This window comes from Megascapheus bottae, chromosome 2, assembly GCF_031878675.1.
Source record: "Megascapheus bottae isolate mThoBot1 chromosome 2, mThoBot2.hap1, whole genome shotgun sequence".
NCBI lineage: Eukaryota > Metazoa > Chordata > Mammalia > Rodentia > Geomyidae > Megascapheus > Megascapheus bottae.
In genome coordinates this window covers 49,330,802-49,435,718 of record NC_143510.1, presented here as the reverse complement: position 1 = coordinate 49,435,718, position 104,917 = coordinate 49,330,802, and the positions used below count along the sequence as shown (strand labels likewise).

At 48.7% G+C, this 104,917-nt stretch overlaps 5 protein-coding genes and 1 pseudogene across 6 annotated transcripts; 4 read left to right on the top strand and 2 right to left on the bottom strand.

Annotated features, from left to right (window-relative positions):
- Positions 1-1,372: 1,372 nt before the first annotated feature.
- On the top strand, positions 1,373-10,827 carry Krt82 (keratin 82). Its single transcript, XM_090356065.1, has 9 exons — positions 1,373-1,777; positions 3,138-3,346; positions 5,889-5,949; positions 6,621-6,716; positions 7,061-7,225; positions 8,282-8,407; positions 9,290-9,510; positions 9,703-9,734; positions 10,595-10,827. Exons 1-9 carry the CDS (start codon positions 1,373-1,375, stop codon positions 10,825-10,827), a joined length of 1,548 nt encoding a protein of 515 aa, XP_090212191.1.
- Positions 10,828-19,436: 8,609 nt separating this feature from the next.
- Positions 19,437-26,807, top strand: Krt84 (keratin 84). The gene is made up of 9 exons (XM_090356055.1): positions 19,437-19,979; positions 21,279-21,487; positions 22,058-22,118; positions 22,544-22,639; positions 23,447-23,611; positions 23,745-23,870; positions 24,304-24,524; positions 25,327-25,358; positions 26,467-26,807. Exons 1-9 carry the CDS (start codon positions 19,437-19,439, stop codon positions 26,805-26,807), a joined length of 1,794 nt encoding a protein of 597 aa, XP_090212181.1.
- An 11,472-nt stretch (positions 26,808-38,279) lies between these two features.
- On the top strand, positions 38,280-45,274 carry LOC150066873 (keratin, type II cuticular Hb5). Of its 2 annotated transcripts, XM_090356034.1 has the most exons (9): positions 38,280-38,699; positions 40,758-40,966; positions 41,522-41,582; positions 41,826-41,921; positions 42,724-42,888; positions 43,124-43,249; positions 43,758-43,978; positions 44,690-44,721; positions 45,081-45,274. In XM_090356034.1, the coding sequence occupies exons 1-9, from the start codon at positions 38,280-38,282 to the stop codon at positions 45,272-45,274; spliced, it is 1,524 nt and encodes a 507-aa protein (XP_090212160.1). The 2 variants fall into 2 exon arrangements, with proteins under 2 accessions (XP_090212160.1, XP_090212169.1); XM_090356043.1 differs by lacking the exon at positions 44,690-44,721 and having other exon boundaries at positions 45,081-45,201.
- A 4,869-nt stretch (positions 45,275-50,143) lies between these two features.
- Positions 50,144-61,256, bottom strand: LOC150066872 (keratin, type II cuticular Hb5-like; annotated as a pseudogene).
- Positions 61,257-71,641: 10,385 nt separating this feature from the next.
- On the top strand, positions 71,642-78,303 carry LOC150066871 (keratin, type II cuticular Hb3). The gene is made up of 9 exons (XM_090326095.1): positions 71,642-72,004; positions 74,108-74,316; positions 75,005-75,065; positions 75,791-75,886; positions 76,062-76,226; positions 76,412-76,537; positions 76,746-76,966; positions 77,532-77,563; positions 78,016-78,303. Exons 1-9 carry the CDS (start codon positions 71,642-71,644, stop codon positions 78,180-78,182), a joined length of 1,440 nt encoding a protein of 479 aa, XP_090182221.1. The 3' UTR covers positions 78,183-78,303.
- Positions 78,304-84,398: 6,095 nt separating this feature from the next.
- LOC150066870 (keratin, type II cuticular Hb6) lies at positions 84,399-91,224 on the bottom strand. Its single transcript, XM_090326088.1, has 9 exons — positions 90,862-91,224; positions 90,040-90,248; positions 89,291-89,351; positions 88,470-88,565; positions 88,130-88,294; positions 87,820-87,945; positions 87,391-87,611; positions 85,263-85,294; positions 84,399-85,119 (listed from the first exon to the last, which is right to left on the bottom strand). The coding sequence occupies exons 1-9, from the start codon at positions 91,222-91,224 to the stop codon at positions 84,935-84,937; spliced, it is 1,458 nt and encodes a 485-aa protein (XP_090182214.1). The 3' UTR covers positions 84,399-84,934.
- Between the last annotated feature and the right edge of the window lie 13,693 nt (positions 91,225-104,917).

Sequence of the window (104,917 nt, the reverse complement as noted above, 5' to 3'; positions counted from 1 at the left end):
TTTAACCAATGAATACCAGGAAGCTGGAAACTGTGTTCTTGAATGGGGCTGAGGTCAAGGGGAGAGGGACAGATAAACTGAGAGTGAATGAAGTCATAGTATTCACTGAACATAAATGGAGCCAGGTAATTCAAGGGGATGGAAGGGGTTGGAGATTATGGGGGAAATGATGAAATAGGTGACATTGATCAAGTTTCATAAATTGACATGTTAAAACTCCTTGTACAATCAAAGATAATTTTTTAAAAAGAAATTAAAAAGAGCCTAGGGTGATTCTGGCACATAGCAAACTCCATCTCAGTGTTACTACTCTAAGACTTGTTTCTAGGTCAAACCCAATGCTAGCACTGGTTTATAATAATAGTAACACTCTCAGCTCATCAGATGGTATATGGCTCAGACAGGCACAAAGAGACGGAAGAAGCCATGGAGAGGGGCTGCCAGCATCTCCAAAGAGCTACAACTGGGACAGGTGCTGAGAAGGGACTCTGAATCCCGATTCTACCCAGAGCATTCCTCAGAGTAAAACTGTCCCGGAGATGTTCTCCAACCACAGCAGGCTTTATCTTCTTCCATGAGGCTCTAGGCAGCGACACAGAACCCCCAAATCAATGCAACCAGGCTTGGGACACGAAAGCCTACTGAGGAAAACATCTCTTCTCCTGTCCTCCAGGTCAAGTCTTGCCTCTTGAGTCCCTTCCAGGCTTCTTTAAACGAATGGACCTGATGAGTCCATTCACCCTCAAGACCCCTACTGGGGGGAGCAGGGAGGAAATTGCACCAGCTTCAGGGCTCTACCTGTCCTGAGAAGGATAAAGGCCCTGCCTGCTGTAAAGAGGCCTCGCCCGAAAGCCTTCCTGGTGTCATCTGGGAGCCCACAGAGGGTCTGGAGGATCTACGGAAAGATAGAGAATGCCTTGGGCAAGGAGAGCGAGCTCAACAAGTCTAACTGCACTGGAATCCCAGGGAAGCTGGATGTGCCCTTCATTTCCCTCCATCCCCTTCCTGTGACATCACTCATTCTCCCGTTCCTCAAGCCTGCGCCACTGGATACCACCAACATCTCTGTCCAGTTGGCCCCTTTATCACCTCTATAAACAAGGAAGGAGGACAAATCTGATTTTTATAGGCCCCACCAGCATTAACTATTGGCTCCCCTTTGCTCTTTGCTACCCTAATTATCCTTCTTGCTACTTAGCAGCTGCCAATATCCCAAGCTTATAAAACTTGACTGAATGGTCATTAGGGGGTTTGACCCAGCTCAGCCTTCCATCTTCCTACCAGATAAAAAGGGGGAAACCAAACCCTGGCTTGGTCAATCCTGTCTCCTTGCTCCCCTCCAGAGTTCATCTCTCTGCCCCTCTCTTCTGCCATGTCGTGTCGCTCCTTCCAGGTGGGCACCAGGGGTGGCAGTAGGAGTTTCAGCTCCTGCTCGGCTGTCGTGCCCCAGATGGTCACCCACTATGAAGTAAGCAAGGCACCGTGCAGGTCTGTGGCCGGTGGGGGCCTTCGAGCCCTGGGCTGCCTGGGTTCCCGGAGCCTGTGCAATGTGGGCTTTGGGAGGCCACGGGTGGCTTCCAGGTGTATCCTGCCTGGCTTTGGGTACCGAGCAGGGGCCACCTGTGGGTCTCCCACCTGCATCGCCCCGGTGACCATCAATGAGAGCCTGCTGGTCCCACTGGAGCTGGAGATTGACCCAACGGTACAGAGGGTGAAGAGGGATGAGAAGGAACAGATCAAGTGCCTCAATAATCGCTTTGCATCCTTTATCAACAAGGTAAGAGGGGAAGTCATGGGGATGAGACTTATTGTAGAGCACTCCCTGTGTCTGTGGGAGAAAAGGAAGAAGTTGGTTGTAGAAAAACCATCATTGGTTGTTTGGCTTCTAGAACATTCCACAACCACTCCTGGCTGAAAGTTAATTGGATCTGTGTCAACACCGAACATTTCTGTTTCCTAGTCCTTTAGTGTGTGTGTGTGTGTGTGTGTGAGTCCTGAGGCTTGAACACAGGGCTCCGGGCATTGTCTGAAAGCTTTTTAGCTCAAGATTAGCCCTCCACCACTGGAGCCACAGCTCCACTTTTGGCTTTTTAGTGGTTAATGGGTGATGAGAGTCTCATGGAATTTCCTGCTTGGGCTGGCTTTGAACTTTGATCCTCAGGTCTCAGCCTCCTAAGCAGCTAGGATTATAGGTATGAGCCTCCGAAACCCGACTCTTATTTTTGTTGTTGCTTCATTTTGTTTTAAGTATGTCATTTCTCTGTGGATAACATCTGACAAAAATCCCCAAAGGTTGCCTAAGAGTGGAAAAGGAACTTACAAAAAGAATAATCAAAGAGGCAGAGCCATGCCCTTTCACAATAGACCGACCTCTGTGTACCAGAACTACAAGACTCTTGGGCTCAAAGGCAGAAATGGATATCAGGACCCGCAAATTTGCTATTATTCTAGGACTGGGATAAAGAAAAAGTGGAGTGGTCAGAGCTAGGGGCACAAAGTGGCAATTATCCACCTCCTGCATCTGCATCTATCAGCCCCAGAGCGAGAGGCTTCAGGGAATAATGACAGGTTGCCTGCCTTTAAGAGGCATCACACTGGCCTGCCATCCATCCCTCAGCTGTCTCTTGGCCTATCCCCACATCCTAGACAAACTCTCAGGGGTCAGGATTCTTGCAGAAAGCTGAGCTGCTGGTTATGGTAACCGCAAGGTTCAGGTGCAACATTCCTGTGTCAAATGTCAGAGGTCAGAGGTCCTGAGTCCTAGATCCTGGCACAATTCAGCCTGTGAGGAAGGAGGAGAGACCTTTTGGTGTTTCCAAAAGGAATAGCACAGGTGGACCCAGGTCACACACACCCTTTGATCTGCCCTTCTGCCCTGAGTGCCCATGGGCTCAAGCATCACAGTCTCCCCATAGCTATGCAGATGTGCTCACAGCTTCCCATCCATAGCCCAGGCTCTAGCTCTGGGAAGTAGAAGAGGTAGGAGGCTTAATCAAGGCCATGTCTCATGGCCAACAGGTAGGCAGGCAGACAGGGTTGAAATATGGACCTTCCCCAGCTCTGTTGGAGAAGGGCTGTCTCCATTACAACTTGCAACTCCAAGTAGAAGGCCTGCTGACACCACTGCTTGGCTGCAGGTCCGGTTCCTGGAGCAGAAGAATAAGCTGCTGGAAACCAAGTGGAACTTCATGCAGCAGCAGAGGTGCTGCCAGAACAACCTGGAGCCCCTCTTTGAGGGCTACATCTGTGCACTGAGGCGGCAGTTGGACTGTGTGTCTGGGGAGCATGGGAGACTGGAGGCGGAGCTCTGTGGCCTCCAGGATGCACTGGAGGGCTACAAGAAAAAGTAAGTGGGTTCTGCTTTCCATGGAAAGGGGAACCTAGGAAAAACCAACCATGTAAACAGTCCAGGCTCTAGTTTCTCCAGCTATAATGGAAAACCTGAAACTTAGTTTAAACAAATGGTAGAAATAAGGAAGATAAGTGGTCTTATATTTTGATCTGAAATCTGGCATTTGTCCTCATCTCCCCACCTTCTCTTGCTATGAAACAACTCTTCCACCTACTATTTCAAAAGCCCCAAATGTCTGTTCTAAGCTACTTAACTGTTCTTCCATAGACCCTTTTGTGGACCTCAGGGCAGGAACGTCTTCATTGCACAGCAGAATTCTAAGACTCTTTTGTGTGTGTGTGTGTGTGTGTATCTGTGTCTCTGTGTGCACTCCAGTACTGGGGCTTAAACTCAGGGCCTGGGCACTGTCTCTTAGACTTTTTTCTCAAGGCTAGTACTTTACCCCTTGAACCACATCCCCACTTTCAGCCTTTTAGTAGTTGATGAGAAATAATAGTTCCATGCATTTGTCTGCTCAGACTGGCTTAGAACTGAGATCCTCAGCATTTCCCTCAGCTCATCAGCTTGGACTTCTCCAGCCTGGCATAGGCTGCTGAAGATGTCAATGCTTGCAAGAGGCTGAAGTTCAGATACGTTTGAGTCCTGGGTAGATCTGCATGGGCCCACAGCTCCATGGAAATGCATGCTAGGGCTTGGGTAGAGGCAGACATTTCCATTGAGGAAAAACTGTGTATATATATATATATATATATGTATATATATATATATATGCAACAGTTCGTAAGGCATTGAGCCAGTGAGTAGAGTAGAGCCATGTTGTAGGTGTTAGCTGTTGGCCTCAATTGGCAGACCCTGTGCTGGGAAGTGTGTGTGGCCTCAAGAAGATAGAGTGGTACACTGTGCATATCCCAGTACAGCAAACACAGACCACGTGCAAAATGGAACTGACAGAGGGAAGAAGAACCCTAAGTGAGGGAGTAATGGCGATGGAGCTCCAGAATGCTTCCTGGAAGAGACACCATTTGCCTGGGGCATTGAAGGATAAAGCTTCTTCTAATAGCTTTTCTTTTTTCTTGCCTGTCCTGGGGCCTGATCTTAGGGCACTGTCCCTGAGCTTCCTTTGCTCAAGGTTGGCACTCTACCGCTTGAACCACAGCATCATTCCTGTCTTTTTCTGTGTATGGGGTACTGAGGAATCAAACCCAGGGTGTCATGCCTGGTAGACAAGCACTCGACCTCTAAGCCACCTTCCCAACCCTCTTAAAGAAACAGGTGACAAGGAGAAGCAGGATATGTCAAGTGAGGGGATAATCCTAGCTAACTGTGATAGACCCTGAGCAGTAGCCATGCCTACTTGGAAAAGTGGAGAAATGAGATAAGGAGACAGAGTATAGCTTGGGATGAAAACTTTTGTGCATGTGTGTGTCAGGGCTGGGGCTTGAACTCAAGGCCTGGACACTGTTCCTCAAGACTAATCCTTTACCACTTAAGCTATAGCATCATATCTGGCATTTTCAGTGCTTAATTGGAGATAAGAGTCTCAGGGACTGGGATGACTTTGAACAGTGATTCTCAGATCTCAGTCTCTGGAGTAGGTTAGGATTTACAGCATGAGGTACTTTTGCCTGGCTCAAGATGAGAACTTTTGGTTCTGAATAGGGGCCAAGAAGAGAAGAATGAGAAAGCATTAGTGTTTTAAAGATGACAAACGCTTGGCACAATACCTGCCCTCTGCCCAGGACTATTTTACTGCCTTGCATATCAATCATCTCAAAACAGCCCTGTAAGGCAGGACCAAGGAGATGCATCTGCAACTGACAAGAGGCAGAGCAGCCAAGTCATTTACCTAGTACATGAGAGAACCAGGATTCACCCCTGATCAGAAGGCTCCAGGGCCCAGAGTTGGACATAGCTCTACTAGACAACGGGGAGATGGGCATCAGGAAGCACAGGAATGCTTTTAATGGACCAATGCTGCTCATCCAACTGAGTCCCTCTGCATCCCTCTGCCTTAGGGATCAGTGTGTGGGTCGAAGAGCTCCCAGGGAGCCTGGGGAAAGTAACTGAGCTATCTCCTTGGGTTTGGTAAAGTGTGCAATTGCTACCTGTCTAGACTGCAAGAAGGGACCAGGAAGTAATAAGATCAGCTGGAAATTTCAGGGACTATAGCCAGCTCTGAGAAGCTCGAGAAAGCTGGAGTGCCAGCAGAACAACTTGTCTAGATAGATGAGGGGTATTTCCTCCACAGCAAGCCAGAATGAAGGTGGACTTCCGAAGGCCTTTGAAGAGAATGACTCACCACCAAAATAGGCAAGTAGGGAACAGAGAGGAGTAAAGGAGAGAGCAGCTGTGAGAAGCACTGGTGATAATTATCTGTCTGGGGTTGGGGAGGAGCTAGAGGTGCCCAAAGACAGAAGCAGGACCTGGCAGCTCCCTCCAGCCATGGGGGAGAGGCAGAATGGCTCTCCAAGGCCTTATTCCAAGCCTCATCGAAATTCCTCAGCCCAACTAAGGGCTCTCTCTGCCATCCCCACAGGTATGAAGAGGAACTCTCCCTGCGCCCCTGTGCTGAGAATGAGTTTGTCACCTTAAAGAAGGTGAGACATGAGCTACCTGACTAACTTCAGGATACTTAGTGTCCCCTCCTCACCCCTGAACCATCCATTCATTCCAAAAGAGACCCTGTTCCCTTAGCATCCTGTGCCCACCCCCACTGACCTGGAAAAGAGAAATCCACCCTCCCCCCCCCCGTCGTCTCTCTCTCTCTTTCCCACATACACACGTGCACTCATGCACACACATGTACATACATACACACACACACACACACACCATTCCCCTTTGCCAAGGAGCTGAGATTGGCCTGGGCGCCATCCTTCACCTCATCTGGGTTAAAGCTTCCCAAGTGGCTGGAGAAGCAGCTGATACCAAGACAAAGACAACACAAGCATTTTAACTCAAGTCCCCAAATGAGAACACATGCTACAATCCCTCAGACAAGCAAGCGATGTATTTTCCAGTGGCAAAAGGAGCCTGAGCTGTCTCTAAGCTCTTCAGAGCGGGGTGCCAGGCCCAGTCATGGGGTCCTGCAGCTGCACACCCTCCTCCCAGCCCTCCCTTCCACTTGGGCGCAATAGGGAGCAGCGGTCCCCTGCCCCCCACCTGCCTCCATCTTGCCTGGTGTGGTGTCTGATGTGTGGAGAGCGTGGCCCTGGCTCTCCCCTCAGCCCCAGGACATGGCCCCACAGTGACGAGTGCTCTACTGCAGGATGTGGACACGGCTTTCTTGGTAAAGGCTGATCTGGAGACCAACGTGGAGGCTCTAGAACATGAGTTGGACTTCATGAAAGCCCTGTTTGAGGAGGTATAGCCACAGCCCCACTGCCCAGTAGGGGTTTGGTCAGGGTCAGTTCCCAGAGCACAGGGGGTGGGGGCAGGTGCGTTTCCACACAATCGTGGGAAGAGATTCCCCCATGGCCTTAGGGAGTGAGTCTCCCGAAGAGGGGTTGCCAGGCTTGTGATTCTTGGGTTCCGCTGGGAAAGTTCTGATCCCTAGAGGATGTCACGGGAGCTCATTGGTGACCGAGGACCTTGGAAGAATTGTAGCAGACTGGTGGGCAAATCTGCCGTGAGAAGTGCAAGCAGATTTTGTGGGGGCACAATGTCCCCCCCACCTCTGAACTCATTCTTCCACCCTGGCCTCCCCAGGAGACTGCCCTGCTGCAGTCTCAGATATCTGAGACCTCAGTCATCGTGAAGATGGACAACAGCAGGGACCTGGATGTGGATGGCATCATTGGCGAGATCAAAGCCCAGTATGATGACATTGCCAGCCGGAGCAAAGCCGAAGCAGAGGCCTGGTACCAGTGCCGGGTGAGGCTGCCATGCAGACAGGCAGAATGGGAGTGTGGGGAGGGGTAGCAGAGCCAAGGAGAGAGAAGAGGAAGAAGGGCCCCGGATGTTTTCCATATCAGGAAGTAGGTAAACAGCTAAGGAGGGCTATGCTAGATCACAATGCTGGGGAACTCTGTAAACCCTGGCCCTATTGTTTCTCCCAGGCCAGGTCTCTGCAGGGGTTCCCCCACCCCCAGATGAGCCAGGCTCATCAGAATGCCAGGTGCCCAGCTGTATTTACCTACAGACTCACCAGAAGTGGTCCTCTAAGCAGCATCTAATCAATCTAATTGGTGGTGATGGTAAAGAGGACTCTGGGCTTTGAAGCGTGGGAGGAAGCCTGGTGGCATTGGTGGTTACTCATGGTGGAGCAGAAATGGTAATTAAGGAGGCCCCAGACTCAGTAATTAGGGGCTTTCTGTGAGAATGGGGACACCTTGGGGCAACTCAATTGAACAAATGCGATCATCTTACTATGCTCTGCCTAAGCAAGGCACCAGGTCTTAATTCCTTGCCCAGTGCATTGTTTATGGAGGGTCCATCATGTGCTGAGCACAGAGCTAGATCCTAAGAAACCAGTCTGGAACAAGGTAGACAGCTTAGCTTTTTGTCTTTCTTCCCTCTTAGAGGCAGGGGAGGGTGGCAGGCAATTAACAAGACAAAGTTCAGAAGCCAAGCTTACACCTGTTACCCTAGTTCCTCAGGAGGCTGAGATTGGAGGAATACAGTTGGCAGCCTGCTGGGGAGGATAACCGACGAATCTCTTAACCACCAAAAAGCTAGACTGGGAGCTTTCAAGAGGTTGAGCACCTTCCTTAAGCAAAAAGCTACCTGAGTTTAAGCCTTTGTGTAAGCCTATATAACATTAAGAAGGAAGGAAAGAAGGAAGGAAGGAAGGAAGGAAGGAAGGAAGGAAGGAAGGAAGGAAGGAAGGAAGGAAGACACGCAGGTAGAACCGAAGACTGGGGACACTGAAAAGGGTGGCTAGGAGATGCCATGGGCTGAGCCCTGGCATTGACCCCTCTGTCTCGGCAGTATGAGGAGCTGAGGCTGACAGCTGGAGACCACTGTGACAACCTTCGGAACCGTAAGAATGAGATTCTGGAAATGAACAAATTGATCCAGCGGCTGCAGCAAGACATTGAGACAGTCAAGGCCCAGGTAAGGCAGGACCTCTGGCCATCCACCAGCCACCAGAGCAGAGGCCACACTGGTCCACTGGACGTGGGGGCAGGTCCAACCCTCCTGGTAAGCCCAGCTAAAGAGGAGACAGAAATGTGCCACCTTGATTAATAAGAAGCAAACCCTTTCTACAAGAGCTGCCCATCAGAAAAGCAGCCTCAGGAAACAGCCAGGTCCCCAGGGAGGTGAGATGACCCCTGTCAGAGATGAAATAGTAGGGAAGTGGGGATCATATTCTCCGTGGCTCCTTCAAACCCAGACTCCAATTCTGTGATCCTAAAAGAGTTCCAAGGGGAGTTATTTTAAAAAAAATCAGACTTTCCTCCTTTTCCTAGGCTAATAAAGACCAGCCAGGCATTAAAATCTATTAGTGCCTGGTGGCAGTGGCTCACACTTGTAATACTAGCTACTCTGGAGGCTGAGATTTGAAGATTGTGATTTGAAGCCATCCCCCCCCCCAAATCATGAGACTGTTATCTCTAACCCACAAGAGGCCAGAAGTTGAGCTGTGACAAAAAGTTGAAGGTCAGTTCTCAGGGCCAAGCCTCAGTACTGGTGCACAAATGCTCACACTCGTATGCATGCATGCATACACACACACACACACACACACACACACACACACACACACACACACTACTGAGAATTTCCAAGAGGAAATCCTCAGATATCCCTGGTGTATTTCACACAGAAAATAGTTCCCATTACCAGAAGAGAGCAGATGGCCCAATCCCAGGCTCAAATCCACTGCAAATGCAAACTTGGCAGCTACTATGACTTGTCTTTTCTGTTCTTGTGTGGCTCCAGCTCTGGACCTCGAGTCCAATGATACCTTTTTTTCTGTGTGTACCCTCTCCCCAGCGCTGCAAACATGAGGAGGCTATAACCCAGGCAGAGCAACAGGGCGAGGCAGCCCTCAGCGATGCCAAGTGCAAGCTGGCAGGGTTGGAGGAGGCCCTGCAGAAGGCCAAGCAGGACATGGCCCGGCAGCTCAAAGACTACCAGGAGGTGATGAACGTCAAGCTGAGCCTGGACATCGAGATCGCCACCTACAGTCGGCTGCTGGAGGGCGAGGAGCACAGGTGAGCTGAGAGATGAGGAGAAGGCGTGGAGAGTTTCCTTTCTCACTCACAAGGGTTCTGCTATTACCCATCCTGCACTCATGGACTAGTCAAGACAAGTCCTCGTGCTGAGCACACTGAAGGCTAGAGGGAGAGAGGTATTGTTTTCTTCAATACAACTTAATCCTGTCTTTCTTTCTCTCCTTTCTCCAGGCTGTGTGAAGGCATTGGGCCAGTGAATATCTGTAAGTAGATGAGCCATACTAGCAGGGATCTAGGGCTTGGGATTGATTAATCAATGTCAAAGTGCACACTGATCCACTCAGACCTCTGGAGCCACCTCCATTTCATAGGAAGAGCCCTGACTGCCATGAGTTTTGACTGATGAAGACCGCTAGCCAGCCTGCCCACTTCTTTCAGGGGTTAGAAATGAGAGTGAGCCAGGCCCTGGTGGCTCATGCCTGTGATTCCAGCTACTCAGGAAGCTGAGATCTGAGGATCACAGTTAGAAGCCAGCCTGGGCAATAAAGTCTATGAGAATTTTATCTCCAATTGACTACCAAAAAGCCAGAAGTGGAGCTGTGCCTCAAGTGGTAGACCTGCAGCCTTGAATAAAACAGCTAAAGGATAGTATATAGGCACTGAGTTCAAGCCCCAGTACTGGCACACACAGGAAAAAAGGAAGGAAGGAAGGAAGGGAGGGAGGAAGGAAGGAAGGAAGGAAGGAAGGAAGGAAGGAAGGAAGGAAGGGAAAGGAGGAAGGGAAAAAAGTGAGGAAGGAACAAACTAACAAGAGAACTAATGAATGAAAAGAAAGGGGGTAGACTTGCATCATGGTTTCAGAGGCTCTAAGAGGATATTAAAAAGCAGGTTTAGAAGGGAGAGACAAGATAAGGGCATGAGAAGCAGGCATCAGGTCTGGCCTTATCAAGGCTCTGGGAAAAGGGAGAAGGACATGGACTAGACAGGAAGCATGGAAGTAGGCAGCTGGATGGGGGATCCTTGGAGGTAAGTGACAGCTGCTTGGAGGAATGTCCTGGCTGAGGTGCCCCCGGGAAACCCTGTGAGCCCACAGCCTGAGCATCCTTCTCCCTCCCCCCCACAGCGGTGAGCAGCTCCAAGGGTGCCACCCTGTACGAGCCATGTGTGGTCAGCACGCCCATGCTGAGGACGGAGTACTGCACAGGGACTGCTGGTGTCCTCAGGAGCGGGGGCTGCAGCGTGGTGGGCACCGGTGAACTCTACATTCCCTGCGAGCCCCAGGGGCTCCTGAGCTGTGGGAGTGGGCGGAGCTCCAGCATGAAGATGGGGTCTGGGAGAAGCTCTTTAGGACATTAGAATGAACACTGAACTAGAGGCTAGGGATACACACACACCACACACACACACACACACACACACACACACACACACACACACACACACACACACACACAGATTAGAATATTCTAAACCCCCACAGGGAGCTGAGCTGAGCTGCACCCCCTTGGGCCCATCATTGTCTTCAAGAGCCATTTCTCTCATCATTGGATACAGGCCCTGAGCTAGGCCCTGGGCTGGGGTGGGTGCAGAGAAAGGAAACGCTAAACTCAACTCTTATCCTCTAGACTGGTGACAGACAGCCTCAGTATGATGGAGAGCATGGCAAGACGCCTTAATGCTTGTCTTCCGAGTAGGAAGGCCAAGTGGGCACATTACTTCTGCTTTGGTGAAGGTCCCAAGCCAGTTTACTTAAACCGTCAGCCCTGCCCACATCACCCCACCCAGTGGCTCTCACACACCCAAGAAAAGTGAACTTTCCTCAGTACCCACCTGAAACAGAAACTATTGCAGACCAAGAGACACCCCTATCCCGATACTGATGATTCATGCCTGTAATCCTCAAAGGGATGAAACCTAGAGAATCAAGGTTCAGAGTTAGCCCCTGCAGCTAATCTCCAATTAGCAAGCAAGTGTCAGAATGGTGGTGTGGCACAAGTGGTTGACCACCAGCTATGAGCAAACAAGCCTAACAAATACCAAGTCCCTAGTTCAAATCCTGATACTAGAGGGCAGGAGAAGAAGAAGAGACACTGCAAGTCCCGTTCTGGGTTTCAAAGCCATCTGTAAGGACTTCAGGCTCACCTGGAACTGTGTCTCTCCCAGCACAGATACCTGAGAATGAGTCGTCTTTGGGCTGTAGATTTACAAGTTCAGGTATGGTGAACTCAAGCTATGAAAATAAGATCACATTTGCAGAAGCTATCAGAAAAAAATACCTAGATCAAAGGGCCACAGAATAGTCCTAGACAGAGAGTCAAGAGCTGATACTTGTTTAGTGGGATCAAGCCCACTCTCATTTCACTTTCTATACAAGGTCTCTGCTTTCCTCTCCTTTAGTTCCTCTAGCTTTGGGGCTTATAAATGTAGTTTCCCCCCTTTAGTGCTGTGGACCTTGTCCCAATAACACAGAGACTGGAGGAAGTGCTAAACTGACTCCATCTCCTAATGCCCCTCCTACAATCCCTGCCACCTGAGCCCCAAGTTCTCTGCCAGGACCTTCTAACCTACCCATTCCTAATAAACTGACTGTCTACACCATGGGAATGTAGACAACTCACCCTGCTGTGTATGATGGACGGGAAGGGGGACCTTAAAGAGGAGGGGAGTCAGAAGCAGCATTTGGAGACTGGAGGGAGGTGATGGAAATAAAGGTTGTCATATCAATGGAAAACCACATCTCCATGATTTTCAAGTGGAGTAAATACGGCTCTATACAAATCATACTTCAAACCTGAAGCCCCACCCCAATAGTTCAAAAGTCACCTACCATGTGACAAACCCCAGGACTATTGTATGCAGGCATCTTCACTCCATGGGGCCCTACATACTCCAGAAAAAACCCATGGGGTCTCCTGTCATGTCTATACTTAGCCTTGGCAGCCCTGGGTTGGAGAAAGCAGTAAAGAGATGGTGACAGCCTCTCACGGTAGAGGTGATTGAGGGATGGCGCCCTCTTGATCCAGTAACAACCCCCAGCCACACAGAAGAGTCATAACCAATGATGTCAGGAAACAGGAAGGCAGCATGAAGCAGCTAATGATTAGGCTGGGAAGGGAGGAGAGAGACTCTTGATGAAGATCACAGGAACATAGCTCTGACAGGAAGTCTAGAGTTGTAGATGTGTAGACAGTGTTCAAAGGAACCCGTTCATTCCCATTTTTATTCCACATTGTATGTACTCACGAAGCATTTGCTTGGATCAGGCCACCCCGCGGCTGCCAGGACAGTAGTGAACTAGACAGTCCCTTAAGTACAAGAATAAGAACAGTATGCCTGGTACCTTGGACCTGAGAGAGAAAGAGAGAATGTAAAATGGCACAATTACTGTGGAAAACAGTCTAGAAGTTCCTGAAAGTCTTTGACATAGGGTTATCATATAGCCAGGTGCCAGTGGCTCACATCTGTAATTCTAGCTACTCAGAAGGCTGAGATCTAAGGATTACTGTTTAAAGCCAGCATGGGCAGGAAAGTCCATCAGGCTCTTATCTCCAATTAGCCAGAAAAAAATATCCAGAAGTGGAGGTATGGCTCAAGTGGTTAGCTAGAGCTAAAAAGCTAAGCAAGAGTATGAGACTCAAATTCAAATCCAGTACACACAGACAAAAAAGTTATTACATGGGGCCAAGAGTGTGGCCTAGTGATGCAGTGCTTGCCTAAGCATGCATGAAGCCCTGGGTTCAATTCCTCAGTACCACATACACTGAAAAAGCCAGAAGTGGTGCTGTCGATCAAGTAGTATTGCACTAGCCTTGAGAAAGCTCAAGGACAGTGCCCAGGCTCTAAGTTCAAGCCCCAGGACTGGCAAAAATAAAAGTTATTACATAACGCTATGATTCTATTCCATTAGTACATACCCAAGAGAAATGAAAATATATGTCCACAGAGCACACACAAAAACTTACTACATTATTCATTATAGCCAAAAAAGTAAAAATAGCCCAACTATTCATCAACAGAAAAACAAAATGTGGCCTAATCATACACCTGAATTCTATTCTAACCATAAAAGGGAAGGGACTATAGGGCTTGAGCATGGTAGAGCACCTGCCTGGCCTAGGATCTGAATCTCAGTATTACAAAATAAATGGAATAGGAAAAAAATGAATGGAGAACTCATGCCAGGTTCACATGGTGAACCTTGAAAATAATACATGAAGTGAAAGAAGTTAGTTGCAAAAGAGTACCTATTATATACTTCTACTCATGCTGGGAGTTTGGCCCACTGGTAGAGTGCTTGCCTAGCATGCACGAAGTCCAGGTTTGAGTCCTTGGTACCATGTACATAGAAAAATCCAGAAGTGGTGCCGTGGCTCAAGTGGTAGAGCTCTAGCCTTGAGAAAGCCCCAGGACTGGCAACACATAGAACAATTCTACTCATAAAATAAATGCAATTAAAATCAAGAATGAGGAATGTAATATAAAGGGAAGAAACAAAGCAGAGGTTGCTTAGAAGTGGAGATAGGAGCCAGGGACAACCAAAGGGTTCCTTTCAGTGATGAAAATGTTCTAAAATGGACTATGTTCATGGTTGTAGACATCTGCAAATATACTAAAAATGATGCTAAATCTTTTGGATTCAAATGAGCAAATGGTATAGTAATACGGTGTATTCTAATAAGACTGCTGGGGAAGGGGTTGCATCCCAGCATAACCACCTAGGTAGAATGGTAATAACAGTGTGAGGATTATCTTAAAGGTGCTGATGTAGAGGGTCATGCGGAACAGAAAGAACTGAGGCTCTCGCTTTGGTCGTGGGCCTCCAGGAGGAGGGGCTGGTAGCAGGCAGGGCTGAACTGTAAAGGCCAGCAGGTTATGAAGGAGAATGAAACTCAACAGGGATATCAACAGCTAGCCTGGCACCTGCCCAGGATCTCCCACCCGAAGCAGGAGCTAGCTATGGCCCCAGCTGACGACTATCTATCGCACTCTGGCCTACAGACAGGCAGACACAGAGATTGCAGGCAGGCTGGCCATCTGTCCCAGTTCAGGAAAGAACCCACTTAGGTGGCTGGCTGAGGTGAGAGCAAAGATGCACTCCCTCCCTAAAGGGGCACCAAGCCTGACAGTGTCAGTCTCTCTGAGGCTTGAGTTCCTCAGCACCCTGGCCTTAGTCACCATCTGCTGGGGAGGGGAGAATGCCTGGGACCCTCACTGCTCATCCCAGTACTGGTGTGGCTGCTCAGAGGCCCGGACAAGCCCTCTCCTCGGTGGTCAGAGCCTCCTGCAGCCCCACCCATTCAGTTCAGTTCCACCGTGGCCCATTCTCCCTTCTTCCTCACTGAGCAATGACTCAAGCAGCATAGGGCAAAAGTGCCTCCTGGTGGTGGCCCAGTTGGGAGCCCTCATTCCCTACAACTCTGCCACATATCTTAGGCTAGATCCAGTCTTGAGAAGGGGCTGAGTTTGGAGTCTGTATTAGAGCACTAGTAGGCAACAAGGTGCCCTATGGCTGATCCTTCCTAAGGGTCCCCACTGAGGAACCTCTAAGCCTCCGGGGAGGAGGGCAGGAGAGGGATGTCTCCACAAAGCCGGAAGTTTCATACACCAGGTCTCATCCTGACCCCTCACAGAGCTCCCCAGCCAGGACAAGACTGGAATAACCAAGAGGCCTGGGAAGGGTAAAGGACCCAGCATGGAGCTATCATTTCAGAACATCCTTGGGGCCCCTGCCCTTCCTCCTCCACGACTTCCCTGCTTCAGTGGCCCCTCCCAGGCACTTCTCCCCCACCAATGGCCCTTCCTTTCCCAGTTACTTCCTGGTGCCTGGCCCACAGCTCACCCACTGTTGCCTCTCCCCTGCTAGGATTTCCCAATGTGCAGAAATATTGCTGGTAGGGATTAAAGTGGAGGACAGTGGCTTTGGGAATAACATGATGAGCAGAGGAGGGGACCCAGGTCACTGAATCACCTGGCAATAAGAGGCTGCTCTAGCCAGCCACTGGTAGTTCATATTTGTAATCCTAGCTACTCAGGAGGCTGAGATTAGAGGAACTTGGTTAGAAGCCAGCCAAGGCTGGCTCCAATTAACCAGCAAAAAGCCAGAAATAGAAGTATAGCTCAAGTGGTAGAGTGTCAGCCTTAAGTGAAAAACTAAGGGATAGTGCCCAGGTTCTGTGTTGGTGCTCAATGCTGGCAGAAAAAGGAGAAGAAAGAGAAGGAGAAGGAAGAAGAGACAGAGGAAAGCAGATCCTTGTTGCCACTCACGATTAAGATAGGTTGAAGCCAGCAGCTGTTCACCCACCAGAAACGATATTGTAAACAAGCTAAAAAAACGTCATGCTTCCAGGAGGAGGGGGCATTCAACAAGAGGGATTCTCGGGGACACATTACCTCCCCTCTGGAGGCCTTTGGAAACTGAACAATGCTTCCCCTAGCACCAGCAGATGGACCCAGCCTTCCTAACCACCCTGCCCCATCTCTGCTGCTAAGGGACTCCCAGCCTGCTTTCCCATCAGGGACAAGTCTCAGCTTGAGAACTGCCCTGGCCAGTGTCCTGTTCTAGCACAAACTCGTCTTCAGGTTGAGCAGAAGCAATTTGCACAAGGCAGCTTGCAGCCGCATCTGGGGTTTCCCTTCCACTCCTCTTCCCACACACCTACACGCCCAGACACAAAGCACCCAGGCTTCTCAGACAGCCAGAAGTAGGGTTTCCCTCCACTCCTTCTCAGCCAGTCTCCTCCTCCCTCTGCACAGATAGCATTGTGATGACCCAGCAATTAGGGCACGGTAACTACTCAGAGGAGTGCAGCAGCAGGGCGTGCAAAGCCAGCAGATCTCAGGGATTACACTCAGGTTGACTGAAGACATCAAGACAAATTGGCAGCAGCCAAACCTCCAGCCCAGCGTTGTCAGGGTAACTCCGCCTCCTCACCCCACCCTCCACCCCCTGGAAAGTGGCTGTCCTGCATCTTCTGGCAAAATGATGTCTCAGAACTACAAAATGCTGATGGTGGCACAGTTATGCTTGATTGCGCCCAATCACCTCCACCCAGCCCGCCTGTTCAGAATCCAAGGAAGCCCAGATTTGGGGTATCCTGGGAATGTCTAATGGAGAAGAAATAAGTGTTTCAGCCATAGAAGCAGGTGGAGGATGAGGGATGGGATGAGATCAGACAAGGGCAGAAATGGAGGAATGACAGGGAAAAGAAAGGAAGGAGCACAGAACAGCTGCCAGGCTCCAAATACACCACATCCCCTAACATTCACATTGGGTAACTCCATATCACATGAAAGGAAACTGAGGCTCAGAGTGGTTAAATGGTTCCCCAGAGATCACTGGTAATGCCATGGGGGCAGGGTAGTATTTCACTACTAACATTGTTTAGAATGGTCAGGCTGTGGTGAGAATTGAAGGCAGATAGGGATTGGGGGATACAGCTCAAGTGGTAGGACATTCCCAGCAAAAAATAAAGTCCTGACTTCAAAGAAACCTCAGTATTTCCCCCAGATAAAAAGAATTGAATTTAAAAAAGACACTGGGCACAGTAGCTCATACCTGTAATTCTAGCTACTCGGGAGGTCAAGGTAGAGTATTATGGTTCTGGCGCAGGCCAGACAATAAGTTGGCAAGACCAAATCTCAATTTGTAAGATAAGCATGGAGATTCACACTAATCCCAGTTATCTAGAAGGCAGATCATGGTCTGAGGTCTGTCCCAGGGAAAAACAGGAGCTGCTAGTTGAAAGATAACTAAAGCAAAACAGAGTTGGGGCATAACACAGTGGTATCATTTCCGCTTAGTAAGCCCTGGGTTTAAGCCCCAAGTCAGAGTTCTAGTTGATGGTGTGGATGGTTTTAAAGTTCTCTGCAGACATGTCTCCTTATTGCCTGGATTCACCAAGAACAGAGCATTCCCCACCACCTGACCTTCAGTGTAGTACTGTCCAAGGTCACCCTAGGTGTGTGTGGGGGGGGGGGTTGATTGTGATCAAATGCTGACTCCAATGTCTGTACCAAGTTTTCTGTCCTCAACAGTGCCCTCTGCCACTTCTCCCCACTTTCACCTCCAGCAGGGGTTCTCTGGTCCCTCTCTTGATCTCCAGGAGCTCCTTGCCTGCCTTCATAGGAGTGGGGTACATTCCCCCAAACAGGCAGACCTAACCACTTCCCTGTGAGCTCTTGAGTTTCTGCTCCCCAGGTGTCTCCAGGGCTGCCTGCTCTGAAACCTGAAGGCTCCCCTTCCAGAAATATCCATGAGACTGAATGCCAGAATTTCTCTTCTTTATGGAGAGCAAGTTGGGGTAATATATGGGGTAGGGAGCTTCTAGAGGAGCTAACATGATGACCTGTGAGCAAACGCTAGAAGACTTGAAGGATCCAGCCAAGGAACAATTTGAGGCAAAAGGCGTGTGACAGGCAGTGAAGACAGCAAGCGGGGAAGTATCTGCCTTTGTGATGGATAAACAGGAGGTCAAGGCCACTCACTGGAGGGAAGTGGGGTCAGGAAAGGGGAGGCACACTGCAGAGAGGACATTGAGCACAGAAATGACATGATCTAATAATGCTGGGTTTTTGTTGCCACAGCTCCACTTCTGGCTTTTTGGTGGTTATTTGGAGGTCAGAGTCTCGTGAACTTAGTTCTGCTCAGGCTGACTTCTAACCATGATCCTCAGTTCTCAGCCTCCTGAGTAGCTAGGATGATAAGCGTGAGCCACTAGCACACAGCTCTAATAGGTTGTTTTGTTTTTAGCAATGTCCCATTATTTAAGGATCCCCTAACTGCAATGTTGGGAGTCATCCCAAGGGACCAAGGAGACAGCGGGAAACAAACCGGAAGAGTGACTCAATGAGCTGAATAAGGAGAGATGGGCTTGATGCAGTACATCAGTGGGGGTGGCAGAAAGTAATTGGGTCAAGATCAGTAGGTAGTTTTTAAAGGCAGGTTTGCAAATAAATGTGCTATATGGCAAAAGCGGAGTTGCGGGGAAGAGAAGGATGACTCCAAGATTTTTGACCTAAACTACTATAGAAGAATGAGGATATTGTGGACAATATTGATTACAAATAATTAAGAGAACATTTTGGAATGTGTTAGGTTTGATATGCCCATTTGATACCCAATGGAGATAGTGATTAAATATCAAGGCCAGACATGGGTGACCCAGGTTTGAATTCCTAGCTAACTGGGAGACACACAGCCTTTACGGACTAGGTCCTCAATAATGATGGCATGAGTGAATCTCCTTTGCCTGTCTCAAATCAGAAGTGCATCTACATTAGTCCAGATGAATTTTTCTATAGAGTCAACTCTTATGTAAACAGCCAAACCAGCTCATGGAGGCTATATAAAATACTACAAATCCTTTCATTTTATTTAATCTACCTACGATAAACTATAGTCTCTCCATGGCATTTTCTTCTTTTAAACTTGGAACTGAGAAGACCCCATCTCTCCTCTGCACACCCCTTTGTCTTGTCTTTTAGACCTTCACTGGTACGTTGCTTGTGAACCTCTGGCTAGAACTGTCACCATCCTAACTTTCTAGTGGTTAGCCACATTTGCAATGAATTTGAAAAAAAAGAAAAGGAAAAGCTTTGGATTCATGGCCAAAGCAAATTAATGTCCCCATAATAGCAATTGTGGTGGACTTAAGGGGGAAATATAGGATTGTAATATTGATGTGTTTTTAATGTTTATAGGTTTGATGGTGCAGTTCTCATTCTGATGAGAATAGGTGTGGCTAGTTAGCTCATTGTGAAGGAGGTTATAGGCATGAAGAGTTTCTGCTAACTACCCAAGCTCATAAATGCCTTCAAATGGATTTTTTTTCATTTTTATGGGGCTAATCCTCAGGTCCACACACACATAAAAGGGGCGAGAGGGATCCACTAGCCTCAAAAGGACTCGAAGCTCCAGCTTGCTCCACTGTGCAACTGCTCTTCAACTCTCAGCCAGAAAAGCCACCATGTCTTGTCGCTCCTACAGAGTCAGCTCTGGTCACCACCGGGTGGGCAACTTCAGCTCTTACTCAGCAATGAGCCCCCAGAACCGGAACCATTTCCAGACCAGCTCTGTCTCCTGCAGCGGTGGGTCTGGCTTCCGGGGCTTTGGCGGCTTTGGTAGTAGGAGCGTCATCAACTTTGGATCGTGCTCACCTAGAATGGCAGCTGTGGGACCTCATCCCGTCCGCTGTGGAGCTGGTTTTGGAGCTGGCAGTGGGATGGCCTCTGGCTTTGGTATTGGTCTGGGTATTAGAGCTGGTAACGGTATGGGCCTGGGGTTTGGAGCTGGCAGCGGCCTTGGCTATGGTTTCAGTGGCCCTGGCTTTGGCTACAGACTGGGAGGAGTTGGAGGCCCAGCAGCTCCATCTATCACAACTGTGACGGTTAACCAGAGTCTGCTGACACCTCTCAATCTGGAGATTGATCCAAATGCCCAGAGGGTGAAGAAGGATGAGAAGGAGCAAATCAAGACCCTTAACAACAAGTTTGCCTCCTTCATTGACAAGGTACCGATGCTAGTTGAATCTCTGGGTAGGGGATGATAAGAAGCAAATGGGATTATTCCCCCCCACACGCTGGAAAAATGTCCATCCAGCTTGGGATGTAGCTTTTGACCTCCAAATCTTCAGGCTTTTAGCAGAAGCACTGAGGGATGATTCCCAGGATGCTCTGCTGCCAAGTAAGAATAAGCCAGGGGAGATGCTGCATGGTGAGACAGATTGACACTGGTCATGTCTTGCAGAGGAAAGAGGGCCATCCAGACAAATCCGAGGGCATTTGGGCCGACTGAGACTCATGAGTTGCTCACTTAGGCATGACTCCCACACAAGCCTATGTTTCTCTTTTCAGATCATCATGCCCTTTATGAGAGTTTCTGAGGCCGGTGGCCTGGTCCATTCAGGTTTAGGAAAGTAGAGAATGCAGTTGAGTCATTTTCAGATAAAAAGAAAAAGAGTCAGCTGGGTGCTTCAGCTCACAGAAGCTGAAAATAAGAGGATCATGGTTCAAGGACAGCCTGAGCAGAAATGTTTGCAAGATCCCCTTCTTAGCTGGGCACAGTGATACATATCTGTCATCCAAAGCCACATGGGAGCTGTCATTGGGAAGATCCTACTACCAGTCCAACTGAGGCAGGAACGTCAGTGAGACTCTATCTTCATAGAGGGAAGCTGGGTCCAGTGGCACATATCTGTGATCCCAGTGAAACAGAAAACCTAAAAGTAGGCAGATCATAGTTTAAGCTTGTGTTGGCTCAGGAAGTAAGATGTTATTATTTAAAATAATAATAACCAATGAAAAACAGGGCTGATGAGTGTTGCTCAGTGATATAGCAAGCCCAAAGACTTGAGTCTGAGCCCAAGTACTGCCAGAAAAACAAAACAAAAGAATTTATACCCCTCCTTCCACGGGCTACTAAGATGTGGCTCAGCTTGGGAAGAGCCTTGGATGGTCACTGATCTTCAGGTTGTTATAGCAGAATATGGGAGCAGTCACTTGTATTCACCGTCTTCAGACTACTATTCAGAGGAACAGTGGCGCGACTTATCCCCACAAGCCACGTTCACAGGGAAATATGAGGGCATAAGTAGTATCAATCTTCCCAACTTCCCTACCGCCTGATTTGCACCTTGTTTGGGGATAAGAGAGGGAGACAGTACTGAAATGTGTCTATGAGTAGCCAAGCCTGGATGACCACAGGAAAGCCATAGACCTGCTTTTTCAGACACTTCTAAGTTAGAGTCCACATTGGAGACACATGGTGAGGACTCAATTCAAATGCCTTTGATTTGTCCCTGTGGATTTAGGTGCGGTTCCTGGAGCAACAGAACAAGCTCTTAGAGACCAAATGGAGCTTTCTGCAAGAGCAAAAATGTGCCCGCAGCAACCTGGATCCTCTCTTTGAGAACTACATCACCTCACTTCGGAGACAGCTGGAAGTACTGGTCAGTGACCAGGCACGGCTGCAGGCGGAGAGGAATCACATGCAGGATGTCCTGGAGGGCTTCAAGAAGAAGTGAGTGGCATCTGGGCTGTACACATCAAGGACAGTCATGGGCTGGCCCTCAAAGCAGCAGCCCCCATCAAACGAGAGAAGCTGGAAGGACCTGGATCAAACACTGGTTACCAGGCCCAGCTTGGGCGCACATGGGGAGAGGGGTAGGGATGTGTGAAGGAGGAAGAAGAGGAAGTCTTAGAATTGGGCAGTTTATCCCTAATACTCTTGATGAGTGAATTGACCCCCAGAAACAGCAGCCCTTCTCTGGTCTTGAAATTGGTGCCCACATTCAGCACCAAGTTAAGTCCTACCTCCTTTAGGAGTCAAACACAATAACCCTAAGTTGTTTCTAAAAAAAGAAGCATAGCAAAGGGCAGGCTTTCAGATCCCAAAGCCAAGCTGAGAAAGTGAGCGGAATGTGGAGGGACCCAAGGACCACTGGCTCAGGGAAGGTTTTCAAGATGGGACCGAGACAAAGATTAGTATGTGGGTGATAAACAGGAGCTCCCAGAGGCTGTCTGGGAAGTTGGGGAAGACTGGCTATCAGCTCAGACTGAAGGCTCACCCTCCCCACCATTATCATTCCAGGTATGAAGAAGAGGTAGGATATCGAGCCAGTGCCGAGAATGAGTTTGTAGCACTGAAAAAGGTAAGGTCCCGACAGATGTTTCCTCTAGGCGTTCAGAAGTTCTCATTATCCTATCTCCCCCCCCATCTCCCCCCCCCAAAATAAACCTTCCCCAGGGAGTTCAATAGGGTCTTGAAGCACTCAGCACTGTCAAACCCCAACCATCACATTAAGTCCCTTCTGAAGTTCTGTTTCACCTCTAATTATTTAAGATCGAGTTCTGTAAGAGCCAAGTTCAAAAAGGTATGATCTTTTCTGTCTTGAATTATCTAGTTTCCTTACTTTCAAAGAGGGACTGGAGAATGTCCAGCAACCACTAGGGGAGGTTCCATGTTGTGCCAAGCTGCATTTCCATCCAATGGCTTCTTACCTATCTCTAGAGCCTACCTAGTTAGGAAAGGTAAACAGCACACAACTAATGAGCACCTGATTCCTCTCTCATGCAGGATGTGGATACTGCTTTCTTGAATAAATCTAATCTAGAAGCCAACGCAGATGCTCTCAGTCAGGAAATCGAGTTCTTGAAGATCCTGTACTTGGAGGTAAGACTCAACTTCTCTAGGCATGCAAGAAAATAAGCACTCAGCCTGGATTCCCTGCAGGCTTAGTCAGGCAGGTGTTTTTAAATACCAGCCTGCTCTCATTCAAACTTACATGCTTTGTACGTTGATGTGTCTATAAGTGGAGAAGGTCAGGGAAGCTGGCTCTGCTGACTCAGGCCTTGTAGTATTTACGGTCCAAATCTTCCTTGGTCAATCTAAGGACTAAGGCCTGGGAATGTCCCTTCCTACCTATGGGCCAGGAACTCTGGAAAATTGGCTTGCTGGAAGTGAGAAGAATTGTGTTTGATCTATTTAGCTAACTAACTAGCTCTCTTTTACTTTGTTAGTGATCTGTTTTATCTGGAGTAGACCCAGCCAGAGCATGGTTTCTAAGGCTGGAAGCTCCTCCAGGAACCTTCACTTTATCCCCACACTGGTTCCATGAGAGACTTAGGATGTAGAAATCCCTAGATTATCATGTTTTAAAATCCTATCCACTCTCTGGGGGCCATGGGTAGCACAGCCACTTTGTGGATAAGCCAAAGAGAAGTGAAGCCTCACATATCCCCACTACTGCCCATGAAACCCCTGACAGTAGAGTACTAGAAAGCCCAGTAGAGTGCTAGAGACATTTCTTCAAGGATATTAGCAAGGGATTCAGCCTTTTCTTCTTTCTTGCCCTCTGTTGGAATGGTCTTTCCTTGTCATAAGCCTCTCTGCCCCTGACCTCACAACCTGGGGACCTGGTAACAAAGTCTAGCAACTGACAGCACTCTTAGCCATCTGCCTACTGCTTCTCCAACACAGGAAATCCAGCTGCTCCAGTCACACATCTCAGAGACGTCAGTCATTGTGAAGATGGACAACAGCCGGGACCTGAACCTAGATGGCATCATTGCTGATGTCAAAGCCCAGTATGAGGAGGTAGCCAGGCGCAGCCGTGCTGATGCTGAGAGCTGGTACCAGACCAAGGTGGGCAAGAAGAGGCCTTGGGGGATGACTGGGGAGGTCTAAGTTCCCAGATCCAATAGGGCTGTGGTCTTGCAGCACAGGTCTTTGAATCCTCAAAATGCCCCTTTTGTCCTCCTCCCCTCACCCCTCACAGTATGAGGAGATGCGGGTGACAGCAGGCCAGCACTGTGACAACCTCCGCCACACTCGGGACGAGATCAATGAACTGACCAGGCTGATCCAGAGGCTGAAGGCAGAGATCGAGCACACTAAGGCTCAGGTGGGCAAAGGAAGGGAGAGGAAAGCCACAGAAGGAAGGGAAAAGGCAGCACCTCTACTTTGGAGGAGCTCAATCATCCTCAGATGATTGGAGGATTTGCTCAGGAAGGATTCCTGCAAGAGAAAATACAGCACGGAGGGAGAATTTTCTATGTAAAAGGAAAAGAAGGCCCAGGACAGAGGAGGCAGAAAAAGCAGTGATTTTCTTTCTATACTCCATGGGTCTCAGGACAGCAGTAATCAGGAAGAGTAGAATCAGAAGAGATGGAGGGAGAATCATGCGCCCCACCCGCCATAGCAAACTACAGGGTCACCATCCCTGAGCAAACAGCCACAAGAGGCCCCATCCCTGGCATGGTGCCAATTACCCTTCCCTACCCCAACAAGAATGCCCCCCCCTACCAAAACCCATGAGCTACCCACTCTCCATGCAGCGTGCCAAGCTGGAAGCAGCAGTAGCCGAGGCAGAACAGCAGGGCGAAGCGGCCCTCAACGATGCCAAGTGTAAGCTGGCAGATCTGGAGGGCGCCCTGCAGCAAGCCAAGCAGGACATGGCAAGGCAGCTGCGGGAGTACCAGGAGCTCATGAATGCCAAGCTGGGCCTAGACATTGAGATCGCCACCTACCGGCAGCTTCTGGAAGGGGAGGAGATCCGGTGAGTACACGCTCAAAGCAGTAGGAGGCGGTGAGATCAGATTTAGCTATCTAGAAAATTAACTAAGCCAGGGAGGGAACTGGATGAAGCAATGCTGGAATGAGCAGTCTCTACAGATGACAGTACATTTTCTGCAAGCATTGGTTGGTTTCCCTTGATAGAAGATTAAAAAGTGGCTCCAGCCAGCTACCCAGTGGCTCACACCTATAATCCTAGCTATTCAGGAGGCTGAAATCTGAGGATGACAGTTCAAAGCCTTCTAGAATGTTGCTCTCAAATCCAAATTTGCATACAAGCTGGAACTAGGTCATAAGGAGTTTTACTTGGTTAGTTTGATTGTTAAAACTAATAATAACATCTCAGTATTTTAATTCAACAGTTTCAGAGGTGGCTTCAGAAACATAGTATTTTCCTTTCTTCATTTTTATTGTGTTCATACGGGTATTGAACTCAGAGTCTCCTGCTCTCACCTGGCTTTTTCACTCAAGAATGGTGTTCTACCACACAATCCACACCTCTACTCTGTCTGTTTGCTGGTTATTTTGGACTTCAGAGTCTCACAGAATGTTCTGGTTTTGAGGCACAATCCTCAGCTCTCAACCTCCTGAGTAGCTTGGATTGCAGGTGTGAGCCCCAGTACCCAGATAGCATGGCATTTTTAATGCTCCTCAGATGTGTGCCCAGCCAGGATGAGACCAATGGTCCACTGATCCATCCAGGCCAGAAGTCCATCCTCCAGGTTTCAGGGAAGAACCGTGCATGTGAGCTGATTTGTTTTTTCTCTCTCTCCCTTTCTCTCCAGGATCTGTGAAGGTGTTGGGCCAGTAAATATATGTAAGTCACTTATGTCTTTTCCTCTTCACATTCTTTCTCCTTCAATTTTTTTCCTTAAACTTAGATTTAACATTGGGATCAGAAGGCTCTCAAGGTGACTAGTCTGGCCAGGTAGTGAAGGAGGGCATAGAACAGGTGACCCTGGCCTGGAAACATGTCCTCCCTGAGTTTGGGAATCCCTGAGTCCTTCCAGAGCTTTGGGACAGGTCACCTAAGAAGGGCTATGCAAGGCCTCCCAAGTAGGAGAATGTTCTAGAAGAGAGTCACGTGTATGTCTCTCTCTCTCTGTCTCTCTCTCTCTGTCTCTCTCTCTCTGTCTCTCTGTGTCTCTCTCTGTCTGTCTGTCTCTCTCCATCTCTCTGTCTGTCTGTCTCTCTCTCTCTTTCTCTCTCTCTCTCTTCGGTTTGAGTGGTCTTGTCCTCAGGGACTTAAAGATATGGGAAGATCCGTGCTGGAGAGAGGTCACTTCTCCAGGTACAGGGGAAGTGCCTGGCCTTGCAGTTGCTGAGAGCAGGGAGTGTACCGGGCAAGTGGACGTGGACTTAGCACTGGCTAAACTGAAGTGCTGCACCATGGGTCTGTGCAGTGTGCTCCACTGGGCTACAGAGAAGTCTCCATTGGGGCAGGAGAGAGATAACAAAAGGCTTATTGTTTGAGTGTGGGTACAGAGGAAAGATGATTGAGGACAGCTCTGTGTGTGTATGTGTGTGCGCACGCACACGCGTGTGCACACAGGTGCTGATACTAAGGCTTAAACGTCATGCCTGGCTGTTGTCCCTTAGCTTTTTCACTCAAGGCTAGCATTCTACCACTTGAGCCACATCTCTACTTCTGACTTTCTGGTGACTGAGAATCTCAGAGACTTTTCTGGTCCTCCGATCTCAGACTTCCAAGTAGCTAGGATGACAGGCGTGAGCCACCAGCCCTGGGTGCTCTTTGACCTTGTATTATGCAAACAGCTGTGCATTCTATGGCCCCCTATCCACCTCCTGCAACCCTCCTGCAGACTTGAGCCATGTGTAAACAACCATACATGGAGGTGTGCAAGTGTACAGTTTAATCTCTGCTGACGTCCAGACTTAACAGCTCTGCTCTGTCTTCTCCACAGCTGTGAGCAGCTCCCGGGGTGGTGTGGTGTGTGGCCTTGAGCCCTTCGCCAGCTCCACCCTCTCCCGTGGAGGAAGCAGCAGCAGCACCTGGACCACTGGAGGGGTCCTCACTTCCTGTGGGTCCAGCCTGGGTGGGGGCCGAAGCACCCTGGCCAGTGGAGACCTGCTAAGCGCAGGCACCAGAGGGGGCTCTGTGCTAGTGGGAGATGCCTGTGCCCCCACTGTCCCCTGCCCGCTGCCCACCGAGGGCAGCTTCAGCAGCAGCAGTGGTGGCCGGATCAACCGTAGCTCCAGTGTCCGCTTCTCATCCACCACCACCTCTCGCCGGACCAGATACTGAGAGCCCAGCTCAGAATGGCCACTAACCCAAGAAGACCCAGCTGAGCATCCCATTTTTGACTGCTGAGGAGCATGGAGCTTGGGCTTAAGGGGGTCTCCAGCCACATTTTTGGCCAGAATTCCAAGCCAGGGCTCTTGGAGGATTTTTCCATCACAGCCCTAACTCTTCCTGACTTCCATTTGTATTTCCTTGGCTCCTTCTCATCCCCCCAGCCACCACCTAGAAATTCAGTACAGTTACAAAAAGCAATGCAACCTAGAGAGAAAACAGACCATGCAAACCCCTAGAAAACATATGTAGGAACATGCTGGTCCCCACAGCATTTGGAGTCCTTTAGAGAAGGCAGTTGACTCACATCTCAGCAAGCATCCTTAGCCTGCTCCTCCCCTTGCTCCTTCCTCCCTTCCCTAGGAGATGCCTTCTTTCCTCCTCTTCTTGGCCCAGATGGACACACAGTCCTATAGTCTAGGGATTCCTTGTGATGATTCTTCTCCCAGTGGCCTATCCTGGATGCTTGTCTTTGCTGGTAGTTGGTTGCCCTGTGGCATGTGAGTCCCAGAGGCTTGGTAGGGTGTATGTATGTGGGGGGGGGGGGGGAGGTATGAGGGCCACCAGATGTGGCCACAGCAGTATTTGTGTCTGCAAGTTTCTGAAGGCCTGAGGGTGGGTGGGTGGATGGGTGCCTGTTTGTACTATTCTTTGTGTTGCTGGAGTTTTCAATAAACTTACTAAGCTAACTTCACAAAGACTCTAGCCTCTGCTTCTGGGCCACACCCACCAGCCCACCCTTCTTCAGTCAAGCCCTGGAGGAAAAAACTATTACCTGAACAAAGGGCAGGCTCACAGTGATGGATGGCAGAGGTGATTTAGACCAGAGGCTCTAAACACAAGTGTGAGCAACCTGCCTCTCCCCAGGCATAGCCTAACAACTCTGAGATGCCCTGGATGAACCCCTTCCACTGTTCCCAAATTCCATATCCCCTCCCTCCTGGCTTCCCAATCATTTGGAATCATTACGGGAACCTCCTAGTTTTTCTGTCCCTGCTCTTGCTCCCCAGCCAGCTCAGTTATGAATAATTCTGCAGGAGAGGTATTTTTTTTCCTTCCATGGGAGGGCTTTGAGCCCTCAGTGACTCCTTCCCCCCCTCAAGACTGATGCTCTGTCACTTGAGCCATACCTCCATATCTGGCCTTTTGCTTCTTAATTAGAGATAAGAATCTCAGGAAGGTTTTATTTTTGCCTGGCCAGGCTGGTTTCAAACCTCCTGAGTTACTCAGCCTCCTGTGTAACTAGAATTACAGGTGTGAGCCACTTGTGCTCAGCTCAGTAGGCATCTTCCTGAGTAGTAGAGAGACATTGTAGGAGTAAAGGACGGCTTCCTCCAGTGCCCACCTCCTGCAGTGCAAATGGCTTTTCCAGCAACAGCAGCAGGTCTAGCCGCAAATCCAGCAGCCTGTGTGTCCAGCAGCGGGCAGTACCTCGTGGCTGGCAGAACCCAGCAGCCAGGAGTTTTCTCTGCTCCCCAAACCCTCTTGGGGAATTTCAATGCCTAGTGCCTCCTGCCAAATAACTCTGAAAAGCCTTCTCCCATACCCAAGCAGGTGGGTTTCTGGTGCACTCTGGTTAAAGACTTCCAGCAAGTTGCGCTAGTGTGCTCCCACTGTGAACAATAGCTTCACTCTGTAGTGAGGTCTAGTTCCCAGCCTGGCTGTCCTTTGGCCCCTCCACCATAGCCCTGGAGATGGTAGTTGGTTCTTACAAGCAATATTTCTCTAATGTGAGCTTTACTTCTCACTAGCTAATCTTCCACAACTCTGACCTGAATATTATTTCTCCTGCACTTTACCCGCTTAAGTTAATGTGTGGTACCATCTCCTGATTGGCCCCTGACTTGTGAATATATACTACTTTGAAGACATTGCTTCCAATTGATAAAGCAACTCTTTGAGGTTGCCAGAAGCAAGCCAGGTATGTATTTCCTCTTTACACCCATGGCGTTGAGCTCAGGGCAGATGCCAGCTGTGGAGTGAAAAGCCTCAGTTTGAAACTCTTACAGAAAATGCACCTTTCTACCCAGAGAGAGACACCAGGGAAAGAGATTCTTATGGGTCAGAAAACAGGGAGAGGGAGTGAGTCGTCATTGCCGTTTTCTTGTGGTTTTGCTCTGAAGGCAGCAGCACGTGACTGAAACTCTTGATCTCTCTGGCATGAGGAACCAGGAAAAGAGTTCCTGGGCAGGGTGGGATAAGGGCTGGGAGAGAAAGGGAGAAAAGGCATATGACTCCATCAAGACAGGCTTGCCTTAACCTCATTCACATACAGAAGACCTGAAGCCCCATTACAAGGACCATGAGAACTAAAAGCAGATCTGAACCTCTGCCGAGATTCCATACAAAGCACTCAGTGGCATAGATATGGGACAGGCACATAGCAGTCAGCCTGGGCGAGGGAAAATAGAACACAATTTGACAGGACAGCCCTTAAAAGGAGGGGCAGGATGGGTGGGGAGCGTGGCCTAGTGGTAGAATGCTTGCCTGGTATGCACGAAGCCCTGGGATCAATTAGTACCACATATGAAGAAAAAGCTGGAAATGGCACTGTGGCTCAAGTGGCAGAGTGCTAGCCTTGAGCAAAAATATCCAAGAATAGTGCCCAGGCCCTGAGTTCAAGCCCCAGGACTGGCAAAAAGGAAAAGTAGGGGAGGCAGGGATTGCAGTTTGAGCCCAATGATGCTGATTCCAGATTCAAACCATTTCGTGCCTTTCCCCAAAAAACATTCCTCTGAGGATTTTAGCAAGAGCCTGAAGCCACATATCATCTTCAATACATTTGGGATACAAGCTAAAATTCTTTTGACATTTAAGGGATCAGGAAAATGTGGCCAGTTTTCAAGGAGAGAGAAAGTCAACAGATGTCATGCCAAAATGAGAGATGCTAGAATGATCACATAAATACCTAAAAGCATCGCGGGTACAGTGACTCATACCTGTAATCTCAGCTACTCATGAGGACGAGATCAGGTCAGCCTGGCAAAATGTTAGCAACCAACAGGCTTAATGTAGTGGTTCATAGCTGTCATTCTAGCTCTGCAGGAGCTCCAGAGGATCATTGATCCAAAGCTGGCAATGGGCAAAAATATGAGAATCTACTGGAGAAACCAGTAAAGAAAAAAAAAGGCTGAGAACGTGGCTCAAGTAACAGAATGCCAGTCTAGCAAACGCAAGGCTTTGAGTTCAAATCCAGAACTGAAGAAAAAATATTTCAGATCTTTACCAAAAACATAATCCATGAGACAAAGGGAGGAACATTTGAAATGAGTAAAATAAATGAGTCAAGTTTTAAAAAGACTATCAAAAATAAAATCACGTGGAAACTTTAGAATTGAAAAAGCACAACATTTGAAATGACAAGAGACTGATGGACTCCAGATGCCAAAGGAGTGGGTCAAGGAAAGTCATTGTCTTGAAGTCTACACTCATCCACTTGTGAGAATAAAGGCAGAGAAAGATTGGACAGGTTTTTTCTTCTTTTGATTGCCCAATACCTGGACTTGAACTCTGTATCTGACCCTTTCACTCACTGGTGGACACTCTACTATCTGCGTCACACTTTTAGCTACATGGACAGATATATTTAAGGTAGAGAAAAATAGCAAGTTGCACTAAAAATAGCAGAAACATGTCTTATTTCTGTGTCAGTACTGGGGCTTGAACTCAGGGCCTCATGCCTTCACTTGGCTTTTTCAGTCAAAGCTGCTATTCCCATCACTTGAACCATGCCTCCATTTCTGTTGTTGTTGGGTTTTTTTTGGGGGGTGAGGGGAGAGAGTCTCATGGAGTTTTCTAAGCTAGCCTGCTAGCTTTGAATTGCAATCCTCAGATTGCAGCCTCCTGATTAGCTAGGATTATAGCCATCAGTGGGTCTTGAACCTCATCTTCCAAGTGCTGGGATGGATGAGTAGGGAGGAAATTGCAAAAAAAAAAATTAATGCTGGAGATTGAAGGCAGGGTCTTCAGCATGCTAGTTGAGTTCTCTCACGCTGAGTTATGAGAACAATCCTGTAAAAGCAGAATTCTACAGCCAGCAAAAATATCTTTCAAAGACAAAAACAAAAAACCAGCCAGATGGTTTACATTTGTAATCCTAGCTACTCAGAAGGCTGAGATTGTGATTTGGAGCTGGTTTAGGCAGACAAGTCCATGAGATTCTTATCTCCAATTACCTAGCGAAAGGCTAGAAGTGAAGCAGTGTGGCTTAGGTGGTAGAGCACTGCCTTAAGTGAAAATGCTAAGGGATAGTGCCTAGGCTCTGAGTTTAGGGCCTATACCAGCAAAACAAAAGAAGAAGGAGAAGGAGAAGGAGAAGGAGAAGGAGAGAGAGAGAGAGAGAGAGAGAGAGAGAGAGAGAGAGAGAGAGAGAGAGAGAGAGAGAGAGGAAAGTGCATTCTCTAAAGGAGAAAATGTAAAGAAATTTGCCTCACACCCACAGCTGCCCTGAAGAAAGGCTTCAGAAGGAAGCAGGCCACACCTGACACGAAGGAAGCTCTACTGAAAGAGGAAGGACCTGGGTCACTGCAAAGGACCATGTGCTCCTCTGATATTCTTTAAAATTCTATGGCTGGTCAAACAAAACACAGTAACCAAAACAGTGGGCTTGCCATGCATGCACTCGTTATCTATAATGAATGTAAGTGACACATCGCAGTTCTCTGAGAACACTGGGAAAGAGTAGATGGGGGACACTGTATCTCTGGAGTAGCTACTAAAAATAATAATACAGAATATACTCAAGAGTCAGTAGATACAACGAGTGGAATATTTTTGCTGATTCAAGTAAGTGAAGAAGACAAGAAAGGAGCAATAAATAAATCCAAAATCAGAAAGGCTGAGAAGGTAATAGATGGGCTGTGAATGATTGTCTGTACTGTCAGTGACCAGGCATTGTCTGGGGAGGAAAACATTCCTCCCTTAGTTCCCACTGGACAGATGACCCATTCAGGGGCCTGGAGACATTGAACAATAAATCTCTTGACACATCCATACAATCTCAAGGTATTCCTATTTCACAGAGTCATTATGGAGATGACACACAATGACCTATCTAGAGTGCTGAGCATGCAGCCTGGCACATAGTAGGTGTTCAAGAAATAATTGCTGCTGTTTTGATGGGAGAAGTCATGCTGGTAGTGTCTGTATTTAATTCCTTTCCTTTTTCTTTTAAGTTTTTGTGCCAATACTGAAGCTTGAATTCAGGAATTTGAGCTTTTTACTTACACCTGGCACTCTACCACTTGAGCTATAACCCTAGCACACCTTTTTTTCTGGTTAATTGGAGATATGTAGAGTCTTACAGATTTTCCTGCCCAAAGCTGGCTTTAAACGACAATACTGGAGATCTCTACCTCTAAAATGACTGGGATTTCAAGTCTGAACCTCTAGGGCTCAGATTTTGTATTATTCGTAGGGAATGGCTGTGGTCGGCAGCCCAGTCTACAGTCCACCCACTGTTTCCAACCTCTAAGCTCTTGAGTCCTAAGCCATTCATCCACCCACAGGTGCAAGGTATAGACCAACAGGTGCCTCCTTGATCTTGCCTGCTCTTGACTCAGAGCCTGTGGCCTTTGCTGAGCCATCTGTGGACCTTTGCTGCCCTCTTCTGGCCAAGACCATCACAAGAGACCAGCAGGAAAATTTCAAAGCAGGCTACCATCAGGAGTGACCAACAGGAAGGGAAGGGGGTGGGGTGGGGCGTAGAGTCTTTCTAGCATGCATCTCCCTCCCATTCCTTGCATTCTCAAAATTGCATGCAGGACACACAAACATGTACCACTAGGCTTTTTAAAGAAGAAATTTAGTCCCATGATCACCAGCTCAACACAGGGTTATTTGAATCCTCGTGTATCTCTGGACCCCCCACCTTTCTCTCCCTCCTTCAGCCCTCCCCCCAGGGTTCTCAGAAAGCCACAGCCTTGAAGCAGAAAAGAGTCACACCAGGGCAAAGAGGGTTTTAAGTCTTACGGTTTTCAAACTGAACTCTTTAGAGCTCAAGGGCCAAGACTTCCCACAGTTGGCATTTTCTGCCAAACTTCAAATATCTTAAGAAGCTGAGATATTATTCCTATCTAATTGCATACATTCAGTCAACAAACACTCTCACTGGGCACTCACTATGTTTCCAATTCCTTCGTAAACGTGCTGTTCATCATCAGTGGGCAAAGTAACTACTCCTATGGTGCTTCTTTTAGGGTTAGAGAAGAGACAGAAAAAAATGGTTGAGTTGTATACATGAAGAAGAAAGAAAGGAAGGAAGAAAGAAAGAGCGAGAGAGAGAGAAAGAAAGAAAGAAAGAAAGAGGGAAAGAGGGAAAGAAGGAAGAAGAGGAGCTTAAGCGGCCAAGTATTAGCCTTGAGCAGAAAAGGCTATGAGACAACTCCCAGGCCCTGAGTTCAAGTCCCAGTACTGGAACACCCACCACTGTCATCTGATTCTGAAATGAGTTGTTCTGTAGACAGGGCATTTTTTCTGACCAGAGCAATCACAAAAACAGCAAAGCCACCACAGAATGTGACCTGCAGGAGGCCATGTGGATGGAGCTGGGGTAGTGTTTGGCTCCATTGAGTTCCCAGCTAGGAAGCCATAAGGGAAAAAAAGAGTGGGGGGGGGGTGAGCTAGGAAGCAGCTTGGCCATCTGGTTAGGGACCAGCCTGAGAAGCCCTGGGGAGAGCAGTGGTCTGTCAGGTTTTCCCTGTGGCTCGGACACTCTTTACTCCCACAGCCATTCTCTGAAATGTGCACCAGTCTGGAAAATGCCAGAAAGGAGTCATGGGGCTTAGAACACTCAATCTAGGCAGGCCGAGTTGAAAGCTCGGGTGAATCAGCGTGAATGGGAGAGCAGTTGCCTCACTGAGGCTATTGGGAATGGGCTTTGTCTGTGAGGAGCTGGCCAGTATGTACAAGATCCGGCCGGCTGGCCAGGAAGAAGAGGAAAAGCCCAGGCATTAGGTGGCTCTAAAGTCAGGCAAGCCAGGACTGGGGAAAGTATACATGCCCTCATATCTTTAGACAAATCCAAGAAGACTTCCTGCACACTGGGGGTTCTAAGAATAATAAAAGAAGGGAAGAGATAGGCCCTGGAGACTCATGCCAGTAATCCTAGCAGGGTGACAGTTCAAGGCCAGTTCTGGCAGGAAAATCCATGAGACTCTTATCTCTAATTAAGGACCAGAAAACCAGAAGTGAAACTGTGGCTCAGTGGTAGTACTAGCCTCGAGCAGAAAAGCTCAGAGATAGCATCTAGGTCCTAAGTTCAAGCCCCATGAATTACCAAAAGGAAAGAGGGGGAGAGGGGAAGGAAAGAGACAGGAATGTTCTGGTGTAGGGAAGAGAAAGCACAAAAATATCCCAGCTTGAGTAGAGCAGAGGAGGAAGAAGGGCCAGCCATGGGAAGGGCTGAGGCTTGACTATAGGAACCTGCAAGGACCCCAGAGTTTGTACTCGGTGGGGTGCAGAGAACTCAAAGGACATCTCAGAAGTTGCCAAGAACTCCAGAATGGGCAAAAGCCTCTCTTCTCCCAAAATCTCTTGACATTCTCCTGAAAAAAGTAGCTTGTTGGGAACATTCAAAATTCTACATGGACATAGTATCATTATTATTAATATTATTATTATTATATTTTGTGTAAGTACTAGAGCTTAAACTTGGGGTGTAGGTGCTATCCTTTTAATTTTATTCACTCAACAGGGGCACTCTACCACTTGAGCCACACCTCCACTTCTGGCTTTTTTTGCTGGTTAATTGGAGATAAGGGTCTCACCGAGTTTTTTTCCCCTGGCTGTCTTTGAGCCAAGATCCTCAAATCCCAGCCTCCTGGGGCACTAGGATTGATTGTAAGTGTGAGATGCCGTTACCAGGCAGTCACAGAGTTCTCCTCTCCCCCACCCCAACCTCCGGGTCATGGGGCTTGAACTCTGGGCCTGGGTGCTGTCCCGGAGCTTTTCAGCCCAAGGCTAGAGCTCTATCACTTTGAGCCACAGCACCACTTCTGGTTTTCTGGTGGTTAATTGAAGATAAGAATCTCATGGGCTTTCATGTCCAGGCTGGCTTTGAACCACAGTCCTCAGATCTCAGCCTCAGCTTCCTGAGTAGCTAGGATTGATTATAAGGGTAAGTCACTGATGCCAGGCAGTCAGAATCTGAATGGACATGCTAACACTCGGTGAAGCGTCTAATGGTGGGATCTGGGGGGGGAGGGGGAGTGATTAATGACAGCACCAGGGATAAGCCGGTGTGGGAGGGGATAATTGAAGTTACCTGGGAAACCCCAAGAAGACATTTTATGAGACACAGAGGAGGAGAAATTGCAGCCTCCCTCTGACTAGTTCACAGCAGCTTCCTGGAGGAGGCAGCTGTTCTGGAACATTCCAGACAAAGGTGTGACCTGGGAGAAGGTTTAGAGATAGAGACAGGGATGCAGGATGAGAAATCCAAAGCACACAGGTGGGTGGTGAATGTAGTCATGAGCCCTGAGAGGAGATCAAGCTCTCACCACAACCCCAAAAAGATCCTGACACTCAGAGCAAAGAATCCCTCCTCCCTCCACACCTCCCTGCTGCCCAGGAGTCTTGGGTGTAGGTAGAGATGGGCACAGGGCTATGGGGTCACTGCCATTTCTAGGGTTACAGCGTCACAGCAGAGGCTTGGGTCTTTCCAGGACAGCTGTCCCAATTGACCTGGCCTGTGAATCCCTTGATTGTTGGAGCCACCGAGGAGCCAGCCTCCCTGTCCTTTGGACTTCCCTGTGGACAGACATCTTAAGAAGCCCCTCAGCTAGATTTTAAGCAAGGTAGACCATCCAACACCAGAGCCTAGCCAGTGGCAAGCCAGCTCTTCTGACCCTGCACACCTGCCCAATTGCTCTGGCCCTGCTGGTCCCAGGCAGGTATCTCTGCTTCCAGGTGTCCCCACCCCCGGTCCTTCCTTTCCCTTGGTCTCACTCTGGTAGATAGAAGGTGGAAATTTGGCAAGGCATGAATGAATATGTATTGAGATGGAGGAAAATGGTGGTGGGGTGGAGAGCCTGAACTCCCTGCTGCCCCCAGGAGAAACAAAGATGGATCTGGCTTCAGTGGCAGTCGCAGCAAAGCCCAGTTGGGCACAAGGTTCCTTGAGTTCAGGGTGACTTTCCAGCCTCTCCCTCTCATGCACCTCCACCCTCTTCCTGGATCCCTTGTGCCCTCCGCACTCGGGTGTAGACAGTTGGTCAGTGAGCAGTCGCTGTCCATAGCACCAGGATGCTCTCCTGGACCTTAAGCAATGGCAGCAGGGGTCCCCCCACCCCAAGCTGGGACTGGAGGCATATCTCGTATTCTCCCATCCGCCCCCAGACTCCACCCAAGATTTTTATATGAGTGAAATCAAGCTGAGGAAAACATTAAACGCAACCTTGAAAGGGTAGAGACGTCATAAACATGCAGAGGAAGGAAGGTGGGTGGGGCAGGAACAAGTCTACTCTCCTGGGGAACTTGGTAGTCAGGGGGTGACCGGAAGCAAGGATCCCTTTCCTTATGCAGAAGTTAATGATCCCCAAAGCTCAGCCTCTTACATTTCCCCATTTAATCCCTCTAACAGTGAGGAGAATTCTTTTGGAAGAATCCCACTTAAGGTCAAGGAAACAGGCTCAGAGGGGTTACAAGCTCTCCCCACAAAGCCACAGAGCTAGGGAGAGTCTTTCAACTTTGATCCCATTGCCAGGTGGTTAACCCAGAGGGGAAACAGGATGCCACTGGCTTTTAGGAGCCCCTGCAGAGCACCTACTGCCCCACCCCCCACAGTGGCCCAAGGGCTCTCTTCCCTTCCTGAAGAACAGATGTAGGATGGGGGCAAAGCTCTTTCAACTCTCATTCCAGATGAAGGCCTGAATTTAACTAGCCATGAAAGACCCAGGACAGAACTAGGGGCCTCTTACTGAGAGCTCAGCGATGGTAATGGCAGTGTTTGATTCTAGAAAGCTCCCAAGAGAAGAGTTTCCCCTCTGGGGAAGTTCAGTTGCTCTTCTTCAAGTTCTGGACAGGCTAGCTGTCTGGCTAGCCTCCTTGAGGGCAGAAACTACATCCTCAAGAAGTATTAGGACAGCCAACCTTATCCCAAATCAGTGGCCTGAGGACAAACTGGAAAGCAGGGGTGTTTGGAGGACAAGGCCTCCCAAGACCCCAGGGGGGTCTCAGAGAAGAGTGAGCCATCATCACTCCATTTCCATCTGTGCAAGGCAGTCTGTGAACTACCCGGTTACAGTTCTGGTGGGTGGGTCTTAGACAGAAGGGAGGCGTCCAAGGCCTATTTCTTTCTTTTTTTCTTTTCTTTTTGTCAATCTTGGGGCTTGAACTCAGGGAGATGCTGTCCCTGAGCTTTTCTGTCACTTTGAGCCACAGCTCTACTTCTAGTTTTCTGGTGGTTAATTGGAGATAAGAATTTCATGAACTTTTCACAAGTGTGATATTCGGATCTCAGCCTCCTGAGAAGCTAGGATTCCAGGCGTGAGCCACCAGCACCCAAACTCAATCTATTTCTTTTTAAAGAGAAAAGGGAAGGTGTCCAGAGCGACTTTACAGCTACCAGGTTATCCCGAAATAACCTGGATAATTTCTCCTAGGTTCTGGCCACATGGAAGAAAGTGACCAAAGGAGTCTTCCTATTATCTATCTACAAGCGCTCATTAAGTGGCTGCTGAGACTTGAGTGGTTTGCACGTCTGCTGAGTGAAGAGTTCAGAGTTCTGGAACAGATGGGCTGGAATCCAGAAGGTTCCAAGAGACCCATTGGCTCTGTCCATTTGTCCTGGAGAGAGAGCATGATCAAAATGACCCCCTATGGTCCTATGTCCTCTTCCAGGGGGACTACCTGGCTGCCTGTGGGCTCTTGAGAAAGTGATGTGATTGCCTGCCTGGAGCCACAGAACAGCAACCTCTTTTAGAGTTCAGTCAACCTGGGACCCCATAACTTCTCCCATGAACGGGTACCCCCACCACTGGTAATCCTCAAAACCCAGCCACCCCCGGACTGTGGTGAAGTTCAAATCTGTCTCCAAGTGTGGGTTGGGGCCATTTCATGGAGAGAGAGAGAGAGAGGCTATAAGAAAATTAATTGCTTAATGTGCGTAAACGAGCTTTGAAGATGAAAAGTGCAAACGTACTGTGTCCCTAATAACATCTTCAATACTTCATGGAGCCCAAGTCGCCTCTGACCTCACCTTTAAGACGAGTCCTTGGGGAGTTGCTGGCAACCTCCCCAAGCCCATAAACAACATAAAATGGCTTTTCACTCCTTTTATGCAACCAACCATCCCAGCTCTCTCCAGCAATAAAAAGGCCCAGGGAGGATCAGAGGGACCAGAAAGATCCTAAGCTTCTCACTTCGCAACCCACAGCTACCTCCAACCTCTGCATCAGTTCAGACTCTGCTCCGGGCCTCCTCGCCATGTCCTCCCTCTCCTACAGGATCAGCTCCGGATGTGGGGTGACCAGGAACTTCAGCTCCTGTTCCGCCATCACCCCCAAAACTGGCAACCGCTGCTGTGTCAGCGCTGCTCCCTACCGTGGGGTCTCTTGTTACCGGGGCCTCACAGGTTTCAGCAGCCGCAGCCTGTGTAACCCAGGATCCTGCGGGCCCCGCATGGCAGTGGGGGGCTTCCGAGCTGGCTCCTACGGACGCAGCTTCGGCTACCGCTCAGGGGGCGTCTGCGGGCCCAGCCCCCCATGCATCACCACCGTGTCCGTCAACGAGAGCCTCCTGACGCCCCTCAACCTGGAGATCGACCCCAACGCGCAGTGCGTGAAGCATGAGGAGAAGGAGCAGATCAAGGGTCTCAACAGCAAATTTGCGGCCTTCATCGACAAGGTCAGTGCAGCCTGGAATGGTCCAGAGAGGACCTTGTTCTTGCTTGCCCTCAGGAAGGACCCCCATCTATTTGGGAGACAAGTTTGAGACGGCAAATGGAAAACAATGCAGACTTTGATATAAGCAGATGGATTTGTTATCATGTTCCCCCCCTCCATCCATCCCCCAATACTGGGGCTTGAATTCTGGGCCTGGGCACTGTCTCTGAGCTTCTTTTGCTCAAGGCTTTTGCTCTACCACTTGATCCACAGTCCCACTTCTGGCTTTTTTGAGTAGTTTACTGGAGATAGAGTCTCACAGATTTTCCTGCCTGGCTGGGCTGGCTTGGAACCACTATCCTCAGACTTCAGCCTCCTGAGTAGCTGAGATTACAGGATTGAGCGAGCCACTGGTACCCAGTGGCCAAGTTTACTGAGGTCTGGGTGTGGTGTGGAAATGGCATCTATGGTCTTCAGTGTGTGTGTGTGTGTGTGTGTGTGTGTGTGTGTGTGTGTGTGTGTGTGTGTGTGTACTCCTGAAGTTAAGACGAAAGAACGGGGCCAGAGCTGGCCCGATATACCAAGGCTGGACAGTAGGTGTGGGGTGAATGGAGGATAATGGGAACAGAGGGCACTCATGGCCCAGGCAGCACCAGAAAGGATCCAGGGCTGCTAAGACCTGCCTAAGACCTCACCATACCATTCAGCCATGTGAGACCCAGGCAGGTTATGGTCTGGAGAGCAGGACCTGCCTTCCCAGCCCGAGTGAGGGTGAATGAATTCAAGCACCGCACGTGCCACTAAAGAGCACTCAATAGATGCCAGCTGTTGTTATAATCAGTTTCCAAAGACAAGGTTGGAGCAGGAGTGACAGCAAACCACACCACACTTGGCAGTCTGCTCATAGATAGAATCTGGAATATAGATAGGGAGATGCTCTGCTTAGCAGGAGGGGACCCACAAATGTGAGCAAGAGAAGGCTGGTTTCCATGGAGGGTGGGGGGAATGGAGGAGAGTCTGCCCTAGGAAGGAGGGGAGCAGCCAGAATAGGACCAAGCTTGGGCTTCTGGAATCCCAGTTTTAAGATAGTTAGTGATTTTCCCCTAATCATGTTTTCTTTGGTGATCTTAGTGAATGACTCAATGTATGGGAGAGGGGTTATTAATCGCCATTTTTGTCAAATGATGAATGGAGGTGAGTTTTGATGAACTTCTCAGACTCACAACGGTGGGCAGCTGAGGGCAGTGGGCAGGACTTAAGAGATGTTGAATCCTTACTATGTCACTTGCGATGAGCTAGTCTTTTCCTCATGTGGAATATGTGCTAGTAAAATGGTGATAATGGCCAGGCAGCAGTGGCTCAGATCTGTAATCCTAGCTACTCAGGAGGCTGAGATCTGAGTTTGAAGCCAGCCTGGGCATAGATAGGAGAGTTCATGAAACTCTTATCTTCAATTAACCACCAAAATACTGGAAGTGGAACTGTAGCTCAAGTGGTAGAGCACCAGCCTTGAGTAAAAAAGCTAAGGGACAGTGCCCAGGCACTGAGTTCAAACCCTGGTATAAGCACAAAATAAATAAATAAAAGCAATCAAATCTAAACTAAAGTTAGATATGTGTATATGTGTGCACTCAAGTATTGAAGAAATGTTTGTTGTATAAATCAATAATTGAGGGACAAGTGATAATTAGGCTAATTAGTTAAATTAACAGTCTGTGTTTTACCACAAGTCTGAAACTGTTCACAAGCACTTTACACATATTAACGGGTTCAATCTTGACATCAATTGTATCACAAATTACCTGTTTGGAAAGTGAGCAAATAGAGCATCAAGAGGTTAAATAACTTGCCCACTGAACCAAGACTTGAACCAGCCCTTGGTGGCTCTGAACTAAGTTTGGTTTGCTTTCTCCCCTTCTACCTCCACCTTTCTGCAGGGGATACTAGGACGGGGCTCTTTGAACCCCAAACTCTCAATCTCATGATTCAACCCATTTCACTCAATACGAAAGAGCAGAGAAAGCTTTGAGGGTGCCAGCACTCCTCCAGGCTTTCTCTCTTTTCTCCACCTTAATGGCAGGTGCGCTTCCTGGAGCAGCAGAACAAGCTGCTGGAGACCAAATGGCAGTTCTACCAGAACCAGCGCTGCTGTGAGAGCAACCTGGAGCCACTCTTTGGTGGCTATATTGAGTCACTGAGGAGGGAGGCCGAGTGTGTGGAGGCCGACAGTGGGAGGCTGGCCTCAGAGCTCAATCACGTGCAAGAGGTGCTGGAGGGCTACAAGAAAAAGTGAGTGCATATGTGTTGGTGATGGGAAACTCAGAGTGAAGGCTGGAAGCTTCTGGTCTTCCTGGGTCCCAGAGGAGCTGTCCAGTGAGACCTAGGTTTTCTCAGATTCCTGGAGAGGAAAGGTTTTCTCCCCTTCCATCCTTTGGAGGCCCTATGAGTCTTGGATTTACCTCCCAGGGGAATGAGGAAAGGAAGCTCTGGGGAGACCCATAACTGTGTGTGCCCTACTTTTGATTGGTTTGCTGCTAAGGCTCTGTGCTTTTCCAACCAATGATAGGCACACCCTGTCTCTAGATCAAAGATGCACAGATGAGGTTAGACTTGGGAGTGGAATCTGCTTTTGTGAGCTCATCTCACAGGCAGGACTCTGGTGCAGCAAATCCAGACTGAGACAAGGGCTAGCCCAGTAATAATGCGCAAATGGATGATTGAGAAGACAAGATAGCATCAGAAGAGGGTCAATATCCTTGTGACCCCTGGAAAAACTTGACTAGGAGCTGGAGTAGAACTCAACGTCTAGCCTCTGAGCCCTATCCTTTCTCTTCCCCATACCAGGTATGAAGAGGAGGTGGCTCTGAGAGCCACAGCAGAGAATGAGTTTGTGGTTCTAAAGAAGGTAAGAAGCCGGTTGCAGAGCTGAGCTATAAGGGGAGATAGAGCCTCCCATGCAACCTCCCAGCATGGACACAGTCCCTGGATCACTTTTCTTTGGCCCCTTCCACATACAAGCCCCTCCCACATGCATGCCCCTCCCACACATGCAAGTCCCTCCTACTCATAGTCCCCCTCCACTTGCATGCCCCTCCCACACATAAGCCCCTCCGGCACATCTAGATCATTCCTTTTGTTTTCCCACCAGGATGTGGACTGTGCCTACCTGCGGAAATCAGACCTGGAAGCCAACGTGGAGGCCCTGGTGGAGGAGTCAGGCTTCCTGAAACGCCTCTATGAAGAGGTGAGGAGCACCCAACCCAGCCAGGAAGTGCAGAGATAGGAGATTAGATTGAGAGTGTCTGTGTGCATGCATGTTTGCCATTGTGAAAGGTGGCTGAAAAGATGGTGAGCACACAAGGTTGGCCTGCAGCACAGGGCAGGGTGTGTGAGTTGTGTGGGCAATCCTCCTCCTGTGTTCACATGTGTGCCAAAGTATGGTGTGTGCAAGCTTGGCTTCTGTGAGTCTGTGAACATCTCTTTGCATGTTGGAGTGTGTGTGTGTGTGTGTGTGGCTGGGCACTGGTTTGAATGAAAGTCAGTCTACGTTCACATGAAACTGTTTATAAAGAGGGAGCCTCAGCAGACAAGCTACTCTTCCTGCCGTTCAACCCAACTCTACTCATGCCCTTTGTCAAATAAATTATCCCTTGTGTCGAGTCCCAGGCTGTCCCCAGGTAAAATCCAGAACACTTTCCAGCTTTTTTTTTATTTGTGTGTGTGTGTGTGTGTGTGTGTGTGTGTGTGTGTGTGTGTGGTTAATTAGGGATGAGTCTCTAACTTTTCCTTCCTGGGCTGGCTTTGAATTACAGTCCTCAGATCTCAGCCTGTCAAGTAGTGAGGATTACAGATGTGAGCCACTGGTGGCTGGCCAGCCTTGCTGTTTTCTGCTGTGCCTATGTGTGAATGAAGGTGGAGGCAAGAGGGTCATGATTTCTGACCAGTGATCTTCCTTCCCCTAGAAAGTGAATAGTGTCCCCAGGGGAATGGGAAATATGACCGAGATCAGGCACTAGATCCACATGCTCTGGCTATTGGCCCCACAGGAGATTCGTGTTCTCCAAGCTCATATCTCAGACACTTCAGTGATCGTCAAGATGGACAACAGCCGGGACCTCAACATGGACTGTGTGGTTGCTGAGATCAAGGCTCAGTATGATGATGTGGCCAGCCGTAGCCGTGCAGAGGCTGAGTCCTGGTACCGCACCAAGGTGGGTGTCTCCTAGATATGGCAGTGGGAACAGTGTAAGATGTATATGCCAAATGGACCTCTTTGACTTTGTGGATGATTTTTCAAAAGGGAGAGGCAATAGCTCCAAGACTGGAGTAGTATGAAAAGACGGTTGTGTAAGTTTGCAGGAGCTTAGCACTGTACAGTTACTGTCCACTACTGTGGAGATGCTGCATGGCTGGGGTTCCCTCTCCTGAGCCCCTGTCCCTCCCCAGTGCGAGGAGATGAAGGCCACCGTGGTCCGTCATGGGGAGACCCTGCGCCGCACCAGGGAGGAGATGAATGAGCTGAACCGCATCATCCAGAGGCTGACGGCTGAGATTGAGAATGCCAAGATCCAGGTCAGTTACAGGGTGGATTCCCATGGTCTGCAAACCAGACCCTGTGCCAAAGGCCTGACTCTAATCTAGCCTTATAATGAGCTTATGAGAAAGCGAGGTCCTAGACAGATAGCAGCCCCCCTTCCATATCCCGAATTTTATATCACTTGAGCTGCGGTGAGACAGATCACTGATTTCCAAAAAAGGGATCTAGCCTCTTTCTAGGCCACCTGCAAAAGCACTAGGAAAGAGTGATCAGGAAAATCTCCTGGCTCATCTACCTCCTTACTCAGTCTCATAGATTCGGCCTTCTCTCTAGTAAACTCCTCCCCTGCCCGATCTCTATCCATTTATCTAAGTTGTGCTCTCTCTATCCATCTCTCTCTATGTCTCTGTCTCTCTGTCTCTGTCTCTCTCTCCTCTCTCCTCTTTCCTCTCTCCTCTCTCCCTCTGTCTGGCTCCTTCTCGGTCTCTCTGTCTCTTGGTCATCTCTCCCTCCCTCCCAACTTGTCTTCACATCTTAACACAGCGTGCCAAGCTGGAGACCGCTGTGGCTGAGGCAGAGCAGCAGGGTGAGGCAGCCCTGGCCGATGCGCGCTGCAAGCTGGCCGAGCTGGAGGGCGCCCTGCAGAAGGCCAAGCAGGACATGGCCTGCCTGCTGAAGGAGTACCAGGAGGTGATGAACTCCAAGCTGGGCCTGGACATCGAGATCGCCACCTATAGGCGCCTGCTGGAGGGCGAGGAGCACAGGTGAGGCAAAGGACTGAATGTACCTAATCCTGGAAGGTATTCAGAATGGTGCCAAAGACAGAGACCCTGTTTCTTCTAGAGTGAACTGTCTTGCACCTGAGCATGACTTACAATTCTTCAGGGTAGGGAGGTTAGTGTTCAATAATAATAACATTCTACTAAATGCCTCTAGGCTAAATAATCATTTTGTATTCCCTATGTAGGTATCATTTTTCTGTTCCATAGATAGAGATGAATTGAGTCAGTGCTTCTCTCATGGCCACATAGCACACTATAGAAGTGGGGTCTGCCCCCAAGTCACCGACCTCTGAGCTTATTCTCACTTCCTATCTTCCCTTGAGTCTGGCTCATGTGCAATAATGAAGATGTACTCCCCCCCACACACACACACAAAGCTCTTCATCCATCTCAAATGTGAGGTTGCTGTGAGCTCCCCAGCTACCCAGCACTTCAACTGGAGGCCGTGTGAAGAGATCAGGCTTAAAAAACAACAAATAAAAACAGGAGGATTCATTCATCTTCATGGATGGAAAGCCACTAAAGAAAAAAAAAAATGAGATTCAAGGCAGGGTCCAGGGAGCCCTTCCTACTTTGCAGGAGTTCAGTTCTGCACACAGGACACAGGTTGACCCTTGTTAGCCCCAAGCTATCACCTGTCTCAAGGATTCCAGCTCAGGGCTAGAGCTAATGGAACTTTCTTTTTCCCTGTAGGCTGTGCGAGGGCGTGGGCTCTGTGAATGTCTGTAAGTATCTCCTTGAGCTGTCCTGAAGAAAATGGCTTTGGTGATGGCAAAGCTGGACCCCCTTGGCCTAATCCTTAGGATTCAGTGTTCCCCTAATTGAGAGACAGTTTCCCCTTCTTCCTGTCTCACTAGAGACCACTAGAGGTCGTAGAGAAAATAAGGTTGAGCGCCTCTTACTGGTGGCCATAGGGAAGTGCAGGCTGTGGAAAGGAGTCTCAGGCCGAGACTGGAAGAACCCGTACCCGTGGGCCTGACTTCTTGAGGAGAGAGCCCCTCCAATACTACTCGCTGTGGGGTGTGTCTTGGCTAGACAAGATCCAGGCAAGCCCCTCACTCAGTCCTGTCTGCACTTCCCACAGGTGTCAGCAGTTCCCGTGGTGGAGTCACCTGTGGGGGCCTCACTTACAGTACCACCCCAGGGCGCCAGATTGCCTCTGGCCCCTCAGCCACAGGGGGCAGCATCACGGTGATGGCCCCTGACTCCTGCTCTCCATGCCAAACCCGCTCCTCCAACTTCAGCTGCGGGAGCAGCCGGTCAGTCCGCTTTGCATAACTTCTGCCAAGAGCCACCTGGCCGGCCCCTCCTGGGTCTTCCCTGGCACTGAGTGGTGTGTGAGTGGAAAATGTATGCTTGCTTCCAGAATCTTCCAGATGTTCTCAAGGAGGAAAGACCCCAAGGGGCTGCTTTTCCCCCCTCCCCCATTTTAGGAAGTTGTTTTCCTACTTTTCTTCAAGGGTCATTCACAGCCCTTTGCTTAACTCCAAAGACCTGCAGGTCAGTTTGTATCATTCTCTGGATAGTCACCGGGGGTGGCTAGACATCATGGAAGTCTTCCTATGTCAAAGAATGATCCTAACCACCCAGCCAGGTCCCCCCACAACTGAGAACCAGAGAGGAAGGCCCTCCTCACTAGTGCAAGAGGTCACTTCAGTAGCCTGCACCTGCCAGTTTCTCCTTGGTTGTGTTTTGCCCATCCTTCTGACTTCCTGACATCCCCTGAGCTAACTGCTCCATCCAGACTCCTTATGTGACAATATCCATCCCTAATCATTATGTGGGATATGCTTTTGCCTACAGCCCCTGGCTTGGGGACTTTGGGCAGGTCTTGCCATCCAGTGCACCTTTACACATTTCAAAGACTCCATGCTTGCTCCAGATCTCCCTCTGTGAGCTCAGGAGGGAATCTGTCCACTGAAGGGCTGGTGGAGGGATGGAGAAGCTGAGGCCATTTCCTGGGTCCTCCTCTGGTTAATGACTGTCTGTGGGTGCTTTGTCTTCCGGGTTGTACCAATCTGTATTTCAATAAATGCTGTTGCCATGCAAAGGTATGTGATCTTGTGAGCTACCTTGTCTTCTGTTCCCTCCCTGTGACAACTGACCAATCCTGGCCTAGTCCCACTATGCAGGGCTTCCCAAGCCAGCCCTGTGACTTTGCCTCTTCCTGACTATTTCCGTAGCTTCATTTACTTGTTTCTTCTCCATCCCTACAGGCCTAGGAACAGCTCCATCACACCCCTAGCCCACCTAACCTGCCATAACAACTTCTTCCTAAGTCTACCCCCATGTGCCCAGCAGCCTGAACCCATTAGTGCCACATGCATTCCAACTGGGTTCAAATCACTTCCCAGCACAGGCATGTGGTATATATGCGTGTGTGTGTGTGTGTGTGTGTGTGTGTGTGTGTGTATGCACACATGCACACGTGTGCATGTGTGTTGCTACTAGGTCTTGAACTCAAGGCCTTGGCACTGTCCCTTAGTATTATTACTTAAGGCTAGCACTCAACTACTTGAGTCATAGTTCCATTCCCAGTTTTTTTGCTGGATAATTGGAACTAAGTGTCTATGGACTTTCCTTGTAGGCTGGCTTTGAACCTTGATCCTCAGATTTCAGCCTCCTAAGTAGCTAAGGTTTCAGGCGTGAGCCACTGATACCTACCGGTATATAAGCTACTTAGCCAATGCTAACTCCTCCACATCCTCTACCTACTCAGCCTATTCAACCATTTCAATCACTCCCAGACCTGGATTCTGCCCTGGACTCCACTGCTGAGACCATGCTCTTTCCCAGCCCATGACACATTGTGATATATTCCCTTCCCATCTGCCTTTGCTCAGTGCTCTCCTCTGTTCTCCCTACCAACTGCACCCCTACTCCAACACCCAACACACCTCATCAGTACCCATACCCTACAGCATCCAGAACCCTGGAAATCTCTAGCTCTGTCTCCTTGGCTCTAGGCCAGGGACATCAATGAGTGTGTTTGCAGGAAGGACCATGAGCTGGAAGTGCAAGTGTTACAAACATTTAGCCCTTTTGGACTTAGCTCCATTTCTCCATTAGGTGAACAAATTAGTTGTCACTATTATCAAGCAACTGTCTGCCCACTAGCTCCTCTGCGACTCCAATCTCCTGCCCATCCATAGCCCATCTTGCCCTCTCAACCTTAGGGTTGTTTGATGCCTGGCTGGAGGCTGCTAACTGCTTGTCTGTGCTCAGCTGCTCCATTTAAGATTTCTAGGTAACCCTAGATAGGGAACTACCCCCCCCCCTTTTAAGGTCTCTTGACCTTAAAAGACATGAAGCTGCTTCACAAGAGTCAGTGTACTTTGTGACACGCCATTCATTCACAGGAAAGGTTAAATCTGAGGCTAAAAGTCAGGAAGTAGGAATGTGAGCCTTGATTCTGAGGACTCATGGGTTTCGGGGAGATCTTCAGCAAGAAGTGGCCTCTGTGCTTTAGACATCAGTCTAGGGCTCTGTGAGATGAAGAGATTGAGCTCTTTCTAATCCTGCCCCTACTTTGGTTCTGAGATGCTGGAGAGAGTCTGAACTAGAGGACAAACAACACGATGGCACCATGTATCTGGGCCAAGAAAAGCCAAAGTGCCAAATCTGATTATGCAGTAAAAGTCAGCCAGCACGGGGAAGTACTAATACGCTTTTGAATATGTTTCCTGCTTTGTGTGCAAAGAAGGACCGTTCAACAGATTCACACAGGTAGGGGCGTTATGAGTTATAAAAATAGGAACTCCCCCCCATCCCAATCCACCATATGGCCTGGAACAAAGATCCAAGCAAGCTCTTCCAGGTCAAAGGATTTGGGGGGGCCCATATCCCTTCCATTCCCATAGATCTAGATTTTGAGGAAGGCAATAAGGACAATTTAAGGCCCTAATCATTGAAGTTTATTAGAACAAAGATATTTTAAGAAGTCAAGTGATCTGATATGAAGAAGTGAAGAAAAGTCAGAAATGCAAGTGTCCTTCTTCTTGTGGCACCGTCAACCAAATTGACATCTTTATGAGAGGAAATCAGAACTCTGCAGTCAATCCCCATTAAAATACTCAGTGTTATACCAAAGGATTTGAAAATATACTGTATGGTATTTCCAAATGAACATATGGGTTGTTTTGTCCTCGGTCCTCTGAAGCCATTGGCTCTCCACCAAGCCTTAAGTTCCCTCTGCCAATCAAACACTCCCAAGAGGGCTCCTTCTCCTAGCCTCGTATCATTCATTCTTCTCTGCTGGAATCTTTGGGAGTTCAGGAAATGCAACTTTGCTTTATTACCAAGTATCATAAGAAATTAATGACACAGAAGTCACAGATGATACACAAAAACATGAACATGACCCCTGGATATTACCCTTGATTTTCATTATTCATATCACTGCTGCTCTGACAATGCAGACATTATAGGGAGAGTGTACTAAGTATTGTAGTCATTGGACATTATGGCAACTAAAATATCCCTAAGTCTTGCTCCCTTTGGGTGTGGGAGACTACCCAGAGGAAACCAGGGGGAAAGAGTTCAGTTCACTCTGCCTCCTGCTACTTCCCTGACTCCCAAACTTCACCCTTTGTAATTCTAAAAATCTCTACTTATTATTGCTCCATTCTAAACCAAATACCCGCTATGTGTCCTTAGGACAGTGATGGTGGAAGGTGAACAATCATGGAATGGATAAGGCAGCAGCAGATCACAAAGCATGAGTTCATACACGAAAAGCACAAACTGGTAGATGCACACCCTCCCACACCACCACCACCACCATCACCACCGTCAGTAAGTACCACCACTGCCATCACTACTGCCAGCACCACGGCCAGCACTACCATCATCCCAGCCACCCCATCACCAGCACCCTCATAACCACCACCACTCTCACCATTGCCGCCAAACCCACCACTACCACCACCATCACCATCACAATTTCCACCATTACCACCACAGCACAGACCATCCTGCATCTCACATTTCCCCCACTAAAGGAAATAAGTGCTCTGTGGGGGACTTCTCCCTCCCCAGAGATTCTCTGGTGTCACTTTTAAATGGATTTTACCCCCATGCCACCTCAGTGGGACCAAAACCATGCTGTGCTCAGGAGAGAGCCCCCAGGGTGAGAGCATCTTAATTCCAAGTCAATGTGGGCTACCTATTGAGACCCTGTCTCAAAAAAACAACACAATCATAGAAAAGAAAGAAATGTAATTGTCACCAATGCAGGCACTTTTCAGACTTTTAAGAAGTCTATGCCTGTGACCCCACACCACCTGTGTGTGTGTGTGTGTGTGTGTGTGTGTGTGTGTGTGTGTGTGTGTGTGTGTTTGCACATGCCCTCTGTGGCTCTAACCTTTTCCTAGAGGCAAAGAAGGAATCAAGTGGCTCAGTTAACTGAGAACCAAATAGAAACTTTTTTCCACAGCCAGAATGATCTGGCTCTTTTCTACTTAACCAACAGTCTTCCAAATTTAGTTCCCACAGCACTCTCCTGGACTTGTCCCTAGAACTAGTTATTGATTCATGTCCTAGACAAAGCCCAAGATCTACATATTTGAGAAGCACCCCATGGGGTCACAGCCTGAGAAACACTAAGACAACAAGTGCCCTACAGAGGTGAAGAGAATAATGAAAGCGGGGACTCAGTGACTGGGAGAAAGCCTCTGCCATGCCATTTAATCAGCACACCAAGAGAAAGCAAGAGCCATTTGGGCATCATATGCAAGTGCGATAGAATTCCAATGGTCCATTGGTTGATTCTCCTCAATCAGTCTTTCCATCTTCATGGGAAAGGAGACTCCAGGAACATTCAGTCTCCCAGCTCAAGTGAAGACCCAGCCCCACTGTGCTCCCTGAGTCCTCTGAGCAGCATCCCCAGCCCCTCGTCATCCAAAGGCAAAACCCAAAGATGCTCCCACAAGCTGCACCATCTTTTTCCTAACTCCTTGCACAACTTTGGGCATGTATTCAAAAAGAATGAATCATAACTCCAAGAAAGACTTGACAGTTACTTCTATGTCCCCCAAAAGGGAAAATTACTAAACTGACCCTTGAGCCACAAGAAGAAAGATTTCTTTTTTCCCCCTTCCAGTTCTCCTCCTGGCCCACTTCCATCCCCAAGAGGGAATCTCACCCTGTCTATGCAAACCGCACAGATCTTGCACTGAGGGAGGTCCCCACCACAGAGGGGGAGCAGAGAACACCACCATTGATGGCTACACCTCCGAAGCCATGTGAGACAGGAGAACCAAGGTCCCCGCAGACCATATCACCCTGGGAACGGCTCACACCTGTGGACAGAGACACCAGGTCAGAGGTCTCTTCATACCAGGCCCAGAACCTTTTAGAACCAATTATTAGCTCTTTTCGTATCCCAAGGAACCAACAACACAAGTGTGTTCAAACTACAGGATAGGCTGGGTACCAGAGACTCAGGCCTATAATCCCAACTACTTAGAAGGCTGAGATCTCAGAATCCCATTTTGAAGCCAGCCTGGGCAGAAACGTCCATGAGACTTCTATCTCCTGTTACCTACCTAACAAAAAGCCCTAAGAAAATCTGTGGCTCAAATGGTAGAACACCAGCCTTGAGCTGAAAAGCTACGGGACAGCACCCAGGCCCTAATTCAAGCCCAAATAATGGTACAAACAACAACAACAAAACAGAAACAAAACTCAACAACAAAAACCTCTATAGGCAAACCTAAGTCATGGCCATCTGGTTCTAGAAGGAATGTGCTACAAATTCCATCCCTTTGAGAAGTGTTTACACAATATTTTAGCAAACATTGATGGCCCATACTAAGGGAATCTTCTAGAAAGGTAACGGAACATCTGGGCTGAGGTGTGTCAACAGTAGAAACCAGGAGTCACTGGCTGCCTGCAGAGGCCCTGAGGATCCCATCTCACACTTCTTTGTATTAAGAGGAAGAGCCACGGGAGGAACGAAACAACTTTGGCTATTATGTAGAATAAATCAGGGGGTCAGCACATGACCACATTCACTGACTAAGTTTCTTGATAAACTGATGTAAGCTTCCAGATAAACTCATGTGAAGACCAATTTCTTTCTTCTTTTTTTAAAAATATATTTCTGGTGCCAGTCCTTGGGCTTGAACTCAAGCCTTTGGGTGCTGTCCTGTAGCTTTTTCACTCAAGACTAGTGCTCTACTACTTGAGCCATAGATTAACTTCTGGCTTTTTGCTGCCTAATTGCAAATAAGAGTTTCATAGACTTTCTTACCTGGGATGGTTTCAAACCACAAACCACAGTCACAGCCTCCTGAGTAGCTAGGATTACAGGTATGTGTGAGACACTGGCACCCAGAGAAAAGCCAGATATTTTGTACCATTAATCTGTCCATTTCTCAGAAACCAGCTCTGTCCTTCACCAAGGGCCCCATAGAGAGACATTCAATTCCCAGATAGATGCAATCTTCTTTTAAGTTTATGGACACCCTGGAAATCCTTATACCAACACTTACAGATATCTACTGCTCCCATGCCATTACATAATCTGTAAGGGAGAAGAGGGAGGGAGGGAGCCACCAGAGTCCATTTCCTCTGCTTTTGCATACAATGGATATTATTTTAGCTTATTTATTAACTGCCTGTGACATCCCTCTCTGGATGCCAATGTTCCTAATCTATGAAATAGATGAATTATATGACCAGTTTGCATGGATTCTAATTCAAATCTTCTCTGCCCAGAGGATTCTAGTCTACTGAGGGACTGACTATTCTGGTGGTATGAAGGGAGTCCAAAGTGCTTGTCCTCACCGGCTTTCCTCTCCCTCCAGTAGCCTGCGATAAGTGGCAATCTCCACATCCAAGCCCAGCTTGGAGTTCATCACCTCCTGCTACTACTTCAGCAGGCAGGCCATGTCCTGCTTGGCCTTCTGCAGGGCCTCCTTCAGCCCGCCATCTTGCACTTGGCATCGCTGAGGGCCACCTCACCCTGCTTCTCCACTTCCAGTATGGCTGTCTCTAGCTTGCAGCGCTGGTGGGAGTAGAGAAAGGAAAGGAGTTTATACATCATTGGTAGTTGACAAGTCTCTTTCACAGGTGGTAGGGGTTCTGGATGGGTCTGTGGGGTCTTTGATTATCCTTTTTACTTTCATCTTTTGTTGGGCCAGGCATAGTGGCATGGCCTTGCAATCCCAGACAGCTGGGAGATAGGAGGATTGCAGTTTGAGGCCAACCCAGTGTAAGGATGGAGAGGACAGGAATGCAATCCCCTACCTGAAAAATAACTAAAGCAAAACAAAAAGGGGGTGGTGGAGGAGGTTAAGGGTATGTTAGAATGGTTTAGCAAGCACAATCTTCTTAACTCCTGGCTAGGGGAAAAATAAGCTCATTTTCTCTGTTTCTATATGATAGAGGTTACAGTGCAGGGTCTCATTTATTAGCTTTTATTGCAACAACTTCCAACATGTAGCTGGCAGTTGCCCTTTCCCCTCCCTGAGGGCAACATACCCCCCAGTGCAAAGGAGCCAGAGCCATGTTGGGGACGACTCTGCATCTTCTCAGCTTTGTCATTAGTCAGTGACTCATAGTAACAAGGCTGTCTTGGGATGCGGCTTGCATCCTAGGTGAGTGAGCACAGCTGTGCAAAAGCAAAAAGATGGAAACTGAGGCAGGAATGTGTGTGAACTCCGCATGGTGGTATCACAAATCGACTTACTATATGCAGAAAAAATTAGAATCCTCTGCACTGTATAGACAAAAAAATAAAGCAAAACTGACTAAAGGTCTACATGTGAGGACATTCATTTGGCATAATAGAAAGGTTTGTTATTCAAAACTTCTCAAATATAATCCCTTAAGAAAAGGACTGTTCAACTTGGCCACATTTAGGTAGATGTCTGCTCAGAAAAGGACACCAGACAATATGAACATACAAGAGACTGATTGAGAAAAGATAATTAATTGCAGCACGTACAATCTGCAAAGAGTTCTGATCTACATAGGACACAAGAAGTAAGGCTGCAAGTCATCAAGAAAAAAGATAAGATCACCTTTCACCTGTGGTGCATGTCTATCATCCTAGCTAATCAGGAGACTGAGATCGGAGATGGAGGTTTGCAGCCAGCCTACACAGGGAAGTCTATGAGACTCTTATTTCCAATTAACTACCCAAAATCCAGAAATGTGGCTGTGAGAACTCAAGAGGTAGCCAAGGGATGGTGCCCAGGCCCTAAGTTCAAGCTCCAATACTGGATCAGAGAAAGAAAGAAAGAAAGAAAGAAAGAAAGAAAGAAAGAAAGAAAGAAAGAAAGAAAGAAAGAAAGAAAGAAAGAGGGAAAGGGAGAGAGGGAAAGGGAGAGAGGGAGGGAGAGAATGAAGGAGGAAGGGAAGCAGGGAGGGAGGAAAGAAGAATGAGAAGGAAAGAAAGAGCAAAGGAAGGAGGGAGGGCAGGAGGAAAGAAGGATGGGAGGGAGAATGGAATAACAAAAGACAGGGCCCCAGTAGAAAACGAGGCAGATGACACAGACAATTCTCAGAAGGGAAAATGCAAGTGATTAGTAAGTACATGACAAGATAGCACTAGTTAAAAATCAGATGACACTTGACATCTATCAAATCCAGGACAATCAGATCATGGAAGGGCAAGCCCCTTGCATGGGTAAGCCATAAACCTCTTCAACGATAGAGGTGGACCTCTGAGGAATGGAGGGATGGAGGAAAGCTGAAGATAGAGTAGAAGCAGAGAGGCCCTTGGCAATCTGACCTGCTGCTTGGCATTCTCTACTTCCACTGTCAGCCTCGGGATCATACGGTTCAGCTCACTGAGCTCCTCCTTACTTCTGTGCAGGTTCTTCGCCTGCTGGCCCACTGTGGCCTTCATCTCTTCACACTACAGGTTGGAAGGTAAGCAGGCAGACACAGTGGTGATGGGAGGTCATGGAGTTGGAATAGGAACTTCAACTGCTTTTACTGAAAAGCACTAGATCCTTCAGACCTTGGATGAACTAAAGCAGGAGAAACACTTGGGTTCTCTGTCTCCCTTTTGCACGTCTTTTCTTCTGAGAAATTACCTTGGAATCTAAGAAGGATGGAGCTGACTGCCAGTATGTTTGGAAGTAGGGATGGAAAAACTACCTCCAAGAAAGGGGGCAGCAGAGTCTCCTCAGGACAGACTATGGGACAAGCAACAGTGACTTGACCAGATGGTTCCCCTCAAAAGATGACAGCTATAAACAGTTTCTCCAGAGTTCCTCCCTAAATCAAGACTGAGATAATGGGCTGCCAGGCCACACCTGACCTTGACCTCTCAATCCTTCCCAAATTCTCTTTCTTTCTCTCTCTGTCTCTTTCTTTCATTTGTTCTTTTTTCCTTCCTTTCTTCCTTTTTCTTTTTTCTTCCCCCCACCTCTCTTTATGTGTATGCCAGTAGTGGGGCTTGAATTCAGGGTCTGGGCTGTGTCCTTGAGCTTTTGTGCTCAAGGCTAGGCTAGAGCTCTACCACTTGAACTACAATTCCACTTCTAGCATCTTAGTGGTTAGTTTGAGATAAGAATCTCATAGACATCCCTGCCTTCCCGAGCTTTGAACTGCAGTCCTCAGACCTCAGACTCCTGAGAAGCATAACCGCAGGTACAGGCATATGTATATATGCCTGTATGCAAAGGACAGCTGACGATGGCCTACGGTGCTAACTCAGACTTTTCTGGCAGCTGTCCATGCCTCAAACCAGTCTCTTGTCTGTGCCCTTCACCAGTACTTCCTTTCTTTGGGATGTTAGGGTGAGTGGCAGGAACTGATGTGCGGTAACCCTGGAGGTTGGAACTGGAGCCTAAATGTGCAGTTTTAGTAGGACGTCCTGGCAGAGTCTGACTAGCCAACCCATAGTCCCCACCCCTGCTCTAACAGGATCCTCAGTTGCAGCTTTGGGGAGCTTGATGGGCCATCTCAACCCCCTCATGTACCTTAGTTTGATACCACGGCTCAGCCTCAGCCCGGCTGCAGCTGGCAATGTCATCATACTGAGCCTTGATCTCAGCCGCCACCACATCCATATTGAATTCTCGGCTGTTGTCCATCTTCACCACAACTGAAGTTTCTAATATCTGGGACTGAAGGTAGCAGATTTCCTGTGGGGAGACACAATTCATAGCCTCTGCTGAAAACCCTGGCTCTGATCCTGTCTCTTCCGAGAAATCCAAGCCATAGCTTTTTTTTTGGGTCAGTCCTGGGGACTGAACACAGGGCCTGAGCACTGTCCTTGGGCTTTCTCAAGGCTAGAGCCCTACCACTTGAGCTCCAGCACCACTTCCAGCTCTTTTCTATGTATGTGGTACCGAGGAATCGAACCCAGGTCTTTGTGCATGCTAGGCAAGCACCCTTACCACTAGGCCAAATTTCCTGCCCCCAAACCATAGCTTTTAAAGGAAGAATTTGGGCTGTGGTGTGTGTGTGTGTGTGTGTGTGTGTGTGTGTGTGTGTGTGTGTGTGTGTGTGTGTGTATTTATGCATCTATAGATCAATTTCTTGTCAGAGTTGAGCTCAAACTGACCGCAACCAGGGCTGAAGTCTTGTAGTTTTCCAACTGGGTTTTCATAGCTTTCAAATCAATCCATGTCATGTCACATTGCATGGGCAGAGGATGAATCACAGTCTTTCAAATTGTCTACAACAGAGGACATCTCTCACTTCCATTTTGAAAGGAGGTCTGATCATGAGGGAAAGAAATCCCATCTGGCCCCAGAAGGTAATAAATAAAGTAAGAAATACAAACCATTGTAAACCTCTGCTAGGAGAGTCCAAGACAACACTAAAGGAAAGGACTTCCAGGACATAGAAACAATAGTCATATAATGTGTGATTGTTGTCCTTAATGTACTATGTTATTTCTCATCTCTTTTGCTATCCCTTGGTTATCTCATATTGTTACAGTATCTTACCTTGTTGTCTGATATATTATATATATATATGTTTATTTGGTTATTTAAAATAGGATAGGGAAGGAGAAAAATAAGATGAGGGGCAAGGTGGGGAGAGGGAAATGAGGACCAAGACATGAGAAAGGGTATCAATGTTTGTGAAGTAATGCACCTTCTATCTGGTGAATATAATGTAACCTTTCTATTAATTATAATAAAAATTGGGAGAAAAAGAAATAGAAACCATACCTGGAATACAAGAACCAGGATAGGACTCAGTCCTAGTGAGATGTCCTCTCCTCCTTCTTCCTTCTCTTACCTGCTCATAGAGGGACTGTAGGAAGATGCTCTCCTCCCTCAGTGAATTCACATTGGCTTTCTAGGTCTGCCTAGAAGTGCAAATTGGCACTGTCAATATCCTGGTAGAGATGGAGTACTACGTAACTGCTTGCTGCAGTGCCTTGATGCCATTTCCAACCCTCTCTCTTCCTCTGGGTTGCCCTTAGCTTTCCATACCGCACTTATAATCTAACCTGGACTTGTCACCTTCACCCCCCATTGCTAAGTGACAGCTCCTGATTAATTAGAGAAGAGTCTCACAGACTTTTCTGCTTAACTGGCTTCAAACTGCAGTCCTCAAATCTCAGCCTCCCAGTAGCTAGGATTCTAGGAATGAGCCACCAATGCCTGGCACACAACAGATGGCAAAGAACATTTCGGCTAACCAAACTGACAGCCCACCTACGAGAATGGCTTCCATCAGATAATTTTCAATTGCTATCTAGGAACCAAGATGGCTTCCACAACCAAATCCCACTGTCAATGGCCAGGGGCTGAGTGCCTTGCTACCAACCAACCACTGGACTCATGGGAGCCTCAGTCTCCAGTAGCCACCAAGTCATTCTCCATATGCAGAAGGAGATACCTTCTTCAGCAGCACGATCTCATTCTCAGCTGTGGCGCTGAGAGCCAATCCTCTTCATACCTGCAGAGAGAACACAGGGGAGGGCTGGCCTGCCTGAGCCCAGCACTGCAATCCTGGCTGGGCTTCTTTTTATTCTCTGTGGATCTGTCTCTGGGAATTCTGCTTGTCTTTGACAAGGCATGGCCTCCGTGGAAGTTCTAGTTCCCAGTCACAAAGTACCGATCAAAAGAACTGGGCACCAATGAGTTACATCTGCAATCCAATCCTAGGTACTCAGGAGGTTGGGATCTGAGGAAAAAATAAATAAATAAAAGATACGACACTCTGAAAACTCAGTTTGGACTCCAATCACAGGAGCTCCTGAGCCAAGTCATTTAGCCTCTCTCTCTCTCTCTCTCTCTCTCTCTCTCTCTCTCTCTCTCTCTCTCTCTCTCTCTCTCTCTCTCTCTCTCTCTCTCTCTCCCTCCTTCTCTGTCATGGGGCTTGAACTCAGGGCCTGCCTGTGTAATGTCCCTCAAGGCTAGCATTCTACCACTTTGAACCACAGCTCCACTTGTGCTTTCCTGATCATTAATTGGAGATAAGAATCTGCACCAGCTTGCTTTGAACTACAATCCTCAGATCAGCCTCTGAGTAGCCAGGATTACAGGCATGAGTGATGGGTGCCTGGCTTCTCTGTCTTTCATACAGTAAACGTTTTGTAGGATGAGTGAAAAGCAGACATGTGTTCCCTGAGCCTTTCACTCTAAGATAGCTCTAACCATGAAACTCTTTGAAGTCATCTGCTGAGGCCCTGATCCCTCCATCCCATATTCCAGGACCTGAATTCACAGGAGCAGCCCCTAGATCGACCACATTTCCCCACCACTCTCCCACTGGCCCGGTTCTCATCTAGCCATGATACCACCCCAATGGGGGCAATGCAACCCCAGCCCCTCCCCCCACTCCAGTTGTCAAAGACAAGCAGAATTCCCAGAGACAGGTTTCCACATCTGCTTAATTACAGGGAAATGTGGGATGCAATAAATACTCTGTAATTGCCAGTTTTCACATGTCTAAGGGCGAGGCAGACTTCTGCCCACTGAAAAGTGTGTGTACATTTGTCTCATCCCAAGAGGCCCATCTGGATGGTAAAATTGATCTTCCAAGATCAAATTCCTAGGTGGGCCAGGGTTACAGTGACTGGGACCTTGTAATGTCATCAACCATTTCATTCTATAGATATCCCTAGGGCCTTTCCCTCCTCACCCATGCTGAGACAGTTGCTTGGATACAGAATGACCCATGACAGACTTTCTGCATACGTCTCCAGGCTGTGTGCCCTCCGCTTTAAAAATAAAATGCTCTACTCTAAACTGCTCCAGCACTGTCATACTTACTTCTTCTTGCTTCCTGCACATGACTAAGCTCTGAGGCCAGCCTCCCTCTGTCATCCTCCACACACTCAGCCTCCCTCCTCAGCATCTCGATATGGCTACGGAATAGCGGCTCCAGGTTGCTCTCGCAACACTTGCGGTTCTGGTAGAACTGCCACTTGGTCTCTAGCAACTTGTGCTGCTGCTCCAGGAAGCGCACCTGCCATTCAGGATGGAAGAAAAGGACTCCATGGGGAGCCTGTGGGGGAGATGCTGTTCTCCTCAGAGCTCTCCCTGCCCTTGGGGGTGACCTCTCTCCTGCAATAGATTGTGACCACCCCAGAGAAACCAAGTCATTGGTGAAGTTGGAAAGGGCAGGTGATAATTGATCCCCACCCCTCTGAAAGAGCATACAATTTGCCATCATTGGTTCATTCTATACAGAAGGAATGCTGGGTTGAATCCCAGGGACCTAATGAATGTGTCTTGTTACACTGCCAAAGGAATCTTGCTTCTGGAATTAAGGCCATGGAGCTGAAGATTAGGAGATTTTCCTGCATTATTCAGGTGGATCATAGCTGGTCATGGGGGCCCTTCAGGGTAGAAGAAGAAAGAAGAGGAGGGAGAAGAAGGGGGAGGGGGAGGAGGAGGAGGAGTGAGAAAGATTCAGACATACAAGGAAGATAACCAAATATGACTGACTCTGAATGTAGAGGAAGACAAGGCCACTAGCCAAGGATTGTGAGTGGACCCTAGAAGCTGAAAGCCACTCCTGGCTTTCAAGGGCAGCCAGCCAGCAAAGAGCCAGAGACCCCAATCCTACCACCACATGGGATCCAATCCTTCCCAAAGCCCAAATGCCTCAGGGAACTCACACACACACACACACACACACACACACACACACACGCACGCACGCACACACACACTCTCTCACACACAAACTTTTAATGATGTCAGCCTTGTGAGAAGACCCATTTATATTGTTTAAATGTCTGTGGGCATTTGTAGGATAGCAATTTAAAAATGTATACACTGATACACTGGGTTGTAGCTCAAGTAATAGAATGCTTGCCTAACTGTGGCACTGCAGAGGGAAGGAAAGTGGAGGGGAGAGGAGGGGAAAGAAAGACAGAGGGAGGGAGGGAGGAAGAAGGAAGGAAAGAGAAAGGAGAGAAAAGAAAATGAAAAAAATGCACTCATAATAATGTTTACTTATTCCGGTCTTGGGACACGCAGGGATTAGGAAACTCCAACTACCTAACTTTGCCAGGAGCCAGCTTTCTATGCCTAGGTCTCTCTGAGTTTGCTATGAACTGAGGTACAGGAATGTACCAGGAATAGATGGATGGGGTCCATAGGCCTATTCTGCCTGCACACACTGTTGGTTCTTCATTTGCTTTGTGCTTTCCACTTGAGCTATATCCCCAGCCTCGCAGTTTTGCAGATGCCTAATTAGATGCTGACTTCTCTGGCTATGTTAGGCCCGTGGCTGGCATTGAATACCAGCCTCCACTCCACACACTCCCAGGCAGGCACAATGCTCAGTATGGCTGTTTCTTGACCTTCTTTCATCCCCTCCCCCCCACACTCATATTCACTGCTACCAGCCCCCGTGATTTCTTCTGATACCAGTTTGGTACAAAGGATTCCTATCTGTTTGTACTTGTGAGAAAGGAGCCCAAAGCCTAAATAGCCAAAACACATCTGCCTGGGGATTCAGGCTGCAGCTCAGGCAGCCCTCTGGCTTGCAGCTCTGAAAGACTAGACCTTTTCTCCTATCTCTAATTCACTTTTATCTCTAATTAACTAACAAAAAGTTGTACGTGGATCTATGGCTCAAGTGATAGAGTACAATCCTTGAACAATATAAAGAACAGAGACAGCACCCAGGCTCTGGAAGAAAAACCAAGGAAGAATAGGTGTACAGCACCTTTGCCCACAGAGGCTCTTTTTGAGGGCTTTGAGGACTGTGCCTGTCTGGGAGCAGGGCCCTCTTCCCCACAAGCACACCATTATCTGGTGCCTGCCTTCTTATACAGTCCACGAGCATCAGAGCATCATGAGCACAGGGTCCAGTCAGCCTTGGAAGATGGGCCTTTTCTGACTTGGCTTTGGGTGGTTTCTCACCCTCTCCCCTTCCCCTCTTCCTCCTGCTCCTCCCTTCCCCATACCTGAGCCTTTGAGTTCTTCAAGGGACCAAGGAAAACAGAGGGCTCTGCACAGGGAACTCCAATGTCAGGTGAGTGCCATCCAGCAGCCTCACATCTGGCTGCCTTTAGTCTAACAGTGTGGTGGGTGTAAGGAACTTTGAGTGGAGGTCTTGAGGAGTCACCGCCTTACTATGAGGTCCCCAGCTCAAGCCCGTAAGGGTTCTCCACTGTGTTGGGCATGGCAGTCCGCCCTGAGGCCCCCATGCACCCACCCATGCCCTTCTGCTGTGCACAGGTTGGAATCCAGAAGATGGACCACTGGCACCTGTTTAGCTGGCAAACATCAGCAATGCCTCCCCCTCCCTGCCCAGTTCTGTCTGGCATCCACATCTCCTTCATTGTACTTGGCTGTCACAGCAACTTTTGACAACCAAGATGTCAATGCAGCCACTTCTCCAGGTCACTAACTAGTTGGTGGCAGGAGAAATGGAAGCCAAGTCTCATCCAAGTCCCTGGAGAAGCAGGACACCCACCTTGTCAATGAAGGCGTCGAACTCGTTGTTGAGACCCTTGATCTGCTCCTTCTCCTCATGTTTCACACCCCACGCATTGGGGTCGATCTCCAGGTTGAGGGGCATCAGGAGGCTGTCTCGTTGACGGACACGGTGGTGACATAGGGTGAGCTGAGCCCCCAGATGCCCCCTGCACGGTAGCCAAAGCTGCCGCATCGGCTGTGGAGGGGTTGTCTGCAACTCACTGCAATCCTGGGGGAGCCCGTTGCACACAGACCCCTGCTGCTGAAGTCCCAGAGGTATCTGGAGCCCAGCCCCCAGGACTGCCTGCTTGGGAGGCGGTGGCACTGGCACATGACAGCAGAGAGGAGCTGAAGTTCCTGGGCCCACAGCGGGAGCTGAGGCGGTAGGAGCGGCTGGCCATGCCTCTAAATATGTAGCACAGACCTCAAACACAAGAGGCAGATGGATGAGTGACAAGGTCTCCCGCAGAGACTCGTCACTGCTCCTGCCTTTTATCAGCCAGAGGACAGTTCTCTTGCCCACATAAAAGGCAAGAGAAAGTTACTAAGGCCATTTATGAGCGTGGGAATCCCGCTAGGCAGTCTAACGGGAGACCTGAAACTCACCTCTTTTAATAGACATATCCAAGAGACCCCACAGTCCAACAAAGCTGTCCCCCGACTCGTCAACCTCACAGACCTACATATAGCTATCAAGCTTGTGAGGGGATCATTATCGCACAAAAGCAGGCTAAGGCTGGGCTAGCACATTCCTGGGATGAAAGGGCCTGTGTCCCATGGAAGTCCTACTCAGCCACCCTTCCAGACCAGACCACAAGGAAGGAACTCTCCAAACCTTTCCCTGTGACTGGGGACCACCCTTACCGCATTCCACATTGAAGTATGGCCTGTAGAGTTAGGGGCAGGAAGCAGGACAGTTTGTCTTTCTGTCCTCCCAGCTAGGAGTGAATGTCAGGTCCTCAGGAAGCACAGGGGATGGCAAAGACCAGACACAGGTGTATCATTTCATCCCCCAATACTTAGAGACCCCAGGCCAGTGGTTGCCTTGGGAAAAGATAAGTGCTGAAGTCTGGGCAGAGCAAGAGCTGCCTGTGTGCGCTCATCCATGGGGTCATGTTCAATCCTGTGAGTGGGGTCTGAACCCAGGTCCCATGGAGGAGACCAGGCAGGTGAGAAAGACCCTCGGACCCGTGCTCAGGGGGCTTTAAGGGGAGTCACTCTCAGGAGGTTGCAGGGTTACAGAAAAGGCCAGAATCCAGCCAAATCCCTGTGGATGGATACTAAGACTTGTGAAGAGAGCAAAGGCAAGCTTGTAGAAGCACTGAGCAGAGCTGCCATCACATCTGGCTCCTGGACAAGTTACCTAGAACAGCTTGTCTTGCTCCCACCCCATCTTACCTGACACCCTTTGTGTAGTATCCAGGACAGTGTGGAAATATGGAACAATGTGGGAGAACACCTGTGTCGTGTGTGTGTGTGTGTGTGTGTGTGTGTGTGTGTGTGTGCGCGCCCACACGTGCTCACCCGCACGTGCTCGCATGTGCAAGCATGCATGCTTGTGTGCCAGGCTTGATTCAGGGCCTGGGCACTGTCTCAAGGCTAGTGCTTTGAACTACAGCTCCATTTCTGGCTTTTTAATAGTTAAGATAAGAGTCTCTTGGGCTTTCCTGCCAAGGCTTGCTTTGAACCATGATCCTCAGATCTCAGCCTCCTGAATAGCTAGGAGTACAGTCGTGAGGCACTGTTGCCCAGGGGCCTGTGTCCTTAACAGAACACCAGTGCAGTGCCAAACCACCCAAGTCCCTACATGAAGCAGAAATGAAAAATCATCTAAAAGCCAAGCATCAATGGTTCATGCCTGTAATTCTAGCTACTCAGGAGGCTGAGACCTGAGGATCACAGTTTGAAATTAGTCTAGACAGGAAAGTCCATGACACTCTCTTATCTACAATTAAACACACACACACACACACACACACACACACACACACACACACACACACACACACACACACGGAGCTATGACTCAAATGGTAGAGCCCTAGCCTTGAGCACAAAAGTTCAGAGACAGTGCCCAGAGTTCAAGCCCCAAGACTGGTACAAAATAAAATGAAACTCTGAGGGTGCAACAGGAACTGTGCACAGTTCTAGCCTAAGTTGTTTCTCACTTTCACGAAGCACCCAAAGATAGTGTCCTGGGCAGTGGCCACACTGCCCTCTGCTGCCCAGACCATGGGAGAGGAAGAAGGCCTAGTCTGAGCTTCCTTCAGGCTCTGAGAGGTCAATGCTGCCTCAGGATTGAGCCATAGGCACACAAGGCTCTATAGCTTCTCTGTGAGGGATTCTGAGAAGAGCTAGGGAGGGGTAGGGTGCAGAGTAGAGCAATTGATGGTGGGGAAAATGCCATGGCATATACCCAAAATGGTAGAGGATGACCAGCAGGTTGAAATGACAAGGAGTCAGTTTTGGGCTCCAACCAAGTGCCAGTTCCAGGCTGCCACCCTAACCAAGCATCCTGTTCTAGAGAGCACTTTCACTGCAGCTTGACTGGGGGTGGAGGAGAGGGTGGGACTGTTCCCAAGCAGTTCAGAAGGCTTATGAAGAAAAGTTGTTAAAAGAGACAAGCTTGTAACTGCCTCTCCTCTGCCTTCTTCCAGGAGCTCCCCAGCTCTGTCATACCTACAGGAAGTCACAAACCCAAACCTGCTGCTCTGTGGGGCTGAGAAGCTATATAAAAATCACTTTGGTGTCCTGGTGGCCTTAGGAAAGACTGCCCAATGTAAGAATAGGCCCAAGGACCAATGGAATAGAATAGAAGAGCCAGAAATGAATCCACAGACCTATAGCTACCCTATATTTGATAAGGCAGCCAAAATCACAGGATGGAAGAAACATGGCCTGTGCAACAAACAGTGCTGGCAGAATTGGCTATACATTGTGCTGAAAACTGAAACTCGATCCTTATATATCACCCTTTGGCAAAATAAATTTCAAACTGATCAAGACCAGATGCCCTGAAAATATTACAGGAAGTGGTAAGGGAAACACTAGAGCTCCGTGGCACAGGGCAAAACTTCCTGAGATCCAGAATTACAACAAATCAAAGAAAGTTTCTGCATGGCAAAGGACATAGCTAGCAAGATAAATGGAAAGCCCACAGAACAGGAGATCTTTACCAGCTATGCATTGACAAGGGTCTCCTATCTAAAATATACTTAGAGTTCAAGAAAAGTTATTCCCCCTCCAAAACAGCTCCTCAAAAAAACAGCCTAAGTAATAACTGGGCTAAAGACTTAAAGACATACTTCTCAGAAGAAGCATTAAGATTGGCCGATAGAAACACGAGGAGATATCCAACATCTCTGGACATAAAAGAAATGTAAATCAAGGACCAGGGGTGTATCCTAATGGTAGAGTGCTCACCTAGCATACACAAAACCCTGGGTTTGATTCCTTAGTACCACATATACAGAAAAAGCCAGAAGGGGTGTGGTGGCTTAAATGGCAGAACACTAGCCTTAAGCAAAAGGTGTCCAAGGACAGTGTCCAGATGCTGAGTTCAAGCCGCAGGACTGGCAAAAAAAAAATGCGAATCAAGACAACATCGAGATTCCCTCTCACCCTAACTAGAATTGCCATTATCAAAAAAAAACTAACAATAACAGGTTCTGGCAGGGATGTGGTCAAAAAGGAATGCTACCATACTGTTGGTGGGAGTGTAAACTTGTTCAACTGCTCTGGAAAGCAGTGTAGAGGTTCCTCAAAAAACTAAACGTAGAGCTCCCCTCTGACCCAGCAATCCAAGTTCTGAGCATTTATCCAAATGATCACAAACAAGGTCACAACTATATCAATTGCAGCACTATTTATTACCGTAGCTAAGATACGGAACCAACCCAGATGGCCCTTAGTGATTGGATGGATTAAGAAAATACTAAGTGAAATAAGCCAGATGCAAAGAAACATAGATTGCATGGTTTCTCACATTTGTAATAATTAGAATGTGAGTATAAATTTATAAGTAAGCCCAATAGTAAAGAACAAAAATTGCACTTGGAAATGATAGATTAAACAAGACTCTAAATATCACCTTTACAAAGAAAGAAAGAAAGAAAGAAAGAAAGAAAGAAAGAAAGAAAGAAAGAAAGAAAGACAGCCCAACCAACTGCTTCAATGTCCCACTAGAGGGAGCTCTTCCCTGGCATCTGAAAAGCCTTTCTCCTACAAGAAACCCTCCCAGGTTGACCAGTATGCTGCAGTGTGATTTCCTTAATTTCCTGAACAGAGCTTGACCCCCAGGCTTCTTTTTCCCAGCCCCCATTATCCATTGGCACCTTTATCGCTCCGAGAAGTTCATTTCTCCACTCTGCATCTCTGGTTCCACAATTTGCCCTGGGTCTTCAGGCTAGCCCTGGATCCTCAGACCCAGGGAGGCTCTCTCATTGGTCTTCTAGGATCTTTCTACCACATGAGCCATATGTGCACTTCCAGCTTTTTGTTGGTTGATTTGAGATGACAATTGCAGGGACTTTCTGCCCAGGCTGGCTTTGGACTGAGATCCTAGGATCTTAGCCTCCCGAGTTAACTAGAAATACAGGTATAAGCCACTGATACTCAGCTGCCCTGGTTATTTTTGTGATTGGGTGTTGCTTTCAGTCCTGTTTACCCCTTCCAGTCACAGCCAACGTTTTCTGTTGAGATGGAATCTCACAAACTGGTTTTTTTTTGGGGGGGTGGGGAGAGGAGGGGATGGTGAGATAGCCGGGCTAACCTAGAACCACAGTCTTCCCAGTCTCCACCTTCCAACTGAGTACTAGGATTACAGGTGAAAACTGCGACACCCAGCTCTTTCATACACATTTTACATCAGTTTTTATCAAGTTCCTCAAAAGAATTCGCTAGATTTTTATTGGATTTACATTGAATTTAGAGAGTTTTTTATCTTTAGAAAGTTATGACCAAGTATTCTTAAACATAATAGAAAGCCATTCCATCATATTTTGTTTTTTTTTCAATAGAAGAGTCTTACATAGACTGGATCAAGAAGATGTGGTACTTAAACACAATGGAATTCTATGCAGCCATCAGAAAGAATGACATTGCCCCATTTGTAAGGAAATGGAAAGACTTGGAAACATCATATTAAGTGAAGCCAGACCCAAAGGAACATAAACTCAATAGTTTCTCTCATTTGTAATAATTAGTACTCATCTAGAACTTTCCTAGCAGAGGAGTACAATAGCTCAAAACCTAGGTATATAAGGTTATATAGGATGAGACTAAATGAAAGGATCTCTAGAATATGATAACAAAAGCTTCATCTTGTGTGATGGTTGTTCTTTTTGGGGGGGCCAGTCATGGGGCTTGAACACTGACCTTGGACTTTTTCTTAAGCTAGAGCTCTGCCACTTGAGCAACAACACCACTTCCAGCTTTTTGCTACATAGGTGGTACCGAGGAATCAAACCAGAGTCTTCGTGCATGCTAGGCAAGCACTCTACCACTAGGCCAAACTCCCAGCCCAGTTGTTCTTAATGTATTATGTTATTTCTCTTCTCTTTTTTTGCCCTTTGGTTAATTTCATATTGTTACTGTATCTGATTTTGTTACCTGGAATATTGTATATATATTTATTTGTTTATTTGAAATAGGAAAGGGAAAGGAGGAAAACAAGATGACTGGGAGGGATTGGGGGAGGGAAATAGGGACAAAAACATGAGAAAGGGTATCAATGTGTGAGATGTAATGCACTTACTACCTGGCAAATGTAACTGTAACCCCTCTATGCATTACCTGAAAAAAAAAATTAAAGCCATCCCAGGCACCAAAGACCTTGAGACTCTTATCTCCAATTAATCACTAGATTAATTGGCTCCAGGGATAAGGAGGTAGCCTTGAGCTGAAGAGCTCAGTGACAGCACCCAGGCCCACAGTTCAAGCCCACCCAAAACAAAACAAAAAATCTGGTGGATAGTTCTAAAGTTGTCATGCCTTTTACTGTTCTTGGGAATTCTATCCTGTTTTCCATCTGGTTATCACTGATCATTGAAAAGTGTTTTAAGGGCCAGAAGTGTGGCCTAGCATGCATGAAGCTCTGGGTTCAATTCCTTGGTACCTCATACACAGAAAAGGCAAGAATTGGTGCTGTGGCCCAAGTGATGGGCCGCCAGCCTTGAGCAAAAGAAGCTCAGGAATAGTGCCCAGCCCAGAGTTCAAGCCTCAAGACTGGCAAAAAAAAAAAGAAAAAGACGAAGAAAAGAAAAAGAAAGACATTTTAATTTTTATAAGGTGGCCTAATATCTAGCAGCATTTTTCAACTTGTGCTGCCAATTTTTTTTGCAGTTCACTATAGTTATACTGGGTTTTCTTTTTTATTTTATTTTTTCTATTTTTTTATTATAGAGAAACATTTATATTTATATTTATATTTATTTTATTGCTGGGGTTACAGTTACATTCATCAGGTAGTGGGTACAATACTTCTTGAACACTGTTATCCCTTCCCATGTTTTTTTCCCACTTTCTTCTAGGTCAACAAATCCTGTAATGTGAAAATCATACTGGTCTTAGGTTTTCTCTTCCAATACAAATACAGACCCCTTTCCTGGGTCGGGAATCCCAGGGTGACAGCCTGGCCTGGACTTAAAGGCAGCCTTGTCTTGCCCACCACTTCTCAGGCAATGGACAGCACAGGACGGCCTGCCTTGAGGAACTGCTCTAATATCCACCTAAGTGGGGTGTGTGCTCACTGAGGACATAGAGTGTAGAGTACACCCCCCCCATTCTCTGCAGTAGCACTTGTTGGATAGGTGACAGTGACATTTGTCCTTTTCTATGTTGTGATGTCGAGGCTTGAAGGCAAATCTGGAAGATATTGAGGCTAGGAGAAGAGGAGTTAGTTGGAGGCACAGGAGCTGCTCCTTTCCAGACAGGACACCAACACTCTATGGCCCATACTATCCAGGTATTGGCACACAGGCTAGCTGTTCTTCCATCATCACAGGGACCCAGGAGGCCACTGTCATACCCCCGACTACTGATGGGAAGGCATTCTCAAGGCCTTCTGCTTCAGTGCAGAAGTTCCCCATGGGAAAGCTGCTCTTACAACCAGCTAAGGCACTTAGCAATTTAGATTTTTTTTGTATTATTTTATTTTATTGTTTCTGTGATGGTCCTGAGACTCAAACTCAAGGCCCAGGTGCTATCCCTGAGCTTTGGTGCTCAAAGTTAGCTGGAGATAAGAGTCTCGTGGACTTTCCTGCCCAGACTGGCTTAGAATCTCAATGCTCAGATCTCAGCCTCCTGAGAAATTAGGATTACAGGCATGAGCTGTAGGCACCTGGCTAACAATTTAGTTTTAAGGAAACTAGTGGGAATCACCCAAAGATATATTCACTAATATCCATCCCAGTGTTACTAACCAAATTTTCTTTCAGAAAAGGTAAAAATAAAACTAAAATACCACAAAGGCTCCTGGATATTCAGGAAAGAAGAAATAGCAATCAAAGCATTCTTGGTTTCAAAGCCAGCTAACTAGCAAGACAGACAGACAGATACCCACAAGAGGAAAAAATTCAGCCAGGTGATGGCTACAGGCCCAAAGAGACAGGCGGTGAACCAGAAGAGCAGGCTAGCAACAAGCAGTCACTCCCAGACAGCAGGAACAGGACAGCCACCAGGTTGACCCATACCAACCCAGGCCAGTCTCCAGAGCAGCAGGTGCAGAGCCCAGTCTTTGATAGATGAACAACCCTGAGGACTTGGATAGAGCCTTTCTCCAAGCCTTGGTCAAGGCAAAAACCAATCAGGAGCTGATGTGAATAAACCAGTGGGAGTGGGGAGCAGAAAGTGGGGCGGGGGGGTGGGGGGCAGAACTGCCACTGCCCTTTGTCAGCTTCCTGTCTATAGGATTTTCAGGTCTGCAGTGTGCTTTGTTCTGGGCCACTTATACATGGGGACTGTAATTTAGGCTTTTTGAGGTGGCCGATGACTGTCTTGTAAAGCCATCACTGTTTTCTGCTGACCCTGCTACAGTAACATGGAGTCTTATTGGCCAATGACACTGTCCCTTTGCAAAGCCCTGCAGACCAGAGACAGCCAAGACTCATTCATGGCACAGGCATGGAGTGAGGGCGGGAGTGAGGGTGGGGACTGCCCCGCCCACTGCATTGTATCATCCTCCTGATGCTATTACAGTCATTGCACTTTGTGTGTTTTTGGTTTTGTTTTGTGTGTATGTTTGTGGTGGGGAGGGGAAGTCCTGGGACTCCATCCCAGAGCCTGGACCCTGTTCAGGAGAATTTGTGCTCAAGGCTAGCACTCTGTCACTTTCTTTCTTTCTTTCTTTCTTTTCTTCCTTCCTTCCTTCCTTCCTTCCTTCCTTCCTTTTTTAAATTTTTTTGGAAGTTCATTGAAAAATGGTCTCATGAGCTCTCCTGCCTAGATTGGCTTCAAACCTCCATCCTCAGATCTTAGCCTCCTGAATAGCTAGGAGCATCCCTCAGTGTCCAGCGAGTCACTGAGTCTTACAGGCAGAGAATTGAAGGAGTAACTGGTGCCTGATCTCAAAGCTAGGAATTCAAACCAAGACTCTCCCCCCGCCCCCAGCCCTGGGAATGGAACCCAGAGCCTTGAGCATGCTAGCCAAGTGCTCTACCCCTGAGCTCCACCAACCCCAAACCTTGCCATTTGTGTAGTATTGGTTTCAGTCCAGACGTGGCTAGGATGCCATCAGGACCTCCCGGCCCAATGAGATGTGCATGGCTCTGTTCTGAGTTCAAGCCTGCAGAACTAAGACAAGTCAACTGGGTTAGAGGATGGCAGTGAGGTTATTATTACCATGACACCCTCACAGGAAGGCCCCACAGATCCAGTGCCTCATTCCTCCAGGAAGGACCCTCACTAAGGAACAGAGCTGTGCAATCATGACTCTGAAGACTCAGGCATGGGTTAAAACAGGCAAGAGATTGGGTTCTTTCCTGGAGGCCTGGCAGCTATGACCCAGCAAAGGGTTAGCATGACAGCACCAGACAGCCCAAACTCCCTGAAAAAGCCTGCCACCAGAATCCCACCCACCAAACAATCTCCAAACCCTACTGGAAGTCCTTACCCCACAGCCTGCACCCCAGGACCCAGAGATTCACGAGGGGTTCCTTTCCTCCACCTCTGGGGCAGATGGGGTCCGACTCCCTGACGTTGCCACGGCACCACAAAAGATACCCTCTCTCTCTTGTCCCCAAACCTCCACTCTGGATAGGAATGGCTTGTATACTCTGAAAGGGAGTGGGGAGGGCAAAAGGTAAAGGCGTGGACGGATATTTTTAGCTCAGATAGGGCCAGTGTTTGGCCCCATCAAAGGAGTTGTTTTCAAAGGTGGGCCATGAAACAAGTACTGGGGAGTTTTATGGACCCACATTCTCAGGCTAGTGGAAACCTTGTGTCTTTCTGTCCATCAAAGCCATCACCTGCCCTAGTCCACAGGAATGAAACCTTGTGTCTGTCTGTACATCAAAACCATCGCCTACCCTAGTCCACAGGAATGAATGCCAGATTAAAGGACTTGGCTTTAGGGACAGCCACATAAGGTTCCCACAGAAGGAAGGGATTCCATTTCAGGACCCCAGGACCCCCAAGCCAGCACCTTCTTGTATCCTGGTGGGTGCATTCACAAACCATCTCCCTCACCAAGCCCTTGCTGAGAGCCCAAAGGGGCCCTCTGGATCCCTGGTGCCCCAGCTGGAACATTGTGGGAATTTATTTTCCTGTGCAATTTTTCTCCTTTCCCATTAGCCAAACAATGTTGCTCCAAGTCCCTGTCATCCCCTCCTTCCCCAGCTACCTGGCTCCCTGCTTCCACCTCAGAGAAGAGCGCCATGGCTACAGCAACCTGGGGGAGCTCTGCCAGGGTGTTCTGGGGAACAGAGGAGAGGGGAAATGTACTCTGTCTCTGAATCAAGCCTGGCTTGGTGCTTGAGGCCCCTTGATCCTATACCAGCACCTCCACTTCCATCCTTCTGGAGCCCACCATCCACTGTCCTCAAGCTGCTTCCCGTGACCAAGCCTGGAGCTCCTGGGAATTCCACATCCCATTCATCATGACAGCCTGGGCTCAGAACGTCACTGTCAGGCCTGTCTTGAGCTCTCTGAACTCCGCTTCTTGCATGTACCAGCTGGTATCCCAGCTAGAAAAATCCCAGATACACAGATTGTGTCCAACTCTCCCAGATCCCTAACTACGACTCTCAGCCTTGCACAGGAACGTGGCAGGAACAGGCTGACCTTGTCCTTGAAGATGATTCTTATTTCCCTGCATTAGAGATGGAGGGGCAGTCAAGGAGGCCTAGACCACAGAGCTGTTTAGGAAGGACAGTCCTTATGCTCCAACCCAGGCTAGGCCACAGCCCAGCTAAACCCCTTCTAAAAAGGAGTTGGGAGAGAGGCCCCACTCCTCCGTGTACCTGTTCCAGGATTCCGGCCCAGCCCCTCTCCCTTGTCCTCTGTAGGGAGGGGACAGGAGGGGCCTGGAGGAAGCTTGTAAAGGGCTTTGAAGATGAAACAGGCCTGTGGCCGGGCATTGTTGACAAAGCCACTGAAGAGGCAAGCGGGTTGCAGCTTAAGAGACTGAGGTGATGCCAAGCTAATAAAACACAACAATTGCCTCCTCGCCCCCCCCCTTAATGCCAATTTTCCGGACACATAAAAGGGCCTGCCACAACCCAAGGAGCACAGAGCCTTGTCTCCCTCTCTGCCAACTTCTCCACTGTTCAGACACCTGCTTTCCTCCACCATGACCTGTGGACTTCGTGCTGGAAACTTCAGCTGCGCCTCGGCCTGCGGGCCCCGGCCTGGCCGCTGCTGCATCACCGCCGCCCCCTACCGAGGCATCTCCTGCTACCGCGGCCTCACGGGGGGCTTCGGCAGCCACAGCGTCTGCGGGGGCTTCCGCTCCGGCTCCTATGGACGCAGCTTCGGCTACCGCTCTGGGGGCGTCTGCGGGCCCAGCCCCCCATGCATCACCACCGTGTCCGTCAACGAGAGCCTCCTGACGCCCCTCAACCTGGAGATCGACCCCAATGCGCAGTGCGTGAAGCATGAGGAGAAGGAGCAGATCAAGGGTCTCAACAGCAGGTTTGCGGCCTTCATCGACAAGGTGGGTATCCTGGAGCGGGCCACACCTGAGCCTGGGTGTCCTGGAGCGTGCCACCTGCAAACACTCCCAGAGCTAAGTACTGTAGGGGAGGTCAGAAATAAACATCTGCCCATGTAAGCTCTCCTAGGCATGTATGCATGTATATGTATATACATATGCATATGCATATGTATATGTATATAAATATGAGTGGTAGTCATAGACAAAAAGATAAAACTAGGATTGGGGGCTGTCAGCCTGATAGGGATGGGGTGGGTGTGGAGGGTAACAAACTGAAAACAGGTAGGGGAGGTAGAGGCAGAGCCTTTAGAACAGGATGCAATGTTACTCAGTGAGCAAAAGCTCATGGGGTTTGCTGTTTGAAGGCAAGCAGCTCCCTGCATCAAGGGCAGAGGTTGTGACTCCAAAGACAGCCTTGAAGTATCTCTCCTGGGTCACAGAGTGCTGCTTTGATTCCCCTGAGGATCAGGGTAGCCCCCTCACCCCCAGATGCTGCAGCTAGGGCTCAGCACCCAGAGGTGAGCAGAGGACACAGGCCTCACCCCCATGGGGTAAGGCAGGCTTAGGTGATCTGGGCTTGGAGTCACCATCCGCGGAGGTCCGTCCTCTCAAAACCCAGGCAACCAGCCTGTGGCTGTGGTTTGAGGACTGAGAGAAAAGACGATCGTTAGGGAGTAGTAATGGGCCAGGAAGACCTGGCCAGAATATACATGTACACACACACACACACACACACACACACACACACACACACACACACACACACACACACACCCTGTAAGATGAGAAGCTAAACTAAAGCTAGCATGTGAGAAAGAACTTGCAATGGGCAGTTGGGCAGTGAGGGTGACAAGGTTATTCATCAAAACAATCTGAGTCAGCCAATCTGGAGGCAGGAAGATGGATGTGAGAGTTCTGAAGAATCTACAATAATTTCATGTGAGGTGAGACCCCTGCAGTGCAAAGTTTCCCCCCTCCCCATGCTCTGGAGGCGTGGGTGAGCTGCCAGACCTGGGTGGGGTGCAGAGAGTCCCACATGACCCCATCCCAACCACCCTCCCATCTTCTCAGCCTGGGCTTGGACCATTGTCCAACTGTCTGGGGGCTGAGTACCTTTCTCTCCAAGGGTTTCTTTAATCCACATAAAGAAGGGTACTTGAACCTCATGCACTCTGTCTAAGATCTCACTTTTTCTTTTTTGTCGTCATGAACCTGGGTGCTGAGTGTTTTCCCTCAAGGCTGGTGCTTGACTTTAAACGACAGCATCACTTCAAGATTTCTAGTGGTAAATTGGAGATAAGAGTCCCGTGGACTTTGCTGCCCCGGGGTAGGCTTTGAACTGTGATCCTCAGATCTCTGCTTCCTGAGTAGCTAGGCTTATGGGTATAAGTCACCAGCACCCAGTGAAGGTCCCAATTTCTAGCACTTGGCAGAAGAATCTAGATTGAGCTGCTCTAAGCATTTCCTGTGACATATTAGAAGAGACAGAAGTTAACCGAAAGAAGGACTTCCAGGTCTTGAGGAGCTTATACCATGACATACATAGTTTTTGACACTGATATCAGCCATGCCCAGGAAGGATTCTGGGTATTCAGAATCCTATGCTAGGATGCCCCACCCACCCACACACATACACACTGGTAGCTCTAATCATTAGACCAGAGATTCTTAGGCTCTACATGTCAGTCTCTCTCTCTATGTATATCTAGATATAGATATAAAGATATAGAGAGAGATGGCTTTTATTTGAAAATGCTAAAAGCAGAGAGGTAAAAGACACATGTTAGGCAAACAGTGCAATTCTTTTGGTACAATGTAACCCCTTCCCTAACTCCCTCTCCCAAAGCTTGCCTGCCCATCCTACCCTCAAGTTATGTAGTTAAATGTGAATATAGTTTCTAGAGCACCACTGGTCTACTCATTTTCCTTTTGTTCCTGAGCCTCCTCTTATACTTCCAAACACCTATTGTCCAACAAACCAGAGAAAAAGAAAAGAACACAAAACCAGCAGAAAAACAAAAGAAAAAGAAAAGAAATCCCTGGGTGCCATTTCCTGGGGTACCTTCCAATGCATATTATCTTGGGTTGCGTCTTGGGTGGCAGGTGCGCTTCCTGGAGCAGCAGAACAAGCTGCTGGAGACCAAGTGGCAGTTCTACCAGAATCGCAAGTGCTGCGAGAGCAACCTGGAGCCTCTGTTCGAGGGCTACATCGAGACCCTGAGAAGGGAGGCTGAGGCTGTGGAGGCCGACAGTGGGAGGCTGGCTGCAGAGCTCAACAATGTGCAGGAGGTGATGGAGGGCTACAAGAAGAAGTGAGTGTGGTTTACCTTCAAACCTGGCACAGACAAGGAGAGCAGGAGGGAGGCTGTGTGGGGGTCCAGCCAGGCCCTGTGAGCTCCAGGATCTGTGATTCTGTGGCAATCAAGGCCCAACCATTGCCTGCACCAGGCTGAGGGGCTCAGGGCATTCTGGTCTCAGTCTTGCCACATGGGACGGAGCCCTGCTCTCTGGGGAAGCAAACTCCACAGCTTCCTTGTTCCCTTGCTGAACCTCAGGCTCCCATACCCACAGCCCTGACCACATCCACTTCCCCAGTGAGGTTAAATGAGGGTGGTAGAGCAAGATTAGTTAATGTGATAAGAAATCATCCCTGGGGATGAAGAACAGCAGGTTTCAGGCTCCGGGGGTCACAGCCCTTTGAGTGGTCAGTCCTGAGGCCTCTGGGTCCCCACACTGGACCTGGGACTGGCATCTAGGTGAGGGGAGGCTGGTGCTACACAGCCCCAGGGGCTGCAATGGCTGCTCCTCGACAGGGGATCAGGATTCCTCATCTGCCTCTGAGGTGACCTCACAGCAGCCTTGGCAAAGAGCCTAGGGCAGCCACATGAGCCCTCCACCTGCTGGGCAAAGTGCACAGGGAAGCCCTGCTCTACCCCACCAGCCACAAAGTGAGCTCAGGGGAGCCTGGCCTTCTCTGACAACACACCCCTCTCATCTCAGGTATGAAGAGGAAGTTTCCCTGAGGGCCACAGCTGAGAATGAGTTCGTGGCTCTGAAGAAGGCAAGTAGCAGGGGATGGCAGAGCGGGAGGGGTCCCTGGGCAGCTCTTCCTGGGAGCCCCCGTGCTCAGCCTCAGGGTGGGGATCAGGGAGCTTTGCCCATCCCGATGGCACTCTGTGTAGCAGCCAGGGCTCTGGGATGTCCAGTGATGCCTGCCCTGGGGAGGAGATACCCGCCTTGAGCCCTGGTTGTCTTCTTCTAACCTCTACTTAGAGGTTGTGGTTTGGCCTTGGTCCCATGGAACTGGGGCCTTCTGTGTCTTGAGGGTCAGTGTGGGACCCAGTTGTGTGTATAACTGACTAGAAGCCAGGGCCAGATGCCATGTTTAAGAGAACATGGGCAGATCTAGGCCAGATGGACTTGACCTTGGCTGCTGGGGTTAGCACAGGGTGAGCTGATCTACTGGGAGTTGTGTGGACAGGCTCTCTAGACAAGGAGAGTATAGACAAGAAGACAGAGGGTAAGGCTTTTCAAGGAGTCACCTGAAAGCCTTCTAGTGTCTGTGAGGGTGAGGAGAGTTTGTCCTTACAGGCTGGAGTCTGTCTGGGGCATGGCAGGAAGGTAATGGAGAGATGGCTTATTGGAGCCCTCTCTGCCTGTGATCTAGCCTCAGGAGCTTGGGGTTCCTTCTGCCCTGGGCTGGAATGGAAGGGGTGAGAAGAGACACAATTTTGAGGTCTCACCAGCAGGACCCCTTGAGATTGACTCTTGGACCCCTCTTCCCAGGATGTGGACTGTGCCTACCTGCGCAAGTCTGATCTGGAGGCCAACTCAGAGGCACTGATTCAGGAGATCGACTTCCTGAGGAGACTGTATGAGGAGGTAAGGGTGGGGTGGTCTGGAGTGTGGGAAGGGGTTTGGGCAGTGGATTCTGGCCACGGGGTTGTATGAAGTGGCAGGGATTGGGGCCAGGGTGACTGGCCAGTTGCACTGAAGTGTGCTAGGTAGAGACGCATCCTCCAAAAGCTCTGCCATCCCTTACCCTGGCCTCCTGCAGGAGATCCGTGTCCTCCATGCCCACATCTCAGACACCTCAGTCATCGTCAAGATGGACAACAGCCGGGAACTCAACATGGACTGCATCGTGGCCGAGATCAAGGCTCAGTATGATGACATCGCCACCCGCAGCAGGGCTGAGGCTGAGTCCTGGTACCGCAGCAAGGTAACTGGTCCAGGAAGCTTCCCTGCAGACAGTGAGAGGGAGCAGGTGCCCAGTAGAAGAGGTGGGCTGGGGAGGGAGCGGGGTAGCTCTCAGGTGGGGTTCAGGCCAGGGCTGCCATGTGTTTCTGGTGGCACAAGCTGAGCACTGTCCACCCTGGACCTCATGGGCTCCCGTGTCCTCCCCAGTGTGAGGAGATCAAGGCCACCGTGATCCGCCATGGGGAGACCCTGCGCCGCACCAGGGAGGAGATGAATGAGCTGAACCGCATCATCCAGAGGCTGACAGCTGAGATTGAGAATGCCAAGTGCCAGGTATGGGGCTGCTGTGTCCAAGACCAGAGGAGATGGGATGCTGGCCTTGTTACATAGCCAGCATGGCCCATAGTTAAATCGTGTTATTCAGTCTCCCATGAGATCTTTGCAGGGTTAGTTTCCCCTTCCCACTGATACTGGGTCTTTCTCAGGGAAGACAGAGTTACCCAACTCTCATGAACCACTTGGTTCTCTCCTTGGTCCCCAGAACACCAAGCTGGAGGCTGCTGTGACCCAGTCTGAACAGCAGGGTGAGGCGGCTCTCAATGATGCCCGCTGCAAGCTGGCCGAGCTGGAGGGCGCCCTGCAGAAGGCCAAGCAGGACATGGCCTGCCTGCTGAAGGAGTACCAGGAGGTGATGAACTCCAAGCTGGGCCTGGACATCGAGATCGCCACCTACAGGCGCCTGCTGGAGGGTGAAGAGCAGAGGTGAGTTACAGTCCAATACTGGGCTCCAAAGCTTTCCGAGATAGACTGATCTTCAGTCCAGCTCATACAGAGATGAACCTAGGGCACCTTCTTTCTCCATGCCGAGCCACATAGCGCTGTGTTGTCCTAGAAGTCCTGAGGCTTGCGAGGATTAGCCCTACAGGATTTTGTCTCTGGTTGAGATCTTCCTTAGAACCTTCCACCTTTTTCTTTTCCAGAATCTTCACATTCTAGTTTCTAGGAGGTCACTTTTTCCAAGGCCAAATTCTAATCCTTGTGTCCTGCTCTTTCCCTAAACCTGAGAGACTGTCCAGGTCTGCCAGATAAGATTGTTTCAGCTATATACTGCACAAAGGCAAACAGATGAAGGCAAAGGAGAGTTGCTAAATAGTAACGCCCAGCATTGTTAAACTTCCAGGAGGACAGCTTTTTTTTTTCAGTTTCCCAAAGGCATAAAGTGCAGTTCAGTAACAGGTCAAAATGAGCCCTGTTGGCACCTAAGGAAAGTCCATGGTCTCATTCTGATTCCTTTTCTCTTCCCTGCCCCATCTTTTCCTCCACTCAGGCTGTGTGAAGGTGTTGGAGCTGTGAATGTCTGTAAGTATCTTGAGCCCCGAAAAGGGGGCGGGGGAAACATGGTGGTTTTGCAATCTCCTGGCTTGGGAATACAGAGACCCTGGGAAGTATGTTCCTCATAATTCCCCAGTATGGAGAGTTGCTCATGCAACTGGAGAGACTGCAGTTAGCTTGCGGTTAGCCTCTTACCATGAATGAAGCTAGAGAAGAGAAAAGAAGTCTAAGGGACCTCAGCATAATGTTTTACCTCTCCTGGTAGAAGAAAAGAAGCTCAGCCCAGACAATGGGAAAGATTTGTCCAAGATGGCAAAGCAGACAGAACCCTGGCCTTCTGGCTCCAAGGATAAGGTTTTCTCCAAGGCTTCAGAACTCAAATGAAGGGCTTTTTGTGACTCTTTAGAGCACAGGCCAGAGGAGATGGCTAGGTAGGGTGGCTGCCAGTCAGACCTCAGATCTCTGTCTTCTTCCCACAGGTGTCAGCAGCTCCCGGGGCGGGGTCGTGTGCGGTGACCTCTGCGTGTCTGGCTCCCGGCCGGTGACAGGCAGTGTGTGCAGTGCCCCCTGCACTGGGAACCTGGCAGTGAGCACGGGCCTGTGTGCACCCTGTGGAGCGGGCTCCTGCTATCAGGGCAGGTGTTAGGTGGCCAAGAGAGGAGCATGGAGGGGAGTCCTTTCCACTGCCAGATGCCAGCTCCCCCACCTTGCTGAGCATAGCAGGGCCTCAGTAGCCTTGCCTTGTGTTCTGAGAATACACTCCTGGCTGCTCCCACCAGCCCCTCCTCCCTTCTCCTGGCCCTGCTGGAAACTGGCTGCTGCCAGGAAGGGCCACCTTCCTGGATGTAGTACCAGACAATGGCCAGTAGAGGGCTCTCCCTTTCTTTCTGGAAGGAGCACAATGGGGCTGCCTCCTCTGCCTCTCTGACCTCTGGTCTCCTATTTGCCAATAAATTGGGAACCCTGTTCTCTATGTTATGATGTCTTGTTTTCTTGAATCTTGTGTCTACCTGAGCACCCTAAGATATGGCCTGAGGACTAGGATCATTCTGGACTAGCCTCAACTTTGGCATTGCAAGCCAGAGAGAACTTGATAACACAGAGTACTCTCCAGTGCCAGGCAAGGCCTGTCTGAGTCACACAAACCAGTCTGGGCTGGCTTTGAGGGCCTTGTTTCTCCAAGTGGGGAGAAGGAAGCCAGAGGAGGCCATAGGAATTGCTAGAAGGCAGTGAGCATGTGTGTACGTGTTTGTGTACTTGTGTGTCTGGTTCTAGCCTCTTCCTACACATACCCCATTTTCTTCTTTCATCATCCCTTCATTCCACCCCACCCCAGCATCACAGTGGAACCCACTTCCATCTTCATTGTCTTCCCCATGCTGTCCACCAAACAAGAAGAACCGAGACCCTCGACATTTACCTCTTCCCCATCCTTCCACCCTCTTTAGCTTTGGCTGGCCCTGTGGCTGCTAACAGGGAGCCCATCCCCTCCCTGCCCTGTCCCTAGTACCTCATAGACTCAACCTCAATACCAAGACACCTGTGCCCCTCCTTGGCCTGACTTCTCTGTGCTCTGGAGAACCCAAAGGAGTAGGCCTTTGAGATGCCCCTAAGCCTGTCCTGGAGGGACCTGGCCCGGGATGGCCTTCCTGAACTGCTCACCATCCTGGTCACCTCATTTCTTCCCTCAAAACTCTCCCCCTCTGCATTCTACTCCAGCCTCTCAGCTGTTTTGTTTTTGGGGGTAGATCCGCCTCTTTCTTCACTCCTAGACCACCTAAGCCCCAAGTTCCCTCAGCTCGCTGTTGCCTTCTCTCCTCCCACTCCCTGAGCTCCTGGTCTTGAGCCTTTCCTTCCTGTCTCAAAGCCCAGACCTCAGTTCCTGCCATGATCCCAGGCAGGTCCATCTCCTCTGCCAGCATCCAAGTCCATCGGGCCTTCCCCTCACTGCTCACCTCTCACCCTGACCCCGGACATGTGCATGGGCTCTCCACCCCCTCCACTGCTCAGCTGCAGCCCCTGTGCCCCAGACCTACAGGAGCACAGCAGACCCATGGGAGTCCACCCCAGCTTCACTTCCTATTTCCCACCTCTCTTCGGGAGCTTCCCCTCTACCCCTGACAGCCAGCCACACAGGGATGCCACAGCTAGGCCCCTACCAGAACCCAAAGCCCCCCAGGCCTCTCCCCCCAAGTCAGCCCCTGAGCATGTTCCTCCTCAGCCCTCCCCAGCCTCATTTTGGCTACCATTATCCTGCCTAGAGTCTGACTCGTAGTCCCTTCTAGCTTTCCGCCTCCCTCAACTTACTGGCAGCCAGAGAGAACTCCATAACACAAGTCTAGCTTTTCTGGGGCCCCCTCTGGCCTGAAGATAACCCAGACTTCCAACCATATACATCTGTCCCTGGGTGGCTGCTTGGTACTGCTCACCACTCCCATCCCCCACCACTCCACCCCCTCCCCTGCTCTGCCATGTGTTCACTAATCAGCTGTCAGCTAAGGGGGATTAGAAGTTCTCCAGGGCTTTTCCAGGAGTGACTTTCTTGGAAAGTGATTCTGGGATCTTAATATTCCTGTCTAATGACCTAAACAAGACCTTATAGACTGCTAGCCATGTGAGACATGGCAGTGCCAAATGGAGAGTGGCTGGAATCAAGGAGATACCAGCTTTAGGGTGGCATCTTTTCCTTCCACCCTTCCAACCCAAGGGACCAGACAAGGCTGACATTTCAAACAGTCTATGGATGAGAGCCTCTGGGTGCCTGGATCTGTCTCCTCCATGCCACATTCACCTGTCTATCCAGGGGAAGGGCTCCACACACAGCCCTGAATCTTGGGGCTGGGAATAAACTAGCACAGTGGAGGATTGTCAACCAGGGGAAACAAAGCCTAAAGCTGAGACCTTAGGGAAGACCAGGAGTCCATGCATTGGTTATGAACAATGATTACCTGCTGTGTACCCAGTACTAGTACATAAGCTTGGGCTTGTGCAAGAGACACACATGGTCAAAGAAGCTTGTCCCTGTGCCTGAAGCTTACATTATATGTCTGGGTCTAGGTACTCACACACAGTGAGACCAAAGGGGATACTCTTAGGAAAGGAACACAAAGGTGCAATGCCTATGTACCTCTGATCATATAAAATGCTATTTATCGAAATGAATGCCAGGAAATGGAAACATGGTTTTTTTTACCCCCTTTAGTGCTGTTTTTGTTTTCTTTCCCTTTTGTCTTGTTTGTTTATTGGTCTTTGGGAGAGTAAAGAGGAACACAGAAATGGAGGGACAAAGGGTGACTAAATGCAGCAGTGGGACTCACTAGACACTGTATTGAAAATGAACTATAAACTTGTGGGTAGGGACAGTAGGAAAACACTGAAAAGCAGTGAGGGAAGAGGTGACATCCTCCAAGAATAAATATACTCATTACCTGACTTATGTAACTATAACCCCTCTGTGCAGCACTACCTGGATTGGGCAATTAGCAGGGCCTTCTGGTTTCTGCTGTAGAGAAATATGAGCCATCTGTCCATCTGGTCCCTTGGCGCTGCCAAGCCTGACCTGAGATCAGCCACAGAGTAACAACACTGGAACAATGGTCCCTTGTGCTGCACCTTCCCTGCTCTGTACACAGGATGAAGCCCCTGCACATCCAGTGGGCGGGGTGGGGGGTTGACTTATCCATCACATGGTAATCTCACTGGGATTCCAGAAATGAAAGAACTGGATCACTCATTCTGGATGACAAAGCTTGAACAAGAACCTAAACCTCCACGTTTCCAGCCCCTGATCCTTTCCCAGCAGCAGACCACTCTGACTATTCAGGAGCTAGGAATTCTGTACTGTTAGGCCATCATGGAACCCAGTAACAAGAACATATGTTTCCAGTATGGGGTGTGTGTGTGTGTGTGTGTGTGTGTGTGTGTGTGTGTCCATGATCTTGTACTAGAGTTTGAACTCAGGGCCTAGGCACTATCCCTGAGCTTTTGGCACTTAAGACTGATAATCTACTACTTGAGCTCCAGCTTCACTTCTGGTTTTTGGAAAGAAGAGTCTCACAGACTTTATTGCCCTGGTTGTCTTAGAACCTTGGTCCTCAGCTGTCAGCTAGGATGATAGTTATGAGCCACAGGTACCTGATAGTATGATATGAGCCATACAATCATCTATGTGTGATTTATACTGTCTCATTTGTTCCTCCAGTGGCCCCCAACAATTTCACAACTGCCAGTGAATAAGGCTGTTCACGATGCTGGGTCCAGGTCCCTCCTCTTGAATGTGGGCTGGCTCATCTCTACATTCACCAATCAAATGGCAAGTTGTGGAAGAGTCCTTCTGAGTTTCTACATCCAAGCTTTAGGGAGACTCTCAGCACAAAGAGAGCAGAGATTCCCGGCCATCATCCAGCTAAACTCTTCACCAGTGGCTGCAACTAAACCTAAGCATCTAAGGAAAGCTATTTCAGACTTTCCAGCCATGCAGACCCTCAGTCAATAAAAGGAAGCAAAAGAATTACCCATCAGCTTTGTGCTGTTGGCTCACACCTGTAATCCTAGCTACTCAGGAGGCTGAGATCTGTGGTTCCAGGTTCAAAGCCAAATGCAAAGATTCTTATCTCCAATTGATAAGCAAAAAGCCAGAAGTAGAGATGCAGTTCAAATGGTAGAGCACTAGCCATAAGCAAAAAAGCCAAGTGAGCTCAAAACACCCCAAGTTCAAGCCTCTGTATCAGCACACCCACCTCCCCACCCACACACCCCCCACACACTCCATCATCACACTTAATTATAAAGGATTTTGTTTCAAACCACTAAGTTTGGGAATATTTTGTTATGTGACAACAGCTGAGTGGAACAGAAGTTGGCCTCTAGTCATCAGATGCTGCTCGAACAAAATCTAAAACCTGTGATCCTGGCTCGGGCATTAAGCTGAGCCTGACTGTCCTCACAGAAGCAATTAGAAATGTCAGGATAGATAGTGAGGAAATGTCCATTCGATTCTGGAGAAAAGGCCAAGAGTAGGGTCTTTCCTCATACCTGAGCCTCTTGTATGGATTCTTTCTTGCATTCTTCCCTTTTTGTTGTTGTTTGGTTGGTTTTGGTTTTGGGTTTGGGGTTTGGGGTTTTTTTTTGGGGGGGGGGTTTCAGTGCGAGGAATCAAACCTCTGATCTCACACATACTAGGCCATTGTTCTACCACACAGCCACTTGTATCTCTTACCCCAGCTCCTGTATTCCCTAGAGTTTAAGCTTTTAATTAGTTGATCTCTTTGATCATTTATTACAGTTTAATAATTGCCCTCTGATCACAGTCTGAACAATGCATCCTGATCAACAGCCACCACTGAGCTCCCCAGCTAGCAGATCGCACCAAATCTAGCTCTGTGAGTGAGGCGATCACTTAGGCCATCCAGGCACCTCAGGACGGAGAAGAATTGGCTGAGTCATGAGGAATGGTAAAACACTGCTCTAAGCTCCTCCCTCTGAAGTGATGTATCACAAGCCATCTTCCTACAGCTGATCCCGGGATCCTCACCTCATTTATACACAAAAAAGGTAAAGCTCAGCAGAGAGGGGTGACCTGCCCATAATGTCAAAACAGGCAGATGACTGGAGCAGCCTCACAGGAAACTGTGTGAACACCTCCAACCCTCTGCGGAAACAGCTTTAGCACTACCATCTTCACCTTGATCGTAGTCCAGCCAATGAAACAGAGGCTCCTGTTGCCTGGGCGATAGGCAGTCAGCACTACAAATGAGCAGCTGGGCTCTGCTTCCTCACCCGCTCAGCTCTCTTCCATTCTCTACCTGCAATTTCCCCCGTACGCCCCCCAGCAACACCCTTGGAGGGAAAGAGACCATGGCTGAGAATTCTGAGGAGACATTTGGCCGTATCGAGAGAGCTCTGCCATGTCTCAGTAGGAAGAGTACTAGGTCATCTGATAGCCAGATGCCATATGTCAGGATAGACAGTGAGGAAATGTCAATTCGATTCTGGAGAAAAGGCCAAGAGTAGGGTCAGTGATGCTGATATGGTTTGTTAGTAGAAAAGCTGGCAGAGAATGGCAGCCTATTCTGCTTACAGGTAGCAAGCTGATAAATTAAAAGATGCCTGATAACTAAATGGGGGCAAGGGCACACAAAAGAAAGAGGAAAAAAGAAAGACAAAAGACTGATAAGACAGGATTCGGTATTGTAATCTATAGAAAATGCAAAGGAGACTCGCCCATTAAAAGTCATCCAATCTTCACTGTTAACCCAAAGCCAAGCTCTGTAGTCCAGGAGCCAGTGGAATATGACCAAGGTGGCAACGCAGGCTAAACTTGTGCCTCCTTAATGAAATGCCCATGCCAGGTGCTTCTTCCTTTATCATCTTTCTTGTCTAACAAATGTTCCTACCACCTTTACTATGTTTGCATCTTGTCTGAGTTCTCCTCTTGTCCAGGGACCAAAGTTGTTTAGCTGATCTAAACATTTTGATAACATTTTTGATGCACTGGCTGGGAACTTCAGGATTAATTGTGACTTTTTTCTGATTTGGACTCATCAAATGATTAATTCTATTTATCAATGCCAGGATTCACTTGGGTTCCAATGCTACCTACAGAATTACTTAGCCCACAATGCCAGGAGGGATGAGGCCAAACACCCTGCTTAGAAAAACCCACTGGCACAGGAGTCCCCATCTTCAGGAGTCAGCCTTTACTGTCCCGAAGTCTGGGCTGCTCTAGGCCTGACCAGCAACATCTCCTTTTCACATAGGGAGGGCACCCAGGTTCTGGAAGGACATCTGCCACAGGAGGAATTTTCAACATGCTGAGGCCACAGATCTGATTGGCTACGATTACTTTATTGGAAACAGCAGCAGAATGTGACAAAGACAAACATACAGGCAAGTTGAGTCATTGGCTCTTTAGAAGCTTCTTTTTGGGATTACTTTATTGGAAACAGCAGCAGAATGAGACAAAGACAAACATACAGGCAAGTTGAGTCACTGGCTCTTTAGAAGCTTCTTTTTGGGAAGCCCTGCAAGGAGGGCACTTTTGGTCATGACCCTCCCAGAGTTACCATGTCTTTCTGGGTTTCCACATCCAGGAAGAAGTATATAGGCAGACTCCGGGGAGGGGTAGACACAGGGATTCGAAGGTCATCCCTGTCCCTCCAAGCTACAGCAGGACCAATGAACCCAGCAAAACATATAGAAGGCAAAAGAAAAGGATGAGTACTACAAAAGGCTACGGAGAGAGACCAAAGTGCTGCTGTGTCTCATGGGCTTTAGGCCAGACAAAAAAGGCACCTGAGGGCCTGCAGGATGGACACAGCAGATGTACATTCCGGTTGCAAGGTCCCAACTGGGCAGAGGGTGGCCATGATGGTGGCTGATGATGGTAATGATAGCTCCCTAGCACTTCTTACAGCCACTGCTGCAGAGGCTACCGGCTCCTACAGAGGGGGCACAGGCATTGGGGGTGCCAACCACCACATTGCCACTGTAGGGGGCACTGCAGACTCTGGTGTTGACAGCAGGGGAAATACCGGAGGCACAGAGATCGCCACACACGACGCCACCTCGGGAGCTGCTGACGCCTGGAGAAACAAGGAGAGCCAAATCAGGCACTGCCTCCCTGAGGGCGGGCAGCTCTGCCAAAGCAAGGGCATGAGTCCCCATGCTACCCAAAGGCTCTTTTTCCTGCCTATTGGAAAAAAGGAGAGGGGCTGGGACTACTTACACACATTCACGGAGCCAACGCCCTCACACAGCCTGTGGAAAAGAAATGACAGGCGTCAGTACACTAGAGATCTTGAGAACTAATGGCCAAGTAAGATGAAGCCCTCTTTCTGAGGCCCTTGCCAATGGGATGGCAAGAAATGGTTCATGTGAGGAACACTATAGCTCTAGTCAGTTTGTAGGTCCTGGAGACAATGCAGTCAGGGTTTTGCTCCCCAATACTCATTAGCTACACACTCTGAGTTTTATAATCTCCCTTCCCTGTCACCTCTCCAGGAAGATCATGCAGGGCTTAGCACCTGGCATTATAGCATGCATGTACTAAAGAACCACTAGCTGCTCTAGTTCTGTGTCAGCCCTGATTGAGTTGTAAGTGTGTGGGAGGGAGCCACTGTCACCTCCTCAATCCAGTCTGATTATTGTCATTACCCTGCATGCCTATGGGAGAGCAGAACTTTCTGCCTATTCTCTCTTTTTTTTCTCCACTGCCTAAAAACAATGACTAGGCAAGAAGCTGGTTGCTCACACCTGTAATTCTAACTTACTCACAAAGCTGAGATCTAAGGATCCTGTTTAAAACTAGCTCAGGAAGATAAATCTCTTAGCTTTAATGAGCCAGAAAAATGCCAGAAATAGAGATGCGGCTAAAATGGTAGAGTGCCTGGCTTTAATGAAAAAGACAAGGGAGAAGGAAAGGCTCTGAATTCAATCTCCAGCACCCATACAAAAGTAAAATTATAAATTAATAAATAAATACCTAACAAGGAATGGAGTGTGTGTGCATGTATGCATGGTAGTGGGGTCCTGAGGCTTAAACACAAGCCTGGGTGCTGTCACTTAGCTTTTTTGTTCAAGGTTAGTACTCTATCACCTTGAACCACAGTACCAGTTCCAACTTCTAGGTAGTTAATTGGAGATATGACTTTCAGCAGATTTCCTGCCCAGGCTGGCTTTGAATCATGATCCTCAGATTTTAGTCTCCTGAGGAGCTAGGACTGTAGAAATGAGCCACCAGCACCTGGCTAGGAATGGGATTTGGGAACCCATTTAGAACTGCCTCAGAGACTATTCACAACTGATCTCATTCCCCAACTGGAGAAACTGTGATACAGAGAAGTGACCAGTGACAGTGACTAGAGCTAGAATCCAGGACTGTCTCCCTGAAAACAATCATGCCCTTCCCAGGTCTCCTAGTCAAACATAAAATGCATCTGCCTTCTCTTCCTCAAGTGTCAGAGGGGTGGGGCTCTCATTGCCAGCGCAGTGCCCAACAATCTTTCCAACTGCCAAAACCCAAATCATAAAACTCCACCCAGAACTCTTTCTGATGAAGCTGCCCAAGCTCTGCAGTCACCCTACAGTTCCAGGATTTTCAGAGCAATTACATGACTTGATGGGGGATGGAGGGGTCATTATACAATCACCTACCCTTCCTACTACCAAACCTGGGCTCCTGATCTCCCTAAAGGCACAGTATGCATGACCACCTAATCAACTGGATTGCAGATGACAGGGAATAAGAGTGACCTCAGTATCTGCACTGATGGACAGCCATCCAGCCTCAGAATACTGATAATGCACGTGTTTTCTCCTTACACCAGCAGATTCAATAACCCTGAGAGCAAGACATAACTGACTCAAGTGACATTTCTATCCATAAGTCCCAATGCACAGAGGACAAGAAGGTTGAGAAACTTAACGGTAAGGGCAATAGGTTGGTAGTAATAGATGGATTCTCTGTCTAAGGTTACCCTTAGGAGATAAAGCTGAATTCCCAGTACTGGCAACAGCTGAAATTCTGAAGGATACAAGCAGCTAGGGTTAGGAAAAATAACCAGGTCAAGAAGAGGATCCCAGGCCTGAGCAAGTTACCCTCAGAATAGGAATCAATGCTTCGCTACACAGGGCTCTGAAGCCAGGGTTCTCTAAGGGAACTATCAAAACTCAAGCATTAGTTGAAAAGAGGAAATCAAGAGAGACTACAGCATAGGCAAAGGACTTACACAAATTTCCAGTCCAGCTGCAGAACGGTGAGGTGTGGAAACGAAGGTTGGGTGAGACTCAGGGTGAGAGAGACATGGTTTCTGGAGAACCCAGAGGGCAACAGGATGAAAGGTGACAGGACTCACCTGTGCTCCTCGCCCTCCAGCAGGCGCCTGTAGGTGGCGATCTCGATGTCCAGACCCAGCTTGGAGTTCATCACCTCCTGGTACTCCTTCAGCAGGCAGGCCATGTCCTGCTTGGCCTTCTGCAGGGCGCCCTCCAGCTCGGCCAGCTTGGAGCGGGCATCATTGAGAGCTGCCTCACCCTGTTGTTGAGACTGGGACACAGCAGCCTCCAGCTTGGTGTTCTGGAGAACAAGGAGAGAACCAAGTGGTTCATGAGAGTTGGGTCACTCTGTCTTCCCTGAGAAAGACCCAATCTCTGCAGGAAGGGGAAACTAATCGTGCAAAGATCTCATGGGAGACTGAATAACACGATTTAACTATGAGCCACGCTGGCTATGTGACAAGGCCAGCATCCCATCTCCTCTGGTCTTGGACACAGCAGCCCCATACCTGGCACTTGGCATTCTCAATCTCAGCCGTCAGCCTCTGGATGATGCGGTTCAGCTCATTCATCTCCTCCCTGGTGCGGCGCAGGGTCTCCCCATGACGGATCACGGTGGCCTTGATCTCCTCGCACTGGGGAGGGACACGGGAGCCCATGAGGTTCAGGGTGGACAGTGCTCAGCTTGTGCCACCAGATACACATGGCAGCCCTGGCCTGAACCCGCCTGAGAGTTGTCCACTCCTTCCCCAGCCCACCTCTTCTACTGGGCACCTGCTCCCTCTCACTGTCTGCAGGGAGGCTTCCTGGACCAGTTACCTTGCTGCGGTACCAGGACTCAGCCTCAGCCCTGCTGCGGGTGGCGATGTCATCATACTGAGCCTTGATCTCAGCCACGATGCAGTCCATGTTGAGTTCCCGGCTGTTGTCCATCTTGACGATGACTGAGGTGTCTGAGATGTGGGCATGGAGGACACGGATCTCCTGCAGGAGGCCAGGGTAAGGGATGGCAGAGCTTTTGGAGGATGCGTCTCTACCTAGCACACTTCAGTGCAACTGGCCAGTCACCCTGGCCCCAATCCCTGCCACTTCATACAACCCCGTGGCCAGAATCCACTGCCCAAACCCCTTCCCACACTCCAGACCACCCCACCCTTACCTCCTCATACAGTCGCCTCAGGAAGTCGATCTCCTGGGTCAGTGCCTCTGAGTTGGCCTCCAGATCAGACTTGCGCAGGTAGGCACAGTCCACATCCTGGGAAGAGGGGTCCGAGAGTCAGTCTCAAGGGGCCCTGCTGGTGAGACATCAAAATTGTGTCTCTTCTCACCCCTTCCATTCCAGCCCAGGGCAGAAGGGACCCCAAGCTCCTAGGTTAGATCACAGGCAGAGAGGGCTCCCAGAAGCCATCTCTCCATTACCTTCCTGCCATGCCCCAGACAGACTCCAGCCTGTGAGGACAAACTACCCTCACCCTCATAGACACTAGAGGGCTTTCAGGTGACTCCTTGAAATGGCTTACCCTCTGTCTTCTTGTCTGTACTGTCCTTGTCTAGAGAGCCTGTCCACACAACTCCCAGTAGATCAGCTCACCCTGTGCTAACCCCAGCAGCCAAGGTCAAGTCCATCTGGCCTAGATCTGCCCATGTTCTCTTAAACATGGCATCTGGCCCTGGCTTCTAGTCAGTTATACACACGACTGGGTCCCACACTGACCCTCAAGTCACAGAAAGACCCAGTTCCATGAGACAAAAGGCCAATCCACAGCCTCTAAGTAGAGGTTAGAAGAAGACAACCAGGGCTCAAGGCAGGTACCTCCTGCCCCAGAGCAGGCATCACTGGACATTCCAGAGGCCTGGCTGCTACACAGAGTGCCATCAGGATGGGCAAAGCTCCCTGATCCCCACCCTGAGGCTGAGCACGGGGGCTCCCAGGACAGCTGCCCCAGGAGCCCTCCCGCTCTGCCATCCCCTGCTACTTGCCTTCTTCAGAGCCACGAACTCATTCTCAGCTGTGGCCCTCAGGGAAACTTCCTCTTCATACCTGAGATGAGAGGGGGGTGTTGTCAGAGAAGGCCAGGCTCCCCTGAGCTCACTTTGTGGCTGGTGGGGTAGAGCAGGGCTTCCCTGTGCACTTTGCCCAGCAGGTGGAGGGCTCATGTGGCTGCCCTAGGCTCTTTGCCAAGGCTGCTGTGAGGTCACCTCAGAGGCAGATGAGGAATCCTGATCCCCTGTCGAGGAGCAGCCATTGCAGCCCCTGGGGCTGTGTAGCACCAGCCTCCCCTCACCTAGATGCCAGTCCCAGGTCCAGTGTGGGGACCCAGAGGCCTCAGGACTGACCACTCAAAGGGCTGTGACCCCTGGAGCCTGAAACCTGCTGTTCTTCATCCCCAGGGATGATTTCTTATCACATTAACTAATCTTGCTCTACCACCCTCATTTAACCTCACTGGGGAAGTGGATGTGGTCAGGGCTGTGGGTATGGGAGCCTGAGGTTCAGCAAGGGAACAAGGAAGTTGTGGAGTTTGCTTCCCCAGAGAGCAGGGCTCTGTCCCATGTGGCAAGACTGAGACCAGAATGCCCTGAGCCCCTCAGCCTGGTGCAGGCAGTGGTTGGGCCTTGATTGCCACAGAATCACGGATCCTGGAGCTCACAGGGCCTGGCTGGACCCCCACACAGCCTCCCTCCTGCTCTCCTTGTCTGTGCCAGGTTTGAAGGTAAACCACACTCACTTCTTCTTGTAGCCCTCCATCACCTCCTGCACATTGTTGAGCTCTGCGGCCAGCCTCCCACTGTCGGCCTCCACAGCCTCAGCCTCCCTTCTCAGGGTCTGGATGTAGCCCTCGAACAGAGGCTCCAGGTTGCTCTCGCAGCACTTGCGGTTCTGGTAGAACTGCCACTTGGTCTCCAGCAGCTTGTTCTGCTGCTCCAGGAAGCGCACCTGCCATTCAAGCATGGGGAACAGAAGGTGAGGGATTGCTGCAGGACCCCCTCTGAGGACAGGGAGCAGTTAGGCACAGGTGAATGTAGGAGGATGTCTCCACTTTCTGTCCCTCATTGGTGCCTGCTTTCCCACTGGAACAGGACTAGAAGAGGGCAGTGCTCTGTCTCAGGTGAGCTGAATCCTAAGGTATGAAGTGTCAGAGACTCCTGCAGGAGGAGATGTCGTGTGCCATGCCAGGCAGCTCAGCTCTCCAGGCCCTTCCCCTGCCTCTGGCCAGCAGGTACCCATCCCTTTTGACGCTCTCAGCTCTCAGCCAGGGACCTCTCAGCTCTCAGAAGCTGTGAGTGATTCTCCTGGCAATTCCTCAGTCTAGCTAAGGAAACCTAACTCCAAAATATTCTGTCCATTCCTGTATCTCATATTCCTGTCTCTGAACAATCTTGTGAGTGTGAATTTTAGGATATATGTGTGAGAGAGTACTTTCAGCTCCTGCGTGGATCAAGTCTCTTAATGAAGTAGAGGTATTTCTGCCTCTGATGGTCCATCGGAGCTCGGGCCTAGCTATGCAGACAGGTTGGGGCTCAGGTGTGGCCCGCTCCAGGACACCCACCTTGTCAATGAAGGCCGCAAACCTGCTGTTGAGACCCTTGATCTGCTCCTTCTCCTCATGCTTCACACCCTGCGCGCTGGGGTCGATCTGCAGGTTGAGGGGCGTCAGAAGGCTCTCGTTGACAGACACGGTGGTGATGCATGGGGGGCTGGGCCCGCAGACGCCCCCAGAGCGGTAGCCGAAGGTGCGTCCATAGGTGCCGGAGCTGGAGCGGGAGCCCCCGCAGACGCTGCGGCTGCTGAGGCCGCGGTAGCAGGAGATGCCTTTGTAGGGGGCGGCGGTGATGCAGCAGCGGCCAGGCCGGGGCCCGCATGCTGAAGCGCAGCTAAAGGCACGGCCACCACAGTAAGATCCACAGGTCATGATGCTTTAGGTTAGGACAGGAGGCTGTAAGTTTGGAGGTGGCCAAGTGGAGGGTGCTGTGGTGGTGAGTTCAGATGTTTACTTCTCCAGCCTCTACTGGCCTTTTATATCCATGGCTGCTTGTCACGTGATCAGAAGGTATGAGATGTCTTTATGGGCTTGGCTCTTCTTTAAATGTGCTTAATTGGTGCCCAGGGGCAGCCAGATGTTTATGGTCCTTGTCGCTAAACTCCACAATTTTCTTCTTCAAAGGGCCAGCTCACCTCTCCCATTATCACCTCAATAATCTAGGACCCAGAAGCTTAGGTTGGGAGAGGTGGTGGGTGCTGATTCAGATTCGATTGAGTGAGGGAAGAAACCCTGCTGTGCTTAGGTTGATGGTTTGTCTGCTGTCCAAGGTGCTGATTTCGTTTGCTCAGGGACATGAGGCCAGGATGAGACTGGGTGATATGGAACTCAGGGTGCACTTGCATGATAGTGCCTCTGACCTGGGTGGTCTCTCTTTCTGAACCCCAACAGCAACACATTTATCTCATCTCTAACTCAGTAGTCTACATACCTTTCTACCAACTCCCTAATACTTGCACCTGTAAGCATATTTTCTTCCTTCTGACTAATCCTTAGGCTATCTTGACCAAGTGATGACAAGAAGAGTGATCCCTGTTTGCAGAGTTTTCCTTAATGCTTTAGGGACACCCATTGCCTCCTTGGACCCCAAGAAAGCCAAGCCATTCCCAATAAGGACTTAAGCAAGGCTCAAATGTCAGCATTTCACCTCAGGTCTGGGTATTTTTTTTTCCCTCTGGGCTGGAGTAGGCATCACTATTTTGAGACTGTCCATGCATTGTGTTCTCAGAACTATGGAACTATGGTATAGACCAGCTATCTGTGAGCTGGGAGAAATATGTTAAAGCTGTGCCTCTGCTGCTGCTTGGAGACTTTCAGAGATGTCGACTTTCTCGGTAAACCCAGAGCACATGGCAAATGGGCTTCAGTATGATCTTGATTATTGCTATTACTTATTTTAAGTAGTTGTAAAAGTCAGATTATGAGTACAATGCATCTTGACCAGTGTCATCCCTCCTATCATTCTGCCTCATCTTTCCCAATTCCATACCCTCAATTTTGTTCTATTTTTACATAATGTACATTGAATGTCATTACCATGTATGATTGCCCTTCCTCTCTCCATTCATCTGCCCCCTTCTCTTGCCATCCTCCCCCTCAAAAATATGTTTCAGTTTCCTGGTTTCATTTGTTAAACTCTTGATTAGTTGTTCAGAGGAGTTGCACCATTGGAGCATAATATCCTTTCTGTGCAAATGGATAAAACCCTGTGTATGTTTTCATGTACGTTTGTAATATGGATCTAACATCCATGAATGAGAAACATTGTCTCTCTGAGCCCAACTTACTTCATATAACACAATAGAGATAGAGATAGATGTATAGATAGATAGATTGATTGATTGATTATGTAGATATATAAATATATTGCATCTTCTTCATTCAGTTATTCATTGCAGGGTATCTCAGCTAGTTCTATCACTTAACTAGGGTGAATTGTGCAGTAACAAACATGGATGTGCAATTGTCTTTACTTTGTGCTTCAGTGTGATCTTTAAGGGACATTTTTCTGTGGGGTAGTGCTTTTTCACAGTTCATGCTGTAACTCACAATGAGATTCACAGACTTGTATGTTAATGAAAGAGATTGGAGGCCTGGCACCATGGCTCACATCTGTAATCCCAATTACTCAAGACCACAGATCAGGAAGATCCTTTATTGAGGCTAGCCTGGACAAGAGTTCGTGAGAACCCATCTCAACAAACACCAGAATGTAATGGCTCCCTCCTGTCATACCAACTACATAAAATTGGAGATAATGGGTCTAAGCCATCTGGAGAAAAAAAAATGCTGTGCATGATGGCATATTTGTCATCCAAACTGATGGAAAACAAAGAGAAGATCATGGGTCCAGGGAGACAATATGACCTTATCTCGAAAATAACCAAAGCTGGGACCGGGAGTTTGACTTAGTGGTAAGAGTGCTTGCCTAGCATGCACGAAGACTTGGGTTTGATTCCTCAGTACCACATACATAGAAAAAAGCTGGGAGTGGTGCTGAGGCTCAAGTGGTAGAGCTCTAGCCTGAGAAAGTCTGAGGACAGTGCTCAGGCCCTGAGCTCAAGAGCAGAACTGGCAAAAAAAAAAATCCAAAGCCAGGCACTGGTGGCTCATACCTGTAATCCTAGCTACTCAGAAGGCTGAGATCTAAGGATCGTGATTCAAAGCCAGCCAGGACAGAAAAGTCTCTCTTTTTTGTGAAGACTTTTTGCCAGTTCTGGAGCTTGAACTCAGGCTCACACTGTCCCAAGGCTAGCACTCTACTACTTGAGCCTCAGCACCACTTCCATTTCTTGTTTTTGTTTTTTTGTTTTTTGTTTTTTTGTTTATTTATATGGCACTGAGGAATAGAACACAAGGCTTCATGCATGCTAGGCAAGCACTCTACCACTAAGCCACATTCCCAATTCCTCTGTGAGACTTTTATATTCAATTAACTACCTAAAAACTGGAAGTGGAGCTGTGGCTCAAAATGGTAGAGTGCCAGCTTTGAGAAAACAATCTCTGAGACAGCACTCAGGCCCTGTGTTCAAACCCCATGACTGACAAAAAAAATTAACCAAAGCAAAAAAGACTAGAGATGTAGTTCAAGCAGTAAATTACCTCCCTATCAAGCACAAGGCCTTGAGTTCAAACCCCAGTACTGCAAAGAGAAAGGAAGGGTAGGAAGGAAGTAGTGAAGAAAGGAGAGAGGGAGAGAGGGACAAGGAGAGAGTTAGAACAAAATCAAATAGAGCAAAACAGAAAATATCAGATTGTATCATATTGTTTCATGTGTATAAATATTGCTTCATGACCTCCTGGTTTACTGTATGTGGTATGCATGTGTACATTGTTAGCCACTGTGGAAAAGTTTATACTTTTACAACAAAAAGGGGGTAGATCAGTTTAGAATTTAGATTCCAAATTGCCTAGGATCAAATTCCAGCTCTGTACCCACCCCCCTGGCTGTGTAACTTCAGGCAATTACTTTACTTCTTTGTGCCTTATTCATGATTTGTGAAATAAAGATAATAATAGTACCTACCTCATAAAGTTGTTATAAGGATTAAAATAATTAATCCATGTAAAGCACTGAGGACACACTCTAAGTAAGCAATCATTTGTTTATTGTTGTTCTGTTGTTGTAGCCATATTGGCAAGTTTGGTGGGATATACTCACCCACATTCCTGGGTTCAATTTCCACTAATAGTGACTATCATAAAAGGCCAATAGGAGAATTTAGTACAAGGATGTATGGATAACACATAACACAACAAACGGCTGATACACAGAAAGTGCTCAATATGTGCTCTTCCCATACTATTTTTGGCCATCCTGGGGCTTGCACTCAGGGCCTGGGTACTGTCCCTGAGCCTCTCTCAAAGCTAGTGTTCGACCTCTTGAGCCATATTGCCACTTCTGGCTTTTTCTGTTTATGTAGTACTGAGGAATCAAATCTAGAGCTTTATGTATGCTAGGCAGGCACTTTACTACTAAATCACATTCCCAGCCCTCTTCACTATACTTTTGCTCTAGCAGTCAGCCAGTTCGAGGGGCAGAAACTACTGAGACCTATCACAATGAAAAAGAGTTCAATTTGCTCCCCGGTACAGCCTGACTCCTCCAGAGAAGGCCCAGGGAGTAATTCTCATTTTAGACAAAGGAGAAAATGTCAACCCTTGGACAACTGCACTAGTGATCAAAAAGACACTTAGATAATCTGGGAAGTCAGTAATTGGTGAAAGATTCCTAAATCTATTTTATTATTTGACCTTACCAGAGATCCTCGATCATAAATCAATGCCATACCCATCTATTTTTCTTTTTGCCTAGTCCCACCAAAGCTCCTGATTGGATGGTAGCCAGAGAATACTCAAGAGCTACAGGTAGGGCCATGCCCTTGATTAATCACCCACATATGATGGAACTACAAAGAAACAAGAGAAGGTGGTTTTCACTGCAGTTGGACAAGCAGAAGCTGGAGTTAAAAAGGAACTTCCTGAAAGGAAGGCAGGTAGTCACTCTCTTAAACAGGTGGCACTTGCTCTGCCATTTAGGGAAGCTTTATGTCAATGAAAACACCCCACAAACTGGCCCCCTTGTTTGTGGAGATAAGATAAACCAGAAGACTTGTGACCTGGACGTGAGTTCCTCTTTCAGCCCAAGTGGACCCTGTGCCTAGAGATACAGCAAAAGAATGCACAATTCCAGATTGGGTCATTTTCACAGGAGGAAGTCCTTGTTCAAAGCTTTCTTCAGTTCTTCCTGTTCCTAAAGCTAGTGAGAGGGAGAGTGTTCAAGATGGAAGAGGGCTGAGACAAGATATCATCTTCTAGTAGAGATCTGGCACCCCTGTTAAACTCTGTCTTCATTTAAGAGAGGAGAGGGATGAAGCAGAAAAGATGTGGATTCTGAACTCCCCATGTGTCAGGAGAAAAAAAACCCACATTCATGAGAAAGGCCAGAAGTCTGTAGAAGGTAGCTTTGTGGATGTACCATCGAGTGCTAAGGAATGCAATCCCTACTGCCAGAGTCTAACCTGAAGTAACGTGACTTTTTTGTGCCAGTCCTGGGGATTGAACTCAGGGCCTGGTTGTCCCTGAGATATTTTGCTCAAGGCCAGGGCTCTACCACTTACACCACAGCTCTACTTCCGGCATTTTGTAGTTAAGGGTTTCTGGCCCAGGCAGGCTTTGAACCACAATTCTTTTTTTTTTTTTTTTAATAATTGTGGAACTTGAAGTCTGGGCCAGGACACTGCCCCTGAACGCTTCAGCACAAAGCTGCTACCCTACCACCCTACCCCTTGAGCCAGCAACACTTCTTCCCTTCCTTGGTGGTGGTTCATTAGAGATAAGAGTCTTACAGACTCCCTGGCCCATGCTGGCCTTGAACAGCAGTCCTTAGATCTCAGCCACCTGAGTTGCTAGGATGACAGGCATGAGCCACCCTCACCTGGCCCTGAGGGCTCTTTACGTGGAGGATTCTAAAACATCTGCAGGCTGTGCCATTTCTTACTCTGCCATCCCTGCTTTCTATTCACAGGAAGTTAGTGTAAACCCAGTCAGGTAGAAGGAGTTGAGGAGGAGTTAGCAGGTTACATAGTAGTGGAGCCGTTGAGCTGTTAACCAGGTTTGGACTTGCATCTACCTCTAGAACACGGTTGAGTTGGGGAGTTGAAGCAATCCATATCAGAACCATGATCCTCAGCCAAGTCAGACCTGGACACCAGCCAGTCCTCCATCAGAACTCATCAGATAGACACAGTGGACCAATCAGAGCTCACAGGCATCGGGGTGAATGCACCATATGGGGTATGGTTAACCAAATGAGCCAGAGAGTGGCATGAAAGCATGTGAAGGCTGGGATACCCCTGTTGGGGCCTAGCCTCCATCTCTGAGGCCTGATTCTGGCTCAGCTGCAATTAAAGGGCTTTGTCTAGGCATTCGGTCTTTTGCATACCTCTCTTAAGGCATCTCTGTGTACGTGACTCGATTGAACCCCCCGCAGTTTTGCGGGTCTCGCAGCAGCTCAGGTCTCGCGAGCTTTCCTACACCTGTCCTGCCCAGTACCTGAAAGCCCCACCCAGACCCTTAGTGGTAGCACAGAGGCCCTCTTCCTATTGGCTAGCTTCCCAGTGCCCACCTTCTCCTACCCCAACAGTATATAACTAATTGTCTGACGCAATAAAAGAGGAGAGCATCAGAGAGCATCAGAGATCAGCAGAGATCAGCAGAGAGATCTGATGCGCTTTCATGGTTAACACTGCTTCTGACTCAGCGTGGTTTTTTCTTCCCCGGTGATTGGGGGAGGGCTGGGTCTTCGACACTTACCATCTCGCTCCGCTCCCGGGGGACTACAGGCTGGCCCTGTGTGTCCCTCCCCATTCCCGTGTTGCTGCCCCAAGAGGAGCAACAGCTGGTGCCCCGTGTGAGGAAACTGCCGCCCGTGTGAGGGCTCCACGTGCTCGAGAAACTCACCGCCGACGAGCTAATCGGACTGCGGGTAAGTGTACTCCCATCAAATATGGGAAAGAACCTTTCTAAGAATGACCCTTCCCTTGACTCTCTTAAGCTCTTCCTTAAAAGTCGAGGGTTAGAGATTTTAGTTGCACAGACATGTAAAGTTTGGGATACTTTAGTTAAAATCGCCCTGTGGCTGCCAACTAGCAACTTGGTAGACTGGAATACTTGGGACAAAATTGAGCATCTAATCAGAAAAGCCCAGATTAATCAAGGGGAAATTCCTCCAGGAGGCGTTTATTCAGTCTTGTATGCTCTAAAGTCTAGTTTTTCTCCTGGGCATTCCAACCACAGGGCTGGGTCCCCTGGGGACACAGTTAACAAAGAGAGGCCAGATGCCTCCCTTACTCCCTGCGGAGATGCTAATCTCTCATTGTCTACTGAAAGGCCAAGTTCCCCTCAGGGAGATGAGAAGGAGCCACCCTTTACCCCTCCCCCATCAAACCCAGGCCATGAGCCCTCAGTAGTCTCACAGGAGGGTCCGGGCCTAGTCTGCCCAGGTAGTTTCCCAACCCCCACAGCGCCAGGGTTCCATCCACCCTCAGTAGTCTCACAGGAGGGTCTGGGCCTGCCAGGGCTCCATTCACCAGACAGACTTCTGCATGGTGCTTCTGAGGTCCACAAGATATTGCAGCCTTTGAATGGAAGTGTGTCAGAAAGGCCGGAGAGTGTGACCCCAACAGACAGTGTCACTAGTGAGGCACCATTTGAACCTGGCCCGGAGTCCTGCCAGCCATTCCTGGTTAATATTGACCCGGGTGGTAACCGCCCTGCAACCGGATAGCCCTGGGAGCCTGGCGACCTTAAGGAACTCAAAAAAGCTGTCTTAGAAGTTGGCCCTAATGCTCCTTGGACGGAAACCATCCTCCAAGGCCTTGCTCATCAACCATGTACTGCAGCTGATTGGATGGCTCTGGCCAAAGCAGTTCTTCCAGGCCCGCTTTTCATTAAGTGGTGTGCCCTGTATAAAGAAGAATGCCGCCAACAGGCGGAGAGGAACCAACACGTGCAACCTGTAATCCCCATTACTTTGGGGATGCTTGCAGGGACCTCTGATCAGTACTCAACGGGGATCCAGCAGGCCGCCATCCCCCCTCCCTATCAGGATCAGATTAGAGCTTTGGGCCTAGCGGCCTGGAGAAAACTGGAGGAGGGTCCCTCTGAGTCTCCGATAGCAGGAATTAACCAAAGACCAAGAGAGGACCTGTCTACTTTTGTTGATAGAGTTGAGAAAAGCATAAAAAGGAAGTCTTTGAGCCCTTGGAACTCCCCAGTATTTGTGATTAAAAAGCCTAATGGCAAGTGGAGACTACTACAAGATTTGAGAAAAATAAATGAGAGGATGGAACTTTTTGGGACCCCCCAAAGGGGGATGCCCTGGATACCTGCCATTCTTAATGACCAATATCTCATAGTCATAGACATCAAAGACTGTTTTTTCTCTATTCCTCTCCACCCGGAAGATACTGAGAAGTTTGCCTTCTCCCTTCCTTCATTAAATTATAAGGGCCCTGATTTGCATTTTGAATGGACAGTTCTACCTCAAGGTATGGCCAATAGTCCTCCTATATGTCAGGACTATATGTCTAGAGTCTTATCCCCTCTTAATGAGGAGACAGGCTCACTTTTCTATGTGTATATGGATGATACCATTATAGGAAGCCCGGACACTCAGCATTTAGATTGTCTTTTTAATAAATGTCTCCAACTGTTAAAAGTTAATGGCTTCCAAATTGCCCCAGAAAAAATCCAAAAGATACCCCCCTTTAAAATCCTGGGATCTGTCCTAACACTGGATGTTGTGTCTCCTTTAAAACCCCAATTATCTATCCAAGATACTTATACCCTGCCCCAACTTCAAAAACTTCTTGGTGAAATTAATTGGATGAGACCATGGATCCCCATAACCACTGCAACCCTCACACCTCTTTTTGATCTCTTAAAGGGTCTTGATCTGACCTCCATAGTAACGTTGTCAGCTGATCATAAAGAGGTTCTAAATAAAATTCAATTAGCTATCAATGAAGCAGCCTTAAAGAGGTATGATCCTGCTATGCCCCTAATGCTCTATGTCCTATCAGGACAGACCCTCTTTACTGCCCTTTTAGGCCAGGAAGGGGAACCTCTTCACTGGATTCACCTGTCAGTTGGAGGAACACCTAGAGTTTACTCCATGATTGACCAGATGGCAGATTGCATTGTCAAAGGACGAGACTTATCCACTCGTCTTTTTGGGAGTGAACCCCACTCTCTTATTGTCCCTTTTAGGATTAATGATTTCTCTTGGCTACAAAGAAATAATGCTAGACTTGCAATAGCCATGGAAGGCTTTCCAGGTAAAGTGGATCGTCATTATGGTCCCCATAAATGGATGCGCTCCTTTAGTCAGCTGGAGTGGCAACCTCCAAAACTTTTTCTAGGTGAAGCTGATCCCTCCTTCCCCACCGTATTCACGGATGGAGGCAAGAAGGGGGCTTCTGTTGTTATTTTCTCCCCAGGTGAAGGCAATTCCTCTCCTGCAGTGACCCTGTCTCATGAAATACAGGGTTCAGCGCAATTTAAGGAACTTTATGCGGTGGTCTTAGCTTTATCTGAGGTTACTGGTCCTCTTAACCTATTCTCAGATAGCCTGTATGTGGTCAATTTGTTACCTAACCTCATAGAAGCTCATATTAAACTTGATAGTAACCCCATCACTCCTTTGATGATTCAAGCTAGAAATCTGCTCAAACAAAGAATTGCTCCTATGTTTATTCAACATCTGAGGGGACATCAAAGCCTTCCAAGTATTTTGACCAAAGGCAATGCCCTCGCTGACCAGTTAGCCTCTAATCCTGAATGTTACACTTTACAGGAGGCTATCTCTTTCCATCGGCTCACGCATGCCAACTGGAGGGGACTACACCACCGATTTCCCCAAGTTGCTGTTAAAGACCTAAAAAAGATTATTAGGACCTGCAAGTCATGCCACCCTTTCTTACAGGTTCCACCGCTCCAAATGGGTGGTGTCAACCCTCGAGGCCTTAGGCCTAATAATCTGTGGCAAACGGATGTTACACATTTTCCCTTTTTTGGAAAACTTAAATACATTTTTTTAACAATAGACACCTTTTCCCATGCCTGTTGGGCTACAGCCCATTCCGGGGAGAGAGCTAAACATGCTATCAGTCATTTTCTTCAAAGTTTTGCTACCCTCGGATTGCCAGACCAAATAAAAACCGATAACGGTCCGTGTTTTGTAAGCAAGTCTCTTGATGACTTCTTTAAACAATGGCAAATTACCCATACTACTGGCATCCCTCATAATCCCAGAGGACAGGCAATAGTAGAAAGATATAACCATGTCCTTAAATCTCAATTAATAAAACAAAAAAGGGGGAATACACTCCCCCCCCCCATGATCAGCTAAAGATGGCTTTGTTTACTCTCAATATTTTAAATTTTGCCAAAGGGGAACATCTCTCACCCTTCCAGAAACACTGGACAACCTCTATTCCCTATCGAACTGTCTATGTCTGGTGGAAGGACCCCTTAATGGGGAGTGGAGGGGCCCTGACCCCCTCATTACAGCTGGAAGAGGATTTGGTTGTGTTTTCCCCACTGATGAAACAAAGCCAATTTGGGTCCCTGCAAGGGATCTTAAATATTGTCCCCAAATATGGAGGGACCCCAATAATATTAATGAAGACCCAGAAGGCTCTCTGCCTCCTGAGGATATCTCTCTCTCTCTTCTTTTTCAGAATAAATAATGGACCTTACAGTGCTGATCCTGTTTCTTCTTGGAGTCAAGATACCCATCATCAACATCCTCTGGACCGGACTGCACAGATGGCTACCCTATGTCCTTCCTTGGTCCTATACTCCTCTTGTTCTTACTCTTAACTTTTGGGCCCTGTGTTATCAATAAGGTTACAATTCATTCAAAGCAGGATAGAATCGATTCAGTTGATGAACGAATCCATTCAGTTGATGAACGTACAGGTGCATTACCAGAGGCTTACTACCAATGCCAATGACCGCTATGACCAAGGAGAGCCCAATGACGAGGAGGGATCCCTTGACTCCCCTTAGATGTCTCCCCGAGAGCCAATGACAGGTAAGATCTCTGGAGCGGGGACAACCTAAGACAGGCCCGGGGGTGATCTGTACTGTGGGACAGAAGGCCGCAGAGCACTCAATGACGGGTAAGATCCCCTGAAGGGGACGACCTAAGACAGGGGTTTTGCGCGCTTGTCCCCCCCTGTTCTAATAAACAAAAAAGGGGGAATTGTTGGGGCCTAGCCTCCATCTCTGAGGCCTGATTCTGGCTCAGCTGCAATTAAAGGGCTTTGTCTAGGCATTCGGTCTTTTGCATACCTCTCTTAAGGCATCTCTGTGTACGTGACTCGATTGAACCCCCCGCAGTTTCGCGGGTCTCGCAGCAGCTCAGGTCTCGCGAGCTTTCCTACACCTGTCCTGCCCAGTACCTGAAAGCCCCACCCAGACCCTTAGTGGTAGCACAGAGGCCCTCTTCCTATTGGCTAGCTTCCCAGTGCCCACCTTCTCCTACCCCAACAGTATATAACTAATTGTCTGACGCAATAAAAGAGGAGAGCATCAGAGAGCATCAGAGATCAGCAGAGATCAGCAGAGAGATCTGATGCGCTTTCATGGTTAACACTGCTTCTGACTCAGCGTGGTTTTTTCTTCCCCGGTGATTGGGGGAGGGCTGGGTCTTCGACACTTACCATCTCGCTCGGCTCCCGGGGGACTACAGGCTGGCCCTGTGTGTCCCTCCCCGTTCCCGTGTTGCTGCCCCAAGAGGAGCAACATACCCCCACTCCATGAGTCTACCCGCTGAGCTCTACTCCACATGCTGAGGTTGAGGCCCTGCACATAGCCCCTCCCTGTCTCACCCGTGACAGTTTGTTATTAGAATCGGGGCTGAGGCTCTCCACCTCAGTCTGCACCATGCCTGCCCCTCTTCCCCACTGACTTCCTCCTCCTTCATCCTCCACCCTGCAGAGGCCCTGCCATCACAGCTTTCCCCAACCTTTCTTCTACTTCCATCGCCCTCATTATCTCTCCCTCCAAGCTTTCAAATCACACCTCAGCCAGCCTCCCTCTCTTCCAAAGGGACCTAGAGTTTAAAATCAAGCACCTCATTCTCCTTGGAAAGACCCTCCATGCCTCTTCTCCCTTCCCCAATCTAAAGCTCGTGCCCCAATCTTTACTATGCCCCCAAAGCGTCTAGGCAAATGCCTTCACAGATGGGCTCACTCCAGCCAAGAGCACATCTCCCTCACTTCTCTTCTCCTTCAGGCCCCCAGGAAGGCACATGCCCCTGCCCCGCCCCCCCTCCAGGAATGTCCAGCCTCAGGTCTGCTTCATCTGTCCCCACCCCATCCTACCACAAAGCCTTGCACAATAAGTCACCAAGCTTTGATGGCTCCATTACTCAGCATCTAATACCGAGCTGGCATTCATTGTATACATTCAACAAACTTTATTGAATGCCTACTATGTGCCAAGCCCTCGGAACATACCCACAAACAAAACATGTGTGCACGGTGATGCATGCATAGCAGGGTTTGCATTTCTGTTTGTGCCCTGGGTCCAAGTCCAGCTAGCAACTGGTCTCTGTGAAAACTGGAAGCTGACCAGAAACAGGGGTGATTTCTCTTCCATCCTCTGGCCCTGAGCCCTGAGAATACCCTACCTACCCTGAAGAAAAGGGAAGAGAAGAGTGAGTGGGTTAGTTGTGTGCTACATATAGCAGCACCGCTATTCAGGTGCTGCCTGTACTGAGGGAAGGTGACAGGCAGGTGGGAGTACAGGAGACAAACACATCCTTCCCACTGGAGTCAAGCACACAAGCCTGAGGGTCACCTCTGTCTCTCTCAGCTGAGCACATCTCTGAACTTCCCTGGTCCTGAGAACACCAGCCTCAGAAGATACCTGTAGGAATTCCTGCCTGACCACACATGTTGGGCTTTCCTCAGAGTATCAAGTATGAATTGAGATGAACATTGAGAGATTTGTAGGGCTAAAGTGGAGCTCAGTTAATTGAGAACTTGTCTAGAATATACAGGCTCTGGGTTTTATCACTAGCACCACAAAGAGGGTAAGGGAGAGAATTTCGTTTTAGGGGGTTGTCTATTCTTTGGTGCCAGTCCTGGGGCTTGTACTCAGGGCCTGGGTACTATTTCTGAATTTTGATTTTGCTCAGCACTAGCACTCTACTTGACCACAGTTGTACTTCTAGCTCCTGGTGATTCATTGGAGAGTCTCCTAGACATATCTGCCCAGGCTGGCTTTGAACAGTTTTCCTCAAATCTTAGCCTCCCAAATAGCTAGGATTACAAGTGTGAACCTCTGGTACCTGGCAAGATTTATTTCCTTTTAATTTTGAAGGAGAAGAATATCACAACACTAAATACATATTTGTATAATGTGTGTGTGTGAGAGAGAGAAAGAGAGAGAGAAAGAGACAAAGAGACAAAGAGAGAGAGAGAGAAAGAGACAGAGAGAGAGAGAGAGAGAGAGAGAGAGAGAGAGAGAGAGAGAGAGAGAGAGAGAGAGAAAGAAAGAGTAGGGAGGCTTAAACTCAGGGCTTAGAAATTGACCCTTAGTTTTTCTGCTCAAGACTAGTGTTGCCACTTGAGCATAGTTCCAATTCTGACTTTTGGGGTTAACTGGAGATAGGGTTCTCATGGATTCCAAAGCTGACTTTGAACCATGATCCTCAGATCTCAGCCTTCTGAGTATCCAGGATTACAAGCAGGAGCCTCTGACACCAAGTTGTCTTTGTATAACCTTAAAGAGTCTCCATGGAAATTTGGATGGATGCTCCAGAAGACATGGGCAGAACATCCATGGCAGCTCCTAAGTCACACAGTGTGCTCTTTCTCCCTATGGTCACAGGTGCAGCACCTGGACACACTTCAGAGTAAACAGAACTTTAACTTCCACAAAGTTGAACAGCATGAACTTTATACTGCCAGAGCCAAGGCCAGACAACAGAGAGACTATTCCACCAGCTCTCAACCATTACCCTCTCTTATCCCACCCTACTCTTTCCTTCTCTCCCCCCGACCCCTTCTCCATCCTCCCCAAGCTTTTGCACTGGGGAGGAGGGGATGGGAAGGCGGGGGCAGACATGTTGAGCATCATTTTCCATCTTCAAAATTAGCAGTGATGAGCAATTCCTGAAGTTTAATGAAGTAGTGTGTCACATTCGGGTTTTAAATTGCTTCTTTTGGCTTGAAAATTACCTCGCGAAGACCAGTCACTAGTAATTAGCTCATGCTTGTGCATGGCATTTTATTAGGAGTGCCACTGTCAGAAAAGGCAAAGTATGAAAGAAGCACCTTGACTCAGTTTCCTACCTGACCGCCATAGGCTGGGGACAAAATTGCTGAGTTGTGGGGAGTGCCTAGAATGCAAGCAAGTGAGGGCACAAAGAACGTTAGAAGTGCTGGAGGTCCTGAACAGGCAAAATGCCAGCCAGGGCCACACCCTCCTCCAGGGTGACCTTGACCTCATGTCCATCCTGTCAAAACTTCTGAATGCTTTACCTCGC

What these genes read in the sequence shown, in the direction of transcription:
- Krt82 (XM_090356065.1), top strand. Translation starts at nt 1,373, where the DNA reads ATGTCGTGTCGCTCCTTCCAGGTGGGCACCAGGGGTGGCAGTAGGAGT. An exon ending in TTGAGACAGTCAAGGCCCAG is followed by an intron (nt 8,408 to 9,289) that starts GTAAGGCAGGAC and finishes CCCTCTCCCCAG; the next exon opens with CGCTGCAAACATGAGGAGGC. An exon ending in CTGGAGGGCGAGGAGCACAG is followed by an intron (nt 9,511 to 9,702) that starts GTGAGCTGAGAG and finishes TCCTTTCTCCAG; the next exon opens with GCTGTGTGAAGGCATTGGGC.
- Krt84 (XM_090356055.1), top strand. Translation starts at nt 19,437, where the DNA reads ATGTCTTGTCGCTCCTACAGAGTCAGCTCTGGTCACCACCGGGTGGGC. An exon ending in CTGGAAGGGGAGGAGATCCG is followed by an intron (nt 24,525 to 25,326) that starts GTGAGTACACGC and finishes CTTTCTCTCCAG; the next exon opens with GATCTGTGAAGGTGTTGGGC. An exon ending in TGTTGGGCCAGTAAATATAT is followed by an intron (nt 25,359 to 26,466) that starts GTAAGTCACTTA and finishes TCTTCTCCACAG; the next exon opens with CTGTGAGCAGCTCCCGGGGT.
- LOC150066873 (XM_090356034.1), top strand. Translation starts at nt 38,280, where the DNA reads ATGTCCTCCCTCTCCTACAGGATCAGCTCCGGATGTGGGGTGACCAGG. An exon ending in TGAAACGCCTCTATGAAGAG is followed by an intron (nt 41,922 to 42,723) that starts GTGAGGAGCACC and finishes TTGGCCCCACAG; the next exon opens with GAGATTCGTGTTCTCCAAGC. An exon ending in TTGAGAATGCCAAGATCCAG is followed by an intron (nt 43,250 to 43,757) that starts GTCAGTTACAGG and finishes ATCTTAACACAG; the next exon opens with CGTGCCAAGCTGGAGACCGC.
- LOC150066870 (XM_090326088.1), bottom strand. Translation starts at nt 91,224, where the DNA reads ATGACCTGTGGATCTTACTGTGGTGGCCGTGCCTTTAGCTGCGCTTCA. An exon ending in ATGGAGGGCTACAAGAAGAA is followed by an intron (nt 89,352 to 90,039) that starts GTGAGTGTGGTT and finishes CTCTCATCTCAG; the next exon opens with GTATGAAGAGGAAGTTTCCC. An exon ending in TGAGGCGACTGTATGAGGAG is followed by an intron (nt 88,295 to 88,469) that starts GTAAGGGTGGGG and finishes GGCCTCCTGCAG; the next exon opens with GAGATCCGTGTCCTCCATGC.
- LOC150066871 (XM_090326095.1), top strand. Translation starts at nt 71,642, where the DNA reads ATGACCTGTGGACTTCGTGCTGGAAACTTCAGCTGCGCCTCGGCCTGC. An exon ending in ATGGAGGGCTACAAGAAGAA is followed by an intron (nt 74,317 to 75,004) that starts GTGAGTGTGGTT and finishes CTCTCATCTCAG; the next exon opens with GTATGAAGAGGAAGTTTCCC. An exon ending in TTGAGAATGCCAAGTGCCAG is followed by an intron (nt 76,538 to 76,745) that starts GTATGGGGCTGC and finishes CTTGGTCCCCAG; the next exon opens with AACACCAAGCTGGAGGCTGC.